The 121,896-nt window shown below is 48.2% G+C and overlaps 1 protein-coding gene across 1 annotated transcript; it reads left to right on the top strand.

The window, feature by feature from the left end:
• Window positions 1–15,809: 15,809 nt before the first annotated feature.
• NSFL1C (NSFL1 cofactor) lies at window positions 15,810–110,673 on the top strand. The gene is made up of 9 exons (XM_078651700.1): window positions 15,810–15,997; window positions 42,032–42,129; window positions 42,392–42,466; window positions 49,923–50,088; window positions 50,839–50,931; window positions 67,337–67,446; window positions 87,913–88,050; window positions 96,538–96,702; window positions 108,984–110,673. Exons 1-9 carry the CDS (start codon window positions 15,893–15,895, stop codon window positions 109,144–109,146), a joined length of 1,113 nt encoding a protein of 370 aa, XP_078507826.1. The 5' UTR covers window positions 15,810–15,892; the 3' UTR covers window positions 109,147–110,673.
• The last annotated feature ends 11,223 nt before the right edge of the window (window positions 110,674–121,896 follow it).

Genomic DNA, 121,896 nt, shown 5'->3' on the forward strand with positions numbered 1-121,896 from the left:
TCCCTAGATCGTCTTCCCATTTGCTTCGCAATGGCTGCAACGAGACTGCCCTTCCCTCCCGTATACCATTCGTTATCCATCTCGTCAGGTGACCGCCCGATCCCATTAGGTACTGCATTGTTAGTAGCGGGTTCGTGAGTGGCTCCTCTCCGTTCGGTGCCCATGTCTGTGCAAGATAACGACGGACCCCTGCATGTAATAGAAACAGACCTCCCGAGGTGTGGTGTGTGCTTCGAAAGTCCTCAAATGACATAACCCGGCCATCTGCAAACAAGTCCCCAACCTGTGTCACTCCTTCATTGTGCCATGCAGTGAGCGTCTGATTCGACAGTGGTCTTCGTCCCACAGGGATTCCCAGTAGTGGTATCGTGGGGGCGCAAGAGGACGTAGGGAACGTGTATTTCACCGCCCTCCTCCAGCAGTGTATCGCGAGTCTAAGCAGGGGGGGGACTTCTGCCCTTGGTAGTAACAGGGTGTGGATCTTCCCTCTAGCCCAGTCTGCTTCTGACATGGCTATTTCGTGCAAGTTGCGCCCCGCCAGCCAGTAGGCCAGCCATTGCAGTTGACAGGCATAGCTGTACGCTTGTAATTCCGGGACCCCCATACCGCCCGCCGCGGTGGGAAGCTGTAGTTTAGTCAGGCTGATGCGTCGTCTCCCCGACCCCCATACCAGCTCCGTTAGTAAGGTATTGAGCGTCTTGAACATGGAAGTAGGGACCATGAACGGCAGACTCGTGAAGTAGTAAATAAGGCGGGGCAGTACTACCATCTTAGAGATTGTCACTCTACCCGCCACCGACAATGGCAACGCGGTCCAGAACTGTGCCTGCGATTTCAGCGCTGCGGATGCCCTACCCAGGTTGCCATCAAGCATATCCCTCGCTCCTCTGTATACCTGTATCCCCAGGTAGAGGAAGGTGCTGCATTGAATCCTTAACGAAGGATTATACATTTTCCTTCACAGACTAAGATGCATCATCTTCAGACATTATGAGCAGGTAAAAATTAGCAAAACTTAATAAAAAAGGCGGTCTGAAAGGGTTAATACACAAAAGAAAGGGGCTGAAGGGATTAACTAAGCCCAAGGATGAGACTCCTTTAATGAGAAGGGCCTACAGTAGGGAGAGATGGGCTGCAAGCTGGGAAGCCTCACCGGCAAAAGCAGACTGCAACGAGCGGAGTGGGACGCTCAAAATGTGACTGCAAAGTCAGGGAAATCCATGCAGACGAGAGCAAGGAGTGCGGCTTGCAGCGATGACAGGAATGAAGCGTGCACGCCGAGATGAAAGAAGACGTTCCAATGCATGCAGAAACGAGCGGGCTCGCCAACAGTAAAAAACATAAATAATAATATACCAACAACCAACAATAACGACAGAAATACCATTAACCGATAGGAAAAATGAATAATAAATGTTACAAGAGTACTTATCTCGACTGTGAGCAGCAAGAAAAGAGTATTTGTTGCTCCCAGTCAGGATCATTATTAAGGTCTACGACGTCCTATTGGTTGTTCCATTAAGATGAAATGTTAGAAGTTCTTTTCCCAGGGTTTCTGGGTAATGTAGTTTTCTTCTCTTGGCTGCTGTATATTAACCCTTTTGCCATGGGGGGGCGCTGGGGGTCGCGGCTCCGCGGTGCTCGTGACAAGCCCAGCTTGTCATGAGGCACAGTGGAGCTGTGCTCATGACGAGTTGGCTCGTCACGACTCCGCCCACTGATTGATTCTCCCGCACAGGAGAGGAATCAATTGCGAGTGGGAGTGCCGCGGCAGGTATAACGAGCCCAGCTCGTCATGAGCACAGCTCCAATGTGACTCATGACGAGCTGGGCTTGTCATAAGCATGGAAGGGGTTAAATGCAAAAAAAAAGATAAACATAATGTGAGCCTCCGGTCTTGTAATAAAATTGTAGATATATTATAGTCATATAATGGATTGTACATTGCCTGAATTGTTATTTGATTGTTGTCTTTTCCTTGTCCTTGTGTGTGTGTGCATGTAAGAGCCTTGCACGCTCTTTTAAGAATGTTGACATGGTCTAACGGTTGGTGTGCAGAAGTTACGATTTTTTGTGGCATAATGCAAAGCAAGTGACAGTAAACACGTTGTACTCCTTAACCATGCCTGTGTCATTACTACAGGGGTCTATTTCATACATGCCAACATTTTAAAACGGGAAAGTGGGCAATTTTGAAAAAACTCAGGGGAATGCATCTTCCCAATAATTTCTATTGAAGCAGATGCAAATTCAGGTGGGAAATAAATAAAGCTATTTTTTGTAGTTCTTCTACCTTTCCCATGCATAATGAGGTGATTATTGTAGATAAAGATGCCAATGAATTCCAGCTTTAGTTAAACACAGTGCGTGTTTATTTGATATAAAAGCTTACAATTAAAACCAGGAGGCCGCCAAACTTTTCTCCCAAGCCCAACCCTACAAAAGACCCCTGTAATGTTGTCCCCAGTGGATTGTTCCATGTTACCCAGTGAGCAAGGGGTGTTCCCCACTTAGAACCTACAACGTAATGAGGTGGGCCGGCCAGCACGTGTGTGCACTAATAAAGAGCCCAGGGTCGTTAAGCGTGGTTAGTATGTTACTGGCCACTAACAGAAGTACCTTGTACAGCCCTCTGTGTCCTAGGGGTAGGCCCAGTACCACAACACTACCCTGGTGATAAGGTGTTCTCCCCACCCCGCCGCGACTCACCGCACCTGCTGTGCCTGCCCCCTGCACTTTCATCGCGGAGACGCTCCGGCCGTGTCTCCCGCACCTCCTGCCAGGCACATTGTGCGATCTGTCGCGCACCTGTGCATGACTCCGTTTTGAGAGATCAGTTGGAACATATCAGACATAACCTTTGTACCAGTTCCTCCGTGAATATCGCCTCACACCCCACTGCACTACCGGCATCTCCCTGATCCGCCTGTGTTTTGGTCGAGCGGTGACGGACACCATCCCGCATCACCCAGTGTGGGCAGAGTCACCGAACCCTCCGAACCAATCCGTAGCAAAGCGGACGAAGACCAACCTTGAGGCGTCCTGCAGAAGATGTGCAACAGAGAACCCGATCACCATTGGCGACCGAGTGCTTGTGCGAGACCGCCATGCTGGTGGGAAGTTCAGGCTGCCGTTTGAGCTGAATCCAGGGACTGTGACTGAAGTCAAAGGCACAATGATGACGGCATCCCGAGGACATAAACGTGTAACCCGCAACGTGTCATTCTTCAAAAGGGTCTGTTAGATCTGGGGGTCTCTAGTTGGCAGAGGTAAGTACCTTAGACCAAGTAGGGACCCTTGCTTCTAGTCAGGGTGAAGGAATACACATAGTAGACAACCTCCGCTCTCCCTCTAGGTAGCTTGGCGCGAGCAGGCAGGCTTATCCCCAAGGCAATGTGTATAATAATTGCACTTATCACAACAATAATCCCCAATCCACCACAAACTGAGACCACACAGGTAAGTATATTTTATAAAAATATAACTTTATCTAGTTGCAGGCAGTAAAAAGCAGTAATACACGATGATCACTTCTTCAGGTAAAGGTTGCACTTAATCTTAATGGTTGCACATGTAAATAGGAAGTTCTTACTAAAAAGATAGTCTCAAGTCTCTTGTAAATCAGTGTTCAAAATAATACCTTGAACTCATCTCGCGTCAGCTCTATAAAAAAAATGAGCAAAATCAAGCAATGCCCGTAGGTGAATTACTCCAAAGAATCAGCCCACAAAGCAATGGGCCTCAAGCGCTGCAAGCGCGCCTTACCCGCGGTGCGGGGAACTCCTTGATGCCAATCAGCGTGTCCTCGCGCCTCAGGCGCACCGCGCCGGTCAGAGCTTACTCGCTCTCAGCCCCGGCCGGTCTCAGCCGCCTCTCCGCCCGCTCTCAGTCCTTCGGGAGCGGCGGGGAGCCGAGACGGCAGGCCGGGGGCTGGGGCACTTCAGGGATTCCCTCGGCGGGGTCGGGTCAGTCTTCCCCGGTCCCGGCGGTGATAGGACGGCACTTGCAGAGGTCCCGGTGATGGGGACCAATCCTGTCGCGGCGTTTGGGGCGAGCCTCTCTGCACACCCGGGAGTCAGCCAATGGCAGTGCGGCTCCCGGGACAGGCTCCCGATGACGCTCCGCTCCTCAGCCAATCACGGCACAATAACACTGATGACGCTGCGCCGCACGGGCCTATCCCGTCGCGGCGTTGGTGAGGGGGCTCGGCTCCTCCAACCAAGGGGAGCGCGGCGGCTTCGTTCTTCAGCCTCGCAGCTCCGATCAGGACGGCAATTTGAAAAGAGGTTTTCTGGCCCCCGGCTGCGGCGGTGATCAGGCGGCAGATGGTTTTCGAGGGCGTCGATCACGGAAAGACGCCCTCTTGGCCTCACAACCGTTCTTGAGTAGATTCCACGAGGGGAGGCACCACAGACCTCCGACCCTCGCTGGGAATGTGCCGATGAGCACACCGATCCCTTCTTACACTCAGCAGTTGAGCACCACACGCTCCAGGTCCGAAACAGCACGATCTTGTAGCAATTCTTGGCAAAGCTTTAGGAACCTTTAACCCTGGGTTCCCAACAGGAGGCCAGCTCTTCTCAGGCCCTTGGAGATTCAGTGAAGACACAGCACACAGCAAAGTCTTGGCAGTTTCAAGCAGGTAGGGTCACAGCACACAGCAAAGTCCCTTTCTCCTCCTCAGCTTTCAATTGCAACAGCAGAACAGGTCAGCCCTTAGAGCACACAGCAAGGCAATCTTCCTTTAGTTCTCCAGCAGTCCTTCTTCCAGCAGAGGTTCCTTCTTGATTGCAGAATCTTAGAATCCAAACGTCTGTAGTCAGGGGTCCTTCCCTTATACCCCTCACAGTCTTTGAAGTCCTTTGAAGTCTTTGTGCAAGTGGGCCCTGAGCCCGGTCTAAACCAGTTCTGGGGGTTGCTGGAGCACTGAGGTGTTTCTGGTTTTCTTCTTCCTGTCAGCTTCAGGGTCAGAGGTGACAGTTGGCCGGCAGGAGGGGGAGCCAGCATGGTGGTCAGGCAGGCACAGCCCGGCACTATCAGGCGCTTCCTCCTCCCCCTTCCCTGGCAGCAGATGCTGCCTTTCATCCACGGGCTGACCCCGACCCCCCTCCTCCGGGGGCTCTGCAGCCCCTGTCACACCCAGACCAGACAGTCAATCCACAAACAGGCCCAGGCACACAGAAAGGTTTAGACAAGAGAACAGCCACTTTCTAAAAGTACTATTCTCAAACACAGGATCTAAAAACAACCTTCACTAAAAGATGTGTTATTAAATTCTGAGTTCAGGGATATCTTTCACTTATGTCCCATCTTGTTCCTATGAGAAGATAGGCTGGGATCCATTGGGACCAGCCTCCCCCATGTTATTCTATGGAGCAAGATAGCCTTACAGCAGTGAGCGCACAAAATGGCTGCTGCCCACTACCAGAGCATGTGACCTGCACTAGTACATGCTCTACCTGCCCCCTACACTGCACCCTGCCCAGGGGGGTACCCTGAGCCTTCCATAGGGGTGACTGATGTGCACAGACAGGGAAGGGTTAGGCCCAGCCAGTGGGGACACTGGCCAGGCGGACATGGCAGTCCACTGACTGCACACAGGCCCTGCGCTGGCAGGCCTGAGACACCATTTTAGGGCTACTCATGGGGGTGGCGCAATCTGCGCTGCAGGCCCACTAGTAGCATCTGTCATCACCAGCCCTGGCACACACAGTGCACTTTACTAAGGACTTCATGGTGATACAAATATGCCAATCAGGTATATTCAATCAATATGACAATTTACAGAGGTAGCACTTACACTCTGGCACTGATCCGCAGTGGCAGAGTGTCCAAAACATCTAAACCAGCAAAAACGAAATCCAGCACAGCATCAAAAATACATGAGTCAGAGGCAAAAAGATGGGGGAAAAACCACGCCAAAGGTGTCAGGTCTAACACGTGTCCCCTCCAGCTGAAAGTGGGGCGAACTACCCAACCTCTTGGGAGTCCTCATCACTAAGGCGGAAGAATCTGGACAGACCATCAGCATTGGCGTGCTCTGTACCAGGGCGGTGCTCCACCGTAAAGTCCATCCCCTGTAGGGAAATGGACCACCTCAACAGTTTTGGATTTTCACCCCTCATCTGCATTAACCATCTGAGGGGCCTGTGATCGGTCTGAACACGGAAGTGAGTCCCAAACAAGTAGGGCCTCAGCTTCTTCAGAGCCCAGACCACAGCGAAAGCTTCTCTTTGAATGGCACTCCATTTCTGTTCTCTGGGGATTAGCCTCCGGCTAATGAAAGCCACTGGTTGGTCTCCGCCCTCATCATTGATCTGTGAGAGTACTGCTCCCACACCTTGCTCTGAAGCGTCAGTCTGCACAATGAACTCACTGGAAAAGTCAGGTGCCTTAAGCACCGGTGCTGTGCACATGGCAGCTTTGAGGGTGTCAAAAGCAGTTTGACAGGCCTCAGTCCAATTCACTTTTCTGGGCTGATTTCTAGATGTCAGCTCTGTCAAAGGGGCCACAATGGTGCCATAACCTTTGACAAACCGTCTGTAATACCCGGTGAGACCTAAAAAGGCTCTCACCTCAGTCTGAGTCTTGGGGGGCTCCCAAGCCAGAATGGTATCAATCTTTGCCTGGAGGGGCGCCACCTGGCCGCTCCCTACCTGGTGTCCCAAGTACACCACAGATCCCTGCCCTATCTGGCATTTTCAATTTAATCTTTATTTCGACTGATACAGCCATAAAAGATACATATAAAACACACAGCATGTCATATAACACATATGTTACTTAACACAAATAAAAATATATCCATAATTTACAATATACGTTAAAACCATCTACAATACAATATAGATATACATATATACACGAGGACTAAATATTGTCACCATTTACATTTAGTAGCGAGGGAGGGAATCATGCACCATTTAGTTTGGATCTATCTGGCATTTACTGGCCTTGATAGTGAGGCCTGCCTTCTGCAGAGCCTTCAACACTTCAGTGAGGTGTTGCAGGTGTTCCTCCCAAGTGGAGCTGAACACCGCAATGTCATCCAGGTAGGCTGCGCTGAATTGCTCCAGCCCCGCCAGTACCTGGTTGACCAATCTCTGAAATGTGGCAGGGGCATTTTTCAACCCAAAGGGCATGACACGGAACTGGAAGTGCCCCTCTGGCGTTGAAAATGCTGACCTCTCCTTGGCCCCCTCGGTTAAGGCAATCTGCCAGTACCCTGAAGTCAAATCGAAAGTGCTCAGGTACTGGGCAGCTCCCAACCGATCCACCAGCTCATCAGCTCTGGGGATGGGGTGCGCGTCAGTCTTGGTGACCGCATTGAGCCCACGGTAGTCGACGCAGAACCGAAGTTCTGGGGTCCCACCGGGGGTAGCAGCTTTCTTAGGCACTAAGACCACTGGGCTAGCCCAGGGGCTGCTGGAGGGCTCAATAACCCCTAGCGCCAACATCTTGGAAACTTCTTCCTTGATGCTAGCTCTGACCTTGTCAGCCACCCTGTAAAACTTCTGTTTCACAGGTAGACTGTCTCCAGTGTCCACATCGTGGACGCACCATTTGGTGACACCTGGGGTCAGGGAGAACAGGGGGGCGAACTGACCCAAGACTTGGCGACAGTCCTTTTGCTGCTCTGGGGTCAGGGTGGGGGAGAGGACCACACCATCCACTGACCCATCTTGCTCCTTGACTGCCAGGAGGTCAGGGAGAGGATCACTATCCTCCTCCCCTCCAGCATCTGTAGCCATGAGCATAGTCACTTCAGACCTCTCAAAGTGGGGTTTGAGTCGGTTCACATGTAGCACTCTCAGGGGCTGCCTGGGAGTCTTCAGGTTAACCAAATAGGTAACCTCGCTCTTGCGCTCCACCACCTCATATGGCCCAGACCACTTGTCACGGAGCGCACAAGGCTCCACTGGCGCCATCACCCACACTTTCTGACCAGGGTGGAATTCAACCAGAGAAGTGTTCTGATCATACCATCTCTTTATTTCCTCCTGGCTAGCCTCCAGGTTCTCTTGAGCGAGCTTCCTGAAGCGCTTGGTCTGGTTGCGAATGGCCAGCACATAGCTGAACACATCCTGAGGGGTTTTCCCACGGGATTTCTCCCACCCCTCCTTCACCAGAGTGAGAGGCCCTCTGACAGGGTGGCCATACAGCAACTCAAAGGGACTGAACGCTAAGGATTTCTGAGGCACCTCCCTGTAGGCAAACAAAAGGCATGGTAACAAGACGTCCCATTTCCGCCTCATGGGCTCTTCCAGGCCCATAATCATGCCCTTCAATGTGCGGTTGAATCTTTCAACCAACCCATTTCCTTGAGGGTGGTAAGGAGTGGTGAATTTGTATGTCACCCCGCACTCACTCCACAGGGACTTCATATACCTAGAAATGAAGTTTGTCCCCCTGTCTGAGACCACCTCTCTGGGGAACCCCACACGGGAAAAGATTCCCATCAGGGCACGGCCCACCACTGGGGCTGTGACTGTCCTGAGCGGGATGGCTTCCGGGTACCGAGTGGCATGGTCCACCAAGACCAGGATAAACCTGTTGCCTAGGGCTGTCTTGGGGTCCAGGGGCCCCACGATGTCAATGCCCACCCGCTCAAAAGGGGTGCTCACCACAGGAAAGGGTTTGAGGGGTGCCACGCACTTCCCTCCGCTCTTGCCACTGGCCTGACAAGTGTGGCAAGATTTACAAAAGGCAGAGATGTGCTTCTTCATCTGGGGCCAGTAGAAATGGGTGACAAGCCTGTGATAGGTCTTGTCTTGCCCCAGATGTCCTGCGAGAGGCACGTCATGAGTCAGACCCAGTAGGAAGTTCCTGAAGCGCTCGGGTACTACCAGCACACGGGCTGCACCGGGCTCAGCGAACTTAGGCTCACTATAAAGTAAGTCATCCTCCCAGTAGATCAAATGCTCCCTGGACCCCAGGCCTGCTGCCTGGTCTGCAGCCTGCTGCCGCACACCAATGAGAGAAGGGCACTCCTTCTGAGCCTGGCAGAATTCCTCCCTGGAGGGACCACCCTCTTGCTGCCACTGGGACAGCTCAGGCAATTCCCCCAGTTCGGCCACCTGCTCCCCTGTAGGTTCCAGGGCATCCCCCTCAGGGTCTGCTTCCTCCTGGACCGTGGAAACAGTGGGGGCTGGTTTCCCGCGCCCTCTGCCCCTTCCTCTCTTGGCAGGTTCCTGGGCCATTTTTCCAGGCTCCAATTCTACTAGACCGCCCTCTCTGGCTGTCATTGCACGGGTGGACACACAGATCCACGCAGGCAAACCCAACATCTCCAAGTGAGTCCTGTGCTCCACCTCTTTCCATGGGGAGCTCTCCAGGTCATTACCTAATAGACAATCTACAGGCAAGGCATCACTTACAACAATTTCCAAAATACCGGAGACTCCTCCCCATTCAAATGAAACATTTGCCAACTTGCAGAGGCGCACTGAATTGTCAGACGCCACCACAGGCCGGCGTACCTTGGGAATGATCTGCTCTTCAGACACGCACTGACACCTGACAGATGTCACGCTGGCCCCTGTGTCTCTCAGAGCCTCTATCTCTTGTCCATTGATGGTCACCTTCTGCCCGTATTTCTTAGTGTTTTGGGGCAGCAAGGTTTCCTGGGCCATCTCTTGGTCTCCTAGAGAGACAAGGGTCATCAATGCTAACCCCTCCTCCCCACTAGAAATCAAATCCCCTCCCAAAGCTACACTGGCTAACGCCGGTGCTGGAGCACCAGTGGGTGCTGGAGGTTTCTTTGGACATTTGGGGGCAATGTGCCCCACCTCCCTACAGGCATAGCAAATAGGCGGGGCCCTTTTGTCCTGCGTGCCCTTATGGGGCCAGGACTTCTTAGGCTTGGGGGGTTGAGACACCTTCTCCTGGGAAGCATTTTGGGGCCCTTTAGAAGACTCCTTTTGATTACCCGTGTCCCCCCCACTCTTCTGCTGGGGACCCTGTCCACCTTTGGCTGGGGTACTTACCATCCCCTTGTGGACCCTGGTGCTAGACCAGCGATCCGCCTCTTTAGCAAGCTCACTGGGATCAGTCAACTTGCTATCTAAAAGATGCTGGCGCAGCTCTGGAACACATAAACTACTTAAGTGCTCCCAACTAATCAAGTGACACAACCCCACATAATCAGTAACTTTGCTGCCCTTTATCCAACCTTCCAGTGCACGCGTGTACATACTCACACACTCCACCCAAGTACTTGAATCAAGCTTCTTGAAGTTCCTAAACTTCTGGCGGTACTGTTCTGACGTGAGCCCATACCTGAGGCACTAAGCCTCCTTCATAGCGGGGTAGGATAAAGTACCTGCTGCTTCTAAGGGTGCCAAGACATCCCTCCCAGAGACCTCAAAATGCTTCCACAATCCTGCCCCCCAATTCTTCTCAGGCACTTCACTCATCTTTAAGGCAAGTTCATACGTTCTGAACCACGCATAAATATCCTCACCCCTCTGGTAATTCTGTACCAGATCCTTTGGTATGTATACCTTACCCGCCTGTACTGGTTGTGCGCTGCCACCATTAGAACTGGACTCCTCCTTTTTGGCTTTAATGTCCAGCTCCCTCATGCTCAACTCATGAGCCAATTGGAGTTTCTTCTCCTCCAAAGCGAGAGCGTTTCTTCTCTCCTGCGCCTCTTTCTCAGCTTCAAGGTGCAGTCTCCTCTCCTCTGCTTGTGCTTTGAGCTTAAAAAGCTCAATCTCATGGGCCCTAGCTCTCTGATTCTCCTCCACCTCCTCTGGAGAAATAATCCTACTGGAGTGGTTGCTGCCAGTCCTAGACCCTGGCTTCCTCACTGGCAATTCACTGGACAAAAACGCATTCTCCTGTGTGCCGCCCTCTCCAATATCAGCTTCTGGATCACCATGTTTGGCCTCCCACCAGGCCCTCAGAGCTTTCCTTAGCTCTTCCTTGTTTGCGCTGCCCCTTACTGGGCATTCAAGCCGTTTGCAGAATTTTCTCAGTTGCTCCTTGTTATAGATGAACAACTCCTGGATTTCAAATTCCACTTCCACTTCTACACTCACGCTTGGCACTTTCTGAGACATGATGCTTCCTAAACTTTTCAACTAAAAGGTTTCACCAAAAAGAAAAAATCTTGCGCAACCTGTGCTGCTAAACTAGACTAGTGATGTACAAGAAATCACTGTAGGTCAAGTGCAATTATTAGTTCAAAATCCGCACCGCTGTCCACCAATGTTAGATCTGGGGGTCTCTAGTTGGCAGAGGTAAGTACCTTAGACCAAGTAGGGACCCTTGCTTCTAGTCAGGGTGAAGGAATACACATAGTAGACAACCTCCGCTCTCCCTCTAGGTAGCTTGGCGCGAGCAGGCAGGCTTATCCCCAAGGCAATGTGTATAATAATTGCACTTATCACAACAATAATCCCCAATCCACCACAAACTGAGACCACACAGGTAAGTATATTTTATAAAAATATAACTTTATCTAGTTGCAGGCAGTAAAAAGCAGTAATACACGATGATCACTTCTTCAGGTAAAGGTCGCACTTAATCTTAATGGCTGCACTTGTAAATAGGAAGTTCTTACTAAAAAGATAGTCTCAAGTCTCTTGTAAATCAGTGTTCAAAATAATACCTTGAACTCATCTCACGTCAGCTCTATAAAAAAAAATGAGCAAAATCAAGCAATGCCCGTAGGTGAATTACTCCAAAGAATCAGCCCACAAAGCAATGGGCCTCAAGCGCTGCAAGCGCGCCTTACCCGCGGTGCGGGGAACTCCTTGATGCCAATCAGCGTGTCCTCGCGCCTCAGGCGCACCGCGCCTCTCAGAACTTACTCGCTCTCAGCCCCGGCCGGTCTCAGCCGCCTCTCCGCCCGCTCTCAGTCCTTCGGGAGCGGCGGGGAGCAGAGACGGCAGGCCGGGGGCTGGGGCACTTCAGGGATTCCCTCGGCGGGGTCGGGTCAGTCTTCCCCGGTCCCGGCGGTGATCGGACGGCACTTGCAGAGGTCCCGGTGACGGGGACCAATCCTGTCGCGGCGTTTGGGGCGAGCCTCTCTGCACACCCGGGAGTCAGCCAATGGCAGTGCGGCTCCCGGGACAGGCTCCCGATGACGCTCCGCTCCTCAGCCAATCATGACACAATAACACTGATGACGCTGCGCCGCACGGGCCTATCCCGTCGCGGCGTTGGTGAGGGGGCTCGGCTCCTCCAACCAAGGGGAGCGCGGCGGCTTCCTTCTTCGGCCTCGCAGCTCCGATCAGGACGGCAATTTGAAAAGAGGTTTTCTGGCCCCCGGCTGCGGCGGTGATCAGGCGGCAGATGGTTTTCGAGGGCGTCGATCACGGAAAGACGCCCTCTTAGCCTCACAACCGTTCTTGAGTAGATTCCACGAGGGGAGACACCACAGACCTCCGACCCTCGCTGGGAATGTGCCGATGAGCACACCGATACCTTCTTACACTCAGCAGTTGAGCACCACACGCTCCAGGTCCGAAACAGCACGATCTTGTAGCAATTCTTGGCAAAGCTTTAGGAACCTTTAACCCTGGGTTCCCAACAGGAGGCCAGCTCTTCTCAGGCCCTTGGAGATTCAGTGAAGACACAGCACACAGCAAAGTCTTGGCAGTTTCAAGCAGGTAGGGTCACAGCACACAGCAAAGTCCCTTTCTCCTCCTCAGCTTTCAATTGCAACAGCAGAACAGGTCAGCCCTGAGAGCACACAGCAAGGCAATCTTCCTTTAGTTCTCCAGCAGTCCTTCTTCCAGCAGAGGTTCCTTCTTGATTGCAGAATCTTAGAATCCAAACTTCTGTAGTCAGGGGTCCTTCCCTTATACCCCTCACAGTCTTTGAAGTCCTTTGAAGTCTTTGTGCAAGTGGCCTGAGCCCGGTCTAAACCAGTTCTGGGGGTTGCTGGAGCACAGAGGTGTTTCTGGTTTTCTTCTTCCTGTCAGCTTCAGGGTCAGAGGTGACAGTTGGCCGGCAGGAGGGGGAGCCAGCATGGTGGTCAGGCAGGCACAGCCCGGCACTATCAGGCGCTTCCTCCTCCCCCTTCCCTGGCAGCAGATGCTGCCTTTCATCCACGGGCTGACTCCGACCCCCCTCCTCCGGGGGCTCTGCAGCCCCTGTCACACCCAGACCAGACAGTCAATCCACAAACATGCCCAGGCACACAGAAAGGTTTAGACAAGAGAACAGCCACTTTCTAAAAGTACTATTCTCAAACACAGGATCTAAAAACAACCTTCACTAAAAGATGTGTTATTAAATTCTGAGTTCAGGGATATCTTTCACTTATGTCCCATCTTGTTCCTATGAGAAGATAGGCTGGGATCCATTGGGACCAGCCTCCCCCATGTTATTCTATGGAGCAAGATAGCCTTACAGCAGTGAGCGCACAAAATGGCTGCTGCCCACTACCAGAGCATGTGACCTGCACTAGTACATGCTCTACCTGCCCCCTACACTGCACCCTGCCCAGGGGGGTACCCTGAGCCTTCCATAGGGGTGACTGATGTGCACAGACAGGGAAGGGTTAGGCCCAGCCAGCGGGGACACTGGCCAGGCGGACATGGCAGTCCACTGACTGCACACAGGCCCTGCGCTGGCAGGCCTGAGACACCATTTTAGGGCTACTCATGGGGGTGGCGCAATCTGCGCTGCAAGCCCACTAGTAGCATCTGTCATCACCAGCCCTGGCACACACAGTGCACTTTACTAGGGACTTCATGGTGATACAAATATGCCAATCAGGTATATTCAATCAATATGACAATTTACAGAGGTAGCACTTGCACTCTGGCACTGATCAGCAGTGGCAGAGTGTCCAAAACATCTAAACCAGCAAAAACGAAATCCAGCACAGCATCAAAAATACATGAGTCAGAGGCAAAAAGATGGGGGAAAAACCACGCCAAAGGTGTCAGGTCTAACAGGGTCTAAGCAGACGACGCAGAAGAGTTTCCGCTACTCGACGAGCCAAGGATGGATGAACCGGACAGTCCTCGCAGGTCCGAAGAGAGCAAAGGCCGTCCCACGGCCATCACCGCGGAAGTTGACCTAAACACCCCAGCTCCTGAGAAGGTCCATGACCAAGACCTCCGAAGCAGTCAGCCAACACGAGAGAATGACAACACGGCAGAGACTCCATAGACCCCCCCCCCCTCCGCCCTGCCAGATGCAGCCAAGGTCAGTATGGCCTGCGGCCCCATCCCAAGGCGTCTCAGAAGTATCAGGACTTCGTAGCCTGCTGTCGACCTCCAGGCACGAGACATGGTGGTGCCTGCAGATCAAGTAAGACTGTTCCATAAATATACAATTTGTCATGGACCGACACTTGGGGCTATTGGTTGTTTCTCAATGCTTTGTAATTGTTTTAATCTTTGGGTAAAGGAGGAATGTAATGTTGTCCCCAGTGCATTGCTCCATGTTACCCATTGAGCGAGGGGTGTTCCCCAGTTAGACCCTGCAACGTAATGAGGTGGGCTGGCCCGGCGTACGCTCGGCCAGCACGTGTGTGCACTAATAAAGAGCCCAGGGACACTGGGCGTGGTTAGTATGTTACTGGCCACTAACAGAAGTACCTTGTACGCCCTCTGTGTCCTAGGGGAAGGCCAGGTACCGCAACACTACAACCCTCAACATTCTACTCCTAGTACTTTATCAACTTCATCCTTCTAAATTCTATTACATCTCAAATGTTCTATTCTATACTTAGTGTATATTTAACTCTGATCCAGTCCAGGATTTTTCTGCGGATTCTGGGACTTTTAGCCTTGTTTATTCCATTATGAAACCAGGACTACAAGTCCCAGAATTCAAAGAAAAAAACCTTGATTGGAATAGTGCATTACACATGGAAAACTTGGCAGCTAATCTTTTTGGCTTCAAAAATTAGGATCAGGCCTCAACCGGATCTGTGAGCATGTATACTATTTATAACTTGACAATGAGACAGCTGTGTTGCCTACATTTGTAGTCTCGAACCAAGGAGTGCTGGCTATTGTTAGTATTTTCATTGTATTTAAAGCCCATTTCTACCGGACTGGAATGTAATTAAAAAATTCAGCAAGGAAGACGGTATAACAATACGAACCTCCGTTTTTGACATAAAACACTAAAATACGGCAGCAGTTTCTTATTTAAACTTTCAAGACTTTCTCTAGTTTTAGCGGGACTAGCGCTGAACAGTTTCTATTCACGTGAAACATTAAACTTCTAGAATGGCTGGCTTTGTGCAACGCCTTTGCTAGCTAGAAAGAGGGGGGGGGTGGGTTAAAGTTTTCTGGCCCTTTGTCCTTTCTTTATATCCGTAAAAAGTATAATAGTACGAGCTCCGTTTGTGACACTAAAATACGGCAGCATTTTCTTATTGAAACTTTCAAAACTCTCTCTACGTTTAGCAGGACTAAAGCTGAACAGTTTCTATTCACGTGAAACATAAAACTTCTAGAATGACTCATGGCTGGCTCTGACTGTGCAACGCATTTTGCTAGCAGCAAGGAGGGGGTTAAAGCTGTCTGGCCTTATATCCTTTCTTTATATCCGTTTCGAGGTGGAACATATCAGACATAACATCGAAAGAAAAAAAACTGTTACAACTATTGAATTAATCGGCCGGAGAAGCTGCATGCAAACGCATATAGACGCTAAATTGGACAGAAGCGGGCCGCATATATTATTATAGTTGAAGCCCTCGAGACGAACAGGACATTTCGCCATGATGATCATAGAGAAAACGCCTGTCCCGGATGTGATTCTCTGCTGTCCGTCAGATCTGGAGCCCGTACGTTCTAACGTTAGTAACCATAGAGATGTGGCCGATCTGTGCCGGAAATCATAGAGTCGGTGCTGGGAACCATAGAGCGCATGCCGTTGTTCCTCGCCGGAGCGCTGTGATCGGCGCACACTGAAGATGGCTCAGCTACAGCAGGAGGCGGTGCGGGAGTTTGTGGCAGTGACCGGGGCCGAGGAAGAGAGGGCGCGCTTCTTCCTGGAGTGCGCTGAGTGGAACCTACAGGTGCAGTTGGGAGAGTGGGTTCGGGAGATCAGAAACCACCAATAAAAGCTAGTGCTTTGAAACGGCCACCATCCCCTAACACCAAGCCTGGGAGAGAGCAGTTTCCCTTTCACTCCTTCGGCAGTCCATTCTATGGTATTGCGCCAACCCGTCATGATGGGCCATCAACACCACCCACCCCCCTTCAAATGGTACATCACTTCCTCACCTCATTCCATCTCATAGAGTGTATACCATCGTACTCTTGATCCACCCTGGTGGCAGCTGTAAAACACACTTCATCTGATCTGGTGCAACCGCCCAGTCTCGCCTAATCCAGTTTGATAGAACTGCTGCATTTTCCCTTCCCATGCCAGGTCTGCACTATATCAATATATCACATCTAATCTGGTGCTGTCCAATCAACTGGGATTATGAGACAGTGGGAAACCCCATTTTGTGACAGTGGTAGAAAATGTTGTGGTATAAGTAGTCAAGTCATGCATCAGTGTGTGGTAAATTCAGTGGTAGTGTTCTCTGTGTTGTCATTGGAACACATTGATACAAAAGTGAGCCCCATCTTATGCAGCCTACAAAGGTATCTTAAAATTTAAACGTATACAGGTTCACCAGATCCTATTGAAAATAGTATTCTCTAAGAAATAACTATTCGAACTGCCTTAAAAAAAACACCTCATTAATCCCGGTTTAATATACTAATCAACAACTGAGACATGACCAGGCAACTTTTACAATTTGTCTGTTACTTCCCTTCACTGCAGGTGTTTTTATATTAACATTTGTTCCGTTTGCAATCGGATCAGTTGTTTTCATTCATTAACATTTGCCAGTTATTCTTCAGAGGGTTGTAAAGTGTAGTAAATCCATTACTACACAGTTCACACAATAGGTGTACCCTGTGCTTTAAATGGAAATATAGATGTGCAGCAGCGCTAAGTGCAGGTAATCCCCCTTTCAAAATAAAGAAGAGCAGGTACTGAGTACCGAAAGTACCTGCCCATTTAAAGCACTGGGTGTACCATTTTTTTGCACACCGTCGGTGTAGCTGGTGCAATCACAACACAAAATTGGCATAACACCCTGTTTTTTTGCTTGAAACTAGTTGTTTACAAGCATACACACACTAATGTTTTTCTAGCTGCAACTCCCAGAAAGAGGTAAATTGCAAGAATTGGATGAGGTAGGCTCACTCATGTAATGTGACATTTGTCATCATTTGCCACCTCGTCCCACCCTGGTGAGATGGTACTACCAGGGAGGACTGAACCTGAGGAGGGGGCTGGCCTGAGAGAGCTCTTAGAAATTATTTATTTTTTCTGGATACAAAACTTGGATCCAGTTTCAAAGTAAAATATGCATTGGGATAAACCACAAAGTATCGTTTATTCAGGTGGTATCCTAGTCTTGTTTAAAAGCACCAAAGGGTATTATCAAGAGACATGCGGTTATAATTACCTATATGTGTCACCGAATTTGTAACACATAATGCCAACATGTTTCTGCCTATAGTTTTTATCCAAATGGTCTAAGGCATTCATCAGGGCCAGATCTGTAGTGTTAGTGCATAGACCCCTAGAAGATATGTAGAGAGGACCTACCTCTCTTTAAGAAATTCCAGTCAGCTGTTCCCTGGGGCATGGTAGGACCATTGTGGGTGCGCTACCTTGATGAAAGTTTGACAACGGGAGATGCCCACTCGAACAGAACATGAGGCAACTAATATTTTAAAACTAGGTTAATAGACCTGGAATTTCTAAAAGAGAGGTAGGTCCTCTCTACATATATTCAATGGGACTCTAGTGTAGGGAAATATAGATTTGGTCCTGATGAATGCCTTAGACCGTTTGGCTAGATACTATAGGCAGAAACATGTTGGCATCTTGATATTACCAATTCAGTGACACACATGTCACCTGATAATACCCTTTGCTGTTTTTAAGCAAGCCTAGGATACCCCCTGAATAAAGGAAACTTTATGGTTTATCCTAAGGCTTTTTTAACTGTGAAACCAGGTCCAGGTGTTTTTATCCAGAAAAAAATAATTTCTAAAAAGTCCTTCAGGCCAGCCCCTTCCTGTGGTTGAGCCCGTCTTGATAGTACCATCTCACTAGGGTGGGACGAGGTGGCAAATGATGACACGTCACATTACATAGGTGAGCCTACCTCATCCAATTCTTGAAATTTCCCTCTTTCTGGAAGTTAGAGTAGTTGTAGGTAGCTAGAAAAACTATGTGTGTATGCTTGTGAACACCTGGTTTCAAACAAAACAGGGTGTCATGACAATTTTTGTGTTGTGATTCTATGAGTAAGGGCAGGAATGAGCGCATTGGTGCCCTTTACTCTTTCTTTTTGTGTGTTTTGGTATAGCTGGTGCAACCCTTACATCTGATATAGTTGAGCTGCAGAGCTTAGTGCAATATTTCGCAAAGCACAGCGACTGTCCTTACCCATCTGATGTGGTACACTTAAACAACCATTAGCTGACACCCACCTATATCTCATCTCCTACAAAATCCTCATTAAAAACATCATTTTAGGTAGAAAGGAAGCAACTCCTTACCCCATACACTCCTAATCTGAGCAACACCATTAACACTCACACACCTCGTAAAGCAACAAGACCCATCCTACACACATGCACACTTCATCTGCTACAGCAGCACCCCTCACCCCCACATGTGATATAGAAACTGCACCCCTAAGGTCTCATCTGATTTGAGGCAGTAATTATCACGTCGTACCAAATAACGTTTTGGTCTGGTGCTGTGAGTAGCATCCCCACACGCAGCTAATCTGATCCGGTATAGTCGCAGCAGCAAACCCATCTGATTTGGTGCTCAGGAGCACCCTTTCCTCCACACTCATCTGTCTGATACACCAGAAACATCTCCTACACCACATCTCGTCTGGCCGTGTACACCTATGGTATCTGCTCCCACATTTCATCTGACCCAGTACAGCAACAGCATCCCCTGCCTCACACTTCGTCTAAGCATGAATGTAGCAGCATCTCTCCCAAGCACCTCAGCAAACCTAGTACAACTGCAACACCAACTTGCATGCACCGCATCTTCTCTGGTACAGCGTAGCACTTCACCCCACATATATAATATGCCCTTTTGCAGTATCAGCTGCCCCACGTATATGTAACCCTGTAAAGCAGCAACAGATTTTGTCCCTGCATCGTCTGATTTGGCTCAGCAGCAGCAAAGTCTTCCCACTACATCTGATGGGGTACAGTTGCATCAACAACCGCTACAAGCTATCAGATCTAACGCAGGAGCAGCAAACCCTCTCTGTACTCAGTCTCATCAGACACAGCCGGAACAAACTTCCACTCCCCATCTGCTCTGGTACAGCAGCAAGCGCTGCAACACACTTAACCCTCTGAGGTACATCAGCATGTCTTCACACACACACACACACCTCCCTTGCTGAGGTACAGTACCAGTACACCAACCCATCTCCACCGTCCCCCCCAAAAAAACTTCTCTAATTTGGTACTGCAACATTGTTACAGAACTTCAGTTGGCAGTATTTCACCAAGGTGCATGTATGTAATTGTACATTATGTAAATGTGGCTTCCATAACTCAAAGCTAGTTCAAACCATAGGTGCAATATAGAGGACCAGGGGTTTAGTGTAGAAAATAGGACGAGATGGGGTAGGGTTCAAAGGGGGGAGTCCAAAACGGATAAGGGCAGGGTGGGGCTAGTGTTAAATGCGAAATTCCCCCCCCGAGATTATTTATTGACAGCCTGCTCAATAGATGTCATTTGTATGTATGATTTTTGTGTGCGGGCTGGGCCATTGATTCCTTGAACGTGGTGTAATTTATGGACACAATTCGGTGCACTGCACATGGGTGGTAACCCCCTTCCAGTGATTCTAGTGCTCCATGAGCTATCCTGTTGTCAGATGTGGTTGAAAAGGAGGTTACACTGTTCATTGATAGTGCTATGCATAATACTCTTTTTTTTTTTTTTTTTACAACTAAGCAGGCAGAAGAATGAATGCGTCTCCGTTAGCCAAACGTGCTGTATTGTGATGTACTAATTTTGTGTAGTGCTCTGTGCCATTGGTTTGCCGTTAAAGCATTAGGAGTTACACAATGGGGACCGGATATGCTGGGCAAAGAAGGAGTAAGCAGCATGCATAACTAAACTTGATGTTTGTGGAAGCGGCAAACGAGTTAGGCTTGTTGACAGTGACTAAGCAGGCCAGAGTAAACTCATGAGATAGAAGATCTTTAGAAATTATTTTTGAAGTACAGTGGCAGGAAGGCGTGTTTTAACCAGAGTCAGGATGGCCGCTGGTACAAACCCCACGGTGGTGGCGGTGGTGGGGGGGCTAGTCTTTACTTCGGGTAGTGTTTAGTCCCCGCGCTCGCGGATGGAAGATGCTGGCTGGCATGGGGCCAACATGCTTAGTCACGGTCTCTCGTTCTGGGGGACTTAGACATGGCGGAATCATCCGGCTCCCCATGCCCTCACCCAGCCCAGCCCAAGTTCCCGTGAGCCGGATCTCCATCATGAGGCTGCGTTCCGGCGCTGATACCTGCGCTGTCCTGGGCCCCCGCAGGGGTGAGGGTTGGGACCAGACAGCCTGCCTCTTATGGGACTCCGGAAGGAGATGCATGAATCACTCCAAAACACCGGGCTCTTCGCCCGCCCTTCCTGAGGAAAGACTGCTCTAGCAAGGGTTTGGATGGCAGAGGATTCCTATGCAACTCCCCTCCACTGAGAAGCATGACTCGGGGCCTGGTGCCTAGGCGAGTCAGTGCACAGACAGGTGAACGAACAAGGCCTCGGCCTCTTCTCTTTCCTTCAATAACCAGTACTTATTTTGTGGCGGCCCTGGCCAGTGGGCCCCCCCCTCAGATTTAATTGACCGGGATTTATCTCGAATCATATTTTGAAACACATAGTCACAGGCCTGACAAATATGACTTTATGCTGAGGCAGTTCTCCCGCTGACGGTTTCCTAGAGATTCCAGTGACCTTGGCCAGCCTGCGGTAATTGTTTCAGCCAGTGCTTTTCAGAAATGAAAATCAAAGCCTGCAGTAAATGGAGCCGGGTGGCAAGGTCAGTGATGTAGTCACGTGGTGGACAGTATTACTGCCTCCGCGAAATCTCTGACTATAAAGGTATGAATTAGTAATGCTTTTTTTTATTTATATAACATTGAGAAACTCTTAACGTTCATGTTAAGTTTTTTTTAAACCGTTTTTGTTTGATAACCAATTTTATTGATTTAATTTTTTTTTAAGGATGATGTCCGCTTCCCAAAAGCTTCTTGCAGACTGCAGCAAGCATACTTTCCTTAGTCAGCAAACAGGTACATCACTACAGTGGAAGGACAAGCTTCAGGGGTGTAGCTATCAGTGCAGCAGGTGCAGTGGCGTTGTAATGTGGGGAGCGTGTGGATCTTTGCACCTTAATTGTGTCCGCACTTTACTACCCAACGGGGACCAATGTTCCTATGTTAAAAAAAATTATATTCTCGTCGAGAACCTCCTGAAACCCTTCTTGAAGAAGGCGGAGGCAATTCACTGCTGAGTGGCAGCATGCCTGAGAATTAGCCTCTTCTTCTTTTTTTTTTTTTTTTTTCTTTTTTTCTTTAACTCTATTAACCCTGCAAACTCTTGTGGGGGGTGTCAGAGTTTGAAGTGCATTTCAGATGGTCCGAACGGACATGGCCTTGAAACACTACCCATTTCATTCTTGTGTTCAGAGGAAAGCAACTTTGATGATGTGAAAATTACATCTCCTTTCCTTCATCTTTTCAGTTTTTTTTCAAATAAAAAGTCAATAAAACAGTTACAAGCCAACAATATAGTTAAAACTCAAGTTATTCAATTGATCATAAAATATAGCACCAGTGGCCATGCTTGGGTAAATTTAAAAAAGGGAATTCATTGGACATAAGAAATGTAAAAAATAATGACAGTATGAATGAATCTTATCCCTTCATAATATCCATGTGTAACCAGGTGTGAGACCCATTAGGCGCTGACTGACCAGCTCCCCGGCTTTTCTTAACTTACTATACCTGGAATGATTTTGAATGAGCGCCAATTACAACCCACAGGGGAATACAGACTCCTTCCACCTAGACAAAGGATCTGGGGCCTCTATTTGCAGCCATGCTCAAGCAATCTCCAATCTTGCAGCTGTAATAGCAATGAAAAAGACCATCCCCACTCAGGTGAAACAGACCTATGAACTAATCGGACAGTATTTGGTCAAATCTTTCATCGATCTTTAAGAATTGATTAATCAGTTTGAAAACTGTGCACCAGTACTGAACTATGAGATCACAAGTTGCAAATATGTGTATGGTATTGGCACCAGGCTTACTACATCGAAAACAATTTGATGTATTCCTTTGATCCCATTCAAGCAACTTGTTTGGTGTATAATATAAACCGTACAACGTTTTTAAAGGAATGGGTCTTAAGCCTGGAGACGTTTATGATGTTCTGAGCAAGAAGATTGGTATGTCTTATATCAGTGACAGAGAAATTAGAATGCAAGTTGTGTGACTGGCTAGCGGACAAGATTAGAATGCAAGTTGTGTGACTGGCTAGCGGACAAGATTAGAATGCAAGTTGTGTGACTGGCTAGCAGACAAGACATCATATGTATTAGCCATATTCTTCTGGCTCATCAAGACTGAATACCAAGTATGAATATAGCCACATCTTGATACTTCGATAAATCTCTGTAAAAACTCATTAATATCGATACTAATTTAATTTGAAGAAAGACATGACAACAATTCTCTTAATTGTAGATGACGAAAAGGACAGAGCCTGTGTTTTTTGCGTAGCTCCTGGAATGTCACAAAAACCTGATTTGTTTACAAAAAAAAACGGACCCAAAGTCACAAGTTTTAACCCTAGTCAGCACCTTAAGTAATTAGCCTAGAAAACAGGTGGTAGGCTAGGATTTACAGAGAGATGTAAATGATGAAAAAGCGGTATGTAACTAGTAGAACAGATATCCTGCTAAACCCTATGATATACCAAGAGAGTCTTGAACTATGCACGTTTACAATATGCTGTATCAATTAAGCCTTTGCTGGGTATAATCATCTTGGGAAAAATCTGATACTCCTGGAATAGACCAGTTAGGTCTCATAACCATGACGTCCCCCAAATGCTGAAAGTCTGAAGAGGAATGAGGAAATATAACAGTTCGAGAGAGATGGAAGTGCAAAACCACTCTCACCGCGGGGAAGTTGTAGATACCTTATAGCACATTAAGGCTTTTTAAAATGCCATATAAATTTCTGCCATCTACTTTCGACCTCTTTTAAAAAAAAAAAAAAAACTCCTATGGATGTGCAGGTGATGGACCGGAATAAAAGGAGATATTGTGGCAGGATAACGATTTTAATAGTTACATCTACCGATTAGACCTAAACGTAATCTACCCCATTTTCTGCATGTGGAAAGAGAATCTGTATATAATGCTTCATAATGAGTGATAATAGTTTCCTTATGAAAAGAGTCCTATAGAGGGTCCCGTATTAGGATCCACTTGGAGAAAGAGGTGGGAGAGTAATCTAGTTGACCAAACAGTTGTGGAACTCCTAAAATCACTTCAGCAAAGCTCTTCCCTGTTACGCCATCAAGTCAATGTTTTACAGGAAGCTAACAGAAATCCACCTTAAATCATCAACAAAAGGTAACTGACTTTTTAGACACTTCCTTGCTACTTTCTTGCTCCCCAGGACCAAGACCAGAATACATGGATGCTTCCTTTGCAGAAACATTAAAGAGGCGGGCATCTTTCATCTTTCCCATGACTTGAGTGAAGAAACTTGTTTCTAGCTCTTGTAATAAGCTTCAGGATCCATATTTTAATCACAGGGGAAGCAGAAACCTGCAGATGAACTCAAAACCGTTAATTGATTCGGTAGGTCGAGGGAATACCATCCCCCCCCAGCAAGGTCTGGCTGACCTATCTTCGATGCGAAGAGCATGTGTATTGTCCCTTCAACTTTAATGATGGAGCTATTGTTAATAATGCGAAAATCAATCAAAGGAATCTCGGAGGCCCTGCTTGAGATTACTAAAATAAAAAAATAAAAACCACAGTACTAAAAAATAGGTCCTGTGTTAATGAAAAAAGAATTGCTTCTACAGCAGTGATCGCACCAGCTGCCACTTTAGAATATGAGTCAAAAGGAAGGTCAAATAAATCCTGAGCTCTGAATATATATCTTGTGGACCTGTGCTAATAATAAAATAATAAAATAAAGCGAAGATCCTACTTTAAAATGATTCGTTTTAAATCACAATAGGATTGATTTTAAACAAAGGGCAGAATCATTGAAGAAGGCGCAGCCCAATGCCCAATCGCAGTGCCACAGATTGGAACCCCTGATACAAGCTCGCAATCACTGCAATTGTGTCCTTGAGAGAGATGCAAAAAGGAACTTTCGAAAAAGAGGACTCTAGACCCATAGGTCTATTTGTAGCTGGGGATTTTAATAGAAATGTAACGTTGGAAAATAGAGAAAAGAAAAAAACCGAAGCCGCAGCCCTTACCATGTGAAACGATGGCCATTGTGGGCTTACACAAGGCAAATTTAATGAAAACTTAATTTCTGTTTTGCACGGTTAGGGAGCTATGAAGTATAGAAAATAAGCTGGATATATATATCTTAATGTGCAAAATGCATGGAAGAAGGGAAACAAATTATTTGGTGCCAATAGAGCCAATGTGTTTGAAATGTTTAAACAAGCGTGAGAAATGTGTTAGGTATCTACAGGAGATTTGAAACTAGATGGCTAGGTGCATGCTAAGGATGGACACGGAATTACCAAAGTGACTTAAGTAAATTTGATTTTTGCAGCAACTACTCCCGTCGTAGAAGGCTTGTGGTTGTTTTCTTCAAATACAGCCTCTTCATGGTGATCAACGGCAGATGTTACAATTGCCTGTCTAGTTTGTTTCATCTAAGATCATTGTTTTTGAAAAGCCACTAAAGCAAGAAAGTTACAGTTGTGGAATTTTCAGAAATCTCTTTTTGTCCAAGGAGCAAATGATACAAAAAATGTACTTGTCCTGTAAAGAAAATCACATGTCCCAAATATACCTTAGTCTAATTAGATGGGCTTTTATTGGCACATTACAGTACTAGTTGTTTTATTTAAATTACTAGTAAAAAAGAATGCTTTACAACAGTTTTAAAGAAAAACATACCTTTCTTACCGCAAAAACATTATATGGTCGCGCAAGATTGTCAAGGGTGTGATATTGGTGCCTTTGGTGTGACGCTGGTGCATTTAAGAGCATTTCAACATGTGGAGAAGTGTGGCTCAGGGGTTAGAGGCAGCAGACCCGGAAGCTGAGATCGGTTGTGGACCAGGGTTCAATTCCCCGCCTCGGCGGGTCTTGGGCTAAAAATTCCACGGACTCGATAATTCTCGCCCCGGTGCCTCCTCGACTCAGGGGTTCACACTCTGCGACTCTGGGCAATAGCTTGCTTAATCTCCACAACGGCCCCTCGCGGCGGGATGCCTGACTTTCACCTTGTGGATACCCTGCTATCTCACAGGGGAATACCAGGAAGGGTTCCCTAAGCAAGCGCCGGGAAACCCACTGCGGGTAGCTGTGCGCTATACAAGCTCAACTACATTTACATTTACATTTACATTGATGCTTTTTTAAAACTTTGTACTTCACTGAAGTAGAACGCAAAATGTTAGTAGTCGTCTGTGATGGAACTAAATTATTAGAACTGGGACCTGTAAAGAAAAGTTACATAAAACTACCATAGTAGTGGCATTGACCTACTTTTCTAGCACTTAGCCTGGAAATTGTGACCAATGCATTATAACATGTGCAGTCAGTGCACTAATCCGTTGAATTTAGAATATGCCACCTAAATACTCTGACCTCTGCAGTAGGTGCATTTTTATCCAAAGTTTTCCAATTAAGTTTGAATTTGATATACAGGTTAAATGTGTATGTTTACCCTTTGTTATTGACCCGCTGAAAGGCGCCACATGGATCCGAAACAGTGAACTACCCATTGCTCATACAATTCTGCATAAGGCACATCCCATGTGGCATTTAACGTTTATTTATTGTTCTGTGTCTTACGAATATTGTAATTATTTCCCTTCTCTGCCCATCCTATGACACTGGCCCATTGGCTCAGTGTCTCTTCTTTAATTTCTTTTCTCTTTGTAGGTCTGGCTTTGCAGCACAGTTGCCACCCGGCCATTGGTGATCAAAAAGAAGCTTTCAGGAGTGCTACAGAGAAGAACTGTAGTGCAGCACAATTGTTGGTTCTTCGGAGTGTAGCTTTTTGATTTGTCAAAAGTGGTGTGCTTCCACAGAAAGACTGCTTACCCACAAACATTTATCTAGCTGTTTAAGCCAAGTTTCTTTTCAAGGAAAGCAATTGTTTGACCTTTAAGGTCGAACTAATGCCACTGATGCTCTTAATCAAACTGCTTCTCCCAGATGTGTTTGTATATTCTGGTGTTTGCTCTTCTCTGGCTGCCATGTGTGAAAGCCTATGCTCAAAACAGCAGGGCCTTGTTGGTTATGGGGACAAGCTATAAGCTAGATCTGTTTATAATGAAAGGTTAGTATAATGTCGGTGACCTGACTTATTTAGTGTGAAAAGCATGTCTTAGACTTAACAGTGTTCTATGGGTGGATTATTATTACTTTATTAAAAACTGCAGAGAAGTATTTTGCCAAAGAGATCTCAGTTTACCGTAGTTGCAAGGGTTTTACGGTTGGTTCCCCCCTCTGACAAACCAGTGGGATAGAAGATTTGCACTGTGCTGGTTTGTGTTAGGCCCTCTTAGGAGACTTAGTATTTTGCCTTGCCAACTGTAATGTGGAGAAGTGTGGCTCAATGGTTAGAGCGGCAGACCCTGATGCAGAGGTCTAGCCCGGGACCAGGGTTCAATTCCCTGCCTCGGCGGGTCTTGGGCTCAAAATTCCACGGACCTGATAATTCTCGCCTCGGTGCCTATTCCAATCATGGAGTCCCACTCTGCAACTCTGGGCAATAGCTTGCTTAATCTCCACAACGGCCCCCACAACGCTAAGGATGCCTGGCCTCCACCTTGGGGGTGCCCAGGAGTGGACGCCTCACAGGGAAAGCCAGGATGGGTTCCACAGCGGTATTCGTACAAGCGCCTTGAGACCCTTGCGGGCGAGTAGTGCGCTATACAAGTATCAATTTACATTTACAATGTTGTTAACATTTCTGATTTTGGCACCGTAATGCCCGATTGTTGAATTGTTGGAAAGCTTAAGCTCGATACCGTAGACCTGAGTTAGTTATTGTGAAAAGCCAGTGATAAAGGATACAGGCATGATTGGTTCACTGGTAAAAGTTATGTCCAAAGTCCTAGATCTGATCTCTTTATACTATAAGATGTTATGATGAAGGCAAGAAGTATGACTTATTTATTGTTAAAAGCATTTGATAAAGCCATTGGGGCTTTACCTGGGTTGTTTTCAGACTGTGTTGCAGGCCGTAGAGCTTTGTTTCTCACATGAAATCACTCCGATAACCTTAGTAGGCAAAGTTCATCATCCCCTGTGATAAATCGTGGGCGTTGAAGCTTTTCATTGTGATATTTCCTTTTAAACCCTTTTGAGTGGGGTTGTGCATTATTTTGCCAGTTGTAGTTTTGTGCATATTGGCAATTTTATAACTGTAGGCATGATGGTTGCTAGCCTACCACACTTCAGTAGCCCTTTGTTGGTTATCGTGTCAAGTCAGTGGAAAAGGCTGTAGGTCTTATTGGTTCATTAAGAAAAGTTATGCCAGATTTCTTAGCTTTGATCTGTTTATTATGTAAGGTTATCAGAAAGCCAGTAGGCCTGGCTGACGTATTGTGAAAAGGATGTCTTCAAAGCAATGGACATTTAATGGTGGATTATTACACTTTTGTCAAAGCCTGTAGGCGAGTAATTTGTTAAATGGAATCTCTCAATTACCATTCTAGACAAGGTTTTTGGTGTTGGTGACCTTCTCGAACAAACCACGTAGAGTGAAGATTGTCAATGCACTATTTAGTATATCTTTCATTTAATTGTATTACTGTTCTAGGATGGCCAACACATTGCTTCTAAATGTTATGGCCATGCTGGAACTTCAAAACAATGCAACACAATGTACAGTATTATTGCACGGCGTCTACCTGCTGCAATGTTTAGTTTTATTTGCTATTGGAAGCATAGGCATGCCATAGCATTTTTTTTTTAATTTTGTTTAAAGTCTTTTAATTGGTCTTATGCAGATTTTTAAGCTTGTACATGAGTTTATTGTAGTTCTGTAAGTGGATGACTGCAAGAATGAGTCACTGGGTGGATGAATGGACACATTAGTGCTAAGTTGAATTACAGAGTGCATGTAGGATGACTTATTTAATGAATGACTAAACTCGTCATTGAATGGGGAAGTACTTTCGTTTAAAAGCCAGGCCTGTTGGCATTGCCTATGCTTGTATATTTTTTTACTGATGCAGAGAAGGAGAATAAGGGAAATCACGGAAAATAAGCAAATTATTATTATTTTATTTGTTTATTCTTATTTTGCTTATAGGTTCCCCCCGTTTATTCAACCCCCATATGTATACTCTGTACAATCCTCCACAATACTGTACACAAAACCCTGCAGAGATACAAATACGCATATAGGCAGGTATATCTCTGCACATATACACACACATCCCTGCATAGACAGACAGACAACGTGCTAACAAAAGCACAAAACTCTACATCAGATGCGTGATTTTCACAGACCACTTCCTCGTGCCACCCAGCAAAGTCGCTTCTCATTTGGACGTGGCTGCTGCATGGATCAAACAACAAGGGTGTATGTGGAAGCAGGAAGGAGAAGAGGTGATTGACTGGCAGGAAAGATTAAACTATCTTTGTGGAATAGATGCCTGACCATAGGTGTTTATGCAGAGGCTTGCTCCAAGGGAGATGAGGGTGAGTGCAGAAGAGTTAAAGCTAAGCAGTCACAGAGCCAGCAAGCACTGAGTATTCTGATGTGAGTCTGGCTAAGAGAGTGCCAATTGAGAAGGCATGTGACTGAAGGTCTGTAGACTACAAGTTATTCAGTTGCAGAATGAAAAGTATCTGAACTTAGAGGTCACAGGATGGACAACTGCTACCCAGCCTCTATTGGGCTTCTCTCTGACTGGAGTGCTTCATTGCAGGTGTTCACATACCTCCTAATGAGCATCTTTAATGGTAACCAGCATTGCCAAAGCCAACAGGTCTCGCCTATGAGAGCTATTGGCTTTGCAAATACTTTGTAGCCATGCTGTACTGCAGTGTGGCTAAAACGAATTAGAATCTGTGGTAATGTGTGTGTGTGTGTGTGTGTGTTTTTTTTAAGTGCATTAGCTTAGTGCTTTTCTTAATTATATTTTTAGCCATGCTGCAATATAGCGTGACTACAAATCATTGCCAAAGTTAGCTATGCCCATGGTATACCGTATGAACAAAAGGCAATGGCCGAGCCAGTAGTGTCAAAGGCAAGACATATTGGCTTTGCCATTGCTTGCTAGGTCTCTACACTACATCTCTGTTTCTAAGCAGATCAGTTAATCTTTCCATTAGTGGAAAAAGGTAAAAATATGACATTTGGTTAAAAAAAAATATATATCCTTTCACATATAGAAAGCAATTGCGCCCACGTCCATGTCTTAGTGAAAATACATTTGGAAGCAGATAACACCTGTTGTCACATTAAAAGCAGATAACATCTTTGTCACAATTAACATCCATTTCAAAGAAGAAAAGAAAAGGGCTTGTTTGAAAGGTGTATAGCATAGTAAAGCATAGCTACAAATGGCAAGTGGTTCAACAAGGACAACTGGGAAGAAGAGAAAATAAATGGAGTACCTCAATTCTATGTATGATAAATGGAAGGACAACAATCAAGCTGAAGCATCAGTACCTGGTCCATACTCCAGCCGAAAGAAAAGTCAGCAGACACTGGCCAATTAGAAGGCAGCAAATAAGAGTGACAATGAAGCCAATGAATGTTAAGCAATGGGTGGGCTGCAAGTCACTTTTTGTATACAATATCTCTCGTAAGTGCAGGCGACACCTAAAAAGTGCCCCTGAAGATGGATTTAAAAGGACACCCTTTGTGCTGTGCCCTCAACCAGCCAACTTCTAATAACAGTTTTGTCCCCTTTTTTTCATAATTTAATGTCTAGGTGTCCATCGGACAAAAAAAAGACACCAAGACAGTGTATCTCACAACACAACTTCCATACCCCTTATGGTATAGGCATATTGGGTTTACTAATGAAGAAGCTTTAAGAGAAAACGGTGCTTGAGGTAATGTGAGCCCATCAAATTCTCTAATAGCTGGTGTGATAATGTTATCACAAAGGTCGCGCTCCTTTAACATGAAACAAGAATGTTTCATTTTTTTTTTTGAGAACCTTTATTGTCACTTCAAGTAAATACAAGTATGGGCCTACAACCATCCCGGCCGGCCGCTAGTCAAGTCATAAGTACAGCAAATCAATGTAGAAAAATACAGCAGCCCGAAAATCAGGGTCTAAGAAGTGTCCAGGATATAACTTGTAGTCAAGCGCACTGTGCGAGATTCAGGATTTGAGAAGGTTCATTTTACAATAAAGAAAAACTCAGAATCAATGCCATACGGTCATACATGGTCCTACAATAGCAAGCATGAAACAGGAAATCCGCAAATAGTGCATATACGTTTGAAATATTGGGGGTAGGGCACACAAGTCAGGATAAATGTAAAAACAGACACGTTACGTAGCAAAGCTGTACCCCACCCCTCAAGACGAGACATACTGTAGGAAACACGAAAAACGACGACACCAAAAAGGAAGAAAGACAAAGGTCCATAGAAACAAAGAAAGGACAAATCAACAAACCCCAACCCGCACCCCTGCAGAAGGCTACGGCCTATCCCCCCCCCCCCCCAGCAGCGTGCCTGTCGCCCTAAATAAGAGACCCGAAATATAGAAAAAGAAGAAAAGAGGAAAAATGTGGGGAAGGGCCATCGATCCAGCCACCCGGCCCCCCCACCAGCACCGCGCACAGTAAACATCCTAAAACCAAGATCAGAATAGCCATGGAAAACATTAATAACCGACAGCACAATCAATAACATCCCCGCTGAGTGTCCCCCCAAATCACAGTCAGCCAACAATAAGTTCCACTATGTCCTAGACGGTCTCACCCCTGGCCTTTCCTATCAGTAGAACCAACATACGTCCACTTATCAATCGGCATACAGAGCAGCGTGGAGGGTCCAAGTGATCCGGGCGGACCGGGCAGTGTTATTCCATGAGGCTTCAGCCACCAAAACCCAGCCGAGTATGTATGGCGGAAATCCGTCTGTGTCAGTATCGACCCCGAAAACATCCTCCAGTCCGGACACAGTCTCACCAGCCAGGGAAAGAGAGACACACCATCCGGTAAGCGCTGAAACGCCGCCGGGGCAGCCCAAACCATAGATCGACGTTGTTTTCCCAGCCGCCGAATAGATAAGTGCCCCGACGAGTCACTCACATGTACAACAGATCTGTCCAAAGCGATCTCATGAACCGGGTCTTCCAGCGTCTCCATGAACATAGGCGTAGCTGGAGCACTCATCACTGACGCAGAGGCGGGCACATCGGCACTTCCACGAGATCGAACTATGCCCGTGTGGAACGATGGGACAACAATGGCGGCCATCCTTTTTCCCAGATCCCGGGCGTCCCGGAGCAGGGTCGTATGCAGGGTTGTTAACGCAGCCAGTATATCTCTGGACGTGTGCTCTATCTCGTGTCGCCAGACCCCAGGACTCTCCCGCACAGCAGCTTCTCTGCCTGGATGTGGTCTGCGCAAGAGGGTGCCGTCCGCCATCTTAGCTGATCCGGCCTCGTCCTTCTCCACCTCACCTCGGGACCGGGCCCCACACCAGGGCGCAACAGGAGTCACCACGAGGACCCCGAAAGTCAAGGCAGGCTTCCCAGCGAAGGGCCACCAAAAGGCTAAACAAAATCTCCGCCGCTCCCTGGGAGCCGCCCGCCGATTCCGGGAGAAGCCATTAGTCATGCCCGGACACAACACTGGAAAGGGGGCCAAGTATCGTGCACTCCCCTCGACCCTGCTTCACCGCACATCCCACAAGGCACTCCACTAGATGGACTGGGTCGGCACTTTCGCCTTCGGCCCATCAGATCTCCGGTGCCCTCCGGCTGACTCCTCCCCCCACCAGAGGCCGCTGTTGTCGCAGTCGCGGCCGGCGACTCTCCTCACTCGACACCCCGGTCTCAGCTCCGTGAAGGCCGCAAAACAGTCGGGGACATTTCCACGGGTCTGCCGCACGTAAAAGCCTCAGGAGCAAACGGTCAGTGAAAGTTATCCTTCGCCTACTTAAATATGCCGTTATGGCTCAGGATAGTTGCCAGGATGTATGCGCGGGGTGAGAAGGCTCACGGAGCCGAGCGTCTATGCAGCCATCTTGGTCGCCAGCGTGGCTCCTCCCATGAAGAATGTTTCTTAACTTTACTTAAATGAATGTTCATTAATTCCAATCGAGCCAACGTGGTTGATGACGTTTTAATCTTTATTCGATTATTAAATGTTCATCGAATTATGAATTCATCAACATGTTTCCAAAATCCATTTTAGTCATGAATTTATCAATTGCGTTCAATTATACCCAATGCATTTCGGGTTATCAAGCTAACCCTTCATCAGGGGTTTGTTTAAACGCAGTTTACTTCCGTACATCGAGGACGGCCGGTCATCAACCACGTTGGCTCGATTGGAATTAATGAACATTCATTTAAGTAAAGTTAAGAAACATTCTTGTTTCATGTTAAAGGAGCGCGACCTTTGTGATAACATTATCACACCAGCTATTAGTTTATTAAGGCACTGAGAGACACAGTGCGACAAGGACAGCGCCACAATTAATTGATTGAAATTGACCTAAGTTATACGTGTGCACGGAGATCATATTAACCCATCAAATTCTCCTCAGATTGAATCATTTTATAGTGTTTTTTGGACCTTGGCTCCTTTGGTCTCCTCTCAAGGCAGAAATTATAGTGTTCTCCGTGTAGGAAAATTGTTAACCGTTTCAGAATATGCTGCAATGTTATCATATTTTGCTACAGAAGAAATGGTTAAGGATAAGCACTGTACTGCAGTGCTTTATTGTAATCCATGAACCATTAGTACCAGAATGGTGGTTGTCTTTCAAGTGGATTAGCCATTCAATGTCAGGTCAGTATGCTAAGTCAGGATACCATAAGGCTAGGATACCATAAGGCAGTTATTTGCGACTGAATTATTGCATGCTTGGTGGACTTCTACTCTGATGGTACTACATCTCAGTAATTATGTTTGGTTGTGATAATTAAGTGATAAAGTAGAGTAATACTTTGGACTTAAATGAAACATTTCCCCTAACTTCATTGTGAGTGCAATTGGATTTTAATGTGTTTTTCAGTGCTTCTTATCTAGGTGATCTGTTAAGTGAGATCCTGCTATCTGACTGTGTCCCCAGTTGACAATTTATTTAGTTTCCAAGTTGAAAAAAGCTGAAAAACTAGGTATAAGTCTGTCTCGGCATATTCTTGTTTATCCTAATGGGCACCATGAGCTTGAAATGCCACAAACGAAAACCTTTTGTTTCCCCTATGCGGTTAATCCGCCCAATAAGACTATAACATTGTGATTGCAGAAGATTTTAATGTACTTAAGAATGTGAAGTTTTTTCAAATGATGGCCAACATCATTTTTATGTAAACAAGACCCATGTGGGTATCCGAGCACTGTACACATGACCGATGCAGTGGAAATAAATAATATTCTCCAATACAAATGGATGCAAAGATCAGAGCATAAAACAATAATTAAAAACAATTCTCAAAACAATGATGGCAAACAACGGTCATGCGAATAGTGGAAGAGAAAAATGTGGCACGTGGATCAGAGATCCACTGAACAAGGGCAAAAGTTTGCTCATGCGCAAATACTTCACTTCTTTCTTGAAGGCGACTGTCGAAGGATTCAGTCTGGTTTCTGGGGGCAGTGAGTTCCAGATCCTCAGGGCGATCCCAGAAAAACATGTGCATGCTCTTTCCCTTGCAAGACTCTTGTGTTCTATAACAGGCTTTTAACCTGCTCATTGCTTTCCATTAGTTTGCAGTGTTGCCACTGTTTCTTGCTGACTTCTAATTGGGCGCTGCTTGCTATATGTCAGTTGCTTTTCTTTCGGTGGCACATGGATCAGGAATAGATTAAATTTAATTAGTGTCCTTCTTCTGACATTTGTTGCTCGTGCTGTGATTCGGGTATGATTTTTTTTAACACTATGATGCCGTCAATGCTAGCTGCATCATGGCTCCTTTTTAGGTCTCGCCTGTCGATGCGCATGCGCATCGAGCAAGGCGAGAGTATTGGCACTTATCCGCTCTTTATCCACACTGCAAGGAATCGTGGCGATTCCTTGCAGTGCACGAGAAATTTAAGCTCAATGCGCATGCGCATTGAGCTTAAATGCGCGTGCACATGCCCCCAGCCGCCTACTCTCTCTCACAGCCTCCCCCAGCTCCGCCCCTCACTACTTGATTGCACGGCCGCTAGGCCGTGCCTCCCCTACTCTCCTCCCCCCTCCTCCTCCTACTCTCCTCCCCTGCCTGCCTGCCGCTAGGCCGTGCCTCCCCTACTCTCCTCCCCCCTCCTCCTCCTACTCTCCTCCCCTGCCTGCCTGCCGTGTCGCACCTCTCCCCTCTCCGCCCCCTCCCCTGCCCGCCCCCTCCCCTGCCCGCCGTGTTACGGTGAAAGGCTTGTTCTTTCCTGTGTGGCTGGGGAGCGGTCTGTCCCTTTCTTCTGCAGTAGGTAAGCAGACTGTCTCTTACCCTACCTCTGTAGATGGTGAGCAGTCCCATTCCAGAGCTTCCTGTTTGCAGTCGGGAGCTTTCCCTTTCTCTCTCTCTCTCTCTCCGCCAGGGATATTTTTGTCTGTGACGGCGCAGAGGTCAAATGTTGTTTTATTCGTACACTGACACAGCTGCCGATCCGACCCATGTCGTGACAGCCTCGCCCTGTCCTGGTTATCTGGCAGCATCTCGTGCGTGCAGGGTCCTGACCTGTCCCATTTCCTACACAAGTTTCAGCCTTTAAGTCACTGCGTTCAAGTGCGGGTCAAAATCCACAACTGTCTGAAGGTGCCACAAGTGCGCCTCGGACACGCACTTCTGGGCCCCGGTGAGACTGCCTGTGTTCTGCCAGTTCACGATAGACCCTTGCTTCCCTTTTAAAGTTACCACCTGACCCCCATGGCCACAAGCATATAATGATCCATTCCTTGCTTTCCTTATACACACGATTGTTTTCAGGTGTGCCGTTTCAACCGGGTCAGTGACCCAGGACTTCAACTCCCAGAATGCCTTAGGCACCTAATTGAAAATCCAGGACTAGAATCCTGCATCCTTGGTGAATGTGGTAATTTATTAACATTAAACACTTAACCCTTTTGCTTCCTTTAAAAGCTTAGCAGTGCAACTTGTGTGGTCAGCACTAGACAGACACACCGTGAACAGTTCACCACTTAAGCTGTGCAGTGTGCGGTGCTGTACGAGGTGTTCATGAAGGACGCTGCTGCTCTTTAACGTGGGAGGAGCAGAAAGTGCATAGAGAGCCAACCTCCTGTTTAGCTTTGCCGTTTGCGCATCACGCCCGCTCTCTCCTCGCCACACAGGTGCTGCTGACAAGATCATGTCTGCAGCCTTGATGGATGGCTCGGAATTTAATAAGCTGAGAGTCAATATAACCGCCAGGAAGCAGCCAGTCAGAGTATTGCCTGATGATGCCGTTGCCAGGTGCTGCCGCAAATGGGGGCTTCCTCTTCCGGGTGTCTGGAGAGGCCGCGGGATCGGGTTCCCGTCACCTAAACCAAATGCTAATTCCCACAAGAATTGGTGCCTCAAAGTGCCAAGTGTCATTTGCAGCACTGCAACCAAATGCTAATTCCCACAAGAATTGGTGCCTCAAAGTGCCAAGTGTCATTTGCAGCACTGCATTCTGGGACTTGTAGATCAACTGCTTATTAGAAAATGGAAATGAAATGTTCATGCCTTCAAATCTCCTCTATCTAGGGGTGGGCGATCAATTCTGCTCGCTGGCAGATTTAGCAGAGTTTTGCCACTCCGCATAATGTTTGTAACACTGAGTCCCGGCAAAGCTACGCCAAAAGCCTCATGCTGGAGGATTTTCTCGCACGCGGTAGGCAAGCGAAAGTGCGACTTGGCATCCCCAAGCGTGATTTTCGGGCGATAGAATGGTACTCAGCGAGACTTTCTCAATGTGGGTGGTTGCGACCGTTCGCTGTGAGAAAGCTGCTGCTCAGCCCTCCAACGCGCCACGTGATGCCGTTTGTGCTGATTTTGCAGCACAGAACAGGCTCCTGCGCTATAAATCATCACGAGCAGCACAATATACCGATTTCTACCCGCTTGCTGAACTCTGTGGACATTTTATGTAACTCCAAAGAATTCCACGGAGTGAAACTCTGCGAGTTCCGCCCTCACCCCCTACTTCTATCACAGACATTAAATTAGCATTGCACACCCTCTTGACATCTCAGTTTCAGATTCAACATTTATCACTCACCCTCACTCACCTTCACCCTCACTCACCTTCAACCCCTCACCCTCTCTCACCCCCACTCACCCTCAACCCCTCAACCTCCCTCACCCTCATTCACCCTCAACCCCTCACCCTCACTCACCCTCAACCCCTCACCCTCACTCACCCTCAACCCCTCACCCTCAATCCCTCACCCACACTCACCCACACTCACCCCCACTCACACTCACCCCCACTCACCCACACTCACACTCACTCACCCTCACCCTCACTCACCCTCACCCTCATGCTAAACCCATTAACAATTCTAAAAGCACTAATTCTAATGCTGCGAGACCTATTGCATTTCTAATGCTTGTTTATTTTTCTGTTTTTTTTCCACCTCACAGGCCCCCATCCTGTTGCTTATCCCCCCTTTACACTTCTCATTCGTACCCGAACCACAGTCCTTCACTTAGAAGCCCAGCAGCGAATGGTTTTGCCATCACTAGTGCTGCAGGTGCAGTGGCACAGATGCCCAGGGGTTAACAGCGCCCGTTGCACCCTCTTATTCTGCATGTTAGTACCCAACTAGTGGGCTAGGGGCCGTTTTTAGGTTTTGCCTAGACAGATCATGCGCTGTCTTTGGGAGGCATGTTGTTTACATAAAGTGGGCTTACAGCCCTCCCTGTTGGCTTTAGCATCGCTCTCGTTTCCTCACCCTCATTTGTCACGGCATGGGGGCATCATATGTTTCCCCACTTTTTCAGAGCTACTTTTTTCTTTGTGTTCAAGCACTCCATATGAGGGCTTGTGTTTTCAGTCCATGTCCCATATCCTAGTCCATGTAGCTTATTTTCCCTCCAACCCACCCCATTTCCGTGTTGCTTCTTTCCCCAACACTGCCTTCCACGCTACTACACTCTACATTACTGCACTCTATGCCACTCTGCCCCACTGCACTTTATGCCACTCTACACTACTGCACTCTTTGTCACTATAAAAACGCTGCAACAAATTTTCCCTCATTTGGGATTACTGCACAAGGTCCAAGCTACCATCTCCCTTGTACTGTCCAAACTCGATTACGCCAATAGCCTCTACCACGGATCACCTTTAACGACCATGAAAAGACTACAACGGATTCAGAACTCAGCTGCCAGACTGCTCTTGCATATCAAACCGCGAGACCATATCTCCCCTGCCTTGAAACCCCTGCATTGGTTACCGGTTGCCAGAAGATCCACGTTCAAGCTGCTTTGTACCACCCACAAAGCAATACATGGAATGGGACCGCTCTTCATCAGGAATAATTTAGCATTTCCAAAGCACTACCCTATTTCTCAGCCTATACTTCTCTCATTATATCTTCTAGCCCAACATTCTGACTCATCTCAAACTTCTTTCTTCTACTCTTTCCAATGCATCTGTCATCCTATACATTTATCAATATATCCTCTACATCCACTCTCTCATTTATTGCAAACCCCACACCACTACTATGATCCCCAAAATAACCCTTTCTAGACTCTCGCCTACTCTACCCTTCCTTGCATCATCTGACAACTTTTTTACTATACTGATCCCCTGAAACAACCCTTTCTAAACTCTTCCCTCCGACTCCTCCCCTCCAAAACTCCTTTTTACTCATCCAAAAGTCTCCTCCTCCTGCTAAGACCTTAAAAAAAGAGGAAAAAAACATTCACTCCTTTATCCCTCCACTATCCTTTTCAATCAAAATTAACAGACTAACATGTTCACTTCTCAAATTCCATATTCAACTATACTAATTCACCACTTAACCTTTTGTGTTCCAGAGTAGCGTGCTACTCGCTAATAAAGCGTCTCAACACCCCATCGGGGTTACAATCGCTGTATAAATGCACACCTTTTCCCTTTTCTACCCTTCTCAATCCATATAACTGGCTAACATATCCACCACCAAAAATTACTTTCATGTTTCACCATACTAATTCAACACGAATACTTATGGGTTCCAGAGTACCATGCTACTTGCACTTTAAAACCCCATCAGGGTTAGCAAGTACTATATAAATACAAACCTCTTTCCCTCTTTTATTCCGCAACCTACCCTTCTCTACCCAAATAACTGAATAACATATCCAATTACTTCATATTTTAGAATACTAATTTTTAACACTAATCCTTTATGGGTTCCGGAGTGGCGTGCTACTCGCCAAAAGAGAGCTTTAACACCCATCAGGGGTAACAAGTGCAATATGAATGCAAACCTTACTTCCCCTTTTATCCCTTTGCTTTCCTTCTCACTCCAAATAACTGACTAATATCCACCACTGAAATTACTTTCATATTTCACTATATTAATTCACCACTAATCCTTTATGGGCTTCCGGAGTAGCGTGCTTCAACACCCCATCAGGGATAACAAGCGTTATATAAATACAAACCTTTTTTCCACCTTTATCCTTCTGTTATCATTCCCAATCCAAATAACCGACTAACCTATCCACCACTTAAAATATACTTGCATGTTTTACTATACTAATTCAACACTAATCCTCTATGGGTCCCGGAGTAGCGTGCTACTCGCCGAAAAAGCACTTTGCCGCCTCGTCAGGGGTAGTAAGCGCTATATAAATGCAAATACAATACAATACTTTGTGCCACTGCTCTATGTGCAACTGCACTCTTCGCTGCACAACTCTATGCCACTGCATTCTACTCTGCACCACTGGAGTCTAGGCCACTGCACTCGGTGCAACTGCATTCTACCCCACTCCATGCCACTGCACTCTACTCTGCCCCACTCTATGCCACGGCACTCTACTCTGCCCCACTCTATGCCACGGCACTCTACTCTGCCCCACTCTATGCCACGGCACTCTACTCTGCACCACTCAATGCCACTGCACTCTACTCTGCACCACTCAATGCCACTGCACTCCATGCCACTGCACTCTACTCTGCGCCACTCTAGGTCACTGCAGTTTACACCTCTGCACTTTTGTCACTCCACAATGCCCTACTCCTTTGCACTCTATGCCACTGCACTCTACATCACTGTATGCCACTATACTCTGCACCACTCTACTCCACTACACTTTATGCCAATCTGCTCTACACCACTACGCTCAATGCCATCGCACTCTACGCCACTGCCTTTTATGCCACTGGACTCCGACACTGCTGTGCACCACTATTTGCCACTGTACTTTGCTATAGTTTTACCATACCCAAGTGTCATGTCACTTTAACCTTTGGTTTTTCAGTGAAATTCTATTATTATTTTTTTTAACTTAAACTAATATTTTATTAGCATATGTAAAGCCAAAGGCGTGACTTGGGGTTTGCTACAGGCCAGGTCCTCTTCCAAGCCCCCTGTGTCCAGCCAGCCCTCTATTGCACATACATTTGTAAATATGTATGTACATATATATATATATATATAATTTGTGTGTGTGTGTATGTATGGCCATTATTTTAGAGGTGTGACTGAATTGTGAGATGAGTAATCAGTACAGGAGCAGCTTGAGATAGAAAGTTTCTGAACTGAGAGTTTTATCCCATTATCGCGGGTATCCTGAAAGCCAAAGGAGAGCCTGAGTCTAGCTGTGAGCAAGTTGCATGGATTTATGGGCGATTGTTTTCTGTTTCTCTTCCCCGTTCCCCTGGATGTACCATAGCACCTGTTCTCACTTCTGAGTCTCTTGTGGACACCGGGGCGGGGTCGAACAGTATTGCCCCTGCTGGGTTAGGACACGAAGTTTAGTGATTGTCAAATCCGTGCATTGTGGTAACTAGGCCCAAGTAGGATGAGACCCCCACGACTGGTTATCAGAACACATCAGGCTTCAGAAGGGCTGCAGCAGGATTTGCATTTATATTTATTTTCTTTTAGGCTGATTTAAAATAAATGCTCACAGTCGCCACAGGGCTTTTCCCCAAAGCTAGAGAGCATCACACCTCTGTCTATTCTAGGCAGAGTATCTGGTAGTCAAAAACTTTACCGAGCGTGGGTTACAACAAAAACTTAGAGCTGTGAAGAACTACTGCAAGAAAGTAAACCTACTGTAAATCTAGAGAAAACTATCTTCTGGTGTTTGGCAGTGCTAGGGTGAAAGGGACGTGGAGGTATGCTGCAGTTATTGGCCCCAACCATGCAAGTTATGTTTATTATTACAAAGGTACATTTCTAAAAAGACTTGCCATCTTTCCTCACACCTGTGCTATCCATGCTATTAGAAATGGGACAGGCCTTGTTTCATATGCAGTGTTCACCCTGGCATACTTAATGTGATGTTTCCACTCCTTACTCCACATACCTCCTTCGTGTCATCCCCACACACATGCAGCACAGGCACTGTATCTGACAGGCAATGCCCCCACCTCTCATCCACAGCTGAATTGGCAGAGCAGCAGCATTTTACCCCCGCCCACATGGCCTCTCTGTTTAATCTGACCGGGTCCTACAGTGTCACCCCTCCACTGCATGACGTAGACCTGATGTAATACCTCCGTATCCTTCCCTTCCGTGCCTACCGGGGGCAGCAGAAACATACCCGCACACCTCATCAAACATGATGCATGGGGGTCTCCTGAAGCCTGCGCTGCCAGGGCTGTGCAGACCCCACTCGCCATACAGAGCAGTATACACCGATCTCATCTGGTGCAGCATTTTGCCTGCCTCTGCACAAACCTCTCCCCCTTCCTCCCTCTATCTTTTGATTTTGTGATGCGGCTGCTGTATCAAATCCTCCTCCCTAGGCCCAAATACTCCTAAATTGTCTCTGATCTGCTGCTGTGACAGCATTCTGTTGAGACCTCAGTGGACTGCCCTCATTTTATCTGGTATAGATAGGCAGAGATGTGATCAGAACCACTCTTTTTCTGAAAATAATTACTTTCAGATGTATTACTTTTTTGTCAAAGTAGTAAATTTGCTTGGAATGCGCAGGAGATCACTTTGTGGCAAGTTTACACGCCCTTCACCATCGAGCCAATTTTGTTGTGCTCATGCAAGAAGTGCACACCTTAGAGGAAAAATAAACAAAACTAGCAGAATGACTAGTAGCGATCGAAGCATCATTCTCATCCACACACCCCATTCCTGACCACGTTGGGAGTCTCCGCTCACCAGTTATTTTGGTTGTGGTACTAGTGGAATCATGTGTTTCACAAACAGGGCAAGATTCATTCCATCTTGGCAAAGCAGGGCTGCTCGTTCTGGCACAGAGGCACACCCTCAAGAAATGAGGACTTTGGGAAGAAGGGATGATGTAATAAATTGTTACACCTCCCTCCTGAACACACCCTCTTCTATAAGGAACTCTTCAAACCAGTCCAGATTTTCTGCACTGGCTGACTTGAAAGCTTGCCACTGTATACATGTTGTCTTAACGCTGTGCTTAAGTATTTTTTTTTTGTCTACAGGTTGCATTGGGCAACTTCTTTGAGGACGGTGGTGATGACGATATTGTGACCCTGCCACAACCGCCTCCGAGCTCTGGGTCCAGAGGAACTGGTTCCAGGTGAGTCGTTACACATGAACCAAAAAAATGCACATAGCTATTTCATGAAGGGCCAGCAAATCACTGCCTGGCCCACTGTAGACCCCTCTGGAAAAAGGAAATTCCTGTTAGAGCAATATGTGGGACGGTTATTCTTTTTGTACAGTTTACACGTTCCTGAGAATAGCTGCAGGAAACTGGGGCAGACCTGTACCTTTACTAGCTTGTCTTTCGTCACCTTTGTGTGTAGGTTCCTGCTTTATAATTGTTTTGTCCTTTTCAGTGATCACAGGGTGACTTCCTTTCAAGATCTAGTGCATGGACATGAAGAGGATGAAGACGAGGAAGAAGGACAGAGGTCAGAGGTTCTTCTGTGTTGTTTTTGTTTTCTTTTGTATGGGGTGGATTCTGAGGGTGGTACAAGTCAAACAAGGGTTGACACATTCTGACCTCTTCTGTGCTGTGAAGTAAAATCAGGAAGTGCTGAAACCTTAGATCAAATTATGTGGTTAAGTCTTCAGTGGTGCGTACCTGTGAAGTCTGATCCAGATAAATGTTAAATATCCCACTCCAGGGTTGAAGCCTGGATCAGTGCCATCTTTCACATGGGAAGCAGGGATGAGCAAGACACTTCTCTAAGATGGGTTCTTCCAGTAAAACACCCACAGTGCAGAAAACGCACATTTTGTCTCTGTTATCCCTTTTCTTTTCATGTCCATCACTCAAAAGCATAAAACTAAGTAACTGTAAAACCTTCCACAGCACCCCCCACCCCCTCCCCTTCCCAATCACAGTAAGCTCACTTTGCCGTTCTTACAGGAAAGTTAATTCAGGGGGGGCGAAAGGCAACACGGTTGACAATCAAAAAGCATGTATATGCAGTAGCCAAGGCCATATTACAGAATCGATTTCATTTAATTTGAATTTGGAATGAGATTAATGGGGAGGGGGAAAAAGCTCCTGTAGAATGGGTTTTGGAAAGTCGCGAGCAGTGTTACAAGAATACAAGTGTACTGCTTGGAAAAGAGAATCCAACACAGCTTTACAGAGCTCCAGCATTATTAGGTGACCAGGATTAAAATAAATTATATATTGTAATGATTAACCTAAGTCCTATGACTAAGTTGAAGAGTATCACACGTGTTCTCCTCAATTTCAATTCTCCATGAAAACTTCACACATGGGCTCGCCTATTATGGGCACCAGGAAGGGATGCTTTAGCTACACTCTTGTTCAGTTTGGGCACCAGTCTTGGTACATGATGCCCTCTTTTGGGAATACAGCTGTCTGATTGGCTTGCTTTAGAATTATCAGTAGGACTTGGATCTGCTGCTAACTCGCAGGGCTAAAGTGAACGTTGGATCGAAGGAGAAACGGGGTTCTTGACCGCGGCCTTTAGGGGATGTGTATCTGCCTACACCAGTCTTTCCCATGTGTTATAACGAACCTTGATCTACGCTTTAGATATTAAATATATATTCTTAACCCACAGCTGTACTGAAATCATATACAGTTGTTTGCTTTAGATAATTGGTACAGGCCGTCTTCAATTTAAAATGCTTTGCATCCTTAACGGGGTTGTTGTCAGTGGTTTCCTTGATTTTCATGTGTAGCGCCCAATGCGCAAGCACCCACCTGTTGATAGTGAATTCATTGTCTGTTTTGATGTGTTGGAACACTTTCTGTGACCACTTTGCCATAAATAAGATGTGTTGCTTGGAAAGTGTTTAAAACTAATCTTTGCATATCCTTTCTCTTCAGCTGCAAGTCTTTCCCCACTTTTAATCCTCCCTGCCACCCCCTCAGAGTTTTTAGGTCTCGTGACCTATCAATGCGCATGCGCATTGAGAGAAGCGAGACTATAGGGCTTTAAACAAATCTTAACTAACTGTGGCGATTTGGTGCTGTGCCCGTGGCTTTTAGGTCAATGCGCAAGCGCATTGACCTAAAATGCGCGTGCACAGCACCAAATCGCCAGCCATCTGTTCCCCAGCTTGGATCTCCTGGCTGCTCCTCCCCTAATTATCCGCACATCAAAGGCCCCTGCTTCACACTTCAAACGAATGCTACCGAGAGCATTTCCCGCCCGGCCGCTTTTAATTTCATTTAGCAAGCAGTTCCCCCTCCTCCCTCTCCTCCCTCTCCTGACTTTCTCCTGCCTGCCATACCAATCCAAAATGAGGCGCTGCTGCTCCAGTCCCTGTATTACTCCCACTCATCTATGATTAGGAATAAAAGACTGTTGGTTAAAAACAGTTTCAAGATAAAAATGGTTTCCCATTACTTTTGCAGAATGTTCTGCATTTCCTTAACCGCCTCCAACTCTCCGACTTTCACATGCACATACCACTTTGCTGATACTGACCGAGACATGCGCGTTATAAGCAGGAAATAGAATTCTACAGGAAACAATACTACCGAAGACCATTCGAGGGGGTGTGAGCTTAATGCCACCGAAGAGTACGTACAATTATTAGAACTTAAAAGTTCAGTCAACTACCCTTGATGCACGGACAACCTTTGAAGAAAGTGAAAAGCATGTACCCTAACCTCACCCTCACCACCCTCAACCCCTCACCCTCACTCACCCTCAACCCTCACCCTCACCTCAACCTTACTCCCCCTCACCCTCACTCACCCTCACTCACCCTCTAACCCCTCACCCTCACTCACCCTCACCCCTCACCCTCACTCACCTCCTCAACCCCTCACTCACCCTCACTCACCCTCACTCACCCTCACCCTCCCTCAACCCCTCACCCACCCTCACCCTCTCTCACCCTCACTCACCCTCACTCACCCTCAACCCCTCACCCTCACTCCACCTCAACCCCTCACCCTCACTCACTCACCCACTCACTCACCCTCACTCACTCCTTCACCCACCCTCCACCTCACTCACCCTCAACCCCTCACCCCACCCCCACCTCCTACTCACTCACCCTCAATCCCTCACCCTCACTCACCCTCAACCCCTCACCCTCACTCACCCTCACCCTCAACCCCTCACCCTCACTCACCCGCTCACTCACCCTCACTCACCCTCACTCACCCTCACTCACCCTCACTCACCCTCACTCACCCTCACTCACCCTCACTCACCCTCACCCTCCCTCATCCCCTCACCCTCAACCCCTCCACCCTCACTCACACCTCCACCCTCACTCACCCTCAACCCCTCACCCCTCACTCACCCTCACCCCTCACCCTCACTCACCCTCAATCCCCTCACCCTCACTCACCCCTCAACCCTCACTCACCCTCACCCTCACTCACCCTCAACCCCTCACTCACCCTCACCCTCACTCACCCTCACCCTAACTCACCCTCACTCACCCTCAAGCCCCTCACTCACCCTCACTCTCACTCACCCTCAACCCCTCACCCTCATCCCCTCACCCTCACTCACCCCTCCCTCACCCTCAACCCCTCACCCCTCACTCACCCTCAACCCCTCACCCTCAACCCCTCACCCTCACTCACCCTCACTCACCCTCAACCCCTCACCCTCAACCCCTCACCCTCACCCCTCACCCACCCTCAACCCCTCACCCTCAACCCCCTCACCCTCAACCCCTCACCCTCATCCCCTCACCCTCAGACCCCTCACCCTCACTCACCCTCACCTCCCTCACCCTCGCTCACCCCACTCACCCTCAACCCCTCACTCACCTCACCCACCCTCACTCACCCTCACCACCCTCAACCCCTCACCCTCAACCCCTCACCCTCACTCACCCTCAACCCTCACTCACCCTCAACCCCTCCCCCTCACTCACCCTCACTCGCCCTCACCCACCCTCACCCTCACCCACCCTCAACCCCTCACTCACCCTCAACCCCTCACCCTCACTCACCCCACTCACCTACCACTCACTACCCTCAACCCCTCACCCTCAACCCTCACCCTCACTCACCCTCACCCCTCACTCACCCTCACTCACCCTCACCCACCCTCACTCACCCTCACTCACCCTCACCCTCTCACCCTCAACCCCTCCCTCACCCTCAACCCCTCACCCTGCAGCCCCTCACCCCTCAACCCCTCACCTCAACCCACCCCACCCTCAACCCCTCACCCTCAACCCCTCACCTCACTCACCCTCACTCACCCTCACCCTCACTCACCCTCACCCTCACTCAACCCTCAACCCCTCACCCTCAACCCCTCTCCCTCACTCACCCTCACCCTCACTCAACCCTCAACCCTCACCCTCACTCACCCTCACTCACCCTCACCCTCACTCAACCCTCAACCCCTCACCCCTCAACCCCTCACCCTCACTCACCCTCACCCTCACCCCCTCACCCTCACCCTCACTCACCCTCAACCCCTCACCCTCACTCACCCTCAACCCCTCACCCTCACTCACCCTCACTCACCCATCCCTCAACCCCTCACCCTCACTCACCCTCACGCCTCACTCACCCTCAACACCTCACTCACCCTCAACCCCTCACTCCACCCTCAACCCCTCACCCTCACTCACCCTCACCCTCAACCCCTCACTCACCCTCAACCCCTCATCACCCTCACACTCACCCCTCACCCTCACTCACCCTCACTCACCTCACCTCACTCACCCTCCCTCACACCACCCTCCCTCACCCCTCACTCAGCACCCTCACCTTCATCACCTCACCCTCATCACCTCAACCCTCACCCTCACCCACCCTCAACCCCTCACCCACCCTCAACCCCTCACCCTCACTCACCCTCAACCCCTCACCCTCACTCGCCCTCACCCACCCTCACCTCACCCTCACTCACCCTCAACCCCTCACCCTCACTCACCCTCAACCCCTCACCCTCACTCACCCTCACTCACCCTCACATCCCACCCTCACCCTCACTCACCCTCAACCCCTCACCCTCAACCCCTCAACCTCAACCCCTCACCCTCACTCACCCTCAACCCCCTCACTCACCCTCACTCACCCTCACTCACCCTCACTCACCCTCACTCACCCTCACCCCACCCTCACCCACCCTCACTCACCCTCACCCCTCACCCTCACCCCTCCCTCACCCTCAACCCCTCACCCTCAACCCCTCACCCTCAACCCCTTCACCCTCAACCCCACCCACCCTCAACCCCTCACCCTCACTCACCCTCAACCCCTCACCCTCACTCACCCTCACCCTCACTCACCCTCACCCTCACTCACCCTCAACCCCTCACCCTCAACCCCTCACCCTCACTCACCCTCAACCCCTCACCCTCACCCTCACTCACCCTCAACCCTCACCCTCACTCACCCTCACTCACCCTCACCCTCACTCACCCTCAACCCCTCACCCTCATCCCCTCACCCTCAACACCCTCACCCTCACTCACCCTCACCCTCACTCACCCTCAACCCTCACCCTCACTCACACCTCACCCTCACTCACCCTCAACCCCTCACCCTCACTCACCCTCAACCCCTCACCCTCACTCACCCTCACTCACCCACCCTCACCCCTCACCCTCACTCACCCTCACCCTCACTCACACCCTCACCCTCAACCCTCACTCAACCCTCAACCCCCTCACCCTCACACTCACCCTCACCCACCCTCACTCACCCTCACCCTCCTCACCCTCCCTCACCCTCACTCACCCTCACCCCCCTCACCTTCAACCCCTCACCTTCAACCCCTCACCCTCAACCCTCACCCTCAACCCTCACCCTCACCCACCCCTCAACCCCTCACCCACCCTCACCCCTCACCCACCCTCAACCCCTCACCCTCACTCACCCTCAACCCCTCACCCTCACCTCACCCTCACCCTCACTCACCCTCACCCTTCACCCCTCACCCCCTCACCCTCACCCTCAACCCCTCACCCTCACTCACCCTCACCCCTCACTCACCCTCACCCCTCCCTCACCCTCAACCCCCCACCCTCACTCACCCTCACCACCCTCACTCACCCCACTCACCCCTCAACCCCTCACCCACTCACCCTCAACCCCTCACCCTCACTCACCCTCAACCCCTCACCCTCACTCACCCCTCACCCTCACTCTCACCCTCACTCACCCTCAACCCCTCACCCACCCTCACTCACCCTCACTCACCCTCACTCACCCTCACCCTCACTCACCCTCAACCCCTCACCCTCACCCACTCACCCTCACTCACCCTCACCCTCACTCACCCTCAACCCCTCACCCTCACTCACCCTCACCCTCACTCACCCTCAACCCCTCACCCTCACTCACACTCACCCTCACTCACTCTCACCTCACTCACTCACCCTCACTCACACTCACTCACCCTCACCCTCACTCACCCTCACCCTCACTCACCCTCTCACCCTCACTCCAACCCCTCACCCTCACTCACCCTCAACCCCTCACCCTCACTCACCCTCAACCTCACCCTCACCCTCACTCACCCTCACCCTCACTCACCCTCACCCTCACTCACCCTCACCCTCCCTCACCCTCACTCACCCTCACTCACCCTCAACCCCTCAACCCCTCACCCTCACTCACCCTCACTCACCCTCAACCCTCACTCAACCCCTCACCCTCAACCCCTCACTCAACCCCTCACCCTCAACCCCTCACTCAACCCCTCACCCTCAACCCCTCACCCTCAACCCCTCACCCTCAACCCCTCACCCTCAACCCCTCACCCTCACTCACCCTCACCCCTCACCCTCAACCCCTCACCCTCAACCCCTCACCCTCAACCCCTCACCCTCAACCCCTCACCCTCACCCCTCAACCTCACCCTCAACCTCACCCTCACCCTCAACCTCACCCACCCTCACCCACCCTCACCCACCCTCACCCACCCTCACTCACCCTCACTCACCCTCACTCACCCTCAACCCCTCAACCCCTCACCCTCAACCCCTCACCCTCACTCACCCTCAACCCCTCACCCTCACTCACCCTCAACCCCTCACCCTCAACCCCTCACAACACATATTGTGTTACAATAGGTGTCACATTTGCGAAAGATAAAACTATTGGCATTGTAAATAACAAAGCTATTAATTTCGCTATTTTCAAAACAAGCACATAAATAAAAAATGTGTCCTTTACAATACCAATAGCTCAAACTTTCCTAATGCGAGCCCTATTGCATTGCTGTGCTTCTCTCCCCTGCTGCACTCTCCTGCTCTCTAGAGATGTGGCCTAACGACCAGAGCTGCCATCTAAGTCACGTAAATACAAAACATGTTGCATTCCAAATGCTATAGGTGTCACATTCGCGAAAGTTATAACTATTGGCATTGTAAATGACAAAGCCATCAATTTAGCAATTTTAAAAACCAACAAATAAATAAAATATGTCATTTACAAGACCAATAACTCCAACTTTTCGAATGCGAGACCTATTGCATTTCCAATGCTTGTTTGTGTTACTTTGTAGGAAGCTGGGTCTTTATGTTATAAGCCAATAATTGATAATATTGTGTAAAGAGTCGTGACATCCCCCTGCCCCCCCTCGAAGTGTACAGTGCTTCTATGAAAACCCAAAGTGCTCTATTTGTGGTAGTGTGGTCGAGCAGCCTTAGGAGAATCTCATTTTACTAAGCGATTGATCAAAAGCAAACCCGTTCTAGCACTGCCAAGATGTTCCAATGGATGAAGGTCCACTTCCGAATTACATGTTCTGTTTCTGTTCTGCCCTGTGAGTATTTATGTGCTATTAGGCTTAGGGTTCTTGCTGTGTATGTGCAAGTTTATTTACACATTCTTATGGCAAGGATGTTTTTCCACGCCTCCTGGGGTGGCATTTGCATGGGGGGGGGGGAATATGATGCCTTTAATTTTGAACCAGATGAGTTTATTTTGGTTTCTCTCTACAGATTTTACGCTGGGGGCTCTGAAAGAAGTGGGCAGCAGATAGTTGGCCCCCCACGGAAAAAAAATCCAAATGAGCTTGTAGAAGATCTCTTTAAAGGAGCCAAAGAACATGGGGCTGTGGCTGTGGACAGGGCAGGTAAAGGCCCTGGCGAGTCCAGCAGATCATCGGTAAGGATCCAGTGATCAATTTGTGACTTTCACTTGATAGTATTACAATCTCCCCCCACTCCCCCCCCCACACCCACTGGCCCTCCCTGTTCTTCATATGCTGTTCGTTTCTCCTGTATGAGACTGGCACTAAGGGAATAGGGGTGAGGCAAGGCCATGTAGGATTTCGATTTGGGGATATTTTTGGGACTCAGAAATAGAACAAACGCATTGACTGAGGTGGAACCTGCGTGTGGTTACTGCTTTTCAGCGTAAGCCCAGTTTTAATTTGTGCAGGTAGATGTTTGTGGTGGATAGACATCAGACATTGACTCAGAGCTAGATGGAGAAAGGTGAAAGGGTGAACTTGACATTGGGGCAGGAATTGTAGGGTGTTGGAATCAAGATTGAGTCTTGGTATTTAATATCCTTGGAGTTCAGCAGCACCACACTGGCTTTTAAGAAAAACTATGGGCCCATGCACTTACTTTTACTTATGCAGTTTGCAAATTAAGACCTGTTCAGACCTATTTGCTGAGACCCATTACACTGCTATGGTGGCTTTGCCATTGGCTGCTCATACCTGCTTTATTATGTGACCTTTCTAGTAGATGCCGTTATTCCTCCTTTCAACCAGTGTAAGTTAACCATGAAATACTTGGGTTTTTACCAACTAGAGGCTCAAACCTCACTTGAGTTACTTTCTGGCATCTTCGCTTTTCATATTGTCTGTACGTATAGAAAACAATTTTTTACTCTTCCTTTTTGCAGCCTTTTGCTGGGGGCGGCTACCGTTTGGGAGCTGCACCAGAGGAAGAGTCTGCATACGTGACAGGGGGGAGAAGACAACCTGGCAACCAGGATGTAAGTAATTCCTTATGAGCAAGCAACACTTTCTTGGTCCAGTTTTGACACCATTTTCCTTAATGACACTCTTTTATTTATGTGCAGTGTTAGGCTGATGCTCATGTCTTTCTTTGTTTACATACTGTCCTTTGTAAGTTTGATGTTGTCTGGTTCTTTTTCAGTATGCTAAGACTTATGGGGCTTAGAAATGTTAGTCTTGTACAGTAAGCAAGCAATCGGATAGAGACTTCTAGCAGCAGATTCCTTACCTGTGAATTTCTAGCCATCAGACTGGATCCAGAAACTTCTGCATGAGCAGTACCCCTGCGTGTCATTGGGCGGCTTAGTTCAGTTCCACATGGCTTAGTTGGCACCGGATGTGATGTCGCGGTCACCTATATAGACTCCAACCAGGCGCTCGGACATCTGTTCTTTTCCTTCTGCAACAGTTGGCACTGATCCAGCGAAGAGCTACCCCTCTGTCTTTGTTTTTTTTCCAGATTTTTCTTTTTACCTTTTTTATCAAAGATTCTTTCCTTGAGTGTTGAGGGATTAACTCTAGAAAGGTAGGGTTTAAGCTGTGTGTCGCCTGTCACTGCGCCGTGTCGGTAACCGGGCCGCACATTGTGTGCTTATGGTGTCTCGAGCACGACCATGACTCAAAGTCGTGCTCGGACTGTTGGGTCATGGCTCCGAAGGCTTTGAGGGAGCGGTCCCTAAAGCTGTTTGCGGCCCGGCAGTCGATGTCATCTAGCGCAACTTCTAGGAAGTCTCGGGCCTGATCGAGGAAGAGAAGGTCCTCCAGGACCCCCAAGTCATTTTCATTGCACTCAAGGTCCTCTGGACACTCTGGGAAGAAGCACAAAATCGTCCGTTGAGGATTGACCAGACGAGTGAGGAATATCGACGTTCCAGGCACAGTTCTTACGTGCCGTTGCCCGGTCCGACTCTGCATCTCTCCCCGTTTCCGTGAACTAGAGTGACCCCCGCTCAAATAAGAGTTTTATGAGGCCATGCATCGCGTATTTGAGTAGGCTGACCCCTCCAGTGTGCCTCCGGGCCCCGTGGGGGTCGGAAGAGGTCCCATCAGGTTCCACGCCGACAGCTCCGGCCTCCGCTCCAGTGGGGTCTCATGGATCCGATCCCAGATCGACGCCAGTCTTGCCGGTCCACCCTCCGCTGGTCCCAAATTTGATGCTCCTGGCACGGCCAGCCCCATTCTGATTCCCGGCGACTGAGTCGGAACACCGGCTGTCAATGCAGATTCTGGTGCCGATAGAACCGAGGAGCTCTAGGTTGTTGCCTGAATGTTTTGAGGAGGTTACAGGCATGGGAGAAGAGTGGGAGGGGTCACTGAACCATATAGAACACCAGTTCGACACTCCTGGTGAGGAATTGCGGAAGCCTGTGGACTGGACACCTCTCCAGATGCTGGTATGATGGTGATGAGGGCAGTGGAGGTCCTTGACCTCTTGACCGAAGTGCTTCAGACTGGGGCTTCCTCATCTTTAACCGTTTTGCCCTTCAATGATGCACTGACTGATGACCTTCTAGGCACTTGGTCCAAGCCTAGCACATGGGCGCCTATGAACCGAACAATAGCATGCCACCATCACCCTTCTCCAGGTGATCCAAGTTTCCTCAGCCAACCTCCACCCCTGAGACCTTGATACTTCAAGCCTCAACATACTGTGGCGCGTTCCCTTCTGCTGCCCTGGACCAGGAATCCAAGATGCTGGACTTACTTGGGAAGAACATATTTTCTTCTGCCAGCCTATCATTGTGGTCAGTGAACACCGCATGCCTTTGGGCTGTTTGTGATGTCCTGGCCAACCTCATGGACCTATCCTTCGATAGGACTCGTCTCTTCAGCGAGAAGGCAGACTCGGCACTGGATTGCTTCAAGGTCTTGCGGGCTACGGCCAGGTCCTTTTGGCCTCTCAGTGACTCTATACCCCAGTCTGCCTTTCGTGGCAATGGAAGGGGCATTCAACTGCGTCAGCCATACCCCAGCCACCGTCCTGAATAGTCTTCCCAAGTTGAGCGAGTTTACGGACGTGGTGCATTCTGACCTAGTAGGAAAGGTAGCCAAAAGTCATCCACCACAAACCCCCGGCAGCTGTAGGCTCTAAATCCTCCTAATTTGGTTCTGCAAGACCATGGTTGTCTAGTTGGAGGGAGAATCCAACATCACCTTCTCCACTGGCAGTCCATAACGTTGGTCTTGCAGATCACTCGGAGGGTTTACTCCTTTCCAATCTCCCCCACCCCCACCATCTCGAAGACAGCTCGCGGAGTCTTATCTTGCTTTTAGAGAAAGTTACAGCTCTCCTGGCCAATGGAGCTCTAGAAAGGGTTCCAATATCCGAAGTAGGTAGTGGTTGTTATTCCTTCTACTTTCGGATACCCAAATAGAACAAAGGTCTTCGTCCTATTATAGACCCCCGAATAGTCGATCTCTTCCTCAAAGAGGAGAAATTCAAGATGCTCACGTTGGCTCAGGTCTTGTCTGCCCTAGACCAAGGAGACTGGCTGGTAGCTTTGGACTTGCAGGATGCGTATTTTCACATGCCCATCCTGCTTGCCCAAAGGCGTTCCCTCCGGTTCATGGTAGGCCACTGTGCTACCCTTTGGCCTTACCAGCGCCCCTCGGATGTTCACGAAGATGATGGCAGTGGTTGCAGCTCATATGCGCAGGTTAGGGGTTTCACTCGTCCCCTTCCTCGACGGTTGGCTGTTGAAGGTGTCTTCGTCCCAAACTGTTGCTTCCCACCTCCTGACTAAGGCGGATTTTCTGCATTCACTGGGATTCACTATAAGCGTGCTGAAGTCACACCTGACTCCTTCTTAGATGCTCCCTTTCATCGTGACTGTTCTGGACACAGTGCAGTTTCGGGCTTATCCTCCTGAGCAGTGAGTCCAGGATATTCAGGTTATCATACTGATGTTTAAGCCTCTATCCGGGATTTCAGTGAGACTCACTCTGACGCTGCTGGGCCTCCTCCATCCTGTTGGTAAATAATGCCAGATTGCGTATGCAGGCTCTGCGGTGGGACCTGAATTTCCAGTTGGTGCAGCATCAGGGAAATCTCTTCGATATGATCCAGATCTCTGAAGGAACTGCAAAGAACTTGCAGTGTTGGCTTACGAACTGCAGTTAAGTTGGAGGTAGAACCCTCTCCTTTCCCCAGCCCGATCTGACGTTGGTGGCATATGTGATGCTCCTGGGCTGGGGCAGCCATTTGGGAAAGGTGTAGATCAGAGGCCTCTCTGGCGAAATACAGACTCCAAATCAACCTATGGATCTCCGGGTGATCCAGCCGGCATTAAATGCCTTTCTGCCCTCCATTAGGTGCAGGTTTTCAGGGACCACATCACAGACATATGGTACTGCAACAAACAGGGTGGGATGGGGTCTTGAACCCTCTGTCAAGAGGTCCTTCGTCTCTGGACATGGCTGGAATATCAGGGCATTTCCCTAGTGGTTAAACACCTGACTGGCTGCCTATAACACCAGGGCAGACTAACTGCCAAAGATGCCTAGCGAGTCACAAATGGTGCCTCCAGCCAGAGGTGGTGCATGGTACACTTTAGCAGTGGCTAGATCTGTTTGCCGTAGCCGGGAATGCGCAATATCAGCAGTTCTTCGCCCTAGAGTTTCCCAGGTGGCTCTTGCTCGGACACGCTTTTCGTCTCGAGTGGAGCTCAAGCCTCCTGTACGCCTTTCCGCCCAACCCACTCTTGCCCAAACTTCTCAAGAAGATCAGGAATGACCAGGACCAAGTCATTCCCGTGGCTTCGTAGTGGGCTTGGAGAGTTTGGTATCCCGAGCTGTTGAGCATGACCATCGGTCCTCCGATCAGACTGCCTCTTCGGCAGGATTTTCTGTCTCCGCAGCAGTGGAGGGTTTTCCCCCTGAACCCGTCAACGCTCCTCCTTCATGCGTGGAGTGGCAACAGTTGAACACTTTTAACCTTCCGCCTGAAGTCTGCATTGTTATCTTGGCAGCCAGGAGGAGTCCCTCAACCAAAACTGTACAGTTAAACAGTTGGGACAGGTTAGTGGCATGGTGTGCAGAGAAACAGTTTGACCCCCTTCTAAATCCTTCTGTTTATCCTTTCTCTTGCCCAGCAGTGCTCTACTCTGGGCACCTTAAAGGGCTATCTTTCTGCCATCTCAGCCTGATTGCGGTTGCCTGATCAGCCATTCCCCTTCAAATCCCCTGTTGCACATAGGTTGTTGAAAGGTTTGCAACATGTTCTCACCTTCGATCTTAATTCTGCCTCAGTGGGACCTTAATCTGGTTATAACTATTCTGATGTATCTCCCTTTAAGCCATTACACAAGTCCTCTCCGGCTCCTCACCATCAAGACTGCCTTCCTGGTGGTAATAACATCTGCCCAGAACTTCAGATTTTGTCATGCAAGCCTTTTACCTGAATATGTACCCAGACAAGCTGGTTCTTCGCACTAGAGTCATGATAGTCCGGCCTGGGAGCCGCATGCAGCCCTCCCGACCTTTACATGTGGCCCCTGAGCAGCAGCAGCACTGGGCTGCCGCTTACTTGACTCAGCACTAACATTAAAATAATGCTAAATATACAGCAAGCACTTAATTCAGGGTTAATTGCAGTTAAAAGCCAGTAACTGGACCCTTAATTTGCGGAACACTGTAAATGATTAAAGACTGCAAACATGTAGAAACATGATAGTCTTTTCAAAATCCAAAAAGCGTATTTAATTGACTTGTAGAACAATTTCACCTTAATAAATCAAATCGTGGCAGTAAATTCAGAAGTAATTTTTTATATTGTTTTCATCCATGAATTTAGAAACGTTCATGCTTCCCCACGCCCCTCCACCCTGAAAACAATACCATTAGTGATTACATCCAAGTACAGGAGATGTTTTGTACAGGACACATCCTGAAGTCATGTATTTCGAGGTCCTCATGTATGTGAAAGGGAAGAAGAAGGAGGGAAATTGAAATAAAACTATTGCCCAGGGCCACACAATTTGGTCAAGTGGTTTCACATCGCGCAATTGAATTCAGCCTCTAGATATACATGCTTCACTTCCACTACACCCACTTTACACTCTTCCCTCGCCGCCCCCCCCCGCTGGCATTAGTGTGGCCCTCGGTCATACCATAGGCCCCCAGGAAAATGTTTGTGGGTACCCATGCACCAGTGCCTCCTTTCTACCAAAAGTTGTCACTCCCTTTCATGTAGGCCAGTCCATCACCCTGCCTACTTTTTATGCTTCGCTACCTCCCTCCAAGGAAGAAGAGCGACTTCACCATCTGGACAAAAAAAGAGCATTGTCGTTCTACCTTGACCACGCGACAGACTTCCGCATGGACTACCACCTCTTTGTGAGGTATGTCGGAGTGAAGAAGGCAAAGGCTGTGCAGAAGAGGACCATCCTCCGATGGATCGTGCTCTGGATTAAGATCTGCTATGCATGGGCCAAAAAGCAGCCCCTTGAGCTTGTGTGCTCATTCCATCACAGCCAAAACCGCGACCACTGCGTTAGCACGCAGAGTCCTGGTCATGGACAGCTGCCAGGTAGCATCATGGGCCTCTCTGCACATGTTCACAAAACAAAATTGCCTGGACAGTCCGTCGGGATGGGCACTTTGCCCGTTCAGTCCTGCAGGACTTTTTAGTGTAAAATTGTTTCACAGACCCACCTCCGGGTAGGTATTGCTTGGGTAACTGTTATAAGTTAGGCAGTCTGCGGCTTGAAGTCTCTCAGATGAACAAGTCGCTTACCTTTTGTAACGCCTGACTCAGTCTAGCTGCAGATTCCTTACCGACCACCCATCAACCCTGCTCTGCGCATGGATTTCTAGGGATAGGGCTTTTCCTTTTCAGGGCTCTAGATTTCCACACTAGTGGTCAGTGCTCTTCGTGGCTCCATGCCCTTGGTGTGGAAAGTAGCGAAAAGAAACTAACGTCCGCATGCTGAGATGCTGCCTATGTAGGTCCCACGCATGTCACTTTTGACACCGATGACACCACACTGAGCCAAACGACACCACCTACCGGCACGCAGGGGTACTGCTCATGAAGCATTTCCAGATAAAGTCTGGCGCCTGGGGATAATTCTAGGTAAGGAATCTGCGGCTAGATAGTCTCTACCAGATAAGGCTTTACCGAAGGTAAGTAACTTGTCCTATACTGCAAACACATTTCTGTAGCTTTGACTTGCCAAGATTTGCTAGAGAGAAATTTCAGGTGGGTTCGCCACAGTATACTGAATTCACATTCTATGTGCAGAGTTTAGAATTAACTATCACACTTGTAAGCAAGGGCAAAGTGCTGAAACTAGCTTTTATCAGGCCTGGAAGACTAATCCAAGGGGAACTATTTAACTACTGATCCACCACTAAGTGACACTTGGATTCAAACCTGTCTGCAGAGGTGTGACAGAGTTTACTCGTTCTCGACTGTTTTACTTAACTGGAAAGGTTGTGCTGCCTAACTAATCGAAAAAGCAGAGAGTCTGAGGGAGTGGCAGCAGTGAGACAGAGTGGCCAAACACTTTCTCAGCTTAGAGCTCTAGGAATGTAGAGATGGCTCAAGTGAAAATTGTTTCTGGCAGTAGAGTATGCTAAGCCCTATGTAGAGCTTTTCTCTGCTGGGCTCTTGTGTGCCGTTCTACCTCTTCTCTTGGCCACTTAGGTTTATGACCATCTGCTCCTACCTCACCACCACCGCTCAGTGTATGTGTGGCAGAGTGGTAGACTGCCTTAGGTATGGGTGTAGTGAGCTAGACAAAGGATGGGTCTGCATAGCATGTAGCAGTGAGCAAAGGAGTATGTGTCTAGTGTGTGTGTGTTTTGATTGATGTAGACTGACCGTTCCAGGCTGCTACAGCTGGAAGACGTAAAAGTCTGACCCCTATTCTGAGATTCCGTACTTGAGGAACTGTAAGATGATCAGTCTTGGGTGATCTAAGGCACCTTATTTATTTATTTATTTTTTATTTTAATTTCTTATATCGCGCTGGAATCAATCCCATGGGGTATCTCCGCGCTTTGTCTGCCAGCATGTGTTAGGGGGACTGAGATGCTTTAAAGGGACTGAAATGCTTCCTGAAAGAGGAGTGTTTTCAGCGCCTTTCTGAAGGCCAGATAATTGATGTTCATCCTCAGTTCAGTGGGGAGTTTATTCCACATGGCAGGACCAACTGATGAAAAAGCTCGGTCTCCCTGCCTAGCTCTTTTTGTTGCAGGAGGTTTCAGAAGAGCTTGGTTGCTTGATCGAAGCGAGCGGCTTGGTTGGTACAGTTCAACAGATTGGGATAGATATTTGGGGCTGTTCCCATATAAACATTTGTGAACCGTGCAGCATATTTTAAAACTGATGCGCTGTCGTATCGGGAGCCAATGCAACTCCATCAACAAAGGCTTAGAGGGGGTCCTGGCCTGCACACCCATGACCAATCTAGCCGCCGTATTCTGGACCACCTGCAAACGACCTACTGCATCAGCGTTTGCTAGCGTCAGTAGGCCGTTGCAGTAGTCTAGGCGGCTAGTAACCAAAGTCTGTACGAGTGTCTTCCTATAGGTGTCAGGAAGATACGGAAACACTCGCCGTAGAAGACCAATGGTAAAGAAGCACATTCCTGCAGTATGATTGACATGCTCCTTGAGGGTCAGCTTTTGGTCAATCTTGACCCCTAGATTTTTTACATGGGGCTTTGAAGTGGGAACTGGGCCTAGGTCCAGCGGCCACCATTCAGGAGACCATAGAAGACTCGCCCTGCCAAAGAGCATAACCTCGGTTTTTGCAACGTTACATTGGAGGCAGTTGGCAGCCATCCAATGTGACACTGCCCTCATACCCTCAGCAAAATTTTCCTTGACTGTAGGGCCAAGGGAGCTGAAAGGGTAGAGGAGCTGGGTGTCATCAGCGTAGGAGACTGGTATGAACCCATACTTCCGCACAATCTCAGCAAGGGGGGCCACATATACATTGAATAATGTAGGACTAAGGCATGAGCCTTGTGGCACCCCCTTCGTGAGCGCCTTCGAGGTGGAACGATAGGGGCCCAGGCTGACAGATTGTGATCTCCCTGAGAGAAAACTCTCCAGCCAGGATAGAGCTAAGCCTCCAATTCCCACTCCCTGCAAGCGGCTGAGAAGGATGTTGTGAGACACGGTATCAAAGGCCGCAGACAGGTCCAACAGCACTAGTATCATAGACCCTCCTCTGTCCTGTGACATTTTGATCTTATCAGTCACAGATAGGAGGGCCGATTCAGTGCTGTGGTTGGGCCTGAACCCGGATTGAGATTGGTCCAGGCCCCCTGTCGCCTCGATAAAGTTGGAAAAGATGGTATTAGCGTGTTTCTCAGCCAGCTTGCTAATAAAAGGGAGAAGGGAAATGGGGCGGAGGTTGGAGAGCTCTGACCAGGGAAGGGTGGAATTTTTCCGTATAGGATTCACAACCGCCTCCTTCCAAGGTTGTGGAAGTTGTCCCTTGGCAAAGGAAAGATTCATAAGCTCCTGAATGGTAGGGCCTAATGATTCCACGAGAGGGGAAATCATTTTTGCAGGAATGAGATCAGTGGGGGAGCCGGTCTTCATGTTACCAATAAGCGTGGTCAGATCTTTTAAGGTAACTTCTGGAATTGTATGGAGCATTTTGTCAGGGGCCATTGAGGGGGGGGTCTCAGGGTCCAAAGTCTCCAGAGAGCCTGTAGCTGTCACAATTTTCTTATATATCCCCTCAATTTTTTCCTCAAAGAATTGGGAGATGTTGTTGCAGAGATCTTGAGAAAAAACATCCGGGCTCTCACATATTACAGGGTTGGTAAAGGACTGTATGATTTTAAATAACTCTCGAGTGGAGTTGCCTGCCTCTGTTATTTGGGAGGTAAGACTGGCTTTCCTTGCTTTTTTGACATTTTTATAATAGGTAGTCATAGATGTTAAGTAGCAATCTTTGTCTTCCTTCAAGATGAATTATACTTAAAAAGAGCTCAAATGAAAAGTGGCTTTCTATTATAGAGGGCACGGTGTGTTGTGCTCAGTGTTTCAAAAAGAACCTACATTTTGACCAGAAGCCATTAAAGGGATCTCAGTTGAGATGTAATATGAGATATTTTACTTTGTATGAAAACAAGGTGAGACACCATGTTGGATATTAACAGAAGAAAGAGGAGCTAAAATGACATCCATAACAAAAGAGAATATTCCAATCTGGACTTAAAAAAAAGCTTTTATCACTTATTTCCTAGAAGAAGAAGCAAGCATAGGAAGATTATTTCTTAGTCTTCAAGAAAAGATAACATGAAGCAGTGAATCTACATTCTCCTGGAAGCTATAAGAGTATCCAGATCCCCACATTCATATCAGTAGTTGTCGGAGTCAGCATTTACTGCAGCATTGCTGAAACTATCAACTATTGTTTACCGTGACATTGTGGGAGCTGTACAATGGCTGCTTTCAGGGGCATTGTGGAAAATGACTATGTGTATTCAACAGAGCGTAGTAGAAAATGATGAATGTGTGCATTACTGGTGCAATGCTAAAACCTGCTCTGTGTGTGTTTATGGCTCTTTCATTGCAGCCCACGATTGGTCCTTACTGAACCAATCCAGGCAAAGGCACGGTGTGATTTTGTTGGAGCACTGTTGCAAATATGCCACATGTACTTGCTTTGTACAGTGAAAACTGGTTGAACTGTGTCTTCTCTAGTTATTTACCAAATTGGAAGTCTAGTTTACTCAGCGTTGTAGAAAGTCATCATGTTAGGGCCAGTGTGTGCCATGTGTTCGTACTGAAGTAGCTTTAATGCACTTTTGAAATTAAGAGTATGTGCTCACATTGGATACATTACTGTGCAGTTTATATGAGCGTTCTATACTGGCACCCGAGTTATTTTGTGCTGATGGAGGTTCCAATTGGACGTTGTGCTTTGCACTGATAGGGCCTGTTCTGTTTCTTTGTTTCCATATACTCTATGGTTGAAACCTAAAATGCTAACAAGGTCCACCAATACCATTGAACTGAAATTGGGTTACTGAGTTGCTACTTTTGGACACTTGGTTCTTAATGGTAGCTAAGTTGAAAGCAGCCAGCTTGTGAAGTGAGATCGAGAGGAAATCTGAAAGGTGAATCTTGATGGTGGATGATGGTAAGGTGTTGAGAAATGTTTCAAGTTACAGGGATTAAAAAAATTAGACTTGTTGAGCCTGTCTACACTAAGCACCGTCTGGGTTACTAGGGTAATGTAGGAAAGTGTCCTTTTTGACATGGTCACCCCCCCCTTTTTTCCCGGTAAATTATGTGGTTTTGACTGGAAGTGCACGGTAGTCCGCTAACCAGGACCCTGGTGCCAGCTCTCTTTCCCAAAAATTGTACAATTGTTTCCCCAATAGGCAATCCTTTTAGCACTCTCTAGAAGCCCCTAGTAAATGGTTCCCCTGGTACCTGGGGCCTGAGGTGCTAAAGAGGGTCTCCAAGGGCTGCAGCACGAATTGTACCAACCTAAGGGACCCCTTACCAAACTCATGCAAGACTACAGTTGCTGGCTGCATGTTTTGGTGCAGACAAAAGTGAAAACACGACATGACACACATCCCTGTGTACCCTAACACTTCATGTAATATTTGTAAGCCGCCCTTACAGCCCTATGGCAAGGTTCTTTGTATTACATGCGAGGTCATATCTGCACGAGCAGATATGTCTCTGTGCTGGTCAGTTCCATTACTGCCAGTGAACAGGGAAGTCGTTTTAAAACATGTGCTGGACACTGGTGAAAAGGAGTTCCACAGCTACATAATGGCTTAACTGAAAATAGGGATGTTTGGTATCAAACATTGCATATTCATAAACCCACCCTGATTCCAGTGGTGAATTTATTAATATATGCACCAAGAGGGCACCATAGAGGTGACCCCTGAAAATCAACCAGCCTCTGGTGCGATGGCTGACTGGTCTCTGCCAGCCTGCCACCCGAGACAGTTTTTTGACCTCCCAGGGGAGGGCTTTTGCACTCAATAGGTCAGAAAAAAAGCCTGCACAGGAAAAGGGTGTTCACAACCCCTCTCTCAGGATGAACTGCTGATTAGCATTCCAAGGCAGGGGTTCTTCAAAGAAGCCACTGCCTTTGAAATGCCATTCTGGCTCCCCTCAAAGGAGAGGAAGCAGCCCCCCTTTGTCCAGCGCCTTTTGGCAGTCCGGTAGGTGTGCCCACCCCCAGGCTAGTACCACACCTAAGATGGGCTAACTGAAGTGGACATGACTTTTCAGAGTTGGCCATCTTTGTGATGGCAAACATAGGCATTCTGGGACAGGGTATTCCCACTTCCACAGGAAGTGGTCATATAGGGGGTGTAGTGACCCCAAGGGTTTGTAGCCCGTTGGCTACTACCCTACACTCCCCTAAATTGAGTATTTAGGGGAGCCCCTTGCACAAGAAAATCAGATCCTGCACACCTCAAAGAAGAGTCACAAAGAGCAAGAACTGAAGATCCAGCAGCTGACTTGGTGCCAACCCTGCTGGCCTTCTGACTTAGACAATTGTGCCAAAAGCTGACTTGTCCTGCAGCAGCTGAGTCTCCAAAGTCTGTGAGACCTGCCAGCACTTAACCCAGGAACCAAGACCTCCCGGAACTGTCCCCCACATCCTGTAGACACCCAAAGATGGACCTCGAGGACTCTGGAAACGCCATAACTTGACATCGCCACGCACCACTGCACCCGATTTCCCCCTCCTCCCTGCCAGTGTCGAAGTGAGCCAACGGTGTCCGCATGGTCCACAACCCCTCCAGGGGCTGAGTTCACTGTGGACTGATGTGAGAAAGTGCCATCTTTCTTGCATGGTATGCCCCCACTTTTTGCTGAATTGCTGATGTACTTTGGCAGGAGCCCAGGGCACACTCAGTCAATCAGGTTCCCAAGGCCTGTGTCCTTCCCTAAAACTGTATTGAAACCTAAACCTAATTGGCATCTCTGGCCACAGGTAAGCCCCTGGTAAATGGTACCCTAGGTACCCAGGACCCTGTGACCAGAGAAGGCCCCTAAGGACTGCAGCACTTATTGTGCTACCCTTAGAGGCCCTGTACCTTGGCGCACACACACTGCCTTTGCAGGCTGAGTGTCTTGGTGCAGAACTAAAACAGAGAGTCAATATGGCACACATCCCTGTGTGCCATGCCCACAAACACACTGCCCTGGCATACCCCAGTCACCCCTCAAGCTGGGTGCACTATGCCAGTGGTGTGGACACAGGTGCATGAGCCCTGTGCCCCTACAGTACCCAGGGCCATTCCTGGGCACTGTAAGTGCAGTGAGGCCATTAAGAGTATATGGTGCTGGGAGGTTGTCATTACGAACTCCACAGCACCATAATGGCTACACCGCAGACTGAGTAGTTTGGTATCAAACTTCTCAGCACATTAAACCCACACTGATGCCAGTGTGGGATTTAATGTAGAATGCACGACAGAGGGCATCTTGGAGATGCCCCCTGAAACCTAACCAACTCCCAGTGTCCTGACTGCGTGGCTACCGAGGCTGCCACCACCAGACATATTTCTGGACCCCTGGGTCGAGAGCTTGCTGCTCTTGGGGGCCTGAAATAATGCACATCCTCGGACGAGGTGTCAAGCCTCCTCCCCCCCCTGGATGGGCAGGGGAAGCTTCAAAGGCAGGCCGCCTTTTATGAGCTTCTCCAGGCCAATTTCGGTACTCTGCAACTGGCCCCCACTGGTCCTGACCCCCACTCTGGCGGGAAGACAGGTGGGAAACACTATGTGAGGAAAGGGGGTGTGCCAGCCTCTGCCAACCCCACCTCTCAGGTGGGAGAAGCGAGGTGAAGCATATCTCCGGGTTCCCGCCATCTTGAGGATGGGGAGCACTACCCAATCAGAGACCGGCTCCTGCCCCCCTCACACAGGAGAGGAGCAGGATAGGGGGTGTACTCACCCCAGGACAGTGACCCATTGGTCCCTGCCCTTGCCCTACCTGTAGCACCCCTAAATTTAGTATTTAGGGGCACCCTGAACCTTCCTTCCTCAGATCCCGATTTTGAAACCAGAAGAAGACCTGCTGTGCAGCTGCTAACAAGAGGACGACACCAACTGACTTGGCCCCAGCCCTACCGGCCTGTTGATCATTCAACCTGCTCCTGCTAAATCCCGGTGTCACCTGTGGTCAGCAACAATCTCGAAAACCCCAGAGGACCTGACTGCCTTGCTCATCTAAAGACTGGGACTCCCGGGAGCAGTGGTTCTGCTCAACTAGCAACAACCCCTGGTGCCAGCCAGAAACCGCAAATCCAGCACACTCTGCACCCGCCGAGCCTATCCTTTGCCTGAGTGAACAAAGACCATGATGACGCCCGCACCCCCCCCCCCCCCCCCCGGGATTGTGACCACGAATCCAGCACCCAAGGACCCTTCTCGGCGCTCCTGACGACGCCTGAAGCCTCGCAACCAGGGACCCCTCCAACCGCGATCAGCTGAGGGTAAGAATTCCTAACACCAAACGACACCCCTGCACCCAGCTCCCCACGGCCCCCTGTGCCCAACTCCTGGGTGGCTACCTAACCTACATCTTCCCAACTTACCTCTCGAAGTGGTGGTCGCACCTGAAGAATCTCCGTCCCCGAGTTTGCAGCCTTTGTTCGTCTTGCAGCTTACACATCGAAATACATTGCGCGCCCGACGGCCCAAAAGCACCCTGCACCCAGCTGCCCGAGTGCCACTGGAAGTGCAGCATCTATCCTATCCTACTTCCCCACTTGCCCTGTGTAAGTGACCAGGAGCTCAGCTCCCACAGCCGCGTGGCCTGCCTGCAAGCAGCCACTAACAAAGGCCCCCTACTCGCCATTGGGTAACATTGGGCCTACTCACTCTGCACCCGGCTGCCCCAGCGCCGCTGAGGGTGTAACAACTGTACCTACCTGACCCTGGGAGACCCCTGAGTCTACCCCCAGAACCTTAACTCTGCCAGCCGAGTACTTACCCAAAGACCGATAACTTGATTTTCTCCATAGGGTAACATTGGCTGGGTTTCACTCAGAATTTCTTCTAAGTGTTGAGTTTTGCAACTGTGAAATATTCCTTAAAAATCGTCCAATCAACGAAAATGAAATTACTCACCTGTTATCAGGAGCGTTCCAAGTGCTGGATCTTGATGCTCAGCACTGACCCTAAAAAGTAATTATAACCGTGACTTACCGTTAACTCGATTTTCCTCCATAGGAATACATTGCTTGGTTTTCAACAAAATTTCTTCTAAGTGTCGATTTTCAAAACATACAAATATTCCTTAAAAATCGCCTGTGTAACCAAAACGATTTATTTTAACTGTTTACATGAAATGCACCAGGGCTGAATCGAGGATCCAGCCCCGAGTAAGAAAAACATTCGTAAAGTGATTTTATTGCATTTACTTAAAACTTCCCATTGAGCTCAATGTTATTTTGTATTCAACTTGTGTCGCCTATTGCAACAGCTGAGCTTGCTATGCTGCAAAGTGGAAAAGATTTGTAATTTACTGTACACATAATAAAATCAACCCACTAGATGCTTCCATTCAAAACATCATCTGTTACCTTTTGCATTTACCACAATGTAACCTAGCGTATACATCCATTAGACTACATCTCGCTGCAATAGCAGCTTATCTCCAAAACAGACAACACTTGTCTTTGTTTAGGGTACCAGCTATCAAAGCATTTATGGAAGGACTTAAAAGGATAATTCCACCTACAGTTCCACCCTTTCGAGTACGGAACTTAAATGTGGTCTTTACCAGACTCATGGGTCCCCCATTTGAACCTCTGCATAAATGTGAATTACAATTTCTCACCTACAAAGTAGCTTTCCCAGTTGCAATCACCTCTCTCAGAAGAGTCAGTGAACTCCAGGCATTAACCATTCAAGAACCATTTCTACAAATTCATCATAACAAAGTGGTTCTTAGGACTAACCCAACATTTCTACCTAAAGTCGTGTCTCCTTTCTTCCTTAACCAGTCTGTAGAACTCCCAGTGTTTTTCCTTCTACCAGACTCAGTAGCAGAACGAGCTCTTCACACGCCATATGTAAAAAGAGCGATACTTTACCACATCGAAAGAACAAAATCCTTTAGAAAGACTAAACAACTTTTGGTGGCGTTCTCCCCACCTCATAGAGGCAATCCTATCTCAAAAACAGGGATTGCAAGGTGGATTTTTAAATGCATCCAAATAGGCTATGCTAAAGCCAAAATTCACCTTAACCATTCCCCCTAGAGCTAACTCTCCACATAAACTAGGGGCGCCTATGGCATTCTTAGGGAACATTCCCCTAGATGACATCTGTAAAGCAGCAACTTGGTCTTCACCACACACGTTCACAAAGCACTATTGTGTAGATGTGCAAGCAAAACAACAAGCTAGTGTGGGCCAGGCTGTGTTAAGAACACTTTTTCAAACCACTGCAACAGATACAGGTTGCCACCGCTAATGAGGTAACTGCTGTACAATCTATGCACAAGTATATGATCTACAGCTCATATGTCTCGAACGGAAAATGCTACTTACCAATATGCATCTGTTCTTGGCATGTAGAGCTGTAGATTCGTATACGCCCACCCGCCTCCCCGGATACCTCCATCTGTTCCAGTACTATTTACTTAGATACATTACGCATGGACATTCTTTTTGATTTCTTACTAACTCGATCATAACCCTCCATGGCAAAACAATCTGGAGATGGAGTCGATGCCCATGCGCACTATCGTACTAAGGAGGAGTCACCTACCTCAGGACTACAAAGACCAAGACAAAAACAAAGCGCAAACATCCGAGCCCAACACCAGTGGCGATCAATGCACAAGTATACAAATCTACAGCTCTACATGCCAAGAACAGATGCATACTGGTAAGTAGCATTTTCCTTCTCTTGCAAAACGTACTCGCCTGATCATATTGATTCTGTTTCCTAAATATATAGATAAAAAGATACGTTCTTTTTATAAATTCGTGTGGATCTCCTTATTGCGTCATGTGCATCATTTATTGACTATTGTTTGTATTTGTTGATTTCTAACACTCCTCTCTGATAAGCCTCAGGCTGCTCGACCACACTACCCCCTAAAAGAGCATCCTGGGATTGCTAGAGCTAGCCCCTGTCCACTCATAAGGGAACCCCACTCATATTGATATGTCCTATAAAGAGCCAGCTTCCTACAGGTAGTGAAGTATTTCAGTTAATTCCAAACGAAAATGTGGACTTCATGATTTTCAAGTTCTCTAGAGTTAAAAAAAAAATCAAAAAAGGATTATTAAGAGTCCTACAGGGCAATATGGCCAAGATTTTCCATGTTCTGCAGAAGACCTTTGTCCCTTTGGCTTCTGGTAGGGCTATGCATGGTCTGTATAGGCTGAGAGCAGCTTACTGATTCTTTCTTGTTCAGGTGCACGTGGTCCTGAAGCTGTGGAAGAATGGGTTTAGCCTGGACAACGGGGAACTGCGGAGCTATCAAGACCCCGCCAACGCACAGTTCCTGGAGTCCATCCGCAGAGGGTATGATTCACCTAAGGATTGTTCTTTGGGCAGCTAGTTTTGTGTGTGCCCTAACAGGGGATGGGGTTAGTGTAGCGTGTAGCCTTTAAATACCATGCGAGTATCTATGGTGATGGTGGGACTGTTGATGATGTTTGACAGAAGCAGCCTTGGCAGCTTCTATTCAAATGCACTAAGTTGTTTGTTTGGATTTTGAAAAATTGGACTTTGAATTGCCCTCCTTATTTATCATTGCGGACAAAACACCTTTTGTTCTTAGTACACTTTTACGTAATGCCCCTTTGGGTAAAAATTTATAATTTTCTTTGTCTTTAGGGGAGAGGTACCCATTTTCTTTGGTTACACTGACTCCGCTGTCACACGTTCGCATTCACTTAACTGTTTCACCCTATTTCCCACCAGCCCAATCCCTCTTTTTTTCTTGTTTGCACTTTGTCCTGTCTGTCAACCGCCTTCCAATTACCCCAACTCTATAACCTTTTTCTCACTTCAATCCCAATAACCTTTCTTTATTATTATGCATGCTAGTTGGGCGATACCCATGCTAATCTCCGCCCCACTGTAAGTCACTGTTGGAGCCTAACCTCTTGGGTTCTCTGCATACTCTTCTTTATGCAATGGTTTTTGAGTAAGGGTGTTCGGTTTTATGGATTTGTAGCTCCTTGTCTCATCTTTGGATACTTAATAGTGTTGTTATGACTTGGATCTGTTCTGAATTATTACAATGCAGGATGCATTCTCCTTATTCACCCAATCGGTAATGAAACACTGCAATAATATATCTTGAATAACTGAGGGTACAGTAGTTTGGACAGCCAGGTCCAAAAAGCAAACTGCAGCCCAATTGTAAATCTATCCATGCTGGTTGTATGCGGAAATGTTTACTTCAGAAACATCATGCTGCCAAAATATTGAACCTGGAGTAAAGAATAGTAGATCTTCACATACCCATTACCTTCTCGATTTTTAGGTCATCGATATTTCAAACACAATATTATAGTAGCATGCTATTCAGGTGTCAGTATTAAGGTGGAGTACCCGAATGTTGCAGTAAAAATGAAGAGGATCAGACATTCTATGCAGTTTGAGAGGTGCTATCTGTGCCAGATGCCTGAGCCGCTTACATTCCAATAGTTTTTCCCCCTTTTTTCTTGTCTTACTGACTTCCAATCAATGTTGCTTTATTCGATTTTATAATCATACAAGTGTCATGTGATAAAAGGTCATTATGATTATACATAAAATGACAATGTACAAGTGTAAAAATCATCAAGAGCCGGTTATCCCCAGGATCAAATTCTATCATGCAGAACTATAAACCCCCATAAGTAACGTTGACACATTAAAACAGGCTTTATGTGTTTCTAAAAAGGCAGGTGTAGTTTGATAAAAATCCAAGGAAATAAAAAGCTGTTGTAAGTACTTGTGCCAGAGACTTTTTTCTAAAGGACAATTCAGAACAATGTGCAAGGTATCCCATTCAGATAACAGATCACACTTGCATATGGCTGGTTCAGAGTATTTAAACTAGAGACCCTCGGGACAACCCGCTTATGGAACAAACCCAGCCTAAAATAGGTCAACATATGATGATGGCGAATAGGTATATCAAAGAGACGGTATGGCTGTATCCCTGGAACTGCTTTAACCATGGCATATCGTCTGAATGATGGCTTAACCAGATCTGAGGCTTCGCTCTTAACTGCAACTCTATTATAAAATGCCTCTTATCCAGGCAACATCATATACAAAAATTCCCTGCAGATTTTTAAAAAGCTGTGATCTCCCAAGGGTTTTCAGATTCTCTTTAATATAGATCAGGGAATATTAGCGATATTATCCAACTGCATACGGTCATAAATGACTGATCTATTGAGAGTTAATTCTTCCCAGAGCCTTAGTTGCTTCACATACTCACAACCCAACTGCAATGAAATACATCCCTGGGACAGACAAACAAACCCACTCTAGATAGACCCATGTGCTCCCTATCTCGCCCCTTCCCCCCACCCCTCCCCAGATAGGCAAATCCAACTGCAAACACTACCCCTGTGCAGACACAAAGCATTGCAGACATTCATGCCCTTCACAGACACACATACACCATGCACAGTCATCGTGTAGACAAACCGCACATCCCTTGTAGTCTCCCCAAGCAGTGATACTTCCTCTATGTTAACATGCTCGCGCACTCTGCAGAGACTCGCATGACCTGCAGACACTCACTGTGAACAATTTGAGCAGCAGTTACCTGCACCAGGTCTACCATCAATAAAACCAACTTCCCAACCAGTACTGCTTGGATCAGGGGATGATATGACACAATTGCACACAATGCTGTTACAAGGGTGGGATAACCTGCCGAAATGCAGATGCAGATGAAGATATGAAAAGGAGGAGAGTAAACCACAGTCCCTGTCTGCCAGAGGTGGATTGACCATTAACTCAGCCAGCTAATGAAGGTTGGGCCGGGCTGCACAGGTGGATTTGGGGCCACTATGCAGCTGGCAAAAAAGGGGGTGTGGGTGCTGTAATCTGTTAGCATTCCTTTTTTTAGCCACTCTAAAGATATAACAAATGCTATTCTAAGGATGAGCTGAGCAGTAGACCTTCTGTGATTCAGCTCCTCTACCCTATATGGCATGTAAACAAACACAACCCCAGCTCAGACACCTCTGCACGTATCCTGAAGAAAGGGTTCTGTGTTGCAGGGGATGTCTTGTCCTGACTATTCTCAGTCTGCTCTGGACAATTCCAGACTCTCCTTTATATGGAAGTAATCAGAGATGACTCCAGTTATAGAAAAGTCCGAAAGCTTAGTGACAGGCCGGTGACTGCTATCCGCAACATGGGCAAATTCATTTGTTTCAGGCAGTGCCTAATATGAAATGTTTGCATAACATGTAAAAAACCGACTCTTCTAAAAATAGTAAGATGCTGCTCTGTCCTAGATTCTCACAAGCAGTTCAAAACCACAGACACGTGTGAGACAGCCAAGAAGAAACTTACAAATTTAAAGGTGACATGTAGGATGTTATTCTCAGTAAGAGTTTGTCTCATTTATGATTTGGGAAGCTAGGACCTTTTCATGTTTTGAGATCTATGGCACTAGCTGGGTAAATGGAGAACTGATGGTTGGGATCTGGCATGAGAACTACCTCCAGTCGTCCATCTCTTTCCATCTTCCAGTGGAAAAAGAGTGGAAACGCAGGCAAGATTGTGCGGATATTAAATTGTCCTTTTGAGGCAAGGCATTTATGGGAATGTGGCTTAGAGTCGAGACAAGGCTTTAATCGTGAGAGCCTTTCGAAGAGCAATTGGACTGTAATCAATGTTCAGTTGTTAGTCAGGTTAATGCTACTACTAAAAGACTGGTAGATGCAAAGAAAGGATAACATACCTTGGTTACTAGTAAGGCCAGACAACGCTTTATTTGGAATCTAGGGACGCCTTTGTGAAGTGGAAACAATTAAGAAAAGGGAATAATTCAGATGAATAGTAATCCTCCAAGATTATTCAGGTGTAGGTGGCTCTGCAATAGTGGATGCCATTGCTTACTAGTACTAGCATTTGTATGTAGCTAGATGTGGGTCGGACACACAGTCCTCCTGGCTCCTAGTGGTGAGAATAGAGGACCTTGGTCATATAACGGCGGGTCAGTAAAACACCTTGATTTAAGGGGTTCCTGCCATAGTTCTTTCAAAATAAATCTGGCATCGCCAGGACGTGCTTGTGCAGCATATTTGAGACCACTAGAGAAAAGACGAGCCCTTCCCAGAAAACATAGACAGCCACTGGGACCTTTAGTCCGAAGCAGAGTGAACCAAGGTTTATGATTAATAAACCCTCTGCGTATCTTATTTAATGGTTGTATAATCTACGCATGGCTAGATCTGTTAATACAGCTTTGAATTTTCTGTCAGTAGATGTCGAAAAGGCATTAAATTATTTGCAATAGCACTTAAATATCAGGGTTTTGAAAGTAATGAACTCTGGACATCATTATATAGGCTGAATATGATTGCTGTAAGTTAGCTCGATTGAGAGAGTAAACGTGACTAGAGTTCCATCCTAGGCCTTTCCATTGTTGAGGGGAACAAGAGAAGATCTGTCGGACGGTTGCCTAGTCCCTGGCCTGCTGGATGCAGAGACCCTCTCAGGAGGGTATTAAGATACAGTAGAGACTGGGAAGATAAGATCTCTTTGTATCCAGATTATGTTCTTCTCTGACTAGTTGATCCATGCAACACCCTGTGCAGACGTTTGTATGTATCTGGGAATGTGACCGACACTGCTTTTCCAATTAATTGAAAAGATGATTCCTGATCCACGAGTGGGAGGGATACATGGATGCACGTTAAAGAGTACCAGAGATATCACCCTTAGAGTCCAGGGTCTTGAGCATCTCATAGGAGGAGACCTGCAACTGACATTCAGTAACTTAACGAATGATACCCTGAATTGTCTGGACTTTCTCTGGAAAAATGGGAACACAACATGAGGACAGGGGAGGGAAATAATCCCCGGTTCACCTCAGCGGGGTAGCAGTAAAGGCCAGTTTTCAGCTAATTGAGTTAAACTCTTGCATACACCGTACTGCATGAAACTCGGGTTACACTTGATGGGCCGGGCTGACATGCCAGCATGCGTAATGGGTGTGGAATGGAAGACCTGTTTTTCCTATCCCTCTGAGACTGTCCCAATGTGTGAATTTTGGGAAAATCAGCAAAGCATTCATTAACCGCTTTTGTTTGGATGCACCTAGGGCTGCACAGTGTCAATATTCATCCTTCTCAAATGTAATACTCGATCCAAAGTGGGGGAGGGGTGATCCAACGCTAGCATTGTATTTCTGAAATTCTGGAAAGCTTTCTTCTAGATTGTTTTACCTATTTTATTTGATTCATACTTGACATAATTAAAACCTTTAATTTCATATTAACAGAAATGTCCTATTCTAGAGATTTAATGGGTTTCAAAAGATTTCTTCCAATATTCCCACTACATAATTGGTCCCACTGGGTGTTGCATAAGCACTGATGTTGCACACTCCTTGGTTCAACAATAAAACTTGACCCACCGGACTAAAATAAAAGTATCATAGCCAGGATTAATGTTAAATGCACTTGGGCACAGTGGTAAGTAACCACAATAGTTGACATTTTCAGTTGATTTCACTCAAAACGGTAAACTGTGACCTATTTAAAAGAAAAACGACACGTTGGCCGTAACAAGTTAATAGTTAACAAGTTAATATAATAAATGTGTTCACTGTTGTGCTGTGAAAAGAAAACAACATAAACGTGGTAGTTACTGACTTCTGAGTGGAGTCTTTTTAGGTTGAGCATTTTGGCACCTTTTGGATATACTTTAGTATATACTTATGTATGTACTTTGCGGCCTCTGGAGTTCATCCCTAGGACTTGTCTGCTTCCGCTTAGGGACTTTTTTCTGTTCAACTGCCTCTATTTAACTGTCTTGATAGAAAACGACCAGCAGAGGTCAGTAAAATACCAGAATCGCTTTAGCATTCTCTAGATTCCAGTCAATAGAAATGGTCTTCCACAAGCACCCGTAGACAATATTTTTTTCAATTCTTGTATTTTCAGTGATATGACCACCAATTTTATATCAAAAACAGAGCTTTGGACTATACCATTTCCTGCTGAAAGGCAATATTTCTCTCCATGTGTTCCCATACCTGGCGTGTCACGCAGTTTGGTGCTTACTTTCTCTCCATGTTAAAGAACAGTAGATGTTTCGGCACCAAGGCTAATGTGCTGCATAGCTAAATACATAAAAGATCCCAAAGGCTAGACCGATTGTGTTGCATTGCAAATGCTTGTTTGCCTTATGTAATTGACAGTTGCTCACAGGTTAACTTAGTCCAGCACCAAGTCAGAGGTCTATAAATAGTCTATTGGAATGTTCCTGAAAGGTCATGCGGAGGGACACCCGAACTCCTCTGTGCAATCTCCTCCTAGTATCATTTGAGCTCCTCTGCTTCCTTTCCTATATGATGCAAATTGGAAATAATCTTTTTGGCATTGACATGCACAGTCCTGAGATGTGCATCTTGGACGTACGTTGATTATTATAACTGTTGTACCATGTTGCCCTTATTGTTAGGTCTGCCCTGTTTGACGACCTTAAATGGAAGAATAAAATCTCCTTCTAGATTAGTATTGAAATCTCCTTTATAGATTGTTCTAGCTGGAATCTTGCTTGGTAGCAACTGATGCAGAAGGAGTCTCGCTCCAGTTTGCACCCTCATCTAGAATGTCTGAAAATACAACCCCAGGAACCAGACACTTTGCAGAAAACTGGAGCAGTAAAAGCTTATCTCAGAGAATAAAATGTTCAAACTGCCAAGTATTCAAAACTAGAGATATTAACCCCTTCGACTCGGATGACAAAGCCAGCTCGTCATGGGCGTTACCTGCGCTACGCGCATGACGAGCTGGCTTTGTCACAAACCGCGCGTTTTTCAAAAGTCAGCGCACAGCGGGTAAACCCGCTAGCGCGCATGCGTTTAAACATTGAAGGGAAAGGTAGATCCAATAACCAGGCAAGGATAGTAAAGGATATGGGGTTCACACAAGCTGCTGCCCAGATGCTGATCGGAAGCTGAACTGACAACAAGCAAAGCAAACGTTGAAGGATTATTACTTTATCATATTATGGCAAGCTTCCCGGGTGTCAAGGCCATTGAACAAACTGGTGACTGAGCTAGGAGGACTGTATAACTTGCCTCCCAATAGGCAATGACTAAACTGCAGTCAGTTTACCCTTTTTTGGTGATCCCTTGAAATATGAAGGCCATGTCAACAGGAACAATTGGCTATATAATGTGGTTTGTACTGGAGCACATCTTACAGCCTTGTTATCTTTGACTTTTAATCTATCTAGACTTCGATAAGGTTGACTAAAGTGATCTTCAACGCCCTCTCTAAGTGTTGTGGATATGTGGCATTAGTTCTACAGTGGTTCGAGTGACATCTAAACTAACAGAGGAACATTGTGAAAATAAATCACTCCCCATTTCACCCTTTGAATACACCCCTTTGAGTCATCTGGGGATCTCTATTGGCCATATTTTATTTAACTTCTATCGTGAACCTCTAGGAGTCTATCTTCCAAGGGTATGTCTTTCTCGTCACCAAAATGGGCCTAGACAAATCCCAGTTTTTAAAATAATCACAACACTTCACTGAACCGCATTAGCATCTAGCTTTTCCAAATACAAATCTTAATGAACAAGTGAAATTTAGAACTGAAGCAAAATAAAATTGAAGTATTTATAACCATGTTAGACCTCAATAGCAGCATAGCGCAAATGTGGCTTACATGCTTCAAAGAACTGCAGTCTTCATTCTTTGCTGATACAGAACTTCAAAACTCTCCCTTTTATTATGGGCGCCCTAATAAATCATTGGTAAAAGGTGCATTGTGCCCACAGTCTTCTAAAATCATTCCGGATAGTTTGTACCCCAAAAAATTGTATATGTATAATCGTGGGTCACCGTAAGACTGGAATTGTGGATTTCTGTTCCTAATGGCATTTCTGCTATCCAGAGTTCTCCCCCACAGAAGCAGTCTATCATGCAGTTGTAAGATTGATTAGACACACAATAAAATATTTTCATATCACACAAGTACTTATTAAAATCTAATAGTGCCCACTCCAAGCCTGCTGTCCCTTCAAGTCTGCTTGGACCATATTAAAAGCCCTGAAATGTAGCTCTACCCACTGCCTGAAGAACCGACTAAACATCTCCAGTAGATGGATATACATCTGCAGCCAAAATAGTCTTCAAGGGAAACACTTAATTGAAATACAGTCTCTACATTAACTCCTTCCATTGAGGTGTCACCTGGAATATCTGAATCGCCATTGCCTCATGTAACAAGGAGGACATTTATTTCACAGCTTTCAAAACTCACCTGAAAATTAATTCATTTCAAGAGTGGTTGGCCTTTTCCAGAGTAACTCAACTGTATCTACTCAGTATAAGAACAGCCACCCACATCATACATATATACAATATCAGTTCTTTGAAAACCTATCACTTTCTACAAGACCTCTATAATTACACAACTGTAAATGTAATATTAAATTTAGCTTGTACCACCAAAGCAATAGCCACTTGATTGAATCTCTCACGTATGTACTATATCAAGCTGTTTCAATAGCGCAACAGGGGACTTTTTTTGGTACCTGCTTTCTACCGTTACAACGTATTTATATTTTTTAAGATGTGTTCAGAATCCAAAATAGTGGTGGACTACTTCACAGAGAGTATGTAGAAATGTTTGCATAAAAGCTGAATTTAGAGTTGCCATAGAGAGAAAACAACAAGTTACTCTCCTTCATCAATTATGTATCTGTTAGAGGCATACATTAGTTATAGATGCGTTACCTTAGAGTTACCCTCTGCATCAGACTGGATCCGGAGAATATTTCATCAGCAATACCCCTGCGCGTCGGTAGGTGGCGTTGGTTGATTCTGTGTCCATCATTGGAGTCGTAGTCACCGGGATGATGTTGCAGTGCCTACTTAGACTGTGTCCCGCGTGCTGACATCAGTTCTTTCTTATTCTGCGTCAGCCTAGCGCAGATCCGGAGAGAGCTTGCCCCTTAGTCATTCTATGACGAAACTTTTTTTGACTTTTGCAGACGCCTTTGAGTCCCCGATTCCTGCTGCTCAAGGAATGTCCCATCGTCGGACCGGATTCAAGGCTTGTGACTCCGGTCACAAACTGATGTACGTGACGGGTCCGCACCTCGTGTGCCTCTGGTGCCTGGAGCGCGATCACTAACCGAAGTTGTGCTCTGACTGTCGGGCCATGAATACGAAGTCTTTGCGCGAGCGGTCGCAAAAGCTTTTGGAGGCCCAGCAGTCTGCTCTGCGTGTCTCGCTTATGGGAAGGTCTTGAGACTGGTTATGGAGCCACCACACTTCTTCCAAGTCTTCGCACTCCTCGGTTAAGTCAGAGCACAAGAAGAAGGCGAAGAAGCACCGTCGCTCTTTGCCTTCTCTCCGTCGGTCGGCTGACGCAATGCGGGACCTGAAGCGTCGTCGCTGTAAGGCTCCATCTCTGGTGCCTTACTCTGGGATGACCCAGCGCCTCTCCCAGTTCCGTGAGTCTGGCGTCCCCTGCCCAGCTCCGTACGTTCTACGAAGCCCTCCACCGCATCTTTGAACAGTCCGACTCTGCTGGCGCACCTTCGGGTCCCGCGCAGCAGGTTGGTGGCCTTGAGCCTTCGATGCCGGCGGCTCTGGTGCCGCAGGGTTCCCATGGATCCAGGCCTGGATCTGGATCGATGCCGGTTGACCTTACTCGACCTTCCCAGGCGGCGATGCCCACGGCGCCAGCCGTGCCCCCGGCCTATGCCGTCCCCACCATCTTCCCAAGATGGACCCAGAGCCAGATCGAAATCGCCTGGCATCGAATCCGATGCCGGAGGGTACTTTTGTTCCCTTGTGAATCCCAGTTGTTCCCTATCGCCCTGAACGTGGTGATGAGGACTGGGAGGGCTCGTTGGACCCTTTAACAGACCAGCGGAAGAACTGGACTGGAGAGAGGAACTGGGTGACGCCATTGGTCTGGATACCACCTCAGACCTTGGCATGCTTTCCTCCCCTACTGTGGCTACGGAGGAGGGGGCGTCCTATGCAGTGGTGGTGCGTAGGGCAGTTGAGGCTTTGGGCCTGAAGCTCCCTGTAGTAGCAGACAGGGCTAACCTCCTGACAGAGGTCCTTCAACCGGCTGCAACATCCTCTGGACCCCTTGTCCCCTTCAGTGAAGCCCTCACAGATGTCCTTTTGGGCCCTTGGTCCAAGCCCAGCACTGGGGCTCCTGTGAAACGGACGATTGCCCGCGGCCCGACTTCGGGCCGTCCCATTTTCCTCTCCCAATACCTTTCCCCTGAGAGCTTGGTGGTCCAAGCCTCTTCTTCCAAGGATGCATTCCCTTACACACCCCCGGATAGGGAATTCAAGAAGCTGGATCATCTTGGAAAGTGTATGTTCTCTTCCTCCAGCTTGGCGCTGTGGCCGTGAATACCGCATGCCGCTATACCCATAGAGTCTGGGATACGGTTGCGCAAGTGCTGCCTCAGTGCCCGGAGGAGGCCCAGGCCATTCACTCCCAGGCAGTGGCGGATGGGAGTGAAGCAGCAAAATTCATGATCCGCTGTTGACTGGATACCACCAACTCTCTGGGCAGAACGATTGCCACGTCGGTAGTCCATCGGGCTACGGCTGGTTGAGGACATCTGTTTTTTTGGGAGTGGTTCAAGCAACCTTGCTGGACATGCCCGTCGACTTTTTGGTGACAAGGCAAACTCGGCGCTCAAGCGTTTCAAGGTTTCTCGAGCTACGGCCAGATTCTTGGGCCTCACTGTGTCTTCCCATCCCCCACAGTCTGCCTTTCGTGGCTACGGAAGTGGTCCTTCACCACGTCCATCCCAGCGCAGCATCTGGTGGGGCCAGTCCACCCTTTCCCCCATGCAGCAGCCTCCAAACCCTCCTAGTCTGACCTTTCAGAGCCATCAACGGCCAGTGAGTGACCGGATTCGCCATCACCTCCCCCACTGACAATCCATCACATCCAACAGCTGGTTTTGCAGATAGTCCGAAGGGGCTACTCCCTCCCCTTCAAGACTAATCTTCCCTCCATGCCACCATCTCTCGATCGCATGTCTGAGGATTATTTGGTGCTTCTCCGCCAGGAAGTCTCAGCTCTCTTGGCCAAGGGGGCTATCTAGAGAGTCACTGCGCCAGAAGTAGGTTGTGGTTGCTATTCTCACTACTTCCTGGTGCCCAAGAAGGACAAAGGCCTGGATCCTATCCTAGACTTCCGGGCCCTCAACCTCTTCGTCCGGAGGGAGAAGTTCAAGATGTAAACCTTGGCTCTGGTCCTGTCTGCCCTTGTCCCTGGAAAGTGCCGTTGGACTTGCAGGACGCCTATTTTCACATTCCTGTCCTGCCAGCCCACAGGCGTTACTTACGGTTCACGGTAGGCCACAAGCGTTTTCAGTTCACCGTGCTGCCCTTCGGCCTTACCAGTGCCCATCAGGTGTTCAAGAAAGTGATGGCGGTGGTCGCAGCTCATCTGCGCAGATCAGGGGTTCCAGTCTTCCTCTATCTTGTCGACTGGCTGTTGAAGGCGGGCTCGCCCAAGCTGTCGTATCCCACCTCCAGACTACGGCGGACCTCCTGCATTCGCTGGAGTTCATTATCAATGTGCCAAAGTCACATCTGACTCCCAGCGCAGTCGCTCCCTTTCATCTGAGCTGTTCTGGACACAGTGCAGTTTCGGGCCTATCCTCCAGAGTAGCAAGTCAGAGATATTCGGGCTATGACACCGATGTTTCAGTCTCTATCCCAGATTTAGGTGAGAATGACCCTGGGGCTGCTGGGTCTCATGGCCTCCTGCATCCTGCTGGTGGATCATGCCAGATGGCATATGCGGGCTCTGCAGTGGGACCTGAAGTTCCAGTTGGCGCAGCATCAGGAAAATCTTTCCGACTACGTCCAGATCTCTGAGGGAACTGCACAACAACTGCAGTGGTGGTTAACTAACCAGGATTGGGTCAGAAGCAGATCCCTCTCCCTAACCAGAATTCACGGTGGTGACCGTTGCATCACTTCTGGGATGGGGCGGCCACCTGGGAGAGGCGGAGAACAGAGGAGTCCGGTCTCAGGCAGAGTCTGGCCACTCGTGGAAGACCCACCGTTTTGAGACTCTTGTTTTTCTGCTCCCGCCATCGGTATCCAGCTACAGGAGTAGCACAGCCTTTCCTGGCAGAGCCCTGCTGAGCGAGTGAACGCGAGGCCGCAGAGGAGGTCGAGGCGCCGGCCCCAGGACTGCGAGGACCAGCATTCACCATCCCCAGCTGGTCCTCTTCCTGCGAGAGCCGCGCCCCCTCCCAGTGCCCCGCCCCCAGCAGACCGCTACAACACCTCGCGGCACCCGCTGCGCGGGTGCCACTCGTGGAAGACCCACCGTTTTGAGACTCTTGTTTTTCTGCTCCCGCCATCGGTATCCAGCTACAGGAGTAGCACAGCCTTTCCTGGCAGAGCCCTGCTGAGCGAGTGAACGCGAGGCCGCAAAGGAGGTCGAGGCGCCGGCCCCAGGACTGCGAGGACCAGCATTCACCATCCCCAGCTGGTCCTCTTCCTGCGAGAGCCGCGCCCCCTCCCAGTGCCCCGCCCCCAGCAGACCGCTACAACACCTCGCGGCACCCGCTGCGCGGGTGCCACTCGTGGAAGACCCACCGTTTTGAGACTCTTGTTTTTCTGCTCCCGCCATCGGTATCCAGCTACAGGAGTAGCACAGCCTTTCCTGGCAGAGCCCTGCTGAGCGAGTGAACGCGAGGCCGCAGAGGAGGTCGAGGCGCCGGCCCCAGGACTGCGAGGACCAGCATTCACCATCCCCAGCTGGTCCTCTTCCTGCGAGAGCCGCGCCCCCTCCCAGTGCCCCGCCCCCAGCAGACCGCTACAACACCTCGCGGCACCCGCTACGCGGGACGCGCGCGGGACGCAGCCCGGGGCGAAGCCCGGGCCAAGGGCGGGCCCGTTGTTGCCCGTTAGTGCCCGGTAGAGACCGGACCGGGCCTATTCTCTTTAATCAACGACCCAGCAACAAACAACCATGCCGCCTAAAACCCGAAGTGCCTCCAATTCCAAATCAAAACATGCTGAGGAGGTTGCACGAGTAACTGGCCCTATTGACTTATTCATATCACGGGTAAATGACACAATTAATCAAAGCATAGCTCTAATGGAGAAGAGAGTTTCATTGGATCTAATAAGTGCAAACGCTAAGCGCTCATCATTAGGCGCAATAGCAAATGCCGCCTCCCCAATCAATTTAAACACCCAAAACTGCTCTCTTCCCGTGTCTCTTTCCGTCTCAGACTTAAACACAGTCCCATCGGTAGTTGACCTGTCGGTCACGCACTCCGACTCGGATCCTTCAATAACAACGGATGACCTGGAAGCAACTCCCGACCTTGCTGGTTGCCAAATTGAAGGAGACATCCAACTCATAGATAACTCTTCCCAGCAATGCCAGAGAGGTGGGGCAACTCCAAAAATTCGTTCACCAATCAATGAAGTAACCCACAGCTTCTCCTGCCAGGAACCTAAATCAACCCATTCCAACTCGGTAACTTCTAACAGCATACTACACATCTCTGATTCAATTCTTCCCCACAAAGCAATTTCAAACGATAATATGCCGGAGCAATGTAAGACCTGCAGAATCACCTCACAAGTACTCACTACAACTAAGGACTTATTATATCAGTATTTAAAGCCTATTCAACTAAGCATTAGGAATCTTGAAGCCCAATTAACAATAATCTCAGCTACCCTTCTAGATACGAATACTCGGATCGATGTAAGGGGTCAACGTAACACTTCACACCCACCATTAAAACAAAAACAGAATCAATCACACGTACAGAAAGCAGTTAATCATTCTAACACAACACTTCCAGTACAAAAGATTACAAAACAACCGTCCACTATACCTAAATCAACTGTAAATACACCCCCTCCCCAGCAGGAGAAACTACCCCATCCCAAACCACAGCAAGCAGTAATCGCAGGCAAGGCCATGATAGGTACACCAGGTTCAACAGCTAAACCAGATCACAGCAGAACGAACGTAGAAAAGCCTGTTACTCAGCCATCGAACCCATCGCTTTCTCAAAAAACACCTAACAATACATCCAAGAATACACCCACACATAAAACCACGCCGAAAGAACCTCCCACAGCTAGGCGTCCCGTTCATTTGCCCCCGGAAGCTACTCCCTTCACAATAGTCCTAACAGGAGTACCCGAGTTAACAGATGGCACCTCTGAAACTGCATGGTCACTTAAAAACAAGGCCATGCAGTGGCTTAGCATAAACAGACCCCTTGAATCCCATCTCTCGGGAGGGATTACTGCAGCCCGAAGGGTAGCCTGGATAGGCAAAACAAAGAAAACAACTCGCGGTGATTGTATCATCGTTACATGTAAAGATCCCGCAACCGTAGATCATATTTGTGCATGGCCCCAACTTGAAAAAAAAGGGGGAATAGATGCCTGCCACCTTTCCTTCTTTTATCCCCCAGTGAAACAACACCACAACCTTCCACCATGGGAATGGCACAATTATCCTAATGATCATTTCAAGGACCCACGAATCCAGGATCCTTGGTGTCAAACACCGCGGAACCAGAGGGAGTACTCACGTGACTACCTAGACAGGGGAGGACCGAGAGGTAGATATGTCGAACGCCAAATACCTTATTGGCAGGACAGACCCTATCATGCCTATGAAGGATGGCAGGGCTTTCAGACCAATAACCGTTTTGAGTGCCTTGACATGGTCGATTGACCTTTCATGGTCAAACCTAACCAACGCAACGCAAAGTCCGCAAACCATTCTGCTGCCGACAAGCATCCTATACCATCACCAGAGTCGCCCTGCACACCAAAAGCATTATCGACTGTTTCAAGCAATCTCTTGATCAGTTCTCATCTAGTTGGAGCAGATACCAGCCAAAGATCAAACATCGACTCTGACACAACTATTGAAATCCACACTAATGTGAGGACAGTATCTGCTATCACGGAACAAAAAGAGGCTACGAGCATAGGCATAGCCTACTGGAATGTTGCAGGACTAACGGAAAAAATATCATGCCCTCTATGGCTGAGCACAGTAAGGAGCCACCAAATCTTGTGCTTACAAGAGACCTGGCGCACATCCCCACTCCATCTTGCAGGCTATAAGTCATTTTTTACGAAAGCAACGCCAAGCACAATGGGAAGACCAAAAGGCGGGCTCCTAATCTATCTCTCTAACACCCTACCATTAACAGCAAAATTAATAAAGGAAACACCCACGTATCAAATCATCCAACTTACTCATCAGACGGCAGCGTCAAGGAACTTACTTGTAATCATAAATTACTATAATAACACAGGCCCCCAGGAATGTTGTACCTATCTAGATGAAATGGTAGTTCACATATCCTCACTACAAAATGGGAACTCAAACTCGACAATAAATTATATCTGGGGAGGCGATTTCAACCAAACAATATGTCCAAAACATGAAAGTGGCATCTGCGGTCTACAGACCGAATCCGGAGACCCCATCCCACACTTTGTACACACTCTGAGTGGAAACAAGCTTAACGAAACTCTCTTCACCTTGGACCTAGACTTTGCCAATGAACTAGTCGACCCGGTCCAGGAATTTCAACCCACTTTTCACGGGCGTGGCTGTATGTCAACTATTGACTTTATTTTAGCATCAAATACCTGCAAAGGTTCACTAAAAAATTATAAAGTAGGGTCCAGCCCGATTAGTGACCACTATCCCCTGAGTGTGGATCTTGTTATGGAAAAAACGGGCCTCTCCGAAACAAAAATCAGCCCTCTCGATCAGCAATCACTAGCATTAAAAAAGAAGAACGGGTATGCCATAAAATGGTCAAAGATAGACCCCGAAGTCACCTCACAAAGGCTTCTTGAAAAAACGCAATCATGGATAAGGGACTGTCTGTCTGCAGAGGCCTCCCCAGAACTAATTGTCAGCTCCTTCCATAAAATCCAAGGAGCAATAAGGGATGAGCTATTTAAACACACTGCAAATAAAGCCAATCCTCCAACAAAGAGATGGTTTGATTCTGACTGCAGAAAGGCCCTTACGTCACTCAAAGAAGCCCTCCAACAGAACCCCAGAGACGCCCAAAAAATCTCAACCCTGAGGAAAGAGTATAATACCGCCCGGAAAACGCGAAGGCGCCAGATAAAGCAAGACCTTTGGTCTCAACTTCACGAGAGTGCATTAAGAAAAGACAGCACCACATTCTGGCAGACCATCAGATCGCCTCTTCTAGACAATACTGCAGATCCTCATCATCTAGACGTGGCAATAACCGAAAGTGACTGGGTCCACCATTTCATAAAAATTTTCGGGTCACAAACCGCCCTCTCTCAAACAGAAGACCAACCACAAGTAGAGAACAAATTCCGCCCAATCAACCTACGTTTCACTGTTAACGAGGTCAGAAAGGCCATCACTGCGTCTAAAACTGGCAAGGCTCCGGGCCCTGATGGGGTACCTATGGACATGTTCTTATACAACAGTGACTACTGGTCACTAATAATTACCCGGGTAATGACAGCAGTCACCGAAATTGGACTTTTTCCATCATGGTCTACTTCCACCCTCCTACCAATATTTAAGAAAGGGGATCGTAACGACCCCGCGTGCTACCGGCCGATCTCCCTTCTGGATTCCACAGGCAAGATTGCAGGTCGATTACTCCTGGACCGATTACAATCTTGGGCCCAGGAAAACAGTATCATCACAGACCTGCAATATGGCTTCCAGAAGGGGCTCGGGACGGTGGAACAGGCGCTAAACCTGACCCTCTTGGCCGGAAAATATACTAGCGCGAAAGGAGGCAAAATCTATCTGGTTTACGTAGACCTTACCGCGGCCTTCAACTGCGTCCAGCATGCCAAGTTGTGGGAGATCATGGCAAACCTCGGAGTGGATCCATCCGTATTAGCTTTTCTCAGGGAACTCTACACCAACGCGGAAGGCCGAGTTCGTTACGGCATTGCAGGAGAACTATCACGCCCCTTCAAAATAACCCGGGGAGTAAGGCAAGGGTGCGTACTGGCTCCCTTCCTGTTCAATCTATATACCAACGGGATCGAACAAGCATTGTTGGAAGGGAGTCAGGACCTTCCACAGATAGCACGCCGCCCAATACCCATCCTCCTTTATGCCGACGACTCGGTCATCCTGGCCCGGACAGCTAACCAACTCCAGCGGCAGTTGAATAAATACGTGGCTTTTATGGATTCATTGGGACTCAAAGTCAACATCAAAAAAACATTCACAATGACCATTGGTCCAAAACACGGACTCTCAAAATCCATGTATATCAATAATAATCGACTGGAAAAAACATCGGTATACCCATATTTGGGTATACTTGTGGACGATGCAATGACCTGGCGTAAGGCTATCGAAACTAGAAATCTCAACTTCCGCCGATCAGTATCAGCACTAAGTGCCTTCTCCAGAAAACTTGGCAAACCAGCTCCATCGGAATTGTTAACAATATACTACGCAAAATGCCATAGCGTGGCCACCTATGGAGCAGGCATCTGGGGCTACGGAAGCATCGATCAGCTCCAGGTAACGGAGAACGCTTTTATTAAATACGTTTTAGCCCTCCCCCAAAGTTCCCCAATCTTTGTGTCTCATCGGGAGTTAGGAATGGACTATGTGACAGACACCATACGATGCCAGCCCCTTATACTCTGGCACCGTATATGGTGCAATTCTGAAAGCCACATCACGCGATCCATCATCACCGAATGCCTTGGCCTAGCCCATTGGAGGAAAATACCCTGGCTCAATTATATTCACAAATTCCTCCAAGACATTGACCGGGAGCAATACTTTCTCGAACCTCCATCAATAGAGGACATCTCGAAGAAACAACTGAAAAAACTATGTATGGACCACCTAAGAGAACTTCGCCACCAGACCGAGATTGTCAAAACACAAAACGAAAAAATCTGCTCCTTACAGTCAGGGAGATCATTGCAGCCCTACCTGTCATTCTTTCTCTCGAACCACGAAAAGTTCCTACTGACAAGACTACGGTTCGACCTTTTTTTCCGAATGGTCTCATTCCCAGAACCGAACAACTGGTCCAGGAGCCTGACACGCTGTCCTTGTGACGGGGTTTCCAATCAATCAACGGTCCATGTTGTTCTGTTCTGCAAGTACTACATAGCAGCCAGGAAAAAATGGATCCTTCCCCTTCTCCGTCTAAGCGGACTCAGATGTACATACCCAGCTCTCGCTTATCTCCAGTCACCGAAATATCCGCATGAAGCTAAAATGACAGCGATCTTTTTAAAACTAGTAACAAAAACCCGACTTGAAATCGTTTCTTAAATTATTATATGTGTTTCAATGTATTAATTTCTGAATTTTTATAAAACTGTACTTTTTATGATTATGCAATTTTATAATCGAATAAAAGTTTATGAACTGAACTGAGTCTGGTCTCTATATCAACCTGTTGGAGCTCCAGGCGATTCACTTGGCACAGAAGGCATTCCTTCCCTCTCAAGGGGAAGGCAGTGCAGGTGTTCAGACAACACCACAGCCATGTGATACTGGACAAACCAGGCGGAGTGGGGTTGTGGACCCTTTGTCAAGAGGCTCTTCACCTTTGGACATGGCTGGCACATCAGAGAATTACCCTGGTGGGTCAACACCTGGCATATTCTCCGACCGCCAGGACGGACGAACTAAGCCGCCAGTGCCTCATTGATCACGAATGGCGTCTTCATTCAGAGGTGGTACAAGGTCTCTTTCCGAAGTGGGGAGAGCCTTGGTTAGATCTGTTCGCCACCAAAGAGAACACGCAAAGTCAGCAGTTTTGCGCGTTAGAGTTTCCATGGTGGCAATCGCTCAGGGACACTTTTCATCCCGAGTGGAGCTGCGGCCTCCTGTATGCCTTTCTGCCTGTACCACTTCTACCCCAAGTCATTCTTGTGGCTCTGGACTAGGCACGAAGAGTCTGGTATCCCGAGCTCCTGAACATGGCCATCGGACTGCCCCTTCGGGATGATCTTCCATCGCAGCAGCAGGGGTCGGTCCTCCACCGGAACCGGTCCAGCCTTTACTTCCTTGCGTGGAGATTGAGCGGCAGCAGTTGAAAGCTTTTGACCTTCCTCCCAAAGTCTGTAATGTCATCTTGGCAGCCAGGCGTCCCTCAACTAAAACAGTATATGTCGGTAGATGGAATAAGTTTGTGGCCCGGTGCACAGCAAAGGCTGTGGATCCCCTCTTCGGCTACCAGATCAGCCCTCGTAGTTCAAGTCCCCTATTATTAACAGGTTCTTCAAGGGCATTATTCACCTCTTTACTCCATCTCCTTTCATAATGCCTCAGTGGGACTTGAACCTTGTATTGACTTATCTTATGTGCGCTCCCTTCGTGCCTCTACACAACTTTCCTCTTCGGCTTCTCCCTCTGAAGACTGTTTTTCTTGTTGCCATCACCTCTGTTTGCAAAGTGAGTGAGCTTCAGGCTCTTTCTTCTAACCCTCCTTTCTTCTCGGTCCATCCGGACAAAGTGGTGCTTCGTACGAGGCCCTCGTTCCTGCCTAAAGTTGTCACTCCTTTTCACATTGGACACACTATTACTCTGCCCACCTTTTTCCCACCTCCTCACCCTTCCAAGGAGGAGGAGAGACTCCACCACCTGGACCCGAAACGTGCGCGGTCTTTCTACCTTGACCGCACAAAGGATTTCTGGGTTTTGTTGGCTATGTGGGTGTCAAAAAAGGTCAGGCTGCGCAAAAGCGTACCATCTGTCGATGGGTAGTCCTTTGTATCAAGATTTGTTACGCTTTGGCTAAAAAGAAACCTCCAGTGGGGCTGCGAGCTCATTCCACTAGAGCTACAACAGAAACCACTGCTTTGTTGCATGAAGTTCCACTCATCAGTATCTGCCAGGCGGCCATGTAGGCTTCTATGCGGATGTTCACCAGACATTACTGCCTGGATAGCCCAGTCCGGAGGGACGGCTACTTTGCCCTTTCTGTCCGCCAAGATTTCCTGGTGTGAATTTGTTTCGCAGACCCTCCTCCGGGGATGGTATTCCTGGGGTATCTATTCTAAGGTAAGGAATCTATAACTAATAGTCTCATTCAGATGAACAGGTTACTTACCTTTGGTAACGATGTATCTGTAAGAGACATATATTGGTTATAGATTCCTTACTGCCCACCCATCCTCCCCGCACTGCGAACTGTCTTCTAGGTATAGAACTCACTTGCAGGGCCCTAGTGTGGCGCACCAGTGGTAAGTGTCTTTCATTGCTCTGCGCTTCTGGCATGGAAAGTAATGTCAGAACTGACGTCAGCGTACAGGGGCGCCGTCTAAGTAGGCACTGCGACGTCATCCCGGCGACCACGACATAGACGGACGCGGAGTCGACCGATGCCACCTACAGACGCACAGGGGTAGTGCTGAAGAAATATTCTCCGGATCCAATCTGACGCCTGGGGGAAATTCTAAGGTAATCAATTTATAACTAATATATGCCTCTTACAGATGCATTGATTGTCACCGAAGGTAAGGAACTTTTCTCTCGATGGCAACTCTAAATTCAGCTTTAATGCAACATTTCTACATATTCTCTGTGAAGTGGTCTACTACTGTCTTTGATTCTGAACACATCATAAAAAAATATAAATACGTTCAGTGTTGTTAAAGGTAGAAAGCAGGTGCCAAAAAAATTCCCTTGTTGCGCAAGTGAAACAGCTTGATTCCAATCTAAACTGCTGTTCCTGTGAGTGGTATGTGGTACTGAGAGTGGTAGTGTTAAAACACTAATTTGTGATTGCAGAGAAGTCCCAGCTGAGCTGCGCAGGCTGGCGCATGGTGGACAGGTGAATCTGGATATGGAGGACCATCGCGATGAAGACTTTGTTAAATCAAAGGGCATCTTCAAGGCATTTGCTGGAGAGGGCCAGAAATTGGGCAGGTAAGAACCAAGTAAAGGGCATGGTAAGTGCCAATGTGCTAAAGTAAAGTTCAGGATGGCAAACAAGTGGGCATCAGTAGATGGACTTGAGTGGTGCAGTAAAAGCTGAGAGTGGTCAAATACAGTGAACCATTAATTTATTTCAAAGCAGTGAGAGACGGAGCAAATGAAAAAGGAGACCTTGAGTGTTGACTTGTAGACAGTTAAGGTGAATGTGATCTGTAAGTTGGGAATCCTGGTTAGGTGTGGCGAAAAGCAGTGTTCTGATAGATACATCTGCCAGTGGATTCCTCACCTGGTGAATATCCCCTTGCGTCAGCAACATGCGGAAATTCTTTTGTAGCCTCGCGCCGACGTGGACGTGGTCGACGTCCTAGAGACCCGGTATCGCACGCGACTCCGCTGACGTCACCGACACTACAATAGGCCCACGCCGGCGTGATGACATCAGTTGCCTTTTTTCCACGTCGACGACGCTAACGGTTTCGGGAATCTTAGTAGCCAACTGGTGACTTTGTTACCTTATTTTTCACTTTCTGCTTCTTTGTTTCTTGTTTCTTCAAGATGTCAACAAAGAAGACCGGCTTCAAGCCCTGCAGGGAGTGCGGGAAAATGATGTCTATTACTGACCCGCACGAGGACTGCATTTGGTGTTTGAGCAGTGACCATGATGTGGATGGATGTTCATCTTGTCGAAAGATGAACCCGAAGGCCCTTAGAGAAAGTGAGACCAAACTCCTGGTAGCGAAGCTGAATGCTGGCAAAGGAAAATCTTCGAGGTCTCGCTCTCGAAGGGCGAGATCGAAGTCAAGATCCAGATCTCGAGAGGAGTCGTCTTCGAAGTCTGCTTCTGACCATGCTTCGAAGTCGAGAAGGAGACATAAGAAGAAGAGGCATGAGTCCCGACGTCGTTCCGGTAAGGAGTCGGGCTCGAGGTCGAGGTCACCGAAGAAGGTACGTTCCAAGGTGGTCACGATGGATGTCTCGGATCATGAAGCTGAGGCCTCGCCTTCGGAGTCGCAGGTACAGTCGCCGACTCCGGCTTCAAATCGGTCTCCGTCCCCGGCCCGAGATGAGGAAGAAGTTCATGTGGATGTGGATTCTGCGACTGTCGAAGAGTCGAATCCGAACCTTCCACAAGACCAGCCTGAGGGTTTTCAGCCACCCTTCCCAGCCCCAGGCCAGGACTCGTCAGCATTTTTAAACGCTATGTATGGCGTCTTTTCAAGGGCGTGGTACCCCTCTGGTGCACCTTCGGGTCCCATGGGTCCTCTGGCCTTCAATTTAGGAGTCCTTCACTCCTATCCTCCTGCTCCATTCATGCCCTTTATGCTGGCTCCGGCGCCGCCATGGCAATACCCGGCTCCGCCGAGGTCGTCGACGCCGGTTCCGGCGTCGCCTGCTCCAGATCGACCTCGAGAGCGTCCCACTGGGCCATCGGATTCGTTACCGACCTCGATCCCAGCTCTGTCGGAGCCGTTGGTGGATCCGGCTGCGAAGCGTGTAAAGGAGAGGTCCAGAAGGGAAGCGCAACGCCTTTTGGAGGAGCAACGGTATATAGAGCCACATCCTGATATGGAGGAAGGTGAACTGGAGGATGACTGTTTTGAGGACCTAGCTGATGCTGGTAGCCTGGATTTTTCTCCAGAGTGGGAGTTACCATCCGGCTCTGATGCACCTTCAAAGGACGTTCAGCCTTATCATGTAGTGATGAGGAAGGCGGCAGAACTTCTGCAATTGACTTTACCAACAGTGGAGTTTAAGTCCAATCTTCTTACAGAAGTTTTGCATTCACCCAGCTCTGTGGTTGAACCATTACTTCCGTTTTATGAGGCCTTAACGGAGCCTATTATGGAGGTGTGGAAAAAACCATTGACAGCTCCTGTAGTATCCAAGAGTGTGGCAAGAAGGTACAGGGTTGCACCTGAAGATCCTGCTTTTCTGATGTCTCATCCATCACCTGAGAGTCTAGTCATTCAAGCAGCCTGTTCCAAAAAGAATGTGAGTGCCTTTCCTCAGGTTCCCGGTGACAAAGAGGCAAAGAAATAATATCGGGTGGCTGAAAAGACCTTTCCCTCGGCAAGTATGGCGTTGAAGTCCACTAATGCCACTTGCCATATGGGGAGGTATGTGCATGCCCTTATGGATACTATGCGTACTTTAGCTCCTAAGATTCCTGATGACAGCAGGAGGGATTTTGAGGAGGTGTTATCAGATGCACAGGCTGCGGCACGCCAAGTGATACAGAGTGGTCTGGACACGGCAGACTCGGTGGCACGTATCATGGGCACTGCGGTTGCCACGAGGAGATCGGCTTGGCTGAAAACTTCGGACTTTTCGGCAGATGTTCAGGCAGCTTTGCTGGATCTGCCGTTTGATGGATCTTGTCTCTTTGGCAAGAAGGCTGATACGGCCTTGGAAAGATTTAAAAACAGTAGAGCAACTGCTAAGTCTTTAGGGCTTCAAATCAGAGGTTCTTCAGCCAAAAGGTTCAGAGGTTTTGGACGCTCTTCCTTTCGCAACTTTCGGCAAGGTCAGCAGCAGCAGCAGCAGAACTCCATGTACAGATCTTCTAGGGGAAAGCAGAGAGCTAGGCCTCGAGGTCGTCAAGCCTCTTCATCCTCTACCTCCTCTAACCCCCCAGCCTCAGAAAAGCAGCCCTAGATCCGCCATTCAGGATCATGTGGGTCCGGTGGGGGGTTGGCTTTCCTACTTTCTACGGCACAGTTTTCCAAACTTTTCATGTTGGTGACACGCCATTCTGGAAAATAAAATTTCGGGACACTGTAACGCGAGCGAGCGAGCCCGAACCACCCAAGGCGCTTGCCAAGGCCGAGCCTACTGAGTTTGTCAATACTTGTTTCAATGGCATCATTCAATCAAGATAGATTGCTGTTGTTTGGCACAAAACCATTTATTTTACAGCACATGAGTAGGAAGAAACTGAAAATACCCCCACATCGCACCAAAACTCTTATGGCACCAAGCAAATTAAGCAAATCGTCATGACCCTCCTCAGAAGCTATCTCTTGTCTCTTCCACAGATATATCCATTCATCCTTTCATCCTACCATTTACCTGCTGATGTCCACCATTTAATCTTTACATTCTGTCGTCGATTCTGTCTTTCATCCATCATTCTGTTTTTCACCATTCCGTCTGTCCATCCAACTCAAAATCTATCCATTTATCCTTTCACTCATCCATCTCTTTATCCACCCTTTCACTCATTCATCAATCCTTTCGCTCATCTGTTCATCAACCCTTTCACTCCTTTATTCCATCCGCCCTTTCATTACATCACCCTTTCACTCAATCCCTCCTTTCACTTATTCATCCTCCATCCCTTTCATTCATCCTCCCTCCCTCCCTTTCATTCATTCATCCATCCAATCTTTCACTTATCTACCCATTATCCGCCCTTTTATCCAATCATCCACCCTCTTTCACTTTGCAATCCATGCTTTCACCCATCCATCCATCTATACATCCACCCTTGCTAACTCATCCATCCACACACTCACCCACTGAAAATACCCCCACTTCGACCCAAAGCTCTTATGGCACAATGTAAATCGAGCAAATCATCATGACCCTACCCAGAAGATAGCTCGTCTCTTCCATAGATCTACCCATTCATTCTTTCATCCTACCATTTACCTGCTGATGGCCGCCATTTAACCTTTACATTGTGTCGTCTGCTCAGTCTTTCATCCATCATTCAGTTTTCACCATTCCGTCTGTCCACCCTTCATATCCAAACCTATCCATCCATCTCCAAACCAATCCATTCATCCTTTCACTCATCCATCTCTTTATCCACTCTTTCGCTCATCTATCCATCAACCCTTTCACTCCTTTATTCCATCCACCCTTTCATTCCATCCACCCTTTCACTCATCCATCATCCACCCTCCCTCCCTTTCATTCATCCATCCAATGTTTCACTTATCCACCCATCATCCGCCCTTTTATCCAATCATCCACCCCCTTCCACCCCCTTTCACCCAGCCATCCATGCTTTCACTCCTCCATCCATGCTTTCACTCATCCATCCATCTATTCATCCACCCATCCATACACCCTTGTTCACTCATCCATCCATAACAGTTACACTTTCAATAACAACGTTCACTGCCTCATCAGGTTCTACATGAAAGTTGCGACTCCTTGTATCATGCCCTTTTTTGACTACTCCCTCGGAAACCTCAAATGGCACAAATACGCAGGATAGTGTTACTGTGATTGACACCACAGGGCCTGGCTGGACCCTGCTCTGTCAAGCACAGCGTGGTTGTGAGCACCCGGCAATTATTCCAATGAGCCCGGCTGAATAGCTCAGCTGGGGCTCAGATCAGGGCTGCAGAAGCGGCGCCTTGTCTGCCAGACACACATTCCACTACGGCTCACCAGCACAGCCAATGGGCTTGAGTTGTGATTAGGTCTGTGCAATCTCTTCTCGGGAGGTGAGCAATGCTTCCCTTATCTGTCAAATGAATCGCATTACGAATGCAGCGGGGAGGGGGCAGAGAGGTGTCAGTTGGTGACTAGGATTGTGGGAGGCTGTCTGCAGTGCAAATATCCCAGATACGCTCATTCTCCTCATAAATCTGCCCTCATAAATCTGATAGCGCGACACAGCTACGCATGGGGCGCGACACAGTAATGTGTCGCGCCACACAGTTTGGAAAGCTGTGTTCTACGGGATTGGGAATTGGTTACATCAGATCTTTGGGTTCTCAATCTCATAGAAAATGGGTATGCCCTTCCCTTTCGGGAATTCCCTCCCAATTACCCTCCTTGCCAAGGTTTTTGCACGAAGGAACATCTGTTACTTCTGCAGGAGGAAGTGCAGACACTGTTGAGAAAGGGTGCGATAGAGGTGGTCCCAGAGCAGGAAAGGGGTCAGGGATGCTACTCCTGGTATTTCCTGATTCCCAAGAAGGATGGCAGGCTTCGTCCGATCCTGGATCTCAGGATCTTGAATCTCTATCTGAAACAAGAGAAATTCAAGATGCTCACCCTTGCTCAGGTTCTTCAAGCGCTGCTGGAAGAAGACTGGATGTTGTCGCTCGACTTGCAGGATGCGTATTTCCATATTCCAATCCTGAAGTCGCTCAGAAAGTATCTCCGTTTTACGGTGGGGTCGCAACACTATCAGTTTGCGGTCCTTCCTTTTGGAATTACTACTGCGCCTCGAGTCTTCACCAAGGTGATGGCGGTGGTGGCAGCACATCTCAGAAGGTCGGGGATTCCGGTATTCCCGTATTTGGACGACTGGCTGATCAAAGCGGAGTCGTCGGAGAAAGTGCTCCAGCATCTGCAGGAGACAACTCAGTTGTTGTACCGGTTGGGTTTTTCGATAAATGTACCCAAGTCTCACCTGGTGCCCTCCCAGCGCAACCTGTTCATAGGTGCTGTACTGGACACAACTATATGTCGTACATTCCCTCCACCTCAAAGTATTCGCGACATACAGGAAATGATTCCTTTATTCTACAATGGAGCGGTCGTTCCAGTCCTGAACGTCCTTTGCCTGCTCGGTCTGATGGCTTCCTGCATTCTGTTGATGCACGCTGGCATATGAAGGCGCTCTAGTGGTGCCTCCGCAGGCAGTGGTATCAGCACAACGGAGATCTCAGTGAGTCAGTGAGGATCTCCAGAGAAACTGCAGCGGATCTGACTTGGTGGGGCGTGGAAGGCAATCTGTCTCAAGGAAAGCCTTTCCAACTGCCTCCCTCGGTGGCCACAGTGTTAACGGATGCATCCACTCTAGGGTGGGGTGCTCATCTGGGGGATCTGGAGGTCAAGGGTCTTTGGTCTCCAGAGGAAAGGTTGCTTCACATCAACCTTCTGGAATTGCGGGCGATAACGTTTGGCGCTCAATGCCTTCCTCCCTTCCCTTCGCGGTCTGTCGGTGCAAGTCCTGACGGACAACACGACCGCGATATGGTATATCAACAAGCAGGGAGGAGTAGGGTCGCAGTGTCTCTGCAGAGAGGCTCTGCGTCGCTGGTCCTGGGTTCAGGACCACCAGATTTGTCTGATAGCAAATCATCTGGCCGGAGTTCTGAACGTGCAAGCAGACAGTCTGTCGGCAGTTCTCGGCCGACCACGAGTGGAGGCTTCACCCGGTGGTGGATCGTCCCGTCTTTCGGACGTGGGGGACTCCTCAGGTAGACCTGTTCGCCACTCGCGAGAATGCTCACTGCCCGTCATTCTGCAGCCTCCAGTTTCCGATGCAGGGAGCCTTGGGGGACGCGTTTCAGTTGAGTTGGGGAAGTCAACTCCTTTACGCATTTCCTCCCATACCCTTGATTCCTCGGGTTCTGAGGAAGATTCGCCAAGACCGGGCCCAAGTCAGTTTGATCGCCCTGGATTGGCCAAGAAGGGTGTGGTACACAGACCTTCTCCACCTCTCCTCTCGCCCGCCGCTCTGTCTCCCATTCAGGGCAGATCTCCTCTCAGATGGAGGGACAGGTTCTACCCCCCCACCTCCAGACATTACACCTTCATGCCTGGAGATTGAACAGGGAAACCTGAACTCTTTTTCTCTCCCACACGATGTGGTGGATGTCATATTATCAGCTAGGCGTGACTCCACTAAGTCCATTTATTCCTACAGATGGGCTAAATTTGTCTCCTGGTGTGGGGAGAAGTCTGTTGACCCTTTGAAAGCCCATTTATCTGATATATTACAGTTTGCTCTTTCCTTGGCGCAGCAAGGTTTAGCTGTTGCTATGGTGAAGGGCTATCTTTCAGCATTGTCGGCATTTCTCTGTTTGCCGGACCAGCCGTCCCTTTTCAAATCTCCTGTAGTTTTGAGATTTCTGAAGGGTCTCACTAATAAGTTTCCTCCTACTCCCTTTATTGTTCCTCAATGGGATTTAAATCTTGTATTAACCTACTTGATGGGTTCTCCCTTCGAACCCTTACACAGGTGTCCCATGAGGTTTTTGTCTTTTAAGACAGTCTTTCTGGTTGCGATCACCTCGGCAAGGAGGATAAGTGAGCTTCAAGCTCTTAGTTCCAAGCCCCCGTTCTAGACCATTCATGCGGATCGAATGGTTCTTGGGACCAGGGCTGCTTTTCTCCCTAAGGTGGTGTCTCCCTTCCACCTTGATCAATCTATTACCCTTCCTACCTTTTATCCTCCCCCTCATCCTTCCAAGGAGGAGGAGAGGTTACACTGTCTGGACCCCAAGAGGGCGTGGAATTTTTATATTGATAGAACTAAAGACTATCGATTTGGATGACCAGCTCTTCGTTGGGTTTGCTGGCTGCAAAAAGGAAGAGCGGTACATAAAAGAACTCTTTCAAGATGGATCATCCTCTGTATAAAGATCTGCTACTCTTTGGCTGGTAAGGATCCTCCAGAGGGTATTAGAGCCCACTCTACTAGAGCTAAGTCTGCAACATCTGCTCTTTCTAGAGGTGTGCCTGTTGAGGACATTTGTAGAGCGGCTACTTGAGCCTCCCTCCACACTTTCGCAAAGCATTATTGCTTGGACACTGAGGTGAGGAGGGATGGCCACTTTGCGCGCTCTGTCCTCCAGGATTTTCTGGTTTAGGAGAGTGGACACCCTCCTCCGGGAGTGGGGACTGCTGTGGGACTCTATTCACAAGGTGAGGAATCCACTGGCAGATGTATCTATCAGAAGAACAAGTTACTTACCTTCGGTAACGCTTTTTCTGGTAGATACAGTATCTGCCTGTGGATTCCTCACTGACCCATCCGCCTCCCCGTTGTCCACTCTTCTATACCAGAGTAGCTATAATGTATTTATTTTATTGTCAAGGAGTTGTCTTCTTCAAATGTTTTATTGCATTTGCTTCACACTGTGTGTGTTACCTTGATTTTTGTACTGCGTATACGGTGTATATGTCTACTGTCATTGGTCCGTTCGTGTCCCTCGACGGCACGGAAAAAAGGGCGGAACTGATGTCATCATGCCGGCGTGGGCCTATTGTTGTGTCGGTGACGTCCGCGGAGTCGCGTGCGATGCCGTGTCTCTATGACGTCGTCCACGTCGGCGCGAGGCTACAAAAGAATTTCTGGATGTTGCTGACGCAAGGGGGATATTCACAAGGTGAGGAATCCACAGGCAGATACTGTATCTACCAGAAAAAGCGTTACCGAAGGTAAGTAACTTGTTCGTTTGTGATATTGAGGTTGGAAATGTGATCAGACATCAAGGTGAGTGATGAGGTAGTAGGCTTAGTGGATTTCAGACATTGCAGGATGGATTCATGGTTAATGCTGGTGGGAATGCTTGTAGATGGCAATAATGAGTATTGTGTTGGATCCAGTCTTTTTGTATGGTAGACAGTGGTTATATGTGTAATGTCTACAGGTTAAGCGCATATGTAACTTGCAAGAACACTATGTACATGCATGGTTGGTGGTGTATGTTTGCAGTGGTTGTCAATGTGTTTTCAGTACTATCTTACCTTGTGTTTTTGACATTGTGTTTTCCTCCTAAATAGCACTACCCCACAGGTGATCGGGATAAGCTCTCAGTCTCAGCAGGCAGAGAACGAGTCCAGAGCCAGCTCATTGGTCACAATTGACGAGTCTGAGCCTGTAACCAATATTCAAATCCGGCTTGCAGATGGCGGACGACTTGTTCAAAAATTCAACCACAGTCACAGGTATATAAACTTTTACCACGAAGACTCTGAAGGAGAATCAAAGCTGCAAATGGGTAGCAAGGGAAGTCTGTGAGGACATTGGTACTGCTGGTTTGTTGCCAGTGGATTTGGAAATAGTTTTATGCTTGGTGGGATTTGCTGATGTTCATCACTGGAGAGGAATCATTGGGTAACCATGGTATGCAGAGATTTATCACTCCAACATGGTCCTCAAGAATGGTGTAACTAATGTCCACTAGAATTCCGTCATAGAGGCTCCCTTTACACAACAGACTTGCCACAGTTGTATTTGTCTCCCTTAAAATCTTTGGCTGTTAAGTCTCCTTGTAGCAGCAAGTTATAAAAGAAGAAAACGGTAATCTCAAACCCTAGGATTTGGATTTCAGTACATAGAATACGAAAGATGATGGAAGCCTAAAATATAATTTGAAAGGATTTCAGAATTAACAGCGTATAAATCCAAAGTTGTGGTGTCGAGTAAAAAGTTCCAAAGTTAGTGAATTAATTTAAGGACTACTGACTGCCCTTTTACGTAATGTATTTTGGAGTTCCACAATGAAGTGAATTGTTCAGTCCCGCTTTGATTTTGGACATCATACTGCTCAAAGTTGAATCACAACATCCTCACTGTTCAGAATTTCCTCTGTGCCTCTCATGTGGCACAAAGACAGTCTTGTAGATCTCTGTTTCCAGAGATGATCAGTTGTTGCTTGTATACTTTCATCCTTCTGTAACAGAAAAGCTGGTTCCATCTGTTGTGCAGTGGCCAAGTATAGGAACTCCTGGTAGTTATTTTCTGATTTCAGTTAAAATTCACTTCAGTTTACCAAGAAGAGATCTTTTATAACCAGGGTGCTTTAGGCCAATGAGAAAAGCACTGTGTGCTAAGTGTTGGATTGCTGTATTTCAATCACTCATGTTCTTCTATTTGACATTTTTCAGATTAATTTCCTCTGAGATGAAATGGGCTCCACTTAATTAATATACGCTCCAAGTTGCCCACACAGTTTGAACAGCACACGAACACGGTTGAAAGGTGGCAAACCTTTTATTGTCAGGGTACAAGCAGGCTCTGGTGGCAGTTTCAATCAGACAGTCACTGGTGCGAGAGCCTGACGCGTTTCGAAATTTTCTTCCTCAGAGGCAATCGCTGGGTGAATGCGTGCTCCTGGACTCTTTACATAGCGCTGTGATCCCGCCCCTTGATGGGCCTGTCCACTTAATTAATGTACAAAAATATGCTGTATTTCCAGGAAACTAGTTTGACAAATAATTGCTCATTCTTTTATTACTGCGCATATGAAAGTGATTCCGACTACTAAAAGAGTAAATAAGGGATATAGTTTCACCATGGTGCTCAAACAGTGTATATATGCAGGCATATATAACAAGGTAGTAATGAGGCGTACTCCTACTATGCAAACACTACTCTATGTGCATTTAGAGTGTCTGTGAGTGTATAACGAAGAATCCCCCCCTCGGGATGATCCAACCCCATTACATGGCAGTATAGACTGTAGGACCCCGTGTTGGTCACAAACTGGACACCCCTCACGGAGGTGTGAGGCAACTGCTTGGCAAAGCCTCCGCTTGCAGGGACCTCTGTCAGCAGACGGGTCTCCTCTGACTAACCTCCGGAAATGCTTATTTATTTATAATAGAAAGCACCCTTGCGATGGATATGCAGATTAGCATTGTTAAGGCTATGTAGATAGTCCTGTCACTCCATGGATGACGATAGAACGACATTTGAACAGCGTGCTTAAAGGCTTTGTATTCTGTTTTCGAGACATCATGATCATGTTGCGCGAAGCGAAATGTATAAGCAAAGCAGTTTCAGAGCAACTAATCCAAATTGTCACGCATGCAAATATGTGCAAACGGTCACAGTAAAATGTTGTTGTGCAGAAAGAGGACAATGTAAGAAAATGTGCAGCATTGCTTCATGGGCCTAACCAGGGCACATAACATTTTAACTTTATCAAAAAGGATGTTCTGTTTAGAGTCTCTGATTGTGACATGGCTTCCCCAAGTTAAACTCCAGAAAATGCCACAGGAGTGGAGAGGTTACACCTGATTGGCCTTAGTTCCCAAACTGCACTTTCTACAGTTTCATTCAGGTCATGAGCAAGCAAACACCGCTTTGTCTGTTCTGACCTTCAGTATATTAACCATCCAGGATTTCCTAACTGAACCAGATTCGCAAAGTCGGTGTTGGTAATCACCACCTCTTGAAATCTATCCCCATCCAACAGCAGTTGATGGTTTTGGACTACTCACCCCCTGATTTTTTTCTCCCCCCCCCCCCCCCCCCCCCCCTCTCTGCAATGTGTTTATAGGAGTTATATATTTAGTGAAATACCATATGTATAGTATTTTGGATCACTCTGTTGCACATGCTGCAACCAAGTAACCTATGTTTTTGTTGTGCAGCACTGTTTGTGCTTCCCAGAGGTCCTTTTCCACCCTGGGAAGTTATGAGTAGGACCTGACAGTAGGCAGCTCTGTGACTAAAGCCCAACAGCTTCTGGCAATCTTACATTTTAGATGGTGGATCTTTAGGGCTTTCGGAAGGCAACATTTGTCTTCACTATCATCTGCATCCTATTTATCCTTCTGGTTTGTTTAGCCTGCGGAATTTGTATTACCCCAACTGCGCGCAGAGCCTTTTTAGTTATAGATTGGCTGCAATATGGGTTTTACTAAAAACCTTTGTGTCGCAAATGTATGGGGGGAGGTAACAAATTAGACCACTCTCTGTGGCCCATTTCCCCAGCTAGCATTTGTGCACCGTAGTGTAATGTGGTGTGGGTGCAGGGGGAAGAGTTGTTGAAGTCCTCCTTCCGACCATGAACACCCTTACCACCACCCTGTCTTCTCTGGTAGGCTATTGGCTATTTCCTTTTTAGACTCGACACTTTCCTTTTATGAATCGGGCCTTTAATGTGTTAACTTGGTCCTTTTCCTGTTTTCTATCTCTGCTTGTAACCAGTACCTTTTGCTTAAAATGCAGCAAAGCTTTAATATGGATCATTGTCTATTATATCAGTGAAATATCTTAATTTGATGCTCTGTGTACAGCATTGTCTCTGAAGCATACAGGTATAGTGTGCTAAGTGGGTGGAGATGGCAAGAGTAACAGCTGTTCATCTCGTCTTGTACTTTTCTTTCATATGGATTTTGCTCCCTCAAAACCTCAAAACTCTGGGAATAAGCAGGGCACACTTAAGAGAGCTGAAAGCAAAAGGGAGAAATAAGCCAAATGTGTTTTGCTGATTGTTTGTAAAGTTTTTATACAAACAAGACCACCTGAAACCATTATTTATCGTTATTACTTGCTAACCCTTAGTGGGTGGAAGTTCTAATAGCCTTCTAGCCCTTCTGCTTCGGGCTACAGGTTGTTAAAGACCCCCTCCATCGTTATAGGCCCAATCCGAAACTCAGGTTCAGGGCCTTTAACAGCCGGGAAAGCACTCAGCAGCTACAGGGGTATAATAATGCCATCTTCACCAGAAGATCCAGTCAGCACAGCCTCTCATAATTGCTTCTAGCTCACCAGACCTCTGACTGTTACATTCTAACCTAGAATCCCTTACATTATAGCTTCTAAGACACCACTCTGATGTAATATTGTTGCTCAGATTGGGCATTGAATAGTCCATAAATGCAGCCTTCATGAGGAGACATTGACTTCAGTATGATGGTGTGTGTGTATAAGGAGGAGCACTTAATGAGAGCTAATGTAAGCAAAATGTGAAATGATGCTGCTTTCGGGTAAAAGAAAAAGCAGCTTGCTTGAAAGAAATTAGCTGCCTTCAACTCTCAGCGTTACAGGCAGGAAGGAATTTTGTCTCCCACGAACCTTAGAATAACCTAAGAGGCAGCCTTGGTTTCTGAAAACGCTCCTACACACTGTGTGACTCAGTCTGTCAACCTAAAGGACAGATTTTTTATGGAAGGACCTTGCAGTGACTGTTATGGGGAGGCAAGAGGCACGACGTGGTATCCATGACTTCTGTATGGATTTTTGGGCAGTGAGACTTTTTAAGTTCTAAGGTTATCTCACTGTGTTTTCCTGAGCACAGACTATAGTACTCCACTTACTTTGCCAGCAACATTCTCCCTCTCTGCACCTTGCTGTGGTGCCATTCTAATTTTGGGTATCTGGTCCTCTGCTCATCCGGACAAGAATCAAAGCTGTCAGTCGATTGTGACTGGATCGCAATTCCATATCAATTTGATCCTCAATCTGCATGGACAAAGCTGCTCTAAGCCAGCCTCTCTAGACCTGGCATTCATGTTGTAATCAGATGCAATAATGCGAGAGAAGGTTTGCAAGACTTGGACCTTCTGATTGTAGACTTAAAAGTGGGAAAGCTTATTGTAACACAAATGTACCCCAAGTATAAAACACCTCTCCATCTCCCCACCAGCAAATACACATAAACACCTGCAGCCTCCTGGCCAAAGTAAACTCTTTTTGTGGTTCATATGTACCCTAGAGTTTGAGTTACGGCACGTGTTTGTACGATGGATGTCCACATCCGTAGCATATATGGTGGGTTTTTTCTGCCAAGTAGCTCCATGCGCAAAGCATTTTTAATGCTAGAATGAAATATTTGCTTACACTTTACAAGATGGTGCCTAGGATCAGCATAGAACTGGAAAGATATGAATCAACGTCTCAAAGATTTTCAGTGGCAAAATAACTACTGGCTGTGAAGAACCAGCTGTGGCTTGCCTTTTAAAAAGAGAAAAACTGGCAATGATGTGCATAAACATACAATGGTAATTTATATTCTGTTATGAATCTAGACCGGTGACCCTTCTCTGACATAGCTTGTACAGGAGAATGTTTCGGTGATATTTTGAAATGACTGTAAAAGCTTTGTGAGAGTCTAAATAATAATACTGTTGCAAAGGAAAACACATTTTAACTAGTATATCAACAAATAGATATCAAGTTGCCAATGGAAGACTGAAGCAGTAGCTTTCAGCTGAAATTCACAAATTACTATTGAGAAAGGAGCAGATAAATTCTATTGTAGAAAAAATGCCCCTCTTGCTTTTTAAATCCAATTGGGCAGCCTAATTGCGGGTCGCCTAGGCAAGAGTAGGCAAGAGAAGCAGATTAGACCAATGCATGTGTCAAGAAATATAGCACCTCTTCTAGCTGCTGAGATTCCTATTGTCTCTGGAACTTATTGTATAACTCTAGTACTGACTTTTGGTTCAGGCATGTGAAGGAGGGATACTGAAAACAAGGTAATGGTATACAGCCCTGTGGGGCCTTCAGACCACTGTTGGCAAACAAAAACGAGAAAGAGAGAGGACTAGGGAAAACAGTTGAAGGGGAGGATGAAGAATGGAGAACATTCTCATGTTGGTTTCGTCTAGGTCTTATGGAGTGTCAAAGAGGCTTCAGAGCACTGTGGATGCACAGAAATGGGTCTGAGACGACATAAGTTTTGCAGCGTGAATCTTTCTGGATTCACTATGCTGTGCATTATTCCGCGGTCTTGTGGTTGGGTCCGGATTCGTAGTCTTTTCTTTGTTTTTTTTTTTTTTTTTTCTTTGCCCAGGTGGGCGTCGGCGTCACACCCCCTTTGGGTGTATTTCCGGTGACGTCGGCATGCTTCCTGCGGAAGCTCCCACTCTTGGGCGCCATCTTCAGATTCTTTTTTTCCGCGGTCGGGTCTGGATCGTTCCCGTTTGGGCTCCAGACATTTTTGGAGAAAGAAGAAAGAAAAATACAGAAAAGACGAGGAGAAGTCATCTGAAGACTCCAGGGGACTTCACCGACGAAAGACAAGCAAAGATAAGGCGTTTTCCATCCAGATCTTCGACGACCGTCGACGAACACGCGACCAGAGAGGCCCTGGACGCTCGAGGATGGACAACACGCCGTTCAAGTTCTGCCGTAACTGCCACCACAAGTACGCGCAGAAGGACCAGCACCCGGTATGCAACCTTTGCCTACCGGTGGACCACGAAAGCGGAGACTGCAACGCCTGTTCCGCCTTCACCCCGAAGACCCTTCGTGTGAGAGAGAGGCAGAGGGTAGCACACGCCGCCCTGCAGGGGAAGGCCCCGACCCCGTCGCTCTACGAGCTGGGGATGTCCTCCGAGGAAGAAGACAACGCTGCCGCCGAAGACGACAGCTACACGGTCGTAGAGACCGATTACACGAAGACTTCTGACAAGGTAGGAGACTCTTCGGCCCCCAAGAACCCGAGAGACTCTGAGTCTCGAAAAATCGAGGGCAAGACCCCGAAAGCGCCGACGCCAAAAAAGGCGGCGTCCGCGACTACTCCCAGGCCCAGCGGATCCTCAGAGAAGGAGTCCCCGGCGCCGAGAGCTGCTGATCAGCAGAAGACGTCGAAAATCGTCCCCGAAAAGGATCGATCGACGAGGGAGAAAGACCCGAAACTGTCGACGACGACCAGAGACCCGATATCCGGTTCGACGTCGAAAACTTCGACTCCGAGAGGCACGGCGACGAGCCATCCGTCGAAGAGAGCGGCGGAACCATCCGACGCGGAACACGCGGCCGAGATGGAAAAGAAAAGAAGGCGCCTCGAGGCAGAAATGGAGAACTTCATGCAGCGGAAAAAAGATTTCGACGCAAGGATGAAGGCCTTCACGATCCCTCACAAGACCAAGCCACCAGTGCTGGAGGCGGTCGAGGAGGAAGAAGAAGAGGTCGCCGAAGTCACCGAGCAAGACCAGGACGTCGAGGTGTTCGACGACCAGGAGGAGTACGAGAATCCCCACGAGAGCTACAGCTATGGGGAGGAAGATGAGGGCAGGACAGACACAGAGTCGGCGCCCTATGACCTTCAGGAGGTAGATTACATCGATGTCGACACCGACAGCCCGGAGGAGGTGGTCGACACCTACCCCTCGAGGCCCTCGCCGCCGGACGACATCGGGGCCTACAACGCGGTGATACAATCTGCCGCAGCAGCTTTCAAGCTCAAGCTCGACGAAGAGAAGCAGAAAGCAGACTTCCTTCTGGAAACATTGCTCCCAACACAAACGAGGAGCCAGTTCCTCCCGATGCTCGAGAGCGTCTTGGCTCAGGGGAAGGAAGCTTTCAGGGAGCCCGCAACATGCAAGGCAGTAACTCCCAGAACTGAGAAGAAGTACAAGCATGCCGCAAAGGACCCGGCCTACATTCAGGGCACGGTCTCCGCAGACTCCATTATCACGGCCACAGCAAGGAGGAGGGCTAACGTACCCACTACCTCGGGCCCGCCACCGGATAAAGAGAGCAAAAGGATGGATCTGGTGGGCAGAAGGATCGAACGGAATGCCGCGACCCACTGGCGCATGGCTAATTCCAACGCCCTGGTAAACAGACACATGTACCAAATCATGGAGGGACTGGGGCAGTTGGTGAAGGACTTGCCCCAGGATGCCAAGCAGAAAGCCGAAAAGCTAATTGAAGAGGGGAAGAATGCTGCAAATTCTTGCCTTAAGACGGCCCTGGATGGGGCAGACACCGCCAGCAGGCTCATGATGATGGGCGTCACGGAAAGGAGACACGCCTGGCTCAGGATATCCGGTTTCAAACCGGAGGTGCAACACAGCATCCTGAACACACCATTCAACGGCAGTACGCTTTTCGGACAAACAGTTGATGAGCAACTCAGCCAACTTAAGAAGGATAACGAAACAGCAAGATCCATGGGAGCATTGCAGTTCAGAGGGAACAAGAGGGGCACCCCGTCACGGAGGCCCGGCGGAAGAGGCGGAAACCAGCCAGGTACATCACACCAGGCTTTCCAGCAAACGCACCAGGCAGACTCGCAGGGTCAGCAGGGCCATCAGAAACAGCCCTGGCAGTACCAACAAAGAGGCCAGTCCTTTCGAGGGAGAAATGGACGGGGACAAAATAGAAGAGGGGGCCAGCAGCCCACCTCCAAGTGACTTCAAAAAAATCCGTGTGCCCACCCACAAAAAAGATCCCAGGGGGCAGCACGTACAGATGGGTCAAGACAAACTAGACACCTACGACCACAGGACACCAGTGGGAGGAAGATTAAGATTCCACCTCCAGGAGTGGAGAGGAATCACACCAGACAAATGGATCCTCAACATTATCCAATTCGGATACTGCATAGAGTTGGAGGCGAGGCCAACAAACAGAAAACCAAGAAGAAAGCCGCTAGCAAGCAAGCAGCTGCAGTGCCTTCAGGAAGAAGCAAAAGAACTCCTGCAGAAGCAGGCCATAGAAAGGGTACCCTTCAAGGAAAGAAACACAGGAGTATACTCAACATACTTCCTGGTACCAAAAGTAGACGAGACAATGAGGCCCATTCTCGATTTACGGTTCGTGAACAAATTCATAAGAACGCAAAAATTCAAAATGACCTCCCTGCAAGAGGTGCTCCCACAGTTGCAGACCGGGGACTTCATGGTCACTATAGACCTCAAAGACGCATACCTGCACATCCCAATGAACAGGAAGCACAAGCACATGCTCAGGTTCACCGTCGGAGAAAGCCACTACCAGTTCACGACACTGGCCTTCGGTCTAAAATCGGCACCAAGAGTTTTCACAAAGTGCCTCGCAGCAGTCGCAGCGCACCTAAGAAGGCAGGGAATACATGTATACCCTTACCTGGACGACTGGCTGGTGAAAGCAAACTCATACCAGAAATGCAAGCTGCACGCACATACAGTGACCAGCACGCTCATAAACCTGGGGTTCTCCATCCATTGGAAGAAATCATCAATGGAGCCGGAACAAGTGAAGATCTTCCTGGGAGCACAGATCAACACCTTACAGGGCAAGGTGTTCCCCAGCGAGAAGAGGGCGAGGGCGCTGGTGAAGGAAACTCGCCTCTACCGGAAGGGACAAGCTCGGACAGTGAGGACGGCGAGCAAGATCATGGGGATGATGGCATCATGCATCCACCTGGTACCGAATGTACGACTCCACATGAGACCCATTCAAGAATGGCTACAGGAGCAATGGTCACAAGCTACAGGCAGTTGGGAGGATCTAGTGGTTGTAACGCACGCAGTGCAGAAGGAGATGACATGGTGGACCATGGAGAACATAGCAAGGGGAAAGCCTCTAACGCCCCCAACGCCAACAGTGACCATCACCACAGACGCATCCCTGAAGGGATGGGGCGCTCACATGGAGGAGCTCAAGGTGAGGGGACTGTGGACACCGACGGATGCCACAAAGCACATCAATTACTTAGAATTGAAGACAATCTTCCTTGCACTGAAGGCCTTTCAAACAAGACTGTACAAGCACAGGGTATTGATACAAACAGACAACACCACTGCGATGTTCTACATCAACAAGCAGGGGGGCACACAGTCCGCACCGCTTTCAACGCTGGCGCAGGAGATATGGAGATGGGCCATCCCTCTCAAGATAGACCTGCTAGCCATACACCTACCAGGGAAGGACAACATACAAGCCGATTGGCTCAGCAGGCAGACATCGGCATCCCACGAGTGGGAGCTCAATGCTCAGGAGACAAGATACCTGTTCGACAGGTGGGGGACACCATCGGTGGACCTGTTTGCCACACGCCAGAATGCAAAATGCCAAAACTTCGCATCCAGGCAGCCCGAGGAGGGGACACTGGGGAATGCCCTATGGATAGATTGGTCAAGGACATTTGCCTACGCCTTTCCCCCGATACCACTGATGCACAGAGTACTGAGCAAGTGCAGAGCGAGCAACATGACACTGATACTGGTCGCACCGCAGTGGGCGAGGCAGACCTGGTACTCGCAGATCATGGAGATGACACAGTGTGCACCCCACAGATTCAGCAGGAGGAAAGATCTACTGTCCATGCAGAACGGAGAGGTACTGCATCCAGAGCCAGAGAGCATGAGCCTAGTAGCGTGGCTCCTGAGGACATAGAGTTCGCACATTTGAGACTACCAGAAAGCACCCTGAGGGTACTTCGGGAGGCACGAAGGCCCAGCACTCGAAAGTGCTACGTTGCGAAATGGAAAAGATTCACAATATGGTGCAGACAGGAAAGACTCCACAATAAGATGAAGAGGGACTCCACAGTGCTAAGGTACCTGACGCACTTACTGGAGAAGAACCTTAGCTCATCCTCGTTAAGAGTTCACTTGGCAGCGATAGTAGCCTACACAAGGGGAGAAACGTGCAGGAGCTTCTTCACATCACAGGTGGTGAAGAGATTCCTAGAAGGAGCGAAAAGGATCGCACCACCCAAGCGGGTGCCGCCACCTGCATGGAACTTGAACACAGTCCTAACGGAACTCATGAAAGAGCCCTTTGAACCACTTCACAAGGCCTCCCTAAAGATGCTAACTATGAAAACAGCCTTCCTGGTTGCGATAACGTCCTTACGCAGAGTAAGCGAGCTTCAAGCGCTGACGCTACAAGAACCATACATACAAATACACAACGATAGAGTTGTGATGAGGACTGACCCACACTTCATGCCGAAGGTGGTATCCAATTTTCACATGAACCAGTCTATACAGATACCGAGTTTTTTCCAAAAACCCACAACCAGCGCAGAGAGAGCTCTGCACACCCTGGACGCCAGAAGGGCAGTCATGCACTACATTGAAAGGACAAAGGGGCACAGGAAAACGAAACAGTTTTTTGTGTCCTTCGCAAACAGCTTCATGGGCAAAGCAGTAACCAAAAGGACCATTGCACGATGGATCGCACAAACAATCCAACTCTGCCACAAACGGGCAGGACAGGAACTGGCCGAGGGGACACGTGCCCACTCCACCAGGAAGAAGGGCGCTACAATAGCCTTCCTGGCTAACACACCCATAGAGGACATATGCCTGGCGGCAACATGGGCTTCGGTGCACACGTTCACGAAGCACTACTGTGTGGACATACAAATGAACAAGGAAGCTCAAGTGGGACAGAAGGTGCTACAGCACATATTCAACACCCAACGCTCATCTTCCACCCAGCCGCCACAGAGATGAGAAACCGCTACAAAATCTATGCACAGCATAGTGAATCCAGAAAGATTCACGCTGCAAAACGAATAGTTTTCTTACCTGTCGGTGTAGTTTTGCAGCTTGAAGATCTTTCTGGATTCACTAGCGAACCCACCCACCTCCGCCAGAAAGATGAGGCTGGAGAGAGAAGAGGTGGTTAACTAAAGAATAGACTTTGAAAATACAAAGCGGTAAATACAAACTAAGAAGAACATTGCCATTACTTCGGAAACGAAAGAAACACGGAAAAAAAGAACCCGAAGATGGCGCCCAAGAGTGGGAGCTTCCGCAGGAAGCATGCCGACGTCACCGGAAATACACCCAAAGGGGGTGTGACGCCGACGCCCACCTGGGCAAAGAAAAAAAAAAAAAAAAAACAAAGAAAAGACTACGAATCCGGACCCAACCACAAGACCGCGGAATAATGCACAGCATAGTGAATCCAGAAAGATCTTCAAGCTGCAAAACTACACCGACAGGTAAGAAAACTATTCGTTAATGATTTACGCTCGCCCTACAAACTTGACAGTCTGACTCAGCTCTCAGATTGAGATTTTGAAGGCAGAGGCTGAATAGAGATGTAAAAAATCTCAAAGTAACCAAAAGAGAAATCATTAGGGAAGGATACTGGGAGTTTAAAGTAAGAAAAAAAGTTGCTAATGATTAACATTTTTGGTTATAGAATAGGTATGAGCTCTTGGACTGTGTTCTCCTGCCATCCTCCTCTTTGACTCTCATCAGCATTTCGCAGTCTCTTTACTCGAACACAATCTTCCTTCTTTCCACCCCGTCAAATTATTTTCTGTGCATAGTATGTGCTTGACTGCGATGAGGTTAGAGTAACTGTGGGGCTTATTGGTAACTACCTCCATTTCTGTATAAGCTAAGAGTTGAAGGTAGCCATCGTATTTTGTGATTCGTAGAGTGTGCTCCCCAGGGATCTCAAAAACAGGATGTACTCCCCTTGCTGGGTAATCAGAAGGCATGCTAACCTAAGTCTCTGACTTCCCCCAGCTTTCCTTCTGTTTTGTGCCCGGCTTGGCTATCCAGAACCTCTGTATGTGAGGGCTTCAGGTGGGAACAAATATTTTTCGTGATCACAGATGTAGAATTTTGACAACATTATCAGCTGGACATGCAAGATTGATACAACATCTCTATGGAAAATCAAGGGGGTGCAGTTTTGGACCAGTAGAGAAGTAGACTGCTACATTGGAAGTAGAGAATGTTAGTAGCTAGTCCCCCACTGTGATCCTTGTGTTAAATGATTCTTCTGTTCTTTGTATCCTCTTTTTCATAAGGATTCGAGACGTCCGCCTCTTCATTGCTGAAGCCCGTCCAGCCATGGCAGCTACCGGCTTTGTCTTGATGACCACCTTCCCCAACAAGGAGCTGTCTGATGAGAACCTGACCCTAAAGGAAGCAAATCTTCTCAACGCTGTGATCGTCCTGCGAATGGTGTAACTGGCTCTGACTCTCCCCATGTCGCTCCTTGCTGTAATACCCATGCACCTCAGGCTTGTGGGGACCCTGCCTGTTACCACTTCTCATTCTCTCGTCATTCTGGGCTCTTCACAGATGAATGCAGTTTTAATCTCTCCTCGGTTGCTACTCACAAGCTTTTTGATGATCGTCAGACTTCAAAAGAAAAAGCCTACCGACCTCAGCACAATTGTACTGTCCCGATCTGGTCACCATGCAGCAGTTCGGGGGAAGTGGTCATACTGGCTACGATGGTCCTGACAAGTTGTTCAACTGAGTGGGAAAGCTCAAATCCTTTTCAGTCTGTTCTTCAAAAGAGCCGTGTGCTTCATTGTTCATTTCCTTCATGCTTATTAAATGCTGGTCATAAGGTGAATAGGTGCAGCCACTGTGTAGATGCCTCGGGGGGTGGTGAAGAAGCGATCTTCATTCATGTCCTACCTCGGGCAGAAATAAATTCTAGATTCACAAGAACTGCTGCACACACAAACCTACATTTCATGGGCTGGTTATGTTGCACTTGACAACAATTTGCACTTAGTTGCACTGCTTGGAGTGGGCACATGTTAAATTGAGGTGGAGGTTGGTTGTTGTGTGATTGCTCAAAGGGTTAACAAGGAGTAATGGATATGTGGTGTGCATCAGTGTGTGATGAAGCACCTAATAGATAGACCCTGGCATTGGGGTTTAGCATAAATTAATCTTTTAAATGGAATTGGCATTGTCCATCTAGATCTGTTTCAGTCCCATCCTCACTTCCTTTTGGGTTTTTTTTGTCCTCCTATCCCCACCATGCCTGCAATGCTTAGACCGCCAGACCTTCCAACCGCCACTCGGTCTATTGCATTCTCGTGTTTCCCACCGCACTGATCCAGCCAGCCGGTTTCCTTTTAACCCACAATGGTGCCCTGAGCCGATCATCTGAGGACTCTTCAGGATCACACAGTAGCTATTTATATTTTTGAAGAGGCACCACTTGCTGTCTGGACAGTTTCCCCACAGAAGTACCGCCTTAGTGTATAATTCCAAAGGTCTGGGGTTTTACACCTGATGCATGTGCCTTAAGGGCCATCACTCCTAACCTTTTACATATTTTGTAGCTTTATTTGATTGAAATGCCTGCCCTCTCCCTGCATTTGAAGGGTGCCTTCCCAGTGGGTGACCATGTTCATGCATGATGCAGTTTGGTTTTAGGATTACCTTTTATCCCTGGACGAGTGGGTTTCTCATTGATTTGAAGTGTTGGTCCTGGGGTTATAAGAAACTTCGCAAGTTGAAATCTTGTCGATTTTATTTTTCTGGGTTTAACCAGTTCTCCCTGCCTCAGTTCCCTCTCCTGGTTTATCATTCTTGGGTTATAAGAGTTTTGATTATTACAGTAATACCCAGAAACCCTTGGTGCTTGCTGTGATTTGATCAGGGTTCTTTACACCTTTGAAATTGACATGCATTCAGATGCCTAACCTCTCGGAACCTAAAATGCGGAAGTAAAGTTGGGATTTCTTAAGATCTTTGTGGTGCTGTTTGATTTCTAAGAAATTATACTGTCACCTGAAGGGTGTGTGTGCGCGTGCGTGCAGGCCGGCCTTCTTATTCCTTAACCTGTGTGTGGTACATTAGCAGTGTTGTGTGTGAGTGCGCATTCTAGGCAGTGGAGCATCGGTGTTCTCTTTGTAAGAGTCGTTGCGAGTGCGTGCTCTGCAAAAGGCATTAGTAGCGTCCTGCATGTTCAATTTTACTGCACTATAACAGATGGAGTAGCTTGATATTATGTAATGTACTCTTATACTAGTTTTCAGGAACTGCTCCACATGGCACTTGTGTGCCGGTGTATGGTCCATAATAGAAGGAGCTTGGGACATATTAACAGACTTGCAGCTAGGAAAGCCCAGAGGCTTACGGCCTGAACAGATTGTGTGAGGGCAAGCGGTACGAGCTTGCTTTGAAATAGGGGAGGTAGTGTGAGGAGCCTTGAGTGAATGGAGCAGGCAACTTCAGGTGCTTGAACAGTGTGCATAGTCCCCATCTTTTTGTGTTATCGCAGCTTCAAAGAAGGCATAAGTGAGCATTCCTGTGTGGCCATCTTGGATTTGTTTTCCCCCATAAATCCTAAAAATATGTTTGAAAAGTGTTGCCTTTGCGTCTGTATGCATGCATTCCCACAGGGGCCATCTTTGAATGATTTTAGTCATAAAGAAAAACAGAATTTTTCAAGATGGCCTACTGTTTGTGCAGACACGAGTGGTTGAAATAGTTGGCATACTTTAGTATCAGTTTATTGTTCCAAGATGGTTGGTATCAAAGGGCAGGGAGGTGCTCGAATATATGGATGTGTGTATATATATTTATATACATGGAGGTGCTCGAACATATGCATGTGTGTATATATAAATTTATATACATGCATACAAGGACTATTTTCTTTGTGAATGACCATATGGTGCATGAGCAAAATGCTGTCACTCACATAGAGGGGAGCCAATGGCTTTAGTGGGCAGGTGCTTGCCCACTGGTGTGGTGCACAGAGTAAAGTGTGGTTGACAATTTACAGAGCAGTGGATGAACATTGCTGAGCAAAAGCCAATCTGTCGATCTTATCTAACTATCCTATTTATTTTATCTTCGTCTGAATACTTCTATCTGCAGATTTCTTTCGTTGTGAACTTCCTTAGGTGCCAGGATAGATCCAGAAAGCTCTTGCTTGCTGGCAAGTGATGCCATCAGCCTCCGTCACGACTCATTCCGCCTATGGACATTATGACACAGTAGTATATAGGCCTCACACCGTACACTAATTTTAATTCCTCTTTTTCCTCTCCAGGAGCCAGATATCCATAGCTCCATTCCTAACAATTTCGTTTTTTACTGTACGGCAGCGTGCAGGAATGTTGCCCCAGAAAATAATGGGATTCAAGCTGGGCTGTATGTGTCTCAAACAGATGTCGGTCATTGACCCACCCTCTGCTTCGGCACTAAGCATTACTAAGTCTTGCAACAAATACTTCCTGATATATCCAAATTCATTAGATAGTACAAAACCAAACATTACGTTGCTAAGCACAAGAAACTGGGTTGGTTCCAGCCCTGTACTCCATCTTCAGGAACGTTCAAACCAAAGTCCAATGACAAGTCAAAAATAAAGCTCAAGAAAAGCTGCAAGCAAAGCTCTTTGTTGTCCCGTGCACCCGCTCCAGTTAGACAGCTCATAAGTGACATTCAAGGAACCCAAATCCAGCTTCAAACTTCAACTCTGGCCAGATGGTGAATCTGAAGCCAATACACCCATAGTTATGTTATGTTAGATAATTTTATAAAGCCCGCAGCTGCCTCAGCGAAGAGGCGTCCTGGCACTGGTAGTGTCTGTAGAAAGCTAGGTGCTAGACCATGGGGAACGGGTAGGTTTTGGTGGCCTTACGAAAGGATAGCAAGCAATCCAGGCGGCGGATCTGAATCGGGAAGGAATTCCACAGTTTAGAGGCTAGATACCGGAAGGACCGGCCCCCAGCTCTAAGGCGCTTCACCCGGGGGACTGTAGCCAAATATTGCTCAGCAGAGCATAGCGGGCAGGTGGGTACATAGGGGACAAGCAGATTAGACAGAGTCTCAGGGGATGAAATCTTTAGTATTTTTGAAAGGCTGGTATAGCGCTTTGAATTCAATCCTTTTGGACATGGGTACCCAATGTAGACCGCGCATTGCACCCATCATGGAGCACGTTCTACTAAGGAGCGTCAACAAGACTCGGGCGGCTGCATTCTAGACTAGCTGGAGACTAGTCACTTCTGCCTTGTTATCACCTAGCATGAGTGAGTTGGAGTAGTTCAGTCTAGACAAAATAGTCGCTTGGACTATCAACTGGCGGGAGGGTGGATCGAAGAAACCGAACATTGGTCTCAGTCCCTGGAATAGTCCAAAGCAGGTGCCTGCAACCTTTTTAGTGTGCTCCTGAAACCCAAGAGTGGAGTCGAGCCAGACCCCAAGATTTTCCACTGCCGACTTAGTGGTGGGGGGCGCTGCCAAAGGCCGCCTGCCACCATTGTGTACTCCAGAGCCCCTTATCCCTCCCCACCAACACTTCTGACTTATTAGCTTTGAGTTGAAGGCAGTTGGTGGCCATCCAGTGCGCGACCGCCGTTAGGCCGCTCCGAAATTTGGAGGCGCCCCGCTTAGGATAATCAGAGAGGGCCACCACCAGCTGCTTATCATCAGCATACAAGACAATGGTCAAGCAGTGGTCCCTCGCTACCGCAGCAAGGGGTTGAACATACAGGTTGAACAGAACGGAGCTCAATGCCGAGCCCTGGGGGACCCCCTGCTTGATGGAATGGGCGTGGGAGAGAAAGGGGGGGAAGTGACCTGGAATGTTCTGTCAGACAAAAAAGATCAAAACCAATCGAAGGCAAGACCTACCACCCCATCCTCCTCTAGGCGATGTAGGAGGATCCAGTGAGAGACCATATCAAAAGCGGCGCTTAGATCGAGCAATTTCAGGGCCGTGGTATGTCCCTCATCCAGAATGGTCCGCAGGTGTTCGCCCACCTCTAAGAGCTCAGTCTCTGTGCTGTGGCCAGGGCGGAAGCCATTCTGGGAACGATCCAAGACGCCGGTGTTGTTCAGAAAGCCCGAGAGGATGTTGTTGCCGTGGGCCTCAGCAACTTTAGCAGCCCAAGGCAGTAAACATATAGGACGGAAGCTTTCCGGCTTAGTCTGGTCCAGTGAGGGTTTTTTCAGTAAGGGGACCACCCTTGCTTGCTTCCATAGCAAAGGCACCACAGCAGTGGTGGAAGAGGAATTGATTACCTCACACAAAGGCATAAGTAGTACAGGTAGGGAGTCCCTAAATTGGGCAAGCCTCAGAGGATCCATTGCGGAGCCCGATTTGACCTTCTTGCTCAGTGTGAGAAACTCGTCCTGGGAAATAGGGGGGATAGCTGCCAAAGTGAGAGTGAGGAGAGGAGCATGCGAAGCAGCGGGATCGCTAGGGGATATAGGGAAGGATTTGTAAATGGCTTCCACCTTCTTAACAAAGAAGGTGGCCAAGTCCTCGCATTGCTGCCCAGACGTGATCACCGGGATAGAGGGGTCTTTCCTGTTTTTGAGGTCGTTAAGTATTTAAAAGATGCTTTTAGCAGGGTTCTTACTGGACTTGATCTCATTAGTGAAGTAAGCCGCTCATGCCAGATGTATGGCCTTGTACTCCAGACGATTGATCGCGTCCTGGTACGACTTCTTAGCCCCAAGGTCGTAGTCCCTTCTCCAGACCCGTTCTAATTTTTTACAGGTACTGCGCAGGGCGGCCAGAGAATCGTTGAACCAAGGATTGGAACTCAAGCAGAGACTCTTGGACCATTTAGCAGGAATGAGTGTGTCTAGGGCATGAAGGATCCAGTCGCAGAGTGGTTTCTACGCTCCATCCGGATCAGTGGATGGTATATGGGGACAGGATGGCATGCAGGTTCTCCAGATTAAGTTTATGCCAGCACCGTCTGAAGATGGCCTTAGGATCAGCACTGGGCACTCGCTCAGATAACGGAAAGGAGATGGAGACAAAAAAATGGTCGGACTAATACACCGGGCTGGGTGTCTTGACCAGTAGAGAAGGGATATTAAAAAAACAGGGTCAAGCAAGTGCCCAGCAATATGGGTAGGGCCCACCACAAGGTGTCTTAATTGGCAAGCGGCGAAGTCTGCGAGCAAGCTGCTGATTTCAGGATCAGAGGGACGGTCAAAGTGTAGATTTAAATCTCCAATGAGACTAAAATTAGTAGAATTCCGAGGCCGGCCCGGGGGGGGGGGTGAGAGGGGGAGGGGGGGGCGCGGTAGACTAACAAACCTGTCATAGTAGAGTGGGCGCTAAAGGAAATTACAATGAAAGCGCATTCACACCCGGCCACATCCTCCTTAACAAATGAGCAGCGGTGACTGGACTTAAAGATGACAGCTATGCCACCACCTCGAGACTCCCTGTTTACAGTCAAGATACTGAAACCTGGGGGGGTTTCGGGGAGGGTGAGGTTGCTAGGCCCGGTTCAGCCACCATAACATCGGTCAACCAGGATTCGGTTAGAAAGAACACATCAGGTAATTCATCCTCTATTAACCCCTCCCATGCTAGTGACGGAACCGTTCCGTCACGAGCCTCGGGTGGGCTGTGCTGGTGACGGAACCGTTCCGTCACGGCCCGCTCGCCGCGAATTCCGCGCCTGCGCTGACGTTCTAATGGGCGGCGGGTCCGTGACGGAACCGTTCCGTCACAAGCACAGCTCACCTTAGGGCCGTGACCGAGCGGCCCGTCACGAGCACGGGACCGCCGCGCGGCCCCGCCTCCCCCTTAGCGCTGCGGCGGAATAGCCGCCGCAGCGAAGTGGTTAAGTCCTAGATCTCCATGTAATGCTTAGCCAGGGAGCGGACATTGAGGTATAGGATTTTCATAGAGGGCCTGGGTGGAGACAGGGGATGACAGGGGGATGCAGTGCGGGACAGGAGTCATAGCCACAGTTAAGACAACAGAAAGGCCCTGCTACAGCATTCACCAAGAGCTGTCTGCATGGGCTTACCCGCCGGCCGATGGACACCAGGACTTCTCTGGTATAAATTGGCACACCAGACTTAAAACCGCCAGCATTTCTGGCGACGTCCAGGTGCAGACGGGCTTGCCTTTGGCTCCGCTGCGCTCCCGTGCCATGGGCAGCCTAAATAGTGTGTCCAAGAACAAGGGGGTGGAAAGACTTGACCACCTCCCCTGACAAGATGGCGGCAGTGAAACGGCAACCGGAAGTGAAATGACGCCGTCTGGCGTACTCCCTCCACAACAATCAGCCCGCTAATGGCTGTGGTGGACTGGGGAGGTGCAGAGACCACGCAACACACAGTCACTTCAAGTTCCTTGGCCAGTGTTGATTCTGTGGCAAATCGCAGCTTTTATAGAGGTTATTTTGCAACGCTTCAATGGATCTGGAGCCCTCTGTTGCACGCTTTGGCCACCTGTATTTTATTGGGCCTCCAGTAAACTTCAGGCGATGGGATCTCCCTGGGGCTAACACCTCACCCCTCCCCCTCTAAGCCAGCTCACTCTAACTTCAGTGCCAGAGGGCAGCTCAACTCCAGAGATGTAGGGTTTATTTTTTAGTTCATTTCTTCACCTGTGCCACTCTGCCATCCAGTAGCATCAGGAGACAAATTTGGCAAAGGCTCGCTTTGTGCCTTGTTGCACCATCAATAAAGTCCAACCTTACATAGAAAAAGGCTCTTCTCCATTCCCCTTGCCTTCGTGGTATTATTTCTAGAGGATGGTGGCTCTTTTTAGCTTAAACTGTGATGCTGTTGAAGGCCTTCAAAATGAAGACAACGTGGAAGAGTTAGATCACTTACTCCTTCTTCATTACACTGATGCTGGGTTATTTCTTGATTTTTCAAAATACTAGTGGCTTGGATACCTCACCAGAAACAATTGAATTGGCTTTTAAGGCCCCTAAACAAAATGTGGTGGAGGTTTGTAGGGCAACAGGTGTATGGGATTTGCAACTTCCCATAGTAGAGGCTATTGCTAACTTGATAACCAATTTTGCAGCCTGGGCCTTCAACTTCAACACTTGTGCTGCCTCTAATGATTTCCTCACGGAGCTGACGCCCCTCACCAGCATCCTACTCCTGAAACTGAACTCTGCAGCCAAAGAACTTCACAGATGGATCACAGACTGCGCAGACAAGCCTGCTTCCCTCCGCAACCCAGACAGACAGCGCCCCAGTAAGGCCACCTTGTTCACCGCCGACCTCCAAGAATCCAGACGCACCTGCAGACGTCTCGAGAAGCTATGGAGCAACAGCAAAACCTTGAAAGACTGTACCACCTATAAGAACGCCATAACGGAATACCACCAACTCATCCTTTCCACCAAAAGGACCTTCATCTGAAACAAAATCCACGCCAATGCCAGCAACTCCAAGGAACTCTTCAGCATCATTCAGCAATTCACCAAGCCCCCCAGCGAAGCCTCGGACGTCACACCCTCCCAAGACCTATGCAACAATCTGCTCCTACTTCCACCTGAAGATAAGATCCTTCTACAAAAACTTCAATGAACAGACTCTGGACACCGAACCCCTACCTCCTCCCAGCAACGACAGCCAGCCTATCATCTCCTGGCCCACAGTCACCACCAAAGACACCGCATCGACAATGAAAGGCATTCACTCAGGAGCCCCCATGGACCCCTGCCCTCGGCACATCTTCCACAGAGCCGCCGCTGCCACCACTATAGCACCTGAGCTACGATGCACCATCAACGCCACCTTCAAAGCCGGCACATTCCCGACGACTGGAAACGCGCAGAAGTCAAGCCCCTCCTCAAGAAGCCATCGGCAGATCCGACGGACCTCAAGAACTGCCGACCCATCTCTCTCCTCCCCTTCACGGCCAAAGTCCCAGAGAAGATCGTCAACACCCAACTAATGAACATCATCAAAGAGAACTCCATCCTTCACCCCTCCCAATCCGGATTCTGCAGCAACCACAGCACCGAGACCGCCCTACTCTCCGCCACAGACGACATCTGCTCATTTCTCGACCAAGGCCACACTGCAACCCTGATCCTGCTTGACCTCTCTGCACCCTTCGACACCATCTCCCACGCACTCTCACCGCCAGACTCCACGACACCAGCATACAGGGAGCCACCCTCGACTGGCTCTGCTCCTTCCTCATCGGCAGAACCCATAGAATCAGACTTGCGCCTTTCCTACAGATCACAACTGCTGAGTGCCCCAGGGATTGTCGCTCAGCCCCACGCTCTTCAACATCTACATGACCCCCCAGCCGCCATCGTCAGACAGCATGGACTCAGCAAAGTATCCTACACCGACACCCAGCTCATCCTCTCCCTCACCAAGGATGCCCACACCACTAGACCCAACTTCCAGGAAGGAATAAAGGACTTTGCATCCTGGATGAGCAGCAGCTGCTTGAAGCTCAACTCGGAGAAAACATAAGTCCTTGTCCTCAGACCCTCCCCCTCTGCATGGGACAACACCTGGTGGCCCATCGCCCTCGGCAGCCTCCCCACCCCCACGGACCACGCCTGGAACCTCCGCATCATACTCGACTCCTCCCTATGAAACGACAAATCAACGCTATCGCCTCCACCTGTTTCAACACCCTCTGCAAGACCTTCAACTGGATTCCACCCAAATCCAGAAAGACCGTCACCCACACACTCATAACCAGCAGACTGAACTATGGAAACGCCCTCTACGCCGAAATCAATGAATCCCTGCTCCGCAAGCTCCAGACCATACAGAACACCGCAGCCAGACTCGTCCTCTGCATCCCTCGACATGAGCACATCACCCAACACCTGCAACACATCCACTGGCTCCCCGTCAAGAAGAATAACCTTTAAGATGCTCACCCACGCCTACAAATGCCTCCACACCACTTACCCCAATATCTCAACGAAAGAATCTCCTTCCACGTACCGAAGAGAATCCTCCGATCCGGCGAGCTCGCGCATCTGCAGCACAAGAACGGATGGAAGAGCCTTCCCCTACATTTGGGCAAAGACCTGGAACCAGCTCCCTATCAACATCAGACACGCACCCTCTCTGCACACCTTCAGGAAGAGACTCAAGACCTGGTTCTTCGTCTGACCCGGAACTGCACCCCACCCTAGCGCCTTGAGACCCTCACGTGCGAGTAGTACACTTCACAATTCCCTGATAGATTGATTGATTGATGCAGTGGTTTCGAGGGGGATACTCGGGTCCTAATCTCCGCAGTGGCATCAGTGCGCAGGTTCTTGAAGGATGCAGCATTTAAAATACACTTCCAAAGGCCTTGGACTCGATTGGCACCACTTGGGAGAGATAGACATAAAGTCCAAGTGTTGATTTGAAGATGAAAGCGAAGACTTTGATATCCCTGAGACTTCAGCAATAGGCGGCAAGCCATCAAGTCCTTGGAGCAACTTGGGTTCTAGGTTATAGAGAGCAGGTCCAGTCATTCTCACTCCCAGTTAAGAAGCAGCAGGCCAACACAGCAAACAGTTCAGAAAATTAGCAGGCATTCCTACAGCACAGCAGTCCTTCTTCCTGGTAGAATGTTCTCAGTTCCAGAAGTGTTCTGGGTTCATGGTGTCATAGTCCAGTACTTGTACCCAGTTTGGCCTTTGAAGTAGGGAGACTTCAAAGAGAAGCTTTGAAGTGCACAAGTCCCTGCCTTTGCTGCCTTGGCTCCAGACTCACTACAGGTAGGGATGCAACCCTTTGTGTGGGAACATGACCCAGCCCTTTCAGGTGTAAAGTGTCAGCTCCTTCCTCCCATCCGGCTCAGGATGAGCCATCAACATGCAGATGACCACTCAGTCATACCTACCCTTTCTCTGTGTGTGGCTGTATAGAGGAAATGCAGGAAGCCAGATGTCACCCACCCCAGGTGTGTATTCCAGAGGCAGGCAGAAGGCACCAAATGATTTAACACCTTCAATGCTAAAGGTATTTTTCTCCTGTGCTGCATGCCCAGATTTACCATTGTTCATGACAAGGTCAGCTCGTCATAAGCACAGCTCCAGTGTGCCTCATATGAGCATGGAAGGGGTTAAGTAAGAAAATGCAAAGTTTCGGAAATTTTTCAGGACTGAGATTTAAAAACCAACTTCACTATAAGTTGGGTTTTTACATTGAGAGTCCAGTGATGTCAAATTTGGTTTTCCCAACTGGAAACTACACATATGAAATGTAATGTGGCAGTTCCAATTACATCTTATGGGAGAGATAGACCTTGCAGTAGAGAACAACAAATTTGGAAGTATTCCACTAGCGGGGCATGTAAAACTTAAAAGTACATGTCATGCTTTTTAAATACACTGCACACTGCCCAGGGGCTGTTCAGGCCCTACCTTAGGTGTGAGCTATATGTAATAATAACAAGCATTAGAAATGCAATAGGTCTCGCAGCATTAGAGTTAGTGCTTTTAGAATTGTTAATGGTTTTTTTTGTAAATCTTTAGCGTGAGGGTGAGTGAGGGTGGGTGAGTGTGAGTGTGAGTGAGGGTGAGTGGGGGTGAGTGTGGGTGAGTGTGAGGGATTGAGGGTGAGGGGTTGAGGGTGAGTGAGGGGTTGAGGGTGAGTGAGGGTGAGGGGTTGAGGGTGAGTGAGGGTGAGGGGTTGAGGGTGAGTGAGGGTGAGGGGTTGAGGGTGAGTGGGGGTGAGTGAGGGTGAGGGGTTGAAGGTGAGTGAGGGTGAAGGTGAGTGAGGGTGAGTGTGGGTGAGTGTGGGTGAGTGTGGGTGAGGGATTGAGGGTGAGGGGTTGAGGGTGAGGGGTTGAGGGTGAGGGGTTGAGGATGGGTGAGGGGTTGAGGGTGAGTGAGGGTGAGGGTGAGTGAGGGTGAGGGGTTGAGGGTGAGGGGTTGAGGTTGAGGGTGAGTGAGGGTGAGGGGTTGAGGGTGAGTGAGGATGAGGGGTTGAGGGTGGGTGAGGGTGAGGGTGAGTGAGGGTGAGGGTGAGTGAGGGTGAGGGGTTGAGGGTGATTGAGGGTGAGGCGTTGAGGGTGAGTGAGGGTGAGGGGTTGAGGGTGAGTGAAGGTGAGGGTGAGGGTGAGGGTGAGTGAGGGTGAGGGGTTGAGGGTGAGTGAGGGTGAGGGGTTGAGGATGAGTGAGAGTGAGGGTGAGTGAGGGGTTGAGGATGAGGGGTTGAGGGTGAGTGAGGGGTTGAGGGTGAGTGAGGGTGAGGTGTTGAGGGTGAGTGAGGGTGAGGATGAGGGGTTGAGGGTGAGTGAGGGTGAGGGTAGGTGAGGGGTTGAGGGTGAGTGAGGGGTTGAGGGTGAGTGAGGGTGAGGGTGAGTGTGGGTGAGGGTGAGTGTGGGTGAGGGTGAGTGTGGGTGAGGGTGAGTGTGGGTGAGTGTGGGTGAGGGGTTGAGGGTGAGTGAGGGTGAGTGAGGGATTGAGGGTGAGGGGTTGAGGGTGGGTGAGGGGTTGAGGGTGAGTGAGGGTGAGGGTGAGTGAGGGTGAGGGGTTGAGGGTGAGGGGGTAGGTATTTTGGGATGCGAGGTGACACCGCCACGAGACCTTGTCATAAATGCATAAAAACATATCCCTATAAAAAGAAAACAAAACACGAGATAAACAACATCCCTTAAGGAAAGTTACGTGCTGTGAGCCGCGGGGAGGGCTGTCGGAAACACCTACGGAACTGACATTTTAGAAACGCGTGGGCTGCAGGAAGGTCCCCCGGCACCTTGCAGAACAGAGCCTGCTTGTGATTGTGAACAGTGTGTGGTCGAATCTGCCCTCCAGCGGAAGGAACGCATCACATTGTAAATGCACGCAGCAGGGGGCGTCATGATTACCAGAGTGGGCACAATAGCACCGGAATACCGCCTATGGAGGGGTGTGGGCAGTCTGATTCTATCAGGCAGCCCCCTGCAGGTGCTGCGTGGGGTGGGGCTTGAACTACAGGCCGGGGAGCTTTGTGTACTGTGCTTGTGTGACTACTTTCAGTAAAAAAAAAAGGTTATTCTACTGTTTGTCCTTTAGACGATCCGGGGAGGGTAGAGGGGAGCTATTTATTAACCAAGGCGTGGGCGGGGGGTCTGGCCCTGAACCCCAGGGCCGTCCCAGTGCAGTTTGCGCATCACCTCGAATGCTGTTCATGCAGCTTCAGACACGGAACTGGCCTGCCCCGTCTGGTCTTAGATATTGGCTCAGTCCGCTTTCTCTTTACAAGTGGTAACAAGAAAGG

This window comes from Lissotriton helveticus, chromosome 7 (assembly GCF_964261635.1).
Source record: "Lissotriton helveticus chromosome 7, aLisHel1.1, whole genome shotgun sequence".
NCBI classification, from domain to species: Eukaryota; Metazoa; Chordata; class Amphibia; order Caudata; family Salamandridae; genus Lissotriton; species Lissotriton helveticus.

What these genes read in the sequence shown, in the direction of transcription:
- NSFL1C (XM_078651700.1), top strand. Translation starts at nt 15,893, where the DNA reads ATGGCTCAGCTACAGCAGGAGGCGGTGCGGGAGTTTGTGGCAGTGACC. An exon ending in GCGAGTCCAGCAGATCATCG is followed by an intron (nt 50,089 to 50,838) that starts GTAAGGATCCAG and finishes TCCTTTTTGCAG; the next exon opens with CCTTTTGCTGGGGGCGGCTA. An exon ending in GAGGGCCAGAAATTGGGCAG is followed by an intron (nt 88,051 to 96,537) that starts GTAAGAACCAAG and finishes CCTCCTAAATAG; the next exon opens with CACTACCCCACAGGTGATCG.